Here is a 144,179-nt window from a genome sequence, read left to right on the forward strand (position 1 = left end):
TCCAAAAACAAAAAGATCAACTGACAGTGATGTTTGCTTAAGTTTAGTGTAAATCTCACCTAATTCAGTAGAGACAGTAAGCTATCACCAGCTCTAATTTAAATCAGACTGAAGGTAATAGAATAATATCTACTATTAGATTAGGAATAGTTACATACAGTGACAAACAGACAAGTTAAAGCAGCTTTTAAATAGCTGAACAAGGGAATAGCTAACTATTGCACAATGCCCTCTTACTTAAAATTACTGCAAGAAATCAAAACGGTAAAAAAAAGAATCTATAATGCTTATAATTTATATGCAGTTTGGTTACTTGATTTCTTAGGCAGGCAGTTTATAGTGTTGTAACTGTAAAAGTAACAGGTTTTTTAGACTGCAGGATATTGTTCCAATTTAAATCCACTAAACAGTTAAAATAACAATTTACTTTTTATCTTAAAAAAGTACGGGGCAAATGGAGTGAATAATTCATAGGCAACATTGCTAATACTGTTGAATGGAAACCTGGTACTGTTGACTAACGCTGTACTCTAATCTTACTGCTATACACGCTTGTGACTAATGTTTAGGAGAAGAAGAAGAAACGAAAAAAGTGACTTGGTTAAAATTTCCTAAGTAATAAGATACAATAAGAGACTTGTGTAAGAACTTCAGTGAAAAAAATACAACAAACCAAACCATGATGACAAGGCAAATTGGTGACAGTTTCGAAACCGTGAAGAGAACAATCTTGCTTTTAGTATCTGGTTTGCTTGTTTCTCCAGTTTGACCACTTCCTAGTTTTGAATTTCAAAAAGGTGCATCAAAACACTGATTTATCTTTCTTCAAGCTACAACTGTAAAAACAAGAGAAGTATATAAAATGTATGGTAGAACAAAAGGATTTCAAAAAGGAATATCTGAATAAATGTGTGGATTATAATGCGTAGCATTAGTTAAATTTGTATCTCAAACTTCCATTGAATTCTCTACTTCATAAAGAAGTATTGTAATATACAGGCGAATATAATTGACAAACTTGCAAAGCCAAGTACAATGAGGGCTGCAAACTGTTCATCAGTAGCAATCATGCTCTTTATCTTCGGATCATCTATGCTTCCCATTTCTCCCGCGAGCATGATCTCATTTTGCTGAAGCATGAAGGCAACGGATGGGCTGAAAGGTCCACTAAGTTCCTGTGAGGTATCTGAGCACCGGCGGCACACACAGACGCGAAAGCGATAGTCCGTGTTGACTTGAAGGCCTGAGATTTGGAATGTGGTCTCATCTCCCTTGTACACCTACAAGACACAACAGTTGCATGTAAAAAGCAGAACGAACGCCACTCTTTTTTTTTTTGTTCATAGCATAAGGACAACTTTCAGAAGCACCCTGTGAAATATTTGTTGAGTGAAGAATGAGGGTAAATAACTCACTCTCATAGGACTCTGAAAGGATTCTGCATTCCACACAAAGCCACAAGTTGTGACAAGAGCGGAACGCAGCAAGGATTTGGGCAAGGAAGACAGGTCAGGTCTGGCAGGGCCACAAAGGAAAGCTCTCCTCCCCGAGGTCGAGGCAGGCTTCAAAAACACAGCAGCCTGTAGAGGCTGAGAGCAGAGGTGTCTCCATACGCAGTGCTCAGCAGACTGAGCACACTCGAGGGTAGGCAAGACTTCAGACAAAATGCCGCACGCAAGAGGTGCACATCTCTCATGGGTGTGATAAGCAGCACAAATGTATTTCTGCACTGTTAAGACGTGACTACAAGCCCAACACGTTTAAGGCATGAGAACCATATTTAGCCCCAGGAAGAAAAAAATCTGCAAACTAAGATTATTGCAAGACATTCACTGCACAGTCAGGAAATCAGAAACAAGTATTATTTTAATGTACGTCCCTCACACTTCTCTCAAGAGTCAGTGATTATGCCACAAATTGCACTTTCAGAATTCTGGAAATAATAACATCTTAGTAAGATATATAAAGCTCCTCTTGGTTGCATTGCATTTGGCTCTTCAATAACCCAAATCAGCCATGTGTTTTATGCTAATTGAATGGAGGTAACATATGACTCACAGCATGAGTCACAATATGAGAAAGAGAAATAACTGAACAGCTAAGAGACGTTCTGAGACTTAAATGGAAAGAGACCACTGGAAACATTTGTGAACTCTGAAAACAAACAACCAGTCAACAATTTATGTAAGGCAGGGCTGTTGAAATAAAAAGCAACGTGTCACAGAGTGTTTGTACCTCCTGGAAAAGAAACCTGAACTTCAGGTGCATGTTCCTTTGCTCATTTAACTTCTCACAGGGGGAGGAGAGGAGAGAGCATCTCTGCCTCCTGAGAGTAAGAGCTCTGGCTGAGAGCAGTGGAAGCAGCAAAATTAAAGCTGAGCAGACACATCACTTCCTGGGTGTTGCTCCAGAGAAAGGAGAAAAAAAAATAATCCAAATAGGAGACTATTAGCCCAGCTGAACACCACCTAAAGAACGCAACCTCCCTGCCTGTTCTTACCCCTGAGACTCATCTCTCAGTCAGGAAGTCAGACTGATTGCTTAAGAAGTAACAGCACAAAAGATGAAGGTTTTCCTTTCATTCATTTTCTCCCTTCTAAAACTTCCCCACTTTTTCCAAATACAGTTTGAATGACAGTGACTGAGTTTTCAGACTAAGCACCACTCTGCTAACACTGCTGCCTTGGAACATCTGCTTATCTTTGCAAAGCCACTGAAAAGCAAGCTATTAAGTTACAGTAACACATCACAGATAAAAACAATTACCAGCCCACAGACTTAACCTGAAGTTTGAAGCACCTGCTTGCAAAGAAGGTCCTCTCACCAAGACATTCCCTGCATCTATTTTCCAACTGCAATGCCACTTCCAGTAGCACAGGTTGTGGTAACTGTCCTCCATCTGCTCCATCATCAATGTCACATCTTGTAAAGACCAGCTAGGATTCTTCTACTTCAGGGAATCATCTCACTCCCATCTCTTTACACTCTGAGACGTCATAACCCAAAGCATCCATCCTACATCACAGCAGTAAGCAGTGTATATTACTGGGTGCTGTTATCATCCATTTCAAAATGGATCCCCATGGAAGCTCTACAGGCCTTTGTCACAAATTAATTCCTCTGCCACCAACATCACCACTTCTAAAACAAACCAAAAGTAAAATCCAAATTGTTTTAATAGAAAATAAACCACCCAAGCTTCATAAATTACATTTCACTGATACTTAGAGATGGGAAACATCTTTGTACTGAGAACACTTCACCAGTGTTTCTTGTTCTGCTGGGTGGTGAGCACCGGTGTAACTGGAAGTGGCTATGGGTAGCTAATCTAAAACCTGTATCTTCAATACAGCCTAATAGAGGTGGCCATTCAAGTCATCCAGACAGCAGCTCTTTGAAAAAAGCCAGACAGTCCAGTGAGAGAACAGTGCACCTTTAAAGAAAGTCTGAATAGCAGTGAAAAGTACATTGAATACGAGTGAATACTCCATGATGATGAAGACAAAACATTTCCTGTGCTACAGCTAGGAAGGTGGTGGCAATTGCTCTGCTGTCAGTGCTTTGGGGGCTATTTGGCACCAGAGGAGCTTTGTCCCTTCTCAGCAACAGGGAAACAATATTTGGGCTTAAATACCACCCACTTCTGAAAGCAGCCCGAGCCCTTCACAGCTGGCTGCAGGAGCATCCTGAGTGCCCCGTGGCAGCAGCCACTGCCTGCTGTGCTGCCTGCTCAGTTTGCCTGCCTTGGTTTCTCCAGGAGCATAGGAAGCCAAGGCAGGATGCCCTCAGCACAAAGTGCACCCTTGGCTGTAAGCAGCTACACTCTGAACAGACTTTAAATGCACAACAGAAGAAAAAGTGATAACTATGTGTAAAGCTTTTGAACTTGCTCAACAAATATTAAACCAACTGTATAAAGAAGGACATATATTTTTAAATGTAGCACATTATGCTTTGGTAGCCAACAAGTTAAAGAACCCATCCAATTTATCACTTTTACTCCTAGAAATAGCTTTTCTGTTTAGGCACCTGAGAATATAATAAAAACATGATGAGCTTTTTGGCTTGCTCCCTGAGTGAAAATATCATCACAAGTAATGAACTGCTGCCAAAGCCCCTTTTGGCATTTGATACTACTGATCAAAACAGACAGCTCAGAGAATTCCTGCAGGCAAGTATTTCTCAGTTTCACAGATGTCATTATATAATTCCCAAAAGCTTCAATCTTTTCTCAACAATAAAAAAAATGTCAGCCACAACTGCTCTATAAGCAATGCACTGGAAAGCATAAGCTCCTCCCAGCCCCTCACACTGACTCAAGGTTACATCCATGCAAAGCTGGAGACAATTCTGACGCGATGGAACGCTAAGTTCTAACTGAATAAGCCCTGTCAGGTAGAACTGCATGAGACAAAACACAAATCTCAGCCCGCAGCTCCTGGAGTTTGCAGTTGTTTCCTTCCTCAGTTGTAAACAAGGAAGATCTTATTTCCTAAAAGGAATTGTAATGTCCTATGGCTTTGCTATTTGATGCATCCGAACAGATAAAGAATACAAATACACAAAAAGGAACATACAACTCAGGAAACAGGGAAAGGAATATTTACTTTTTTGGTAACCAAATTACTATCCGTTTAGCTCCTGCACATCAAATTCTTCAGACAGCACCCAGTAGAGATACATTTGCAACACGCTTTCCCAGAAGAAGGCAGGGATTGCTGCAGCCTCAAGCCAAAAGAAATGGCATTCAGGCAGTTTGATATAACCCTCCCAGGTCAAATGGTGGAGGAAGTGTGGGCTGTGGGATGCAGAGAGCTCCATGGGGCTACAGGTGGAGGAGGCAGCTCAGGGGAGATGATCTAGAGAGAAACTGTAGCTGTACCCGAAAAGCAGTGGCTGGTGCTGCAGCAGGGAAAGTGAAATTGCTTTAGCATTTCCTACTTTATGTGTGAACAAAAGTAATTATTTTATGTAATGTGAATGCATTTCTACAATACGAATGAAGCACAAGTGCAATACAGTGATTTCCTCCTACGTGTTCTTAGATCTCTCAAGAGCATCCCTTCTGTAAATGGAATATAAAAGAATATTGCATTTTGCATTTTCTGAAGGGCTTTTGAGCAAATAACTGGATCAACATCAGTAGCATAAAATTATTCCAGAAACAGTAACTGAGTGTCTGAACTGTGCAACTTGGGTGATGGATTGTGTGAGCTTCCTTACTGAGTCCAATAGACTTCATGGTCAACACCATTCCACTGTGTGCACATTTGTTCTCCAAACAGTCAGGAGATAGTATCATGTTTTCAAATGTCAGACACAACTGCCATGAAAAAGTTCCAGCTCAGTTTTCTCAATGACAGAATCCTTCTTTTCCAAACTTACTGGAATGAAAAGACTCAAATCCACTATGTCAAACATATTCTTGTCAATAAAACACAATCACACTAGTTTAAAATACATAAGAACAGTATGAATGCAAAGCCAGTATTGCAAGAGGCATATTGACATTTTCCTACTATGTCTGTTGAAATAACAACATCTTTGTGAAATTTCCTGGGGGAGAAATACAGATATATATATATATATATATGTATGTATCTCAAACATTCTCCCATCTCATAACAAAAAATAGATTCATATATATCATCATCTTGATTTCTGTTTTGCACAGTCACTGTTACAGATGGTAAAGCTTTGGAGTTAAATTAGTTTGTTCTACTCCAGAAGATACCTGCATATGAACTCACACTCATAAGCTTTCACTCATTACAATGCTGAAACAACAATTAGTGCTTTGAGATAAACTGAAGACTGCTTTTTTCCAACTATTAGCTAGCTATACTGGGGAGCAGACACAGAGATGCGGCTCCATGGGCTTTTAACACATCTCCCTAGTTAAATCCTCTTAAAGTCTTGCCTTAAGTGGTCGCCTTGAAATTGCCACAAATAAAGTGATCTGACTATTGACAGGATTACACACTTGTAACAGTGAAAAAGCTTTGTGTTCATTAGTCAAAATGCTTCAATTTGGGGGTAATTTCTGAAGTGAACTTCTATTCTGCGAAACTCTTCTCATCCACATTTGATCTGATGTAAAACACATCACAGAACAAAAGCCACAACTGTGCCCTGGAGGATGAATGAAAGTGAAAGAAATTGAGGACTAGCAACCCTAAACATGAAATGAAGTGCTGCACAGCTGCTGAACAGCCTGTCAAGTTCATGTATTTTATATACTCATACCACCATTTCTTGACTGCAAAGATTAAACCATCATCTAACTTAAAGGAACATGAAGCCATGCTCAATTCTCCCCAAGGATGGCCAGAACATATTAAGCACTGTAGCTTCCTAAAGCTGCACACAGAGACTGGATGTTGAGGCTATTCTGTCAATTGAGCAAGAACAGAATGGGTCCATGTAATCCAATTACCATGGACATTAAGAAGCCATCACAGTGAACACAGGTCATATTACCTACACAGAGATGATAATATTTCCCCCCAGATTAACAGGTTTATGAATCTTTAGCAGTCACATGAATTACCTTGCATTTATGCTTGTGCTATTTTAGATAATCCATTAATTTGCAGTAATACTCAAAAACAGACTGAAGAGAAGTAAAGGTATAGTTGCAAAGAAACTAACACCCTACTCATACTTCTAAGAATTCAATTAAGGCTTACTATATCTTATTCTCTCATTTGGTCACATGAATCATATAACAATGAAAGAAAGGATGTGGAGAAGACAAGGCACAGATGAAGTGTACTGCAAATAACAAAGCTAGAGGTGTGAGAGGTGAAATAAAAGATTCAGTTATGAATGAGTTCCATTTCAGATGTGCTGGGGACATGACCATTTGTGATCTCTAATCAGTACAGACAACTGAAGGAGGATCAACCATATTTCAGGTACAGTAAAGCCCACAACCCCTGTGGGGCACCAGATACACAGTTGTCACGCACTCCTGCATCTAAGCTCTAGACAGCAACACGATGGCTGAACAAACCAATTTAAAGTTGTCTACCTGAGTGAAATCTGTGATAAAAGGTCTTGAAGGCTCCCCTGAAAATCCAGGAATGGATCTAGTGGATCAGGCAGATAATCCACCTGGTTCATCTCCTCTTTGGAAAACTAGCACCAACCAGTTCAGAAGCAAACATGGATGGACAGAATGGTACTTTCTAAAGGTGAGCTCAGTTGGAAATAGTAACCAACTCTGGAGAGAGCATAAATCACTCCATTGAAATAACAATGTTCTGTATATTCCCCTGGGGTGAAAACAACCTACTACAGCTCTTGATTTTGACTCAGTCTTTACCAAAGTTCACCTGACGCATCACCATGGGGTGTAATTCAATACAGGAGAAAGAAACAACACAGAATGTTCCAAAACATTTCCATTATATAACCAATTGAGCACTATAATCGAGACCGCTTTCCTACCTGCTTATATTCAGATTCTCTTCCAACCAGCACTTGCAGAACGTAACCAACAGGATCGCCCTTCATGGGTGGGACCAGTTCCCAGGTAATTTCACAGGCATTTCCTTCCAACTGCATTACCCGAGGAGCTACAATAAAAATGAATATGCTAGCATTGAATATAAAGACTGCATTGAAATGTCACTTCTATTTAATAAAGCACTTATGAAATAAGAACTTCAAAAGAGAATTTCAGGACATCACAGGGTTTAATAGCACAATCTGTATCATATTTATGTAACCAAAAATTAAATTACCATCACAAGGAGATAAAAGTAAAACTGGGACTGGATTTATAAGTCTCTCAAAAGTCCAATTTATTTCAGGACAGTCTTGCCTGATTTAAGCTGGATTCTTGTAGAACAGTAACACTGAGACAGAAAATTGAGTGAAATTCAGAGGCGATTAACACGATCCTAATAAATTTACCGTAAAATGAAAGTGAGACGATTGAGGTACCTCTCATCTGTCAGTCATGAACCCCTTAAAAGGGGGAGTGAATGTGATGAAAATTTTGAACTTTTAAGGTCTAATCACAATGACAGGCACTGAACTTTCCAAAGCAGAAGCCAACTCACAAATTACATTGGCATTAATGAAAGCAGCAATTTCATGAAGTTCTGAGCAAACACTGCAGCAGAGGAGATGGTCTGCATATTCCTCCCATGCTCTAAGGCAGCTGGCTACATGTTGTTGAAAGAGCACTGTACCAAACATTTCATTCAGGAAAAATGAGAGGAGAAATGTCAGTAGAGAAGTTAAATAATCCATATTAGAAATTAATTCAAGCAAAAGTACAAGGATTTTTTAAATGCTTAGACTCGCATCTAATACCAAGCCTGGAACTGAGATGATCAGACCTGGTATTCTTATAGTGCTTAGACTAGAAGTCTAAGAAACTCCATTTGTCATCTGATAAAATGTCCTCCCTGTAAATGGATCTTTTGGTAGCTGAAAGCAACAAGATGTCATATGATGCCTGCCAGCATGCTAACAGGTGAGCTGAGCATGTTTATATATTCAAATCAGCATCTGCCAGTGGAAGGCATCAAAACAACCACAACAGCCATCAGGCTCTGCCACTGTGCTCAAAAGCACCTGACCAAAACGTGAAACTGGGAGAAACCTGGTGCTAAACACTTCACCACGTGGTTAATGAGTGCACGTGCAAGGACATGAGCTTGTTAAAGGAGATACAGATTCCCAAGCCATGAAAACAGACAACAGGAGACTCTATCAAGGAAACAACTGATGCTGCGGCTGCATATATTACACAAATTTTAGACTAATTTGCCACCACCCAAGAGGAACACATGAATCCTACGCGGGCCCAGATATAATCAATATCCATTTGCTTCTCTCCGTACATCTGCTGGTGTTGAGAGATTGTTAATAGATGCCTCCATCTCAGCTGACAACAACATTCTCAATTATTTTCCTTTTTCCTTCCACTCTGTTACGTGCAGATTTTTCTCTGACACACAACTGTCATTATTTTAGGGTCAACTGAGTAATTAGGACATTTTACAGGAAGACAAACATCTGCTTTCGATAGATGGAGAATGAAGTTCATGACAAACATTTCTTTGAATAGCTCCAAACATGGGAGGGAATCAACATAATTCTGTCAGCTGGCTGCCTCAACAGACCTCCTCTTCCCATAGCATCACTTTTATTATTATTGTTTTTTTTTTACAGTAGTATTCCCTAACACAGCTTTTGTTGTTCCACTTCTCTCTGTTACAGTCAGTGTTTTGTCATGTACCCATGGTCCCATCCCACATACAGCCCAGTACTGTGCTCTATCCTAATGGCTTGACATTCAGACCTCAGTATGAGCCACATTTAACAGGGACTCAGTGCTCAGGCAGGCAAGAAGTCCATGGAACAAAATCTTAAGTGAGATCTGAACTTACCCAAATGGATTTCTGTCCATCAGAATGGCAATGTGATTGCAGCACTTGCCTGTGCTACCTTTACCCAGTTGGTGCAGCTACGACTGATGGCAGCAGTAACTTAGGCTCAGCATGTGCTACAGTCAGCCTGCTTCATCCTGCACATGCTTTCTTTGTTGGGTGGTATGGCTTACATCAGGACAATTGTGCAAGAGAGTGGATCAGCATAATCCACCATGGTGTAGGTGTAATTTACAACTGAACACCAAACAGATACAGCTATCTTCTTCCAGAAACACGTGCCAAAAGGCAAGAGGAAAAACCAAGCTGTATTCGAAGGTGGGATCCTCACATATGCTGACTTCTGCAAGCCAGTCTCCTGATGCACTCCCTGCACTTGAGGGCACTGTCCTTCCTGAGAGCAACTCAGAGCAGCCAGCCCAGGGACCAGAGAATTACACCCTGGCAGTGTTTTTCCCACTCTAAATCTTGAATGGCGTCAAAAATCACCAAAGCCAGATTTCAAATAGAACGGAACAAATGATACCTCTCTGGCAGACTAAGCAGTGTTATTTCTCACAGGAAGCAGTACTGCTTGACATATGAGTGTAAGCACACAGAAAAAGAAGGTCAGCACAGCATCTGATTTCAGCTTATCTGACAACAAATACATCAAATCCACTCCCTTCATAATATTTCTTCTTGGAAGAAGAAACAGAACTACTCAGGGCAGAATTCACACATTATAAAACTTTATTTAATTAGCCCTTTTCTTCTAGCAGAACACACGCTAAGCGCGATAATGAATCTGATGTTTTATCCATGCGAAATACTGTTATTAATTTTATAAATTAAAGGAAAAATAAACTCTGAACTGCTTAGCTGATCATCACCTACACAACTTGAAACAGCACGCAGCTTTACTAACACTGAGGTTGTATGTACACATACATACTGCAGTGTTATTTCCCCCTCATGAAGCGTTCCAGTAATTCAAAGCAATCCTCTGGAAAACTCAGCAGCAGCATTTTAACAGTTGCTGTATAACAACACTGGTAGGTGTAACATTTATGTTGTTTACATGAGCATTCTGGTGATAACTTTGCTTCCCACTATCGTGTAATTTAACTATTCACAGACACGTAGAAGCAACACTCACCATTCTTTTGCATGACTGCTTACCTATATTAATATTTACAAACTGACTGCACTTACCTTACTTAAGAAGTTCTGTAAGTAAAAATACTACATACCTTTGATCGCAGGTGGGACTGACTTAGTTGTGCAGAAGGTACATATTTCTGAGAAAGGTCCCTCCCCAGCATCATTGACAGCCTGTATTCTAAACGAGTAACAGGTGGACTCTGTCAGCCTTTGTATCTTGTATGTATGACTTGGTCCCCTGTAAATCGGAATAAACCTGGAAACAATGAAAATGGGAATACAGAATTACATGGCTGTGGCAGAAACATATAAGTTTATTACATTTATCAGTTCAACGCAAACATGTCGTGAAAACTGGCACAACATGCTTTGCAAAGCATTGAAAACATTGTCCCTTCTGCAACTAATACTTACCTTGCAAATTGATTACATGAATTATCCAAAAACACCTCTATCAATGCACTTCTGCTCCCTAGTAATCAAAATGGGTTAAACTCATGTTCTGCTACAATGCACTGAGTGTGCTGCTAGTACAAAAGTATGTTTAGAACAGGATTAATTTGACTTTATTCACACACTAAGATCCACAGTTGAGATCCTACTCCCATGTATGCCATCTTAATCCAGAGTAACAATTTAAATCAGAGCATAAGGGCTGTATTTAATGTATTACACACTCCTCAGCTTTGAGGGCTTTATAGCCTGCAGACAGCCCAACAGTGGAGACAGAAGAAGATTCAGAGAGCACACATTGTGGAATATGAGCGAAAAGGAAGAGAGAAGAGAAAGCATGGTTACAGGGAGGGGGAGATGCAGGATGGAAAGAAGATGGGGTTGAGTTGGGGATGCCTGTAATGACACAGCTCTGCTTGAAAGCACGCTGAGAAGAAGGAAAAGACATGACTCAAGGAAGTGACTCCCAGAATACTCCCATTGACAAGACCAAATGCCAGCACACACAATCACATCCAACAATATTATGCAGGGAAAAAAAATCAACTGAAAGAAAAAAAGAAAAAAAGTTCAGCTTGCAAGAGAAAATCCAACTTTATATTCAATCGCTCTGCTCAAATAAAGGCTTTTCAGTAATGGCCGTGAGTTAGCCAGCAATTTCTAAGTGAGATGCTGACTCCACAGGTGCTGAGCAGAACGGGGAAGAGGGTGAATAAAAGGCAGCACTCATCACTTGGCCTCCGCTGGTTCTTCCTGGGGACAGTTCTGAATCTGGAGAACACAGCGTTACCCACACAGGGTAACACACAGCTTTTGATGACTTAATACACCTATTCAAATACCTTAACTATTTCAGCTGATTTGAAATCCCCAGGAAGCCAACAAAGTGTTTATGACCTCCCGATCTAGATGCTTAGCTTTACTCTGGGTAATAACTGCTGATCCCTCTGGCTTTGTGTGAGATACAAGGCACAGCCAATCTGAGTATTTCAAAGAAGAACTGGGTCTGCCATTAGCTCTCAGGGGCAGAAATCAATTCAGATTACATTATGATTGAAACCCTCACAAGAACAAACAGAGATCAAAAGTCGTCTGTAATAAAAGAAACGTTCAGGTAATTTAAATTGCTGAGAATGTACTTCAAAGACTGATGTGACTTACTACCTTCAGCAAGTCCTAGAGAGCCCCTCACCCTGATTAAAAATCAAAGAGCTGTGCTCACGAGCTCTTAAGAACACATTTAAAGTTGAATTCTAAAGATAAACTTTTCCCAACCTTAGGCTTATGCAGCTTTACGCTTGCTATCCTGTGATAACCTTTTTGAGGTTCACACAAGCAGCACTGGAAAGTTGCACTCTGCACTCAGGTCAGGTTTCTTGGGGTTCTCTGTATGATGAACAAGCCCTTTATTTAGGCCAGCAGTACTTATAGGCAGCAGAGAGACTGACCAAAGGGCAATAGCAAAAAACCAGCAATGCAGTGTTTTAGACAACTGCTCTTTCTGTAACCAATTGTGGAACTAGGTAAGCATAGGAGGCTAAACATACTTCACCAGCTAACAGTTCTGCACAGTCTGGACTTATAATGCACTTGCTAGACATACTTATAGAGTGAATACCAATGAATGCTAGCTTTCAAATTGCAGCTTTGCCTCTTGAACACAGGCAAGGTTTCATAACACTGACAAAGTGATCTGGCAAAGTTCTTCTGCCATTTCTTCTGTCATTTGGGGATTGGAATAATATTCCCATCCAGTTTCCATCTCTACTTCTTTTTACTTCCATCTCTCTATCTCAAGAACTGCTTGTAATGAAAGCAAAAAGCATTAGAGAAAATCTTGCATCCACATTCAGCACACAGGACTGCTTTGAAAGCATACTTAAATCTCTGAGATTCAATCACCTTTGAAGAAAGATGGCTTCCCATTTTGGAAGAAGAAAGGCTGATTAATGAGTCAATCAAACTTATTTGCTGTTAGGCTTTACCCTGACAACAACATCTGAAGAATGCAAATCATGAAGAAATACAATGCAGATGAAACATTTTAACTTTAAAATACCTTATATGTAAATATACAACAATAACAGTATTTTTCTCATGACCAACACAGGTACTTTATACTTCTCCAGTTAGTTCTGTTATTTAATAAAATACTACAGTTTCCATTTGATGGAGATGGATATAGAACTGGAACAACACATCCTCCATGTTGTCACTACTGCGATGCCTGGATAAATTAAGAATTATGTAAAGACAACAATTTGTCCATATGATTGCAAGTTCATATTATTGCAAGTTGATTTTTTAAATCTAAAGATACCTTTAAATACACTTTTAGAGTTCCATATACCTTTGCCTTCTTGCCAAGTCTGGCATGGCTCAATGTGCTTCATACAAGACCTGTTCCACACCTTTTCTTAAGAACAAGCCAGCTTGGAGCTCATCTGCAAGGAGTTCATGTCTTGTATACAGACAGGGCTGAAAGAGTTTGAGAACTGACAAAGCAAGGAGCCTTGTACTGGATTCATTCCCTAGCTGCTTCAACACTATGTCAAAGCAGTTGTACTGGCAAAAATGTGGGGACAGTATGGGAATACCAGAGATTGAAACAACCCAAAAGCATTCCTATTCCTGTATAGAAATGTTCTTAAAGAAATACTTTGCACTTTGGATCCTATCTTTTTGACACTCTTTCCTTTCAAGAGAGAAACAAAAGCAAAACATACTTGAGTGCATCTCAGACAAGACATTGTCATTCCCTAACCCCTGCCTGCCCAGACCATCCATGTGAATCCCCATGCATGCTGATAGCACCTATTCATTTTTGTTTCTAAATGGCTTGCCCAGCCCAATTTGAAAGGCAACGGGCTGCACATTTTACTCTGATATGTCGTCTCTGAGAAAAGACTACCTGTGTGTGCCTGTGCTTTCAATGTAGTTGTGTTGATGTTGTTTGTTTAATATGTATTTATAATATGTATTAGTATGTTTTTTTTAAAATTAAAGTGAACCTGTAGGGTCAGGCTTTAATATGAGGCAATATTGCCTCTCCTCCCCACATAGGTAGCAGATGAAAATCATCTTGAGGGAGCACGACATCCCCCAGAGAATCTCACTCCCACTTGAGCGATCCCAATTCTCTCTCCCAGACATTCTCATGTCAGTCATGGATTATTCATTTACTTACACTGCCTGGAAAAGAGAGAACACAATGTCCTAGAATGATTATTTGGGAGACACCACTGCTGTTAGTTTTTCATCAATATCTTCTTATTCACCATGAAGACCTTCTTGGAAATGTTTTACATGTCAGAGCGTTTTTGTTTCCTCCACTTCAGCCACTTTCAGTCAAGCAGAGGATTATGAACATTCTTGCTGCTCTACCTTCATTCATTAGCATTCAGCACATTTTAATCAGCAGGTTACCTTTCAGAGCCTCTCGCTTCGTGTGTATTTTAGTAACACAATTGTCTTTGCAACAATTTAATTTGAAAGCAAATGCAGGACAGACAGAAATCTGAAGCCTGGAACAAGGGCTACAAGAGAATGATTCTTTCTGCCTCCCGCAGCACTGAAGTGATCAGACACACTTTTGTGTCGGGAGATCATTAATCCACCGCAGGTCTGATCCAGTGACCTGAGGCTTTTGTGCAGTGTACCTGGGCAGCTGCACAGTTAGAAAGCAAAGCCCATGAATTTCACCAATCAACACAACTTTTAGTGTTGTTATTGCAGTGTGCCTGTTATCTGCACAATTATAGCCCCCTCTGACTTTTTTTTATGGATTGTTCCTCTATTTTCTCTAAAGAACATTATCAAGCACTCACTGATTTATGCCATTTCTTCCCCAGCTAGCAGTTCCCTACACTATGCAGCAGCACCCTGGAAAGCAAAGCTTCAAAACAAAAATATGTAATTCACCCCCAGCACAGGGAACGCTCCGTTCTAAAGCCAAATAAAGCTGGGCAGCCCCACTGCTGGCACAGCCCCACTGCTGGCACAGCCCTGGGCACCCTACCTTGAGGATGGACTGGGCATGCTGGACCCTCTGATCTGAAGATGTGTTTTCTAGAAGATATCTGTAGGAAACCTTATCACATAAGCTTGTTCGTGACGTTTAGAAACCCACCTCCTCACAACAGCAGCCATGCAGCTTCTGTTTACAGGCATAACAACAGGAGATGATGTTTCTTTGCTCGTACTTAGAAAAGCAAAACTAACTGAAGAAGAAAAAGGCAGAACAAGAAGTGCTAGCAGTTAAGTGGAGAGAGTTTTGTTTTCTTTGCCTAATTACTTAGCGTGTCTAGCCTGTTGGTAAGGAGCACTTGCAGCCAGAAATTGATTTTTAGTTTGCTTCTCCTAGATCAGCCTTTCATCTGCTACTGAATTTGAGCACGTAGCCCATATTTACCATGGCCACCTGTCAGATCTCCAGAATTATGGAGAAAGGAGATGCCTTGACATACAGAAGCTCCCACCTAGCATGAAAAACTAATTTTTTAGAAGGATGAGTTACCATCTTTTCCCTTGAAAATCATGCTGCTGAGGGCAGCTGGAATTTACAGCCCAGCACATTGTACAAGCAGCATACAGAGAGCATGGGAAGCCTGAACTAAAGCCCCAGGATTGCACTCTTCCCAATAGATTACCAGAGAGGAGAACCCTACAGGCGTTTTATGTTTGCTTCCCGTTTTTGTTCCCTTTTGGACTGCAGACCTGTGTAGTCATTCAGACTTTCTGGATGCTGACAAAGAGAAGTGGCACACAAGAGTTCATCAATTACACCAGTTACACCAGATGTAAATCAGGCACATCATAAAGAAGACAACTGAACACTTTGAAGATCAACTTCAAGAATAAGCAAGAGATGGAGAAAAAGTTGATTCCTGAGGGAAAAAATAAGCAACAGTAACATCTCAACAGTGCCTAGGCACATTCAGGAGGAATGGACGGCAGATCAGCCAAGTGCTCAATGTGATTCTTGTGTGCAATCACACTGGAGGCCAAGGAACAGAGAGACAGGACAATACTGAGCACACTGTGATGTGAATTTATAGCATTTCAGTGAAGGATTTGGGAGAAGTTACAGCGAGCATCCAGCTGCCTGCCAAAAGTCAAGAAGAACCAGATGACTAAAGCAGCTACTGATACTATAGTTTACAATGGCAATGTGTTAAAAACTAACAGAAGATATAAACAGGAGTAGGCTTAATAAAGCTAAAACTAAAACAGAACAAAACACCAATCAAACAGTAGCAAATTAATGCTCCTATAGCCACACACATCTTTATCTCTCTTGTGCAGCATTACAGTCCGCTTTACTAATATGGCAGCATCTAACAGTTTCCATGAACCTTAAAATGAATCTCATTCAGCACAGCATGTTCAGAGCCGTCCACAGCCGTGACAGCCTCAGCCATTTGGTTTGGCAAAGCTTGCTAAGGGAGCAAGGCATCCTGTCTGCTTTACAGCTTCAGCAAAACAAAGCTGGCACCTACAGATGGAGAGGTGGCCCAAATGCTCCTCCCTGTAAGCACAGCCCATGACCACTCTGGGTACTAAACCAGTCATTACTGTGCATCACAGAATTCCCACCAAATTCCCACCAAACTGTTCTTTCAACAAACTTACTGAAAGGCATCCCGCTCTGCGTCTCGTTAGGATTCATAAGATCACATAACATATCCCAAACATTTAACACGTTTTTCTTATACTCCACTGTCTCAAAAAGTGATCAACTTTTTTTTTTTTTTTAAGAATTGCACGCCCTTAAATGGAAAATTCTTATAATTTAACAAAGCATTTTAGATTAATATATGTACATAAACAAAATTTCACGTTACAAAAGGGTAATATGACTATCATACACTAACCGGTGATACATGGTCACAACTTGCTTATGCAGCAAACAGCCATAACAAAAGTAATTACAGTGCAGAAGACCCGCAAATACCATCTAACAATCCACTTACAAAAGACAACTTATGAAGAATAGACAATGATCCTTCACTGATATTTTAAAAGCATATCTTCAAGTTGCCTCTCACCCAACCATCCAGTGATTCTCTTAAACTATAATTGCCCATATTTTTCTTTATATGCCTGCACACATAGAAAAATCACAGAACTAGTCTCAAATGCAAGATAACATCTATCTAAAAGAAACGCAAGCAATGCATTGAATGACCCACATCTAACATAGTTGCCCATTCCCTCTTTCAGACTAGACATCGCAAGTGTTTTAAGACACTAAGTGGTATAGTTACTTGTAGAACAACTAAAGACTAATTAGCAGTACAGAAAAAAATATTCAAAAGCATTACTCTTAATTAGGTTCATTTGTTTCACTTGGAGAAGAAAACAGTGCGACTTGATTAAGGTGGTTTTCTTGATGTTACAACAGCTAGGAATGCTGGTTTATCTAAAAAACACTGAAATTTTATCATCCTCTTTACATAAAGGTCAACTGCTTTCAATTAACGTTCCCATGTGTTGTGCTTTCTAGAAACAGACTTTTCGTCTCCAATTAATGCTACACGTAATTGAAAGGGCAAGAGAGATTAATTTGATCTGCCTGGATGTCACACACCAAGGCGCTAACGGCAGATAAGGCAGGTGCATTTCTGACACGTGCCTCTTTTCAAGCCCCGACATTAATCGGCGCCAGGAGATTTCCAAGTATTTCGTTTCATAGCTCTTGCAATCAATGAGACCTTCAGTTTGCAATAACTGGCCTGTTGCCTCATTACAGCACGGGAAAGCTAAAAACAATTCTTAATGACCAAGACACACTCAAGAGCACTGGCTGGCGATCAGTGCTCCGAAACAGAAGAGAATCTCTACAAAAAAGCTATCTGAACTGCTAGGATCAGAACCTGACTTCTTGGTGATTCTTGTTCTTAAAAACAATTTGTTTACCTATTTGTGTCGGTGAAAATGCTTTGAGATTACTTTAAAATCATCTCATATTTTAAACCTCATCTGTAAGGAAGGCTGCAACAAACAAACAGCGTGCTCAGATTCACCAAAGGAGAAACTGTAATATTGACTTGAGTCAGCCAGATAAAAGTAAATTCAAATGCGTCAGAGAAGATACTAACTATAACTTCTGAAAGATGGAGAACAAGACAAAGACCATCCCTTTGGCTCTATTATGCATGCCCTGCCCAGAGTCAGATGCTGTCTGTTCTTTGAGCAGAGAGGACACCATGGCACCTTCCAGCAACAACCCTTTCAAACCATAAAAGATTCCAAATCATCCTTCTATTCCATTTGACATCCACACTTCACCTGCACTATTCTGTTAAAGCACTGCACAATTAAAGATGCCCCCACTCAAAGGACTGTCTTCCAGTGTTTTTCACAAGAGTACAAGGAAACAGTCAGTGTAGATGAGTGGTTGCTCTGCGTTTTTGGGAGCTCACTCAAATTTAAAGCTTGGAAGACATAGCAGAGTAACAAGTGCAAGGAGCAGCAAATCCTCCTTATTAATAGTTCCTAAGAGACCATTTGCAGAAGGAAGCTTGTGCAAAACCAAAAAAAAGTGATTCTAGAAACAGCTTTGTTTCTCTGCAGCTAGGTAATATAACTTCTTTTAATCTTACAAGGAAACTTATTTCTCCAATGCAGAAACAGGTTTGGAACAATGTGCAGTTCACCATCCTACCTGCACTGCTACATGAAATCAAACAAAAGCGGCCTGCTGGGTGTTTCTTTACAGCTGGCTTGCTCACGTGCTGCTGCAGGTGATGGGCTCCTGACAAGCATCACTGCACTCCAGAGAAACAGTTTCATCAGTCAAACTTTCAAATAGGTATTTATATTCATTGGACACCTCTCAGTATTAACACAGGGGAGTGTGTACCAACTCTGTATCAGTACAGTTGAAACAATGGGAGGTATTCAGGCATTATTCATGGAGGTTTTATTACTTAGAATTAGAGCTGTTGGGACAGATCTTCAGCTGGCACAAACTCAGCACAGCTCTATTTAAATTAAACGAATCATACTAATTTACACCAAATTATGATCTGTACTGAATGTCCCTATGGATATGCTACTTCATACATCAGTTATTTTACCTAATTAAAGTCACTGTGAGTGTTTTTCAGTAAATTATGAACTATTTGTGATACTTATTCATTGAAGAGATCTTTGGAGCTATTTTGTCAAACCTTCCAAAACAAAGTTGTTTGTGAAAAGCTTCTTCCTGAACTATTTAATGTCTACTTGTGTGTTTCTTGCATACTGAAAGCTCTTATGGCTTTGAGGAAAACTTGAGGGAAGTGAAACACAGTAGATAAGCTCCTCAAGCATTCTTATTTTGTCATTACTGTGTTGCTACCAAACTGATGCCAAGTTCACTTTTTCCAAAAGATCCAAAATATGACAGATCTAAAATCCCAACCATCATGCTCTGCTCATAAAATCTTTTCCAGTTGTTTTTGCTTTTCCTAGACCTCTGACTCTGTGATCAGTTCTTTTACTAATACACACACTGCATGCAATACCTTTGCTTTCATATTTCAAAGGGAAAATTGGTGTGATTATAAAAGTAGGTAGTAATTTTTGCTGGCAGAGGAGCCAGTAGTTTGCCAAAATTTCACAGTGCAGCAATGACTGCAGTTGTTCTACAGTAACTGGCAGCTTTGTTATGAATCCCTACTGAAACAACTTTTTGTATACATTTATAGCATCAAGTAATTGGGAAAACGTTTCTCTTTCTGCGATTCAAAGCTGCTTTATCATGAGCCAGAATTCATTTTTCATTAAGACAATGAGATGAATCAGATCTCTTACCTTTTATTTCTATCTTCAATCTGTAAGATGTAGACCATGTCATCGGTAGCATGAAGCTTGGAACTGCTGTCCCCCCATTTCAGCTTCAGGCTCTGAGGACCCGCTGCAGCACACTCCAGCCTAGGAGGTAAGGGTGGTAACGGCCTGGTTTTTGCTTTAATAAAGTGGCTAAATGGTCCAGCTCCAATTTCATTGACAGCCTGGATCCTAATCCTAAAATGAAGAAAGGTGATTGTTGAATAAAATGTTTTCACAAGGTTCTTGGTGTACAAAAATCCCAAGTGCAGCAGTGAAGATATGAAGAAATGCAGTAAGACAGAGGCAGAAGGATCTACCTAAGCAAACTCAGAAGCTGATGGCAGACAGCATGGGCATAACTGCCATGCAACCTCCCTCCATATTGGTAAACACATTTGGCAACCTAAGAATAGCATTATTTCTGTGTGTGCAGCACATCTCAAGCATGCTGTTGGTGCACATTCAAGTCTACTTGGAAGAGCTAACCCTGGAAGGTTTGAATCACAACCCTTCTGTGGGTTGTAGACTGCTGTAGGTGTCTTAGCTTGTACTGCTTTGTCACTCACTTGTCTGTTTGCACTTCAGTTTAATAATTTGCACAGTGAGAATCTGTTACAGGAATGAGTGAAGAGTGGTGGTATTCTACTACAGTAATGTCAACAGCAACATCAAAACAAAAATGTGAAATATGTATTTGGAAAGAGCTTTGACGGTTTATTAGATGTGAGATTCTGCCTAAGTAGAAATATTGGCACAGATGAGCCTGACAAAAGGCTGCTAAATCATAGAGAGAATCAGAGAAAAGAGGCTAGGCAAACTACAGTTTTAGATGGTACATCAACTTTAGATCACTGGACAGATGCCATTGACTTTGGAAACTCTATGTCCTGCAACCCTGTATTTTCTCATGGGAAAAGACTCTGAAATATGCATTGCTTCTTCTTAAAAGTGTCAGCCACCAAGAAGCCAGGAACTCCCTGGGAAGGTGGAAAGGGGAGAAGGGAGAAGAGCAGAATCTGGTAAGCCATTACACAGGCTGCTTCAGAGAAAACAGAAGATAAATAGAAATATCTTTGGTTGGCATAGCTATTTACTTTCATCAAAGCATATAAAGTGATTAAGTTTGCATATATAATGTATGAGAAATTTGCTTTGAAAAGCAAGTTGCTAGCTCTACCATTAGAAAAAGGTTATGTAGCATTAAAGAAGTGAAAAGAATCCTCCAGAGAACAGGATTCCCAACTGAAAAAACCAAAACCCATAAGCCATTTACCAGGGCAAACAGTCCCTTGGCTGCCTAAGCGTGGAAAGTGTTGAGCTGCATTTTCCTTTTCATCCTCCCTTTAGTTTCAGAAAATAGGTCCTGACCACTGTATGATGCTACACAGAGGTGACTTCCTCCTCCAGGAAGAAAACAGCAGGAAGAGGGGTCTATTGGGAGCCTCCTCTTCAAGTGTTGCACGCAAGTATTTGCAGGAAAAAGAACAAAGACTTCTCTCTTATCTTCAGAAGAGCAGTTAACATGTGTTCAATTTATTTCATACGATGTTACTGGCTTGTTTCAGATCAAGAAGCCATTATGTTAATAGTCTTTCCAGTAAAAAAAGAGTGAAAATTGCCTGAATTTTCACTGGATTCAGGCAAGACACCTGTTAGCACATGCACAAAAACAGTAACAGCAACATGACAAAACAGACTGCTTACACCAACACCTTCTGTTTTATTTTGTATTACCCACCACCACCTCAACTAACTCCTCCCAAGAGCAGTTATCACACCTGAAAACAAGGAGTGACTGAAATGAAGCTCTCAGATTTCACACCACACTTCTTAGACACGGGCTGGCAATGTGCATTTATGACGTGTGCACAAACATACGGCTCCATCTGCTGATCCACCCTCTGCCAGGTATTTGCACAGGGTTAAAATGTGCCTCTTCTCTCACTTGCGGTTGCTTTCATGGGCTGCATGGAGCTCCTGGTGGCCCTGGTCCCCCCATCTGATGCACACAAACAGGCACTCAGGGCACTCACCCACCCGCCCTTCTGACACAGGAGCACAGTGAGACCAGTGACAATAAAATCAAATAAAGTAAGGCATCTGATGAATGATGATAAAGGGAAGGCAGTAACTGATTTATTTCCTTCTACCAGGGCTGGATGTGGTCAGCCCGTTTCTTCTGATTATGCCACCATAAAAATTCTCTGTCAACTGTCACTCTGCAGGCCTCAACCCTATATATTCATCCCCATATTTCCCCACTGCATCTTCTAAACAGTTAAAAATAAATACATCAAACTAAGTAAATTTAGAAACCATTAGAAGACCTTTAACAGACCATTATAGCCTCCTTGACCGAGGAAAATAAACACACTACAGATGAGGTTATTTTCAGCTTGGTCAGAAAATCCTTTGTAATGTATCCCAGCAAACTCAAAAATCATTTATGAATTAATCTTACGGAGTCTGACATGTGAAGAGTTTCATTCACCAGTTCCCACAAGCAGAATGCCACCAGCTGCAATACATGCGTGTGTGCAAACCTGCAGATTTAAAACACCACAGACTACACAAAAGAGAGGAGAAGCAGCTCAGTCTCCTCCTGCCATCAGCCTGAATGTAAAGGACAGCAATCCTACCAGCCAGCCCCACAGGTCCCTCACACTGCACTCTTCTGGAAATGGAGCAAGACTTACCTTTAAACTTCAAAGCACAGATTTTGTTTTACAACCCACTGGGGCATTGCTAACTTGAGCATCCATGTGCATTCTTCTCTTTGCATGCTGGAAGATCTTTCCCTTGATACAGTTTAGAAATTAAAAATGTCTGGAATTTGTATTCCTAAATGAAATTAGAAATATGTGCTGCTATTTAAATGTAATGGGGCTTATCTGCCTCCATAAACTATGTAACTTCAGAGCAAAAGAAGAATTCTAAAAAAAAAAATCACTGTTTCGCAGTGAAGTGTCCTAACAGTGCTGCACAATTAACTACAGAAAGTGTAGAGCAAAGCCTGGGAACAGAGTGTAACAGAAAATTTCTATTACTGTCAAATACTTATTTATTGTGGAGTATTTATTTACTCACTTCTAGTTAGATCGGTTCACAGAAAACCAGCCCTACCTTTGTTATGCTGTAATCACAGCTTCCAGAGCTCCAAGGCTATGTTAATAACATGGAAAGACTGCAGAACTCAAGATACGTTCCTGCAACTGGCTAGCTTACAGCAGTGACATTTATAGAGTGCTTCTGGGAGGCATCTGCTTATTGCAAAAGCAGTGCTGGTGCCTGACACTGGACAAGTCCTCGTGAAACCAGCCCAGCCTATCCACTGGCTGCATGGCAGAGGCATGCCCCAGTTCCTCACGCTTTGAATATATTCTAGGATGCAAATCCTTCTTGTGTTGTGCTGGCAAGATTTGCTGCCAAGACAGAGAAACCATCAAACTTGCCAGCTCCAAACGACCTCTGCAAAGAGCCCTGAGTTTCCTCTGCATGTATTTGAGTCGCACACGGGTGGCCGTCCCATCAGATGGATGCAACACCAGACCCAAGCCAACCAGCCCACTGGGGCAGACACGTGAGGGCCTACAGCCTGAATCGCAGTGCTATTCAAAACCATGCTCCTTTCTGATTTTTGCTTTGGTGGATTCAAAATATCCAACATTCACATTTCAAGTTCAGGGTTCCTGTAAACAAAACGTTTACAGTGGAATTCCAATGCAATCAAGCAAATAAGCCCTTGGCTACCTTCAGGATCTGCTGAAACTTTGTCAAGAGATTTCACAGTCTCAAAACCAGTAGCATTGAGCTTGTTTAGTCTAAGAAAAACAAAGCCTGGAAGAAAACACATTCACTGCTTTTAGACGCAGCAGGGAATAAACACTTGAGAGAGAAAAGAGTTAAGTTAAACAAAACTGACATGAAAAGAGAAACTATTGGTGAAGAAATGAAGAGGATGACATCAGTGAAGTTCTGAACAGCCCCTGATTAAAGCAGGGAGGGCTGAAATCCCCATCTCAGCATCTTTCAGAGAACAGCCTGATAAACACATTGGAAGAAAATACATAGTGTCAATCAATAGCAAAAATACTTTGACATACATTTCCCAGTTACCACAGCAGTCTTTTTGTGCTATAGATTGTGCTGCATAACGTGTAACTGGATTTGTCCCTTGTCTTCTCTGGCAGACATGAGATGTAAGGACTGAGACGATCTTTCTCTTGTTTTATTTTAAAAATAAAGCTTTCATATAGTATCACTTCTTATTAGTCACTCACTGGCTTGTACTTTTCACACAACATTTTCTTTCTTTGTAAGAACTCAGTCTTACAACAATATTTAGAATAGTTGCAGACTTAATGCTCATGCTTCAGCATTTTCATTTGGATCAGAGACAGCCAGACTCCCCGACTACAAATAAGTAATTTAATATAGTGTTTTTCACAAATTAAAGAAACAAGAATGCAAAAAATAAAACAATCTAGTATGATCTCAGCACAACAGTATTTTTACAGCAGCACGACTAAGAGCTTTGGGGACTGCATCCTGATTAGAAAGCAGAGTAACGTCCCGTCCATCACTTCATTCTGTACCTCTGTTTCCAGGCTTTGGAGACAAGGCTGGTATCCAAAACAAAGCTACAGACAACTAGAAACCATCTAAAGAAGGGACTGAAGGACAAAGGCCTCTGTGATGAATGCTCAGAGCTGTTTTGACCGAACACATGAGGAGAAACCAAGTAGTACAAGATGTACTACCAAAGATGATGCCTAAAGATGCTGCACAGCTGGGTATCCAGTCAATAAAGAAACTGTTCAGCTCTTTTACTACCTGCATGATGTCTTCAATTGGTCTTCAAAGTTGAGTTCTCTGGTTTGTCTTGGTATAAGACCCATGAGCACCAGTGTAGAGGGAAAGAAAAGAGGGAGAAAGTGGAGGTGGAGGGAGGTCAGAAGCATGATGACAGCAACCTGAACAGGTTCAAACTGCTCTGCAGCTTTGCCCATGTGCTATATTTTCACAAACACCTGTAGCTTGCCTAGGCCAGTGTACAGGCTAGAAGCAGCATCTCCTCTTTTACACTTTTTTTTCCTCTACCCAACTTACAAGGTCAAAAATAGGGACAGTTTTCACTAAGACCAGTTTTCCCAGTCAGGAATGATGCAACAACACTTTGCTGGCACAGAAGAGGGGTCAACACGAGGAAGGAGCAGGAGGCTTCATGCTGCAATAAGCACAGCTGAAGATGAGGAAACACCTCTTTTCTGCTTTTGTCAAAAAGGATCACAGTTACAAACCGCTGAAGAACTGCAGACAGCAACGATGCAGGTGTACTTCCTGGATTTGTATGATTCAGACTGCCAGAGGAACTCTTTTTTAAAAATAAATCTACTTTTTCATTGTTTTACAACATGTTTTTAAAACCCAGATATTGTAGGCAAAGATCAGGATACACTGCACTGGGCACTACAAGTAATGGAAGCATGCTTCTTTGTTAAGTAACTTCTAGTATGAATATTTGCGTATTTGCCACAAGAAGGTCTCTTTCTGAAAACATGGGAAAATTTGGGAGTAGAAATTTTTATATGAACTCTACAAGATCTGTAAGACTGTGATGCTGCATACAAAGAACAAATAAATGTTACAGTAATTCTGTGCCATATCTAATTCTACAGCTGTGCAATCAGATTTCAGGCTTTACTAGAACAGTACTTAAACCAGAATTCCTCTCATCACATCTTCTGTTGCAGTGCCTTTCACTGCCTGCATAGAACCCTTTTTGAGTTCTTAACTTTAGTTAACGTTGGGGAAAAAAAACACATAAGCTTAAGCTGACAATGTCATTTTTGCAATGTCACTTAGAAATTTAGAATCTGAACTGTTGTCAATAAATTGCTTTAAACTCAGATTATCTTTTAATTAGTTTTCATTTTCCAGTAAGAAAAACAGCTAGAGCTACATAAACAAAAGTTACCTGTGTGCAAACCCCTTCACAGAGATCAATATATTTAATAATAAGCTCTTGTAACAGTACTGATAAGAATTTGGAAAGTTAAAAAAAAAAAAAAGACAGAAGTTGCACTTTAATTTTAGTTCTCTATAATTTTTGGAATTATTTTACCTACCGGTGTCCTTAATGCAAAAGCAATTTCAAAAGGAGAGGTCAGAGATAACAGGAGAAGAGAAAGAAGAAAGAGAAAGGTAGGGAAATGCAGTATTTGAACCTGAACTACTGCAATTTGTTCCATAAAGCAGCTACTGCAGATTTCTAGGCTCATTTGGCTTTTTTCTACTCCCTCTACGTGCCATAAACATTTCCCATGTAGAATTAAACCACGTAATCTCATCCTGAATAAATACCACAAAAAACTGTACTCACCGGTATGAGGTTTCTGGAAGCAGATCATGAATAACATAACTCGTAACATTTCCTACGGGAATGCTGATGTCACCAAGGTCAATGTTGTATGAAGTAATCTCAGCTCCGTTATTGCATGGCTCCTCCCAGTTCAATGCAAGGCACACAGAAGGTGAGAGCTGACAGGCATCCACGTGCTCATCCTCCAGCACAAAGAGGGTAGAGACTGCATCAGGCACAGACGCGGGGATCCTGCAGGTTACCAGTTCACTGTAGGGTCCAGCTCCTGCCTGGTTAACAGCCTGTGTGGAACAATAACACTGTATAGAATAAACGTTCTCTTTCACATGCCTATCAAGTTTTTAAATCACAAACTGTGCAGCCTGGAACAGCTCCATGGATTCCTCAGAGAGGATGCATCACTGGCTCATTCTCCAAAGGATGATTCATACCCTCTACCTGCATTAGGGTAATTAATACCTTCCTTAGTTACTCAGGAGTGCCACTCAGGAAATCTGGAGAATACATTTAATCAAACTTAATGGTAACCTTTTCATCAGCAGCAAATTTGGTTTGCTAAGAGGTAATGTCAAAGTCAGCGTGCTGCCAGTGACAGGTGACATCACAGTGCCCAGCAAACTGCTTACCTGAAATTATCAAATTGGTCTGCATAAAAACCTCAGTTTCTGCAGCGTGGAACATGATGTGCCAATGTAAGGGACATTTGACTTGCTGTGAGTTACACAGGTTCCTAGCTCAGACAGTGAACAGTTAATTGGATGCTAAAAGTTTCTGGTATAAGAATATACAAGCTCAGCATGGCACTAAGCCTATGACTCAGATTTCCCCAGGAGTCACAGGTCACTAGCTACCAACTACCAAAGTAGATAGCTCAATATTTTCCACCAGAGAGGAGACCAAACAATTCCCAAACTCCTCATCCTGATTCACAGATCTTGGACCCCAGCAGAAAGTAAGGTTCAAACTCTGGCCCCTTTCTGCCCGTTAATTAGAGGCTGATGCCTCTGCAAGCTCGACATCGCACAATTGCACAGGCCTGCCTTACAAACGGTTGATTCTCAGTCAGTGCTATGTGCTGTGTATGCTGCACTGTTACCTTCTCACTCCTGTGCAAAGAATCACAGAGCCATTCAGGCTGGAGGGGACGTTGGGACATACCTACTGCAACTTGTTACTCAAACCAGGCCCAAGGCTGAGTGGCGGGTTGCATGTGCCTTTGTCCAGCTGCAGAAGGTGCAGCCCTTCAGAAACAGCTTTTGCTGTTTCAAAGCATTGCCCACCACCCATACTCCCATAGCACTGGGGGAAGTGAGCCGACTCTCCGAACAGATGACAATTAGCCTGGAAAGCCTGTGCTTGCAATCTTGCCAGTAGGAGCATGATGGCAAGGAAAGGATGCGTCAAACACTTGCTTGGTTCCTTGCCTATGCTAGGCTACAGTGACTATTTTTTTTCTACTATGCACAGTACAAATACAAAGCCATGCTCTGTTTTTCCAGGAGGCGTTTTATTCAATTGAAGAAACAGATAATAAAGTTAGATTTGTCAGCCCTTAAAAAGCCCTTCAAAACAAATCCCGCTCCAGGGACATCTTCAACTGAGCAAAGCGCTCCGAGAACCGTTAAAACCGAGCCTTGTTTTGTGGTCTGCCTCTAAACCAGCGTTTGGCAATCTGTATCTTGCTCCAAGCAATTTATTTTTAGTGGTGCTTTTAACTGCTTTATTAGACAACCTCATCATCATAACGGATGGGAATTTCATTCTTCTTTGTTCCTAGATGCTTCCCCCCACCTAAATGACATAATATTTCCCTTTGCAGATGCCATGATTGTTTTCAGAAATATTCATTACAGGAAAAAAAGTTGAGCAACAGTAAAGACAAATTGTCTACCTTCAAGATACATAAGCCTGATTCCTCAATTCTCTCTTTTTATCAGGTTACTGTAGATTGAGATAGCAGCATTGCATGTTTATTAGAAGACTGAATAGAAGTAGTTTGAGAAATCTTTATTTTTATAAAGTGACAGAAATATTTTTTGCTAGAGCTGCTAAGAGACACGAAAAAGAACCATTATTTTCACCATTAAAAAAAAAGAAATTCCTGATACAATTCAACTCTCCTTTGTCTGCAACACATACTACATTAATTTTCATGTAATTGCTTAAATGTTGCAGCTTATCTTATATCATGGTTTCTCAGACTTGCGTCTCCATATAACACAGACTGACTACAGGATGAAGCCCTCTAGGAAGCAATGCGTGGGTCACTGATAGATTTCAATAAAATCTCTTAGTGCTGTTGGGCATTTCATTTCACTTCATCTATGGAAGAAATTACACCTGCCTTGTCAAAACCGAGGTGGATGTGTGCAACATTTCTGTGGCACAAAATGAAAAATTAATGTTTGCTTGAAATCAACCCCATACAGCTGTCTGTTTCCATTTTTAACATCAGAATCTCTGAGTTCCCCAGCATTCACCACAGAAGTGCTCTCATGGTCACCTCCCTGCTCACTGGGTTCTGAATACCTTCCTTCTTGAGCAAACAGATGCACCTTTGGGCTCAGACTTTCAAGCCACCCATTGATGTTCATTCAACAACTTTTTCCAGCACTGCCAGAGCAAGGTATAGGGCACTTACACTTACAACAAAGTTACTAAGCACAGCTGAGCATACTTAGAGGTGTGGGGCCCTTGCTCTTTGGCTGTTGACCAACTGCTCAAAAGAAACTTAGTAAAAGAAAGTCTATGTCCTGCTGGAAAAAAAAAAAGCTGAGAAGGAAACACTTGACAGAAGTGTGCTGTCCCTGATCAAAGGAAATGCCCTGGGTGGTCCACCTCCTGCCAGCTTGGTGGGGATATGAACCTTTGGTTGGATTTACTTCTGACACTTACTCTACCTTGATGTACAAATAGATCTTTTGGAATCTCATGCAAAATTATTTTTACTTCACTTTCACTTAACTTTGCTTTGCATTTTTCAGTGGACATAAGGGAGAACAGAGTAGACATAACCTCACAGATATAAGAGAAAATGGTACAGATGAGGACTCACCTTTTGGCAGCTACAACCATCTAAGTGCATGAGAATCCACTCAGCTGCTTTATTTGATAAATGAAACAGATGTTGGAGTTTATTGTTTAAGCTAGGGAATCTTCAACATCCACTTGGGAGGTAAATGTTTACATATTACCAAATATTTGTTTTTTTAAAACGTTCTCATTTTATTTTACCATCAGAGCTCAAGGTAGTCATTAAAAGTATCATTCACCAGAAATTAAGAATATTAGACATGCAAGCCACAAGTTACTCCAACTCTCTTGCTGGAATAACTGGTCTGTCACTTGAATAGCATTGAATCAAAACCTTGTTACAGCAGCCTGCATTATTTAAAATACATGAAGCCTGCACCTAGCTTTCAAAACATAGAACTTCGTAGAGTCTATGTAGGAAAAAACCCAAAATGCAGCTGAAGGTAACCATGACTACATCTTAAGTAGCAGTGCATGTAAAAACATGCAGCTTCCATACCTGTAGCCTACAGCAGTACTGCGCTGCTGCTGACAGCTCACTGATTTCAAAACAGGTATCTGTGCCATTATATGCAAGTTGTAGAGATTCCTCATCTTCTCCCCACTCTAATCTGTATTCAGAGATGTCAGCACCAGAACATTCAGGACTCTGCAACACAAATATTCATATCATTTGATTTAGAAATGAACACTGCACATCTTTGTGTTTCACTGCGTAAGAAAGAAACAACCTGACAAAACCCTCTTATTTTGAAATTAATGGCACTACTGCTGTTGCAAATTGAAGTGCCCTGAATTAGTGTTCCCCTAGTAGGTTACTGAGACAGTCTAGTTCTGCACAATGTTTACCTGAAAGAAATAGACAGAAATGAGAGCATATGCAGCTACTTCACTTTTCATCACAACACCCAGTAATAAATTGTCTTTCCACTGGCTTGGCAGATGCATAGCTGTGAAGAATGCAAAAAAGCATCAATCTAGTCAATCAAAATATCTCTGGAAGAGATGGCCTTCGAGCCTGAAGCAGTTATTCATGTTACTATGACAAGATTGACCTCAACAATCATGGCAGCTCATCTGAGGTTTTCGATGCAAGTCAGCCATCAAGCTGATGCACAAAGCATGGGACAGGGAAGGTGGACCTGGGTAGATTAATGTCCACACAAAAACTCATGAACATCAGTAACTTCCTTCTCACCAGAGGCATCCTTTTGTGGAGGGCAAGGCAAGCTGCATGGCTGAACAGCTGCTGGGTGTTCCAAGACAATCTGTGACAGAATTACAGCCTCACTGTTCCATATTACACTGCTTATGTCATCTTTCCTGCCTGCCTTAATTACATAATATTTTTAATGACACCAATCAACACTTCTGTGTTTCAGATAAGACTTTCTTAAAGAATCTAAAGTCTAAGATGGTGAAGTATGGAGAAGGAATGCATGCAGACTAAAATAAAAATAAATATTTGGGGAAGAGACAAATAATTTTCGAGAAAGAGCTAAATTGTATGCATTTATGCTGGGTTCATCTCATATCAGAGACTTCACCTTCACCCAAAATAAAATATTTGCCTTCATAATTCCCCCTCAGGACATTCTGACATGCTAGACGTTTATAGAGCGCACTTTAGACAGACCAACGCTACCATGTGACAACAGTGTAGGATGTCCTGTGTCTGAATGCTGGTCCAAATGGCTCAAGATCAACTTTATGCTTTAAAAAGAAGAAAAGATGGCTTTTGATAATAGAAGAGTTTCTGCGTATGATTTTACTGCAAAAGTTCTTCTGAACCAGTTAAAATCTCTTGAGCTACTTTTCAAGAGTGCAGAAACAACATTAGTTTGGATAAGGAAAACAGAAATTAAACAACAAGGACACACGACCTACCTCCCAGCTTACAAGTACACGTGTGTCGGGAAGGAAGGACAGGGAAGGTGCTCTGCACTGGCCAGGCGGCCCTGCTGCCGTGGTGATCTCTGTAGCTTCTGAGTATGGCCCATACTAGAGAGAAATAAGGTATTTGTACATCAATACACAAACGTATTCACAGCTCACATTCCACAAAGGCTTTTCAACAACAGCACATAGGAATTTTCTCAGTGCAATAAACTAGCTGAAAGATAAACTAGGCTTTCAGCACTCAGTGCTAAAGATCAGAGCGTAGCATTAGACCATGTGAATTATTGAGATGTTACAATGTGAGGAATGCTTAGGTATCAGCAGACTGCACTTTGGCTGCTCCACAACATCCTCCTGTGCCACGATGACTGCCTCTGAAAGCCAAGGCCAATTCCAATTTACCAAAGAGTAGGATTGCGTGCTGAGCAATAGAAAGCTGAGAAGCAGTTTGTTTCCCTCTACCTTACTTCAAGGTATTCCCATACCTATATCATAGCCTGGCTTTCTGTCTGGCTGTGAGGAGGAGCACAACAACACAGTGGAGGTGAAATCCAGCTTATATATAAAATGCTTGCTGTATGTTAAATGCAAGAGGATGGCATGTGATGGAGCTGCAGTCTGCGTGTATAGCAGCAGCATGTCACCAAGTGCCACCTCATCCAGCAGTTGTAGGGGCCTCTGTGGGCAGCTCAGCCAAATGGTCAGAGCCTTTGGTAAAAGAATCAGCTGAAGAAAAAACAAATTTCAACAGCCAGGAAAGCTGACTTCAGCCAGCAGCACAAGCACAGCAGAACTGGGGCTGTGTGAGTGGGATAATAAATTTTGTTCGGTACATCCCCAAGCTAATTAGAAACCATTCTCCAGAACAAAGGAACATTACATATTAGCAATTAGAGGAAAAACACTGATACTTAATATTTTGGAATGGAATACTAATAAGTATGGAAAAATGAACCATTATGAAGGCTGAACAACACTAAAATTTTTGTTCCAGACAACCTCTCAGTGGGCACCTGTCAGTATCTCTGCTAGCAATGAAGGCTAACATTCACTGCTTCGTCTGAATTACAAAATGTACACTACAAAGAAATCTCACATCTTTACTCTGGCTGTTTCTTTACACTACAGGACAGAGAAAGGCTATTTGGTATGTCCTTAGGAAGATGTAATCTTACAACGAAATCATAAACAAACAAGTATTCCTCAGATTATATCAATACCTAAGTGAAATCCATCATTTTTACACAGTTAAGATTTGAAACAGTAGAAAAGATCAGTAGAATAAGAGTAAAGAGAGATATTCTTGTAAGAAGATAAGACTGTTAGCAGGGATTTTGCGTGTTTTGGTCCAGCTGACTCGGGCCAGCCAAGCCACGTAAGTATCTGAAATCTTGTTTCAGAAGAGCTAGATTCAAAACCACAGCTCAACTTCAAAAGTTCTTTTAAGCACTTCTCACTTTATCTCACTTATTTCTCACTTCTCTCCTGCCCATCTCACCTTTGTCTTTCTGATCATCAGCGCTAATGCAATCACTGTCCAGAACTGCACATCTTTGACTATCAGCACTAATACGCAGTCCTGGATGGTCATTTACATCTCTGGCAATTTACCACCAGTGAGAAAAAGCCAAGCTATGGTCCAGCACACTGCACATACCCCACCATCGTTCAGAGCTCTCACTCTGAACCGATATGTTGCTCCCGGCAGAAGGTTGCTGACTGTGCACTCCAGATCAGGACCATGGTACACTTCAGAAACAACTTCTTCTGGTTCTGTCATTTCTACGCTGTATTCTGAGATGGGACAGCCACTTTCTGATGCAGGGACATCTAAAACATAAAGACGTCATGCATTAATAACATAAGGGCACGTGCCAGAAAGATTATTTTATTTCACGTATCACTGATCTATCACACACACACAATATATGGATACATATTATCAGCAACAATTTCCTTCTTTGATAGATGCCTTACCTGCAATACCTCCAGCACAGGAACGATCAGCATAAACTAATTACTTGTAACCCTAAACATTCACTAGGTCAGACTGCCGTGTGGAAGATCAGCAGCTCCTGCCAAGGCCATGACCTTTCACCCTGGAAACTGCATTTGCTTCCAGAAGGTGCCCAGCGACTTTTTAAGCAGAACAAAGCAGTTCCTCTTCTGAAGAGCTGTTTTTTGCCCCAGCACAAAGAATAGGACTGAAAACATTCCCTCTGGGTCAAAGACAATTTAGGAGGCACGTGGTATGGGGTCTGCCTGACCTAATCTTGGCTGCTCAGCTGTTGTTGGACACAGGGAGTGAGGGTCACATACACTCCAAAACTACTACTTACACATGGGATTTCTGGCAAAGCCTCACTAACACCTCATAAAAACACAAGCAACTTCCATTCTCAAACTTCATTAGTCACACTGCTAACATTTATGAGATTTTAAATCTCTGCACAATGATCTAAACCTTGCGCTTCACTTGAGATAACAGCTTTGCGCAAAACTAAATTTGTTTCCCACGTCTGTGTTTGGCTTGCTATAGGGATCTTTTCCACCATGAAAACAACCTATTTGATTGATATGCTCCTATGGCTCACCCCATTGCAGCTGAACTTCTTTGTGCTTCGGCTTCCCCAAAACTCTTGGTGGCCGGCAGTGACCTGGTGCAACACTTAGCGTACGGACAGGTAAACTTTCTGAGCACTGGAAGAGAAAAAGAGCTCAAGTTAGCTCTGTGGTACTTCTAGCACCTGCAAAGCAAACCACGAGTAGAAAGTGATACAAAACTACTTTTTAGAACAACTATTTCTAAAAGTTTATATGAACAAAGGGCAGCAAATACTATCAAGCATGTTTCTTACAAATGCAACTAGCAGAGCTGAGCCATTAGCCTACTCAAATTTGCAGCACAGGAACTGTTATTGGTTCCTGTGGAATCAGCCTTGGAATACTGGCTGATTTGTTGGGCTCATCATTTCATTCTTCCTTGTTTCTAAAATAGCATCAAGTCCTGTTGTACTCAATCATAAAAAAAAAAAAAATCAAAGCAATAAAAATGAAAGTGTAAGTACTAAAATAATTCTAAACTAAAGAAGGGAACGACAGCAATCAATGGCTGAAAAGGGAGCCTAAAATTTTCCAAGAACAACTCCTCCACATGGAAGCTCATCACCCCTACAGTCACCAGCATTCATCAGTATGGGCTCACACAGATGAGAGTCTGTGGCACTTCTCAAGCAAGTGGTCAGACCAGACAAATACTGGGCTTTTTTCTAGACTACATGTAAATATCTACAGGTTGGAGGAAAGCAAACCATCCTAAACTGCATTTTGACTACAATTCACCAGATTCACATAGATTTAGCAGCTTGCAAGAAAAAAATTAACTGCAGTCCTTGTAGCTTTATTCTATTCTGGGGAAAATATTCACCTTTGAAAAGCAGAGATCATTTACCATATATAGCAGAAAAATCTCAAAAAAAATGACAGAAAATGAATAGCCCTGACTGCTAAATGCTACTTACCTGGCTGTGTCCGCCAGTGCTGATACAGCATGCCCGGAGTTTGTACAAAGTGCCTGGTTTCAAGTGAGTACAGGTATATTCTGTAGCTGATCCACTATAAGCCACTTCCCATTGATTTGCTAGAAAATTAGATATACCCAAGTTCAGAAAAGCACAAATGCAACAAGTTTAGTAATGTCAAAAATAACATTTTTAAGATGGTTTTCCCTGTGATTTATTTCCTGGAGTCATTAATTTCAATACTACTATGAATATTATTCCTGCTTTAGGACATATACATACCTAGACACATATATAGGTAGAAATAAACACAAAAAACACACACAATATATGTATTTCTAAAACATATTAAATATAAAATAGCAGTAGCTTCAAGGCCTCTAACGTAAAATTCCACTGGTCATGGAGAAAAAGAGCATTCTTAAAACCAACCAATCAATCCTCCCCCAAGAATCCTGTAGACGTTAGGGCTGTAACTCAGTTTCCATCACCTCTGCATCACACTAATAGCCAGAAGGGCCTGTATTTCTTTACAATAGTCAGAACGGATTGAAATGAAAACTTGCTTCAGGTTTACCTTCCGGACTTCCTTGAGAAATCTCTAAGAGATACTTCAGGATTTCTGAACCACCGTTATCTTGTGGAGGATCTAAAAAGAAAAAACCAACAAAAAACAACCAGGGATGTTGTCAGTAAATCAGGATAAGGATTGAAATAGAACAAAAAAATTACAGAAACTGTTTCTGATTCTGCCCCTTTTTGTCCACAAACCACCTCCCACCACGCTATCTACACCAAGAAATTCATAGCAGAAGTGGACAGCAGAATTTAGCTTTCAGAATGGCTCAGAATAACATTTTATAAAGATGCCACAAACAAAAAAAATGGAAAAAGCACTGAAAAAGATGGGATATGGATGTTTGCCACATTGACAAAGGAAGCAGGTAGAATGAGAAGCAGCATCCATCTACAATGAGGCACGAAGTGGAAGGTAAAAAGCCTGGATGCGCACTTGATTAAAAGTCCAAGTTCACTAGCTAAAAACAAGCAACAATTCTGATTCTTAAAGCATAATTGCTTTTACACATCTTCCAAAATACTCACGTAATTAAGCTGGCGAGATTTCCAAATATATGCTACTTTGTGTACTGAGAAGCCACATGAAATCCACGTTACAATACATATTAACAGAACTACACCAAATTCAGCATGATGACCCCCACAGAATCCCCTGTGACAAACCAAAGTGGCTTACCCCACTTCACACTAAAGCCATGAGATGTTATCGGCCCCTTAATGACAGGTCTGGTTGGAGGTCCTGGCCTGTCAGGGCTTGTTGTGCAGACCAAAACTTCACTTGGAGAACTTTTTCCTTCCACGTTAGAAGCGAACAGCTGGAGAAAAAAGAAATAAGGTAACAAATTTAACACTGCTTCCTGTAATAGTTTTGCACAGGATACATATCATTAAAGAAAACAGCATGTCACATTCCAAAACAGTGTGTGGGATGTTAATAACAGCTGATTGTCAGCATCATTTCTCCAGAAACCACGCTGATTTTCCAATCTCTTCACCAGCAACAGATGACGGTGAGTTTAAGGTAATGGCACTACTGTTTCTCTTTTCTTTTTAAGGCAAGAAAATCACATGGCAGCTTGAGGTTATTTACTCACAGGAGATGAAGATAATAACAACTATGCTATTACTTGGAGGCATTGCAAACCAATATTTAAAACAAATTATTTCAGATATCAGTGAGCAGTAATTAAAAATATAGAGTAGATTGAGAGGCAACCAAGTGATGTGTGATCTATAGACCCTTAAACCAGCAGGATGTGCACCAAGTCAGCTTTCTCAGGTGAAAATCTTTTGTCTCTTCCCAAGAACACTTTCTGGTGACTTCAGTGAGAATGCTGCTAAGGGAGAACATGGGGACTTGGCCATGAGACAGAGGAGATCAGGATCACACAAGAAACCCCAAATGGTCTAACACTGTGTGGCTGCTGAGAGCTGCGTTAGCTCATACGAGTCTCTGGGACATAAATCTGCTGCCAAGGAAGTGAGTAATAAAATATTTATTGTAATTGCTAATAGTAAATATAAGCTAGCAGGAACTTTTCCACTTGGAGAGCTCTGCAATTCTCAGGAACGGCCATTTCTATCCCCTTCTCCTAAAACAGGCTTTGGGGAAAACAATTTGTAATTTTTAAGGCCAAAAAAGTAAATTGAAGTTCTCCAGCCTGTTATATGCTTGCCTTAAAGAAGTCATCAAAGCCAGTATCAGTTCACTGTTTCTCATTGAATTTGACTGGCTCTTAATTTTCTGCATATGGAAATGTTACCCTTCTGGTTTGCTAAACTGAAAAGCCAGTTATGATGTGGACATCCCTACTGACCAGCTACCCCCCTCATCCCCGCTTCTTTATTTCTTACTGCTGCCTTTTCTAATTATTTAATCATCTCTTGGTTCTTCCTGATTGTTCTTCAGTTTGAGGCATCCTACCATGAACACCAGAGAGATTACATGGACAAACTGCTCTAGGGAATCAGTTTGAGATATAAATGTAATACAATCTATTTATAACTTGTAAGGAACTTATATATTGCTTTATTTGTACTGCTGAAGTCTGCACTAACCCAGCAGGAACTGAAACTTCATCTTAAACTGACTGTTAATTTGGGATCTTCAGTACTTCCAAGCCCCTGCTTCCCAAGCCTCAAGTCCTTCACTTTCTCATCTGCTTGCTAGAAATAGAAATGAAACTTTCCTTTCAAGTCACTGATAAAATTACTGAACAATATATACCAGAGTTGTTTTGCGGGAAACCTCACTAGAAAACAGTCTCTGATCTGCATAAATTAAGTTCCTCCCTACTCTTAGTTCACTATTACCTGGAGTCCCATAACAGTCCACCACCTATTTTTTACCAGCCCAGAATTAGCTGGATGGTTCCCACTGCTCATTTTACAACGCTGCTGTGATACGAGTTAATGGAATTCATCCATCAGTGTAAAATAACCCCTGATGTCACGGGGAGAATTTGGATTGGATGGCTCAGCTTAGCAGGTGGCAATAAAGGGTCCCTACAGCGCCAGGAAAAAAACATCCAGTGCAGGAAATGCTGTGCAATGACAAAAATAAGAAGATTCACCCTGAATTTATACTGCGTGCTTCTTCTGAGGTTCTTCACAGTACAGGCTTGCTCCTCTCCAGTGTACTTTGGGTGAAACACGCTATCCTAGAGAAACAGACAAAAATAAACACATTTCCAGTAAGTGCCCTCTGTATTAGTGTACTGCTAGAATCTATCTCAAAGAGGCTTTGCAATCAAGGTTTTATTTTGTTTGCCTTTTTTAGGCTACTAGGTCACAGTAACGTTCTGTTAGGACACTGCAACTGATCTGAATAATATAATTTGGCTGTACAATAAGCGCAAGAGCAGTAGCAGCAGTTTATCACATATAAGAGAAATAAAAGTGACAGATGATGACAGAAAGCAAGCACACACCTAGGCAGTCAGCAGAACACAGAGGACTATTTAAGGACAAACTGCCCTATAGGTTATGGTCTCCTCTGAAGCTTTGTAAAGGAACTGTACATGGCAGCAGACAATTTTTGCTAAGAACTTCATCTAATTCTTAAGCTAAGGATTCCAAATTCTGCTGTGGAGCTGAACAAATCACACATCCGTGTCCTGCCAAATACTGCATACTCTCAAAAGGCATTCTATTAATTTTTTTTTTCTGTTACATAACGTTTTAAGAATCCTCACATAACCTTTGATTGGAACAGCCCTTCAAAATAGCAATCCATAATACTCTCGATAAACTTGGACTAATAAATGGAAACTCAATTTGAGCCACTCAGTACACTCTGTAGTAACAACAGCACTTACATTATCTTCTTCCTGAATTTCCAAGGTGTAGGAAATCACTTCTTCTGGCGTGCATCCTTCTACTTTATTCCACTGCAATGCAACCCATGTAACACCAGCTCGAACAAGCCTTGGTGCAGAGGGAGTCTGAGGAATATTACCTGCAGTGTAGCATACCACCTCCTGGCTGTACCCACTGGACAGGAAAAGAGGACAGAGGAACATTTAAAGACAAACCCACAAAAAAAACCTTATTGTATTCACATACATATTCTGTAGTTTCAAAAAATTTAGGTGCTGTTAATGTTTTCCAAATGGGAAGAAAAAAAAAAAAAAGAGCGAGCATGCAAAGTTAAGGAAAAGTCAAAACTAAGGATAGAAATAAATGGAGGATTGTCATAGAATTGTAGAATTCTGTGTCCTCACAGTCATTTTTATGAATTTCATTGCAATGACATTTGGAAAAATACCTGATTGCCTCAAAAATATTAACTTGCTCTTAACTGTGAAGTAAATCTAATTTAACAAGGAGGAACTAAAGCGTAGCAAACAAAGCCTGACTTCTACATTTTCACATGTTGAATTTGAGATATAGTTTCCACCTCTAATGAACTTGGAATACAACTTTATTTAATCTCTATCTCTGAAAGCCAAGTGCTTCAGCAAATCCAGACTCAATACTTCAGACACCCCTCCAAAGAAAGTAGGGAAAACGTATCCATTCATGACCATGCAGACTCAATAACACACAGGAGGTGCCCAGTGCAGGCTCAGACACCTTCCTCCTCTTCAGGTTGGCTTTGCTCCTTTCTAACTTCACCTACTCAAATTCCTTTGCATTTAAAGCTAGAACAAAGTTGTTCCTTCACACAGTTCAGGCTGCAACCAGACAGAACAGCTGCAGAAGAGATGCATGCTCTCACCTTGTCTAAAACTCAGTACGCAATGCCTTGCAATGCAACAGGCTGTTGTGTTCAACAAGTGTGGGAACAGCTCCCATAAGACCCCAGCAGGCTGTACTATGTACAACAGAAATTTGAGAATGACATTTAAAGCAGCTAGAGTTTGGTAGATCTTAAGGAGTGCATCAGAACTCTCAACTGAGCTCAATTTTCAAATCTGTTTCTAAAGCACAATGCACTTCTGTCAGTTCATCATAGGAATGCAACGCACACAAAGAAGCCACAGCTCCTTTCCCAAGCCTTCCTTCTCAAAAACAACACAGGAACATGAATTGAAACGTCCTAACAGTTTAAAAACAACTCACCAATAGCCAACATCTGAACAAAAAGAAGAAAAACATCTCAGATGATAAATCCACAAGCATTAGAGCCAACACCATCTTAAAATATGAAGTGTTAGATGACATTAACATGCCATAATTCTGAGTGCTGTCTATAAAAAACAAGCCACGTGCTGTTGGTGCTTATCTCATAGATTAACACACAGTGGCTGACATGAGCACACTTCTTTGTAAACTCATGAGAAAAAAGGAGAGTATAACCAAAAAAGGGGGGAAGAGCTGAAGCATGTCTGAAAATATTTTAAAAATCTGGCAAACAGAAGAGATTCTCAAACTGTGAACTTTGCAGGGACATCGTTATCGTGCAGCAGCACTCTTCTTTTTTGCACTTAGCAGCTCCAGCTCACATCTCTGAAACAGTTGAAAAAATATTTAAACAGGGAGGGAGGTGATCTCGCAAGAAGCTGGTGAGGGACTCTGCAAACACGAACAGCCCCAGCATATCTCAAAGGGAAAACACACGATCACAAATACAGTAACTTTCTAAAGTTACACGTTGTTAGGAGTTTCACATTTTGGAAGATAGGACAAAAAAAACCCAATCTCCCACAGCAAAGCACATCATTATAGGCCAGCTGTTTATGTTTCCTTCTTGTAGTAATTACTGGATCCTGTTTAGCTAAGGCCAATGAACGAGTACACAAAAGCACTGGTTGTTTAGCTTCTTCACAGCTCAGCATTTCCTTGCCTGCTCTCCCTTCCACGAGCAGACCCAGCCCCTACAGCACCATGTTCCTTGGGTACACGCTGGCCCTTGCTGTGCAGTGCCTCCCCAGGAGGTCCCTGAGGGTTGGAATAAGCCTGATTTCTCACCACTTTCATTTGAACGCATCTGCTCACAGGCAGAGAAAAGCCTTTGGGTGTGCCCATCCTCTCTGGGGTCAGCCCTGCCAGTCCTGAAAGAACGAAGGGACTGTACTGCTGAAAAAAGACAGAGGACCTTTGCTGTAAAATAGGAAAATAAATACATCAAGATTCCTTTCAAAATCTGTAACTCAACTTCCTCTTGCTTGTTTTTCTTGGTTCGCAGAGGTCCCTAGGGGGAACTTCACATAACAGATGTATTCTTTTTGTATAAGAAACAGACCACAAAACACCATTTAACACCTCAAAAGAAGTCTCTGCCTCGGCCAACCTCTCTCTCAGGGCAGTTCCCTGGGAGGCCAACGATCCCACCAGGGGAGATGTGACGAACGCAGAAGTGTTAATAATGGACCAAACATCAGATATTTAACTCAAAACCATAAAGAGGAGAAAAAAACGAAAACAGAACAAAGCAAAGTCTGCTTTTATGATTTCATTGCAAGTTGAACTCTTAAAAAACCACTTTTCCTCCAAGAAGTGTGCATCCTAGGCTAACTTACCTAGTACCAATGTCATTCTGAGCTGCGAGTCGGAAGGTGTAACCCAAAGCTGGACACAGCTTAGTCAGCTTGCAATGCTTCTGGCTTCCAAAGTAGCATTCTCTGAAACCACTGTTCCTTTTTCCCTAGAAAGAGCAGAGTCTGTAATCAGATAGCTATGCAACAAAACCGGGTGTTTCTTATTTTAAGAACTGTTAAATGATATTAGATTTAGAGGCTTTCATATAAGCAGTGAGCAAACAGAACTCTGTACAACAGCTGCTGGCAGCACTGCTACATTACCTAAATTGATACATTTACATGCAGAATGTTGTCAGATCCCTCCTCCTTGCAGGTTATCTTCATGAGATGTATTTACAACTTTTGACACTAACTGAAATGCAATTTATCCTAGTCCTTAACCTCAAGGCATACAAGCTGGGTGTGAAATTCATCTCGGGAGCCTGCAACCAATTTCTCTGTACACCAGATTCCATCGGCCCTTCAGGAACACTTCACCCACCAGAGGGCTCTCGCTGCCCGTTGTCAGCCCGCCGTGCTCCAGCTGCTCCACGGGACAGGCACAGTACTCGTCTCTGCAGCTTTTAGTTTTGGGCTATTTCCAACAAAGGTGCCCCTCACTGCAGTTAATATTCGAACAGCCCAACCTGCTGCTGCCTCCTCGGGCTCTGCCCCTCTTCCCAAGCACCATTCTTCTCCTACGGTCAATATATCACTTCATCATTAAAGACTCCCAAAATACCCAAGTGGGATGTACATTTTTCACCAGACCGTTCTCCAGCCCCTGTCCATTTCCACCTCCTTGCACTCGGATTGCAAAACAGAAGCAAGAGCTCCACAAAACACGTGTAGTAAATCTCCAGGATGTGTTTGCCAAACTAAAACAATCACACAGACCTCCAGCGCTGCACAGTTTGGAGGCACTGAAGGGACGTTCAGCACAGCAGCAAATAACCATAACTTACTTTTATTTACCCAGTGCTATTCTACATCTGTTCTAGAACTTGTTTTTACTGATGCTCTCCTTTAACTTCACCCACCTGCTCTGGCTGCAACATTACTGCACAGCCCAAATAAATTCAGGGGTGGAACTTCTTTCAATTCTAACATCCTTCAGTATATAGTTACAAGATAAAAATTCTTTTCAACAAAAGCAGAGGCCTCCCTGTTTCCCAGCTCACCCTGCTCAGTACCCTGACCACACAAAACCCGGTTACTAATCTTATGTTTCAGTAAAATAACCATTAATCAGGGCAGGACTAATAAGAATGGGGCTTTTTTCCTTTATGCAAACACTCCCTTGCAGATTCAGAGGCCTTCCATTAATTTTTCTTTGATGGTTTAAAATCATCCTGACTTCGCTGCTTTCAAAGCACTTGAAAACATTTAATCTCTTTTGACTTTGTGCTTAGGGATGTATTTTTTCCATCACTTCCCTGTGCTTTTTCTCCAAGAGAATAGAGCGACCAAATGCTAAGCACGTGATTAACGAGTACAGCAATGGCTGGCTGGAAAGGGAAGCCATGAAAAGCCTCACCTGCAGCACAGCACCTGAACTGAGAGCAACAGACCATGGAAATTCCACTTGGTCAGACTGGTGGGTTAAAACCCAACTTTAACATTTGGTAATCTTCAACTTCACCATCGTACAAATTCTGACACTGTATATATCTTTCTTCTGGATCTGGTATCATACATTCCCCAAGACTCACTCAGAGACTGACTGGTATTCAAGTTACTCAGACTGGCTGGTATTTCGGCTTCTATTGGCACTAATTGGATAGGCTGGCCGATATTTCTAATTATTCTGGCATTAATGGCCTGGAAATAGTCTCTCTGCTCCTTCCCTCCCAAGATTTATGAAAGCTCTAATGCTGGCATAATTATGGACAAGCACAACTGGCAGGCTGGTACTGGCTGCCACCCAAGAGCCTTGCAGCTTTCCCAGAATCCTTCCCCTATTCTTTGTATATTCAGCATCCAACTTTTAATCCTCTAAATAATGTTTCGTAAGTTGCTTAAAATACACTGTATCATTTCCTCAAATATTTCTAATCCACAAATTTCAGAGGGAGAGCAGCCACTGTCTGACTTCCCCAGCCCTGCTTTCTCCAGCCTGCACCGCCTTCTATTCACAGTGACAGCCCATGCTGTGCTGGCATCAGGGCCCGTCCGAGGAAACGGGGGCAATTTAGCTCCACCAATTCATTAGACTTGCACAATACTATAACACAGCGTATTAGCAGAGATTTTAAAAGGTTCTCCTGCTGTTTCAGCTCCATTTGAAGCTACACGCACACTTAAAACAGTGCTGAAGTTTCTTGTGGAGATTGGGTTGATGGAGATGATGGGAAAGAGATTTTAAGCAAGTTTCGTTGGCTACTGTCCTTGCAGAAGACACTGTCAGAAGGGATGAGCCACTGTAGGAGAAAGGAAGCAGGAGCAGAGCACAGCCCTTCCCAAGCCCTCAATGCAAAGGGCTTGAATGGAAGCTGCCAGCATCAGACCTGCAACCAGGAGGCACGGTGGCAATCTGTTCCAGGCCACGGCAGCATAACTGCTGCACTTGGTTCATGCTGGCAATAAAAAGCACCAGACTGATACTGGATCTGACACCAGGCTGTGATGCAGACTGTAGGGGTGATAATAAACACACTTGAATATCTCTGCAAAGCATTTATTGTGCTGGCACTGCTGCAAGTGGCTGAACTTTCTGTATATACAAACACTCAGAAAACAGAGCAGGACTCACGAAACATCCCTAAAATGTGTATATAAAAAGCAAATGGTTTTATCCAAACATCTCCTCTTGCATATCTAATAGCAGTGACACGGGCACAAAACAGACCTAGAGGGCAGGAAGGCAAACACGCACCTAAAAGCCCAAGCAGAGCAGAGCAGAGGTCTGTGTATCCCAGTCCTGGTGGAGCATCGCTGGGGCACACGGACCAGAGGGTCAGCTAGTACAAGTCAGCACATCTCTGCCAGCTGGTCTTAAGACATTTAAGACTTCTTGGCAGAATAAAATGATCTCCATCTATTGCAGTATAAACTTCCATGCATATGGAATTGAATTGGGTGGTAATGAACCTGTCTCTCTCTTCCACAGATTAAAACACAACGCTCTCTGGATCAAAAAGAAGGCATGAACACACTGCATGCCCTTGTCTCTGGCTCAGAAACAGTCCTACGGACAATGAATAGGGTATCCTCACCATCCATATGCACAAGAGAAACATTTATTTACTACCACTCAATCACAGAATGATCATTTCACGTCTAATTAGTAACAAAGGCCTGATTCTTACAGCACTGCCAGGGGCAATTTCTAATGCAACTGCAGTTCACTAAGTTTGATGAATGCTGGCATCTGGAGAAAGCATAAGCTCTGCAGTGATGTTCTGCTACGTACATTTTTAATGCATCTTATTCAGATCAATCTTTTTTACCCTGAATTATGAATCCAGGCTCTATGTCACCAAATGGCTAGTTTAGGTTCGTAAGGTCAAAGGGAAATGCAGAAGAAGAGACAGAAGGTGGAGTTTTCCCCAATTTCTGCTGTAACAAAGTGCTTCCAGCCTGCTGGTGCCAAATCCCAGCAATCGAAGTGTGGGCACATCCAGATCCCCTGGAATTTCAAACCACTGGAGAAGAGGGGTTGCTCCTAACACCCCTGAAGTGAATGGAAACTTGGCTACCAAGCACACCATTTAACTGAGCAACAATTTGCTGACCTTTTGCTCTCTGCTGAAGAACGAAGGTCCCTCTGCTACTTGCAGCTTTTTCAGGCAGTTTAAGTTAAACCAGTTTATTAGCAAGGCTTTACTACAGTAATTCAACGATATACGCCAGAACAGAGAAAAAAAGAATTTGCCTTTTCTAAGTAACAGACAACAGCCCGTTCAAACAATTTAATCCAAACTGAGGGGGAAAAAGATGAAATAGCAGGATTAGCTTTGTCTATCCACTGCTTTATTTTCCAGGCCCCGCAGGTCAGGAAAAAGCTCAGAACTGACCTGCAGCCATGCAGGGTAAGGTGCTGTCCTCCTGCTCCAACAACTTAGAGCCTCACCCAACCCTAGGGCTGTAAAACAGCACCACGCTTCTGCCATCATTTTACAGCAACCATTTACTTTTTGAGTAGGAAAGCAACACCATCTCCAATTCTGGCTGCATTTTAGATACTATAAACTTCAATTCATCAGCCACGGGAAGTTGTGAGGTCTGAGATGCACTGCTTCTTGTAATCACTCCCTACCTCTTACTGCAGAGTCACATTTTCTATGCAGACTGCCATCTCGGTGTGTTTTTCTAACTTTGTTATTGGACAGGTTTCTTGCTCTCCATTCATGCAATACCCCCTGTGCTTTGCAGTTGCAATTTAATTTCCTTCCGATCACCGATTTTCCTGTGTTTATATTTTATCCTGTGCCCCATAGCTAATGAATGCTGCTCTAGCTGAGCTCTGGCAGAGCATCTGCTGTTGCCTGGCAAGCATTCTCCTCTCCCTCCACATATTTACTTCTTGATTTCAGCAGGACACAGTGTGGCATTGTAACAAAGCTGGGGCATTTGCCTAATCGAAATTTACGTGGCGCAGAGAGAGTACAACATTTACAAATGACATGGGCTGCCATTCTTTCATCCGTGCTGGCCAGCTGTCCGCTGGGATCTCAGATTTCAGGACTGTTACTGAGAAAACAAGGTAATCAAAGTAGATGGGCAAAGGCAAACAGGATTCCTGCATTCTTTGCCACTGGTGCATACTCTGGTCTAAAACAAGCTACTTTTGCCCCATGAAAGAAAAAGAGGCATAATCAATCTTTCTAGTTATATTCTCAGTATTAAAGGTTGAAAGGACAAGAGCAATCTGTTACACATAAAAAATACAACTGGGCACCACGTGGACAAAATTAACATTGAAAATATGTGCACTGTATTAATGTTCTGTTGTTGGTCCTTCACCTCAAATCTTCACATTCTCCCCTTCCCTCCTCCACTCCTTCATTCCTCTGTGTTGTTATGTTCCCATGGCTTCCCAGCTAATGGAAGCTTTGCAAGAGATCAAAACTGCAGAATCAAGATGTCACAGAATGTATAATGGGATTATCCTGGCCTGTCCTTCTGGAGAAATATTTTTTTTATTTCCTTTCCCAGACCTCACACTCCATTTTTTTCTTCTTCACTGAAAACCTTTCCCCTTCCATTATGCAGAGAGAGGCAGCCAGCCGCTCTGGAATTATTGTTTTATTTTAGTTCAGCGGGTTTCTCATCATGAAGGTCCCACTTGCTGTGATAGTGCATCCAGTAAATGTTTGCACAGCGGGTGGTTCCAAATGCCAAACATGTAGCAGACCGATCTGGGAACATATTACTAGTGAAATGATGGAGAACTGTTCATAGCAGACTATTCCCTTTAGAATATTATTTTTAGAATATTAAAAACCCAAGAGATGTTTCTCAGACTGAACAACTACACGCCCCTCCACACTCTTCACTTCCTGACTCATCACGTTTTATTTTTAATGTGTTGCCCAAGCCTTCTGTCACCAATACATTTTTCCTTCAAAGATGATAACCACTGACTCACGCTTTCTGCAAAAACATGACTTGTGCAATGGCAAAAAGGCATAAAGGAATCAGGGGAAGGAGGGAGGACTTGCAACCAGAACTCACTTCAAGCAAGCAGCACTGCACACCCCTTGCTTTTGGCCCTCTCCCCAGTGGCACGCTGCTCACTAATGCTGTAAGTTAAGACACCTTTGGGGCAGAAAACCACAATTTTCCCTGGTGTCTGTAAGAGTACTAAAAGTCACTGTGTAAAGGATACCATTACTTTAAGCTTGAGTACATTTTCTGCACAAAGGTCTCCATGATCATGTCCTGCTGCCCTTGAGGCAGGAACAGTGTTTTTCCTTCTGCACTTACCATCCAGAAGAATGTGACCATGAACAGACCTCTTAAGATATATCACAATGCAAGCAGTTACATAAGTAATGCTAACTGAAAAATTAGGCACACCATGCAGTAAAAAATTGAATTTCAAGAGGACAGAAGCAGTAAATAGTGTCTCTTCATAAAACACCAAATCATAAGCATTCCCCTCACTGCTCCTTTCACAATTCCAACTCTACCGACTGTCATCAGGATTTCATTTTCCTACTTCTAGTTTCCCCTCTATTTAATTAATTTTCTTTACTCAGAAAATCCTTGTAAAGCCTGAGTGCCATTTATTTACGTGTTTATTTCAACTGATTGTTGCTTACCTCATCCCACTCTAGAAGGTAGCTGGTGATTTTTGAGCCATTATCAATGGGCGCCTATGAACAAAAACAAACAAAAGGCAGTTTTGGGAATAAGAGAACTACTTTCTGCCCCCAAGCATATGACTGCAGTTTAAAGTAAAATTAAAGCACACAGCTTGGCAGCCTCTTAACGACTAACGAGAAGAAGCTGGAATGTAATGAAACACATACATTTTAAAAGTCAAGTCAGTGCACAGGGAGGGATTTGTCAGAGCAGAGCAAGTTCATGTCCTTTACTGAAAAACGCCTGTCTCATTTTCAGTTATGTTTTACAGTTATGTTGGCATGCTGTATTTTCCTCAGATTTTGTGAGTGCCCACTCTGACCCAAGCATTACCTACCTTCCATTGTAAGGTTAAGGAGCTTTTGGTCCTGTGAGAGGGCTTGGGTGGGAAGGGACACTCTGGTGCTGAGCTGTGAGTGGTGAAGCTTACTGGCTCTGAGCAGGAACCCCTTACTGAATTGTACGTTGCATACACCCTGGAAATGGACACATGGAATTGGGTTATACATTTGCTGACCAGACTAGAAAGGACTGCCTCAGCCATAACACTTGACTACCAAAGCATCCACGATACTGTCCACCAATGACAGATTTCTCACAAAACAGTGGCTATCTGCTTCACTTGGTACAAATATCCAAACAAATCCACAGCCGAAGAAGAGAGTTACAGCATCTTATGCACCAACTCCCCTTGCCCACTGGGTTACCATCATCTTTTCTTTCTACCACGAGAAATTATTTCATTGGCTACTGTGTCATTTTGCACACTGTGCAAAAAATGCTCCTCAGAAGATAACAAAGCATGAACTCATAATTAAATAGGATGAACACGAATGCCCTGTTCACGCTTGACTCACATGTGCCATGTCCAGTGGTGGCAACTGCTGACCTCCCTCCATGAGTACAAGCTTCTACACAGCTGCAGTGCCAATATTTAATGAGCTCTTGGAGTTAAAACTAACACAAACACAAAAATAGGGATAAACACAGCTCAAAAGCATTGCTGTGATAGAAGTCAACTTGATTTCAGGCAAACTGTCTATATACCAGCATAGAGGGATATAACTGTTACAAACACATGAAAGCAAAACATATCTGAGCACCTTTACACAAAATGAAAAAATCAATGGTATTTTTCTCCTCCACATTTTCCATGAAGCAAAAGAAAGTGCAAACTTGAAGTCTTCTACTCAGAAAACATTCCAACCCTGACCAGACAATGACCTCTGGGCTGGCTGTAGCTATTGTGCACTTCAATGGGAAAGGGCAATTTCTAAATTTGTTTAGAGTAGGTAAGAGTAATTTATGCACAATGGCCACCTACTCAGAATCAAACCTTAGGGGGAAGTCACAAGAACTGCTCTAGTGCTGTTTTATAGCTCACCTGTTAGCAGTCAGGAGTAAAAACAAATGCAATTAATTAATTGCCTCTGCAGCTGGCAACTGGCCACACTGTGTGCATGTGTATTGGAAACAGGCAAGGCTGAGAATCAAGCACATCTCTGGGAAACACAGATATGTAAAGATGAGTTTAAGGATCATCTTCTGCAAGCCACTGGAAAGCTGCACCGCTGGCTTTGCCAGTTGGAAGCTGTGATGGTACCTGTGTGTCCCTGTCACTAAATGCTCTGCTGCTGCTTCCTGCCTGCTGGAATGTTTCTTGAGAAACAAAGAGAAGGTAACAAGGGTTGTGAAATTAGTTGGCTCTGAAATTTCTGTAGCATAAAACTTTTATGTGATTAAAGACTTCATTTTCACCCACCTTAGCCATAAAAGGGACCAAGAGGCTCTCACAAAGGCACATGCCATCATCTTTGTACCTACCAGGACAGTAATATTTGAACCCACATCCTGCACTTCTGCAGAGTGGAGAGGCTGTTCTAGGTGCCCAGGGCCCAGTGCAACACTTATCACTGTGAAAACAGAAGCCCTTGGAGATGCTGCCAAGGTTAAGCAGACCCAGAACAACGTGCTGAGTAACGGCTGCTCACATGCATTTCTTTACTTCGTAGCTGTTAATACATAATGCAGTTTCAACTAACAAGAAAATTGTCACAGAAAGCAGTCTGCTTTTTCAGCATTGGTTTCCTCCACTACAAACACGTGCTGCTGCTTTTTAAGTCTGACTTTTACATTTGGCAGTCACTCATTCTCTTTAAACAAAAGTTACAGCTAACTGTTCACAAATGATTTATAATTTGGCAAACATGCAGGAAAACACAGGGAACTGTAGGTAGGCAGATAGGCAGAATGAATTGATTTGGAAGCAAGCCAGCCAAGATCTGAGGCAAATACACCCTTCGAAATCCTATGAGGTCTCAACGCCTCACTTTGTAAGACTACCACATTATTTTGGAAGTTTGCTTTAAAAGCTACACTCAATTGCTTACTGTAGGAAGCTCAGCAGTGTTCTACAACTATCTCCTTGCTACCATCCTTTGGCTGCTGTGGCTGCAACTACTGCCCAGGCAGGGAGTCTGAGCATCTCAGACAAAGTTACTCAGGGACCTGAGCAATACTTCAAAAGGCACCAACAGAAAGTAACTTTGAAGAAAAAGAAGGTATAGTATCAGAGGAAGAAAGATGCATTTTGTTTGGTTGTTTGCTCTCCTTGCTTAGAAGTGCTTGTTTAAAGCTTAACAGTAGTGGCCTGGATAGGAAAGAGCCAAACATAGCCCTTGTCCAGACAAAGAGAAGGAAACAATAGACAGGAGCGAAAGGAACTTTTTAAAGGATATTGAGTGTAAGGGAGCAGGATGTGAATCTGAAGCCTTAATTCATGAGTCAAGTCTTTAAAAAACACAGCATGAGTAGATGGTGTTAAAAACAGCAGGGAGCAGAATTGAGAATGTGTTAATAACTGTTGTGACAAACAATTTTAGAATCAAAGAGAAACATGGTTTAAAAAAATCAAGAGAAGCCAAAGTGAATCCATTTTTAGGGAATAAATGCTACAGTTACAGTGGTCAGGTCAGCAGATTTACTTTGTGAAGCATGCTACAGTTACAGTGGTCAGGTCAGCAGATTTACTTTGTGAAGCATGGAGTGTTTATGAAGAAAAGAAAACCTAAAAATCATCTGGAGTACCTTTGAGTTTTCTAGCACATCTGTATTACAGTAATGGTGAACACTTGCGGCCAAACACGACTTGCTTCAGTCAAATTTTGAACAAGCTTGAGGTATCCCATTTTTGTACACAAGCACCTTCAGGGCTGTTATATGTACACACAGACTGTATTTAAGAGATCTTCATATTCCCAGTGACTCACCTGACATGATAATCTGTTGCTGGCCTAAGGTCTTTCAGGTTGTATTCTAATTCTTCTCCACTGTAGAGAAAAAATACATCAATTAATTACAAAAAGCAGCATCACACTCAGCACCACTATTGCTTCTCCAGTGACAAGCGACTCCTACATGCTATGACTTGAAAGAAGAAACAGAAATTCCAGCACAGAACAATAGTAGTAAACAATACACGAATAATTTGTCAACACATTCCATGTTCTTGAAAACTTTATAAAGCTCTGCATAGGTAACAGAAGGTAGCTATCATCCTAATCTGTTAAGTAACCCATTTATTTCAACACTATCCTTACATTTTGTTGACATTAGATAAAACTCGCTGTGTTTTTCAACCCTCTCAGTGCTGAGGACAGAATCAATACAACATTATTCTGTACTGCTTGCACGTTCATTATTTCAAAATACTTTTTAAAAAGTGTGAGCCATTGGACATCAGAAGGAAAAGCACTGTTTCTTCCACAACTGCTTCAATAAGTATCATTGTTTTCTCTTCCAGAACCACGCTCTGTGAAGACCATACCAAGCAGATGTTTAATTAATATTCTAACATTACTGAAAGAGATTCACGTCTCTTTTAATAGCAAGAACAACTTTCAGTAACATTAAAAGGACTAAGTTTCAGGTATTTTAGGAAAAAAAAAGAAAAAAAAACAGGAAAAAAACAGTGTAAAAATTGGGCTGGTGTGTCAGGTAAGCTTGAAATTAACATTCTTTTCCTTTTGGTTAGTTTGCTGGCAAATGACTGTTTGGCTCTAGTCACATACTGCTGATCTTCATAGAATTCTTTGAGCTTAAAGGGGCACATAAAGGCCATGTGGTCCAACTCCCTGCAACCCACAGCTCCATCAGAAGCTCAGAGCCCCACCAGCCTGACCTCAGGGATGCCAGGGACCAGGCACCCATGGCCTCTCTGGGCAACCTGTGCCAGTGCTTCACCATTTTCTTAAGATTACAGTGTGGGTTTAGCAGTTAGTTACATAATAATCATCTCCTGTAAGTGCTTGGCTTGTTCATAGTTTTATTAACATATGGGAAATGGGAAAACTCTCTGCCGTAAAGAAATATTCCATAGATAGTTGGGAAAATACAGGGACATGTCTCAAAAACATGGGAACAAGATCAGACAAAAAGCACGTGCCTGCTGGGCTGCCAGAAATTCAGAAAATAAAACAATTTTTTTAAAAAGCATTTTTAAATATAGCCCAATCTCTGTAAATTCAGTTTTTCCCTTTTGAAAAGGGTGCACTTCTCTGCAGAAAGAGAATGCATTCAACATATTGCTGGGCCTTCTTTCACTCCTATGTAACAGCGATCACTGTTGGTCACAGCAGGGCACACAGCACGTTCAGCTAACAGTTGCACACTGGCCAGCAGCAGGAGACAGATTACTCTGAGCAGCTTTAAAACAGATGCACAACGTTTCATAACCAGGAGAAAATGTGCAGCCATCAGAGCAGCACAGAGCAGGCACAAAAAGTACTTGAATGCATCCTTTCTGTTTTAAGAGCTCCTCAGAATGCATTAACATATGAAGATAACTCACAAACAGCTAGTGTAAATATCAGAGAGAAGCAGGCAGCACCTCCCTGGTTAATGCTCTCAGTTTATACTACCCAGGGCAGTCATGCAGTGGACCAGGAGGGATACCCTAATCCACAGGATGTCTTAAGAAAGGAGACAGCTTGGTCTCAAGAGGGAATTCCATGGACTCTGTACCACCTGGGCTCTATGCAATGACATTTGTGAAGGATTAACTATTTCACTATAGCCAGGGTCACAACTCAAAGTTTTCTATCCCAGACATCATTAGAGGGAAAGAAAGAAAGGCGTAACACCATCTGTACTTGATCATGAGCTGAGCTCAGCGGATCACTGACATTAGAGACGGAGAAATCCCTCCGAATTTTTACCTAAGGCTGCTAGGAGCCAAGCATTCAAGGTTTTTCTGCAGAGCAATGCAGCCGGCTGATCAGTGTGCTCCCTCCTTAATCAATCTAAGGCAATGGAAAGGAATAGAAAACTCAAGTTTTTCCTGTAGTGCAGTGTGTTGAGGAGAGGGAAGGAGAAAAGCAACAAGGAGCTTGTGGTGAGCACCCTGCCAGCTTGCTGCAGCGAGGGGGTCAGATGGGGTGGAGAGGAAGTGTAAAAATGGTCCTGTTACCTGTAAATAATCTTGTATTTTCCATCCTTCCCTTTATCTGATAAGGCAACCTCGTAAGTACAGGTGTAAGGCAAACCATTGTTGTGTCTATCCGTGTTTAAAAGGCCGGCAGGAGGTGACCATGACAGCAAAACCGTTCTTGCTTGAATGTTTGTTACCTATGAAAGAAACATCAATTTAAAATCATATCACAAATGAATCACTTTATGTCCTGACCAAAAGACTGCTTTATGATCCCTGGTCATAGAATGGCCTAGGTTAAAAAGTACCTCAAAGATCATGTAGTTTCAACTCCCCTGCCGTGGGCAGGGTTGCAAACCACCAGACCAGCTGCCCAGACATCAGTGGGCGCAGCTAACATGGGATCTAACTGCCAGATGGGTGGGAGATTTCTTTAAGAAAACATTGAAAAAGTGCCTCAAACCTTAGCACCAGAGAACAGAGCAGCTTCATCAGCCCAGCAGTGCAGCACTTCTCCAGCAATACAGGTCCAAATAACACTAGACTGAAGGAGGAGCGCAGCCAGTGGCATCAGCCCTCAAGGACAGCCTTCTGTTATCAAGCCAAGAAAGAAAGAAAACAACCCCTTCACAGCCCACAGCCTCAAGAGAAGTACAGAACAACGGGAACACTGGCTACCTTGGAAAGACTGCACAGCATTTTTATGCACATCTTCTGAAAGAAGTGCAGAGATGACACCCTGCAGCATCATCATCCAGATCTGCCTCCCAAGTGCCTTCACTCAGTGTGGAACACCATCCTCACATGAAAGCTCAGTGCTTCCAGGTGAAAAGTACTCTGATGGTGTATGAGTGTGCTATATCAAGCAGATTCTCTCTGAGCAAGCCGTAAATGTGTTTTTAATGCACTGACAGGGAGGTGACACCATGAGGTGTCTCTCCTTAAGCTCTTGAAAGTTCAGGATTTTAATTTATAGATTTTATAATTTATAGGCTAGATAGCTTACAAAAATCCCAAATGCTTCAGAAAAGACAAATAAGTTTTATTCAACAGTTTGTATGTGAATTAAATTATGACAAAGGTACTTAGAGATAACTGCCCATATTTGAAATAATGCTTTTAGAAGATCATAAACACACACTACTACTATACTAGCTCAACCCATCAACACACAGTTTCTTTTATTATCATGGAAATATGCTTGCATAATTGTTTTTCAAAAATCCAGACGAACTTGGAGCTTGAAGCACGATATCCTGCCAATGTTCTATTGAAGTGTTTTTCTCTATGACTACCCACAGGGACACACGTATGTATATTCCGCATATGGTTAAAAACTTTGGCCTTTCATGAACTTCAGCAATCTGTAAAAAGTTAAGTCTTTTCTACGTTTCTTAATAGAAGAGAAAGGGCGCTACAGACTAACCATGAGGAAAAGTCAGCCTAATGCTGCAATCAGCATGCACACATCTCCATGCAGAGGCTCAGTTCCCAAAGCAGCTCCCAGGCATGGTGCTGCTCCAGCTGCCTTCACGGCACGGCGTTCTGCAGGGCTGCACAGCAGGCATGCTGACTGCTGATGCGCAGCCCGAAATACAAACCCGAGCTGCACACACACCAAGGGAGTAAAGCAACAGAGAGTTTGCCTGTGTGATAAAGTCAGAAAAGGCAAACCATACACTCCCTGGGTATATAGGGCAGCACAGCCTGTGCGTGCTCAAGAGAGCACTGGGAGCGGATTTACTTGCATGGGGAGAGATAAACCTATCTCCTGCTCACAGAGTAACAGGCTCACTATCGTGTCATGTTTACCAGCCAAGGGTGTATCTCCTCTGTATCTGATTTAATGCCAAAGCCACCACTTCACCAGGCAACTCCTACGTGAGCAGGAAACACTCGCTTCGCTATGAAAAAGGATAAGTTAAATAAACTTAAGGAATGCTGGAAGTGGCAAGCAGGCATTCACAGGTCTCTCAGGAGCCTGAAGCCCCTTTTGTCCTGGGAAAAGAAGTACCTTCCAGACAACAGCAAGCAGAGCTGGAGCTGCACTTTCAGTCTGTAGGGGACAGGACAGCTAAATTGCAAGAATCACCCATTTACCACAGGAAACTGTTCACTGACACTGTCCTACCATCATCCTACCAGGTCAGACCGGCACAGCACTTGGCCACAAGCTCGGCAGAAGTGGGGCTGCTGCTGAGGCTCTGCATGCCCACCCCAAACCTGCAGCGCCCAGCACTGCCCCACGGCCGGGCAGCAACAAAAGGTTCTTCTATGAGGAGTTTTGTGTGTCTTGCAAAAAGCACAGTTAATTATTTCTGAAACCTTCTCAGTTGACACAGTGAATGTCTGCTTTATATGCTATCAAAACTTGCTGGTGTAAATAATTATTTTCTAAAAGCCCCTGGGAAAGAATCCCAACTGCTGTGCTGCTGTAATAAGGTTACAAGGCTGATGAATATCCACCCCTCCACTCTTTCAGGTAACACACAATGTTTCTGTACAACTTTCATTATCTTTCAAATTCCAGGTTAGCATTCACAGGCATCGTGTGGTTTGGGGTTTTATTGTGTGTGTGAGAACTACACTGAAAGCCACATTCATCTACTCCCTCGAGGGCAGTGTTTGAAAGACATGGGGGTCAAATGGATGCATGGTTATTACTGGGGTGAGATTGTGCTTTTTGATGATGAGCCTAATCCTGCAATTTGAGGCAAAACCCCAGTGATTAAATATGAGTTTAGATGCAGAATAAGGCAACAGAGCAGGCTGCCCTTTGGGAAGCCAGACCCAGTGCTGCAGCCCAGCGCTTTGCTCTGCTGAGCGCAGGTTCAGGTTTCCCTTCCCTCAGCCTGGTGTCTGCTGTAGAGAATGCCTGCTTGTCTGCTCCAGTGTGAATTAAAATCAGGAGACTGCCGTTGAAATTAAGGCACAGAATGTTTTTAATTTTTTGCTCTCAATGGGATAAAACCATGACTGAGGTTGCAGCTTGGCTGCAAATCCCTCAAACCTGTAACAACACTACCTCTGAAAACAGGCTTTTTTAAATAAATCGATAACTTTAGAAGCATGTTTACATTGTTCTTAGAGAGGTGTCTCATACTGGGACACCCAGACAGCTGGGTGGATGGCTCAGTGCATCTCCAGCCATATATGCACAGGGATCACTAGAAAATACATCCTAGCTGACTTTATGCATAATGTGATACATTTTTGTCACATATAACTTGACTACATGCACACAATTACAGTGATTAATGGTTCATGGCACTCCTATGAGTTTAATTACTCATAAATGTCTAAATTACAGAGACAGTAGCAGATAATCCCCAGCATTCTTTTGCTACATGCCATTACCACTGAACCAGGAGGTCACGCTTGGGATTTATTTTAAAGATTCCTACTTTTGAAATAATTCAAGGAAAATCAGTGTTTGTCTGATGGTAATGTTGCATTGCTCTCCGCTTTAAGTGCTCTGGTTGATAAAAATCTCATTACAGAAGGTTCCGCATCCTGCTAACCTGCTCAGATTGCTTCTCTTCTCACCTCTGCAGATGTAAACACGACAGCTCACATTCTCCATTTCAAGCATTTTACAAAATCAAGAGTCAGATTCCCCTCCACACAGAACACTAACTCGCTCTGTACAATAAACCCGTGCTACTTTTGTGCTTGCTGTGCTTTCCTCTCTTCTGTTCTCTCCCAGAAAATCTCCTGAAGTGTTTGGATTCTATTTACACCCCCACAATACCCTTTTGGTTTTTCATTTGATGCACCCAATTTGAAAATCATCATGTCCAAAGGCCTTACAGCCAGATTTCTTAACAACCTTACCTGATTGTGGTCACACCCAACATTACGGTTATTTACACAGGGATTCAATTTCCATCACAATTCATGTGCTTTTATGGTTAAGACAAACACAGAATGCAGCGATTACCACTGAACAAAAGAATTAGCTTAATTTAATCATGATTATGGACAAATTGCTCGTGACAAATGAAATTAAACCCGGGGGAAGGGGTAGGAGCCATGTAAAGCACCACAAGGAGCTGGACTCCCCACGACACTGTCAGTAGTGGGAGCTCTCTGCAGACAGGCAGCTGGCGTGACTCCTCCTAATACCCATGAGTTAAAGGATGCTTCACATTTACTCTCAATGATATTATTCTACTGTATCCCTGTAAAATGAGTCAGATATGCATAGAAACCACAACCCATAAAGAAAAAACACTCAGATTTTCCACAGTGAAATGACCACTATTTTGTGACATCATCTGCTTATCGTATTTGCTATTTCTGGTTGGTATGGGGGTAATTCTGGAATTCTGGATCACGTACCTGTGGCTTCTCCATTCCAGAAAGAATATCTTGAACCCTTTTTGTTTCTGAATCATATTCTGTAAAACAGAGAATGTGGAAATAGGAAGAAAAATAAATTAATGAAACAAAACAAAAATGTCAGCTGTATCAACAGTCCTTCAGGAAGCTGTGAATAGGAGACACAGGTTATCTGTACATGAGCATCAGATGTTCTGCTATTGCAAATGTAAGGTATACAGTTACAGAAATTAGTGTTAAAAATATAACAGGGGAAAAGGAGAAAATGCAGTAAAATGCACGTATTTGGAAAAGCGGGGTTATCTGTAGAGGTGTCCTCCACCGTGTTACTGAGGGACTTGGTTTTACAGAGCGACACCACCCTGCTTCCAAAGGCGATGGCTGTGGAAGAGCCCCAGCTTCCTCAAGCTCCCAAGCCAGACCTTATGTGTCAACTGTGCTCCCTCAGCCTCCACCAGCGGGGCAGGATGCAATTTCCCCCAGATTAGATGAATCAATTAAGCACAGAAGATACCACAAAAGCGATCATCTGAGCAGTGGAATCAGAATTTTCCCCCACCAATCCCCCAAAGAAGTCTCGAGGTAAGGCATCAGCTCAGAGTAATGAGGTGACAGAAAGCAGCTTTATTCCTTTTGGACCGCAGCACGGAGAGGCCACGCTTTCCACTATGCTGTTCTCTAATGGAAAACTAGGAACATATTTTCTTTCTTTCTTAAATGTTAAGGTAAAAGTTTGCTAGCCAAAGCAGAGAAATACATCTCCCCCACCCCTCCAAACAAAATGTGTAGGGTCTCTTTATAAAAAAAGATGAAGTATTTGACATAGGAAGCAAAAAAACCCAATACGTTAATAAAGAAAAACGGCTAAGATTAGAACAACAGCTTTCCCAAATGATTCCCCCCAAACCTGACCTACTTCTTCCAGCCCAAGAATGTGTCTTTATTTTTGTCCATGACCTGCTTTTGAAAAGTACATCTTCTTTTTGAAAATTCCATCCACTCGGCTGCCAGAAACAAACTGGCTGAATGCTGATGGCAGACCTCCAACATCAATGCCCATCTCTCCTAACAAGAGCGCAGCTCACCAAGGTGCAGAGTGGGAGCGACAGATCTGCTGCTTCGTGCATTCCTGGACTCCTTTTGGTCTCAGCAACTTGGAAAGGAACGAAGTCATAATAATTCAGAATAAGAGAAGGATAACATGAGTGCTTTTTTCCATAGCAGATAACCTTTCGAGCGTGTTATAAACTGTATAAACTGACAGGGTTTAGACAGCGCAAGATATGTTGACTTGAAAACTATAGAGATGGACTAAACTGCTTAGGAAAAGGTTAAGATACCGACCCAAGTGACAACATCACCAAAACTGTAGGGGCTCAGAGCTCAGGGTTCCCCTTAGTGCTACTACCGGTGCAGAACTGGACACTTGGATCCAGGCATAGAAACTGCAGAGATCCAGCAGGCTTTTCTCAAAGGGACGTTAGTAAGAAGCAGCTTCTGTGGCTACAGAACGCAGCAAAAATGCTGCTACTATTCTACTGAAAGTTTATGGTTATTAGGTCATCCTTAATTACAGCCCCCAGAAGCTAAGCATGCATCACTTTCAACCTTAAATCCCAAACATGTGAGCTGAATTTTCTTCCTCTACTTTCTAGCAAGGACGCCACCAGCGTCACACTAAGCAGGAGAAGAAAATAAACCCTGGAGCTCCGAGATATCCCACTTCCCTCTCCTGTGAAAGACAATCACTCTGTGCAGTGCTAAGTCCTCTGACCTTCGCAGGTCAAGGCTGAAGGTTCACACTGTTCCAAATACTGGAACTGACTTTAGGACCTAATAGAGCAGGAGAACACCCAGGAAATAAAGAATAATAATTACAATATAATCAATTAAATTAAAAATACTACCTTGATCAGGCTTCTCAGCAAAGAGTCCTACAAGCAATTTTTTGGTATTACCTCTCAGGCAGGCAGTGAGTCCATAAGGTGGCTCTGAGCAACAAGCACACTGAAGCCTTAAGATATTAAGAGCACATGGACACCTATGGGCACAGCGTGGACATTTACGAGTAATAGGTAACGCCACGTGGAAACACTGCAGGTGTAAAATTAAAGGCAGGAAGCAATAGGTGTGCACATGTGTAACAGCAGCTCAGGTGGAAAGGGAGCTCAGGATTTGGCCCAACCTCTGTCTTAAAGCTAGGAAAAGAATAGTGCAAATCTGCCCCATGGAAAAACTTGTTAACAAAACAGAAGCCATCAGTTACAAGAGAGAAACAAGCTCACAACATTGTATCATACCATAACATTCTTACAGTATTTCAAATACTTAGTTTCCCATTTCACGAGCCATAAAGTTTCTCAAGCTTCTATGGATGGCTGATCTCCTTTCAATAACAAACATAATTATTCACAGTCTCCTGAACCAGACTAAGGAGAATGGGGCTGTCCGGAATCCCACCCCAGCAGGACGCTGCCTTACCTGGCAGCCCCTTCACAGCACATCAGCATCAAGCTCAACAAGGAGCAAAAGTACTTTTTAAAGAGAAAATGAGGGAGAAGAAAAAAAAAAAAACATCTCATGTGCTCTACAGTGATAACAGAAGTGCTGGAAAGGCTTTTTTTCTGCAGTAACACTAACAGTCTCATGACCACCGTTAATCAACGTGCATTGGTGACTGTTCCTAGATGAGCTCACAGGGGTGCTTAGGGACAAGGATGCCACAGGTGCAGTGGTGGAAAGGTGGGAAGAACAGGAGGAGGAATAGGGAAACCATGGTGTTAAACACTCCTTTTTTCCTTTCCTTTTTTTTTTTGACACGGTTCAGTCACGTCAAGGAAGAGCCCAAGAAACACTTTGGGTCATTGTCCCATTCTAAGCTTTCCCCTCCACATCTGTTCCCTGCATCTGCTGTGGCAAAACTCTTCATCCTAGGAGGAGGAAGCAGGGGGTGGGAATAAATTCCTTGTGAGTGCTCATGGAGTCCTCCGAGGGAGGGCAAAGAACCGAACTGTCATGCAGCTCTCACTGCCTAAGAGACGTTAGAGCTGACCCAAGCTACAAAATGGATCCAGTGTTTCAGGCTAACCAGCCTCTTGTAGCAGAGGAGCCAGCTGTAAGACCTGGAGCTCATCTCAGTTTGTGTTTTCACCAGCTCTCTTTTTTCAAAGTTTTGGGTCATCACCATAGCTTCACAGATATAACCAAGAGTAAACGTCCCTGACAAATACGCAATGCTTTCCCAGCAGCTGCTTGGTGCTAACAGCATTTCAACACTAATTCTTGCTGAACTAAAGCCTTTCATTATATGCTTCTGTTAGCATGCATCTATGTTCCTTTCTGCACGTACGGTACAAATATAATTTCAGATCTTTCCAACAACACTTCTGAAATCCAAGAACAGCTTTAAAATACAGAAAAAAAAAAATCTTTTCATTTCAAGGTAAGTTTGAAGTTTCCATGAATATTTTTCATGTTTGCATGAGCAGCAGCTGTGTATGTAAATGGTTTGAAATAGCTGCAAGCTCTAAACTAATTAACATTTTCCCATTGCAAATAGAGATTTTAGGTTTGTTCTGCATTCTTTCCTCCACAGAAAGGAAGAGGTCCAGCTCAATACTTAGCTTCTGGCCACAGAAAGTATTTACTGTTTCAACAGCCTTTCCATTCCAAAGCAATGACATCAGCACCAGCACTTCACAAGCTTCCAGCCTAATTCTCAAGCAGAGCTCCACGCTCACAGATATGCCAGTCATAACATGACATGCTTTCTCAGAATCTGTTCCAGATTTATTGGGGCTGTGACCAGCTTTAATGCTAGGAGAGATCTTTTATCAGTCACGTACTGCACAACCTATGAGCTGCAAGGAAATAAACTTCAGAACGCAGCACAGCTCCTTTGTGAACTGCCCGCCGATGTCAAGGCTAAAGACACACTCTTCTTTGGAACACATACAGATCTTTTGCTTTGAGATGACTGTAGAAATACACATTAAATTATGTGTATCTCCTTACACAAGAACAAGCCTAAAACTTCAGATGCCACACTGCAGCGAAGTCACAGAAACGAGGACTGGTGGGGACGTCGCATGGTCACTGAGTCGCTCATCCTGCACCAAAACATGACCACATCCATACTCACTCCAAGAGACCTCTGCATGTTTGTTTGTTTGTTTGATTTTAGAAACAGCAATTACAAAAAATAAATACAAACAACACGATCACGACAATCTTAAATGGTCCTAAATTGGGCAGCATTACTTGAGGCACTGAACGCTTCATGAAGTGGAAAAGAAGTCTTTATTTTCAAAACAGTCAATCGTGCCACACTAAAATACAGCCCACCGAGGAAGATTGCCAATGAAGCCTACAAATATCAGAACGAGCTTTCAGTTCTAAATACTCAGCATTTCAACTTTCTGCTAATACCACCAAAGCTAACAGAAACATCAGCAATAGAACACGACTGCAGCTCCCATGTCTGTGCTAGAGAACCTGACATTGCCCAACTTCAAGAACAGATCCAATTGTTGAAATGATCCCGTTCTTTAAAAATAAATTGCTGTGCATGAAGATCTTACACTAGTCCTCCATTTCTAAGAGTCTTTCCCTACTGCTGTCTTACTCCTCCTGCTAAAATGCCTTACTTGATGTCTATAAGTATGACCTTAAAAACCAAATCTGTATGGAAAGCATATCCACAGTCAAGCTACTCCCTAAGTAACTGAAGGCAATCAAAACAGAAATCCTGCATAACGTCCAGAAATCTACTGTCAGACCTAAATAAGTAAAATGAATCCCTAGCCATTGGGATTTACTGAAACGTATGCCTCAGCATCATTGTAATCTATGCATAAATTAAAGGATGCACATCAAAGCTCTCTTGGCCACAGTTCACGTCTCTCAACCTGATAGCTTTCCCACAACTGCTGTCAGTTTTCTACTGCCAGTGTGGCTGGGCATTCCAAATAACTGGAGTGCAAATTCAGTTCATCTGGTTTATCCCTCTTTCATATCCACATTCTGCAACTTTAACCAAAGGTATCTGCTATCACTTCGACAAGCATCAGATGTTTTCTCACCAAGCAGATGCAGAAACATTCAGCTGCACATAACTTCCTCTAAAATTTGTTTTAAAACTAAATATTAATTGCATTCAATGCTTCCATGTCCCCCAGTATTGTTTTGATGTACATTTCTTCTAGGAAAGCAGCAGCAAGGGAAATAAGATCAGCTGCACCTACAAGAGAAATGAAATGCTGGATGCAAGGGACAAATGGAGTGTAAGTGACAAGCTGGGTTTGTTTTTCTCTGCTTCTTTGTGGCTACTGCTGGGACACAGCAATAACAACTCCTGCTTCATTGGCTGAAGATCTGAGTGAATTCCTACTGTGAACACGCAGTTGGTCCATTAGAAGGCAGAAAAGGGCTTTCTTAGGAAAATACAGCAACTGCCCAGTCTATATCACATACAATTTTCATCTTAAGAAAGCACTCCGTACATCTTGCAAAGAAGATAACAGATGCAATGCACTTACATATGGCTGCTGCTGGCTGGTTTTGAAGGAATACCAAATAAAACAATGACATAACCCACAGAAACATAGAAAGCACAAGCTGAATCTACTGCAACAACAAACTTGACTTATACATAGGACATCTCAGAGAACTCTCCTTCCTACTTTTGACTTGCTTTAGCTCATTCTCTGTATCAAAGCAGTTTTGCCTTTATTTACCTTAGGCAGCTTGGTTTTTTTGCTATTACACAACTGCAGCCTGCCTGCTACATGGGCTTGAGAAGATGAGAATCTGCTGATAAACATGCACTGGCTCCACGGACTGCCACATGCAGTGGCCACAAGGCTTCCCTTCCATGAAGCCACAGTGAAAAATGCCATAGCTGATTCACAAAAAAACAGCTAGCCAAAAACAGCCATTTAATATTCTGCTGATTTTATTAGCATAATTTAAAGTGCTACAGAATGCACTCCAAAGCACTCCTCTAAGCTGTGCCAGGCAAATCCCTGCATCCACGCTTGCAAGATGTGTGAAGACTCCCCACGCTGGCAAGCGCTCCTGTGTGACAGCTATTAGTAAGGTTGAACAAAGCATCTTTGTAGCTAAAAATACAAATATCTACAGGTTGAGCAGCTGAGAGATGTAAGACATTCACATTCTGGCCAAGGAGGGGACTGCACAGTTATCTGCTGAACAGCCACCAGAGAACAGCAGCTCAGTGCAGTTCATCTCTGATGAGATCATATAGGCAGGCTTGGAAATTGTTTTTTTTTCTCCCCAAAATTACACAGTCGCTACTTTCTAATTAATAAGTGATTTTAATCAATCACTGACCCTTCCTGCACCCTGCCCAACCTGACTGATGACCAAACTGCTATAATGTGAGTTTACCAGTGCTTGTTTTAAACAAGCATTACCTCTCTTCTTTCAAGACTTTCTTCCTTTCCTGTATCATTTCTGATTTGAATGGATTTGTAAGAGCTCCTTTTCTTTGCTACATCTTTGCAAAATGCTCTTCTTCCTGTCCTTTTAGGAGTTTGCAAGCAGCCTGCTTGTAGTTGCCATTAACGCCATCCACGTGAAGCTACAATAAAACTTTCTATCTGACATAGAGACTGAAAAGCCCTCTTCCCATTCTCCCGCAGCTCCTGACTCACAGCTTCTGGGCCAGAATCTGATGCTTCATTTCAGCTGCAAGCTTTGCCAGCAAATGGTAATCTTTTTCTAGACACAATGAAGTTCTTCAAACGTCTCATGATTTTCTATGACAGCTGGAATGCGTGGCATCGCCTTATCCCTAATTCCATTCATTTATTTGCGTACTGTTCCATGCCCTCCCTCTCTCAGCATTATTTCCTGTCACTTCAGCCCATGACTGCCTGTCTGTCTTTGCTTTCATCGGTATTCAGAGCCACCGTGCTCCCTGACAGGGCAGTCCAGGCAGCCCTCCAAGTCTGAGGAACTGAGCGGTCATTCAAAGGCAGAAGTAATTTCTGCCCAGAGCAACACGTCGCTGCTATTATTACCACAATCACAGTCAAAAAAGCCCTACATGACCTTCCAAGTTCAGGAGAGGAGGAGGTGAGGGCTGACTGTGCCACCAAGGTACTGATGCTCCTAAAGCGTGGCTCTAAAGCAGGCCTCGCTGCTGCCAGCTGTGAAATGACGTTATCTGGAACTTACAGACCCAAGATTTCCTCTCGGAAATAAAAGGTTCCCTTCAGTCACGGCAACAGACATCTCAGCAGCTGGGCAACGTAAGGTCAGAAAGTCACAGACATGAGCAACAAGAGGCGGTCACATCACTTTTCTCTCCACTGAGTTCTGCATTGATGGAAAGCACAATCTTGACAGCACCAAAAATTGCACTCATCTCTTCACAGACTGATCACAGCTCCGCTGCAGACAGCTGTCACGTGAATTTGTCTCCATCCCTCTTTCTCTCCATGGATCCAGCTGAGGCAGCCAACAGGTGATCCCCACACCCTCACATGTGAGCGAAAAACAATTCCCATAAAGCACAGCCTCTGACAAGTTTTCAGTGTTACCAAACTGAGGTGAGAGGTTTTCCAGCACTGTGACAGCAGTACCATGCTGATCAGGAAACACTCTTCTCTAAAAGATTATCCACAATGCAAGGAGACAATGGTAGCTCTATTGCACCTAGAATAAAACTTGCTTTTTCTGAATCCTCAAAATTACAACCATACAAATACTGGCCAACAAACACTTTTGGTAATCTGCCCATTACACACAATAGAAGCATTTTCCTGATCAAACAAAAAAAGCTTGCAAAATAACCTGCAAATATGCATATTTGCACAGGAAAACAATCAGACAGCACAGCTGGAGCAAACTCCCTAGGAGCTACAGAAGTGGTCTGGATTAAAGGGAGCTCCAAGCCAAAATTAACAATCTCCTTGGCCATCATTGCTACATCAGTGAGAAGGCAGCAGAGCACTTTCCTAACACAAAGGCACACGGGTGCCCGCCAGAGTTGAAGAGACTCTAAGTAAATAAGTGCAAGCCAAATTTTGCCTTCAGTCACAGCTACTCAGCCTCCCTTGAATAAGAGGATAAATGTCTTCTTCAGGTTTTGCTACAGGCAATGGAAAGAGATTTGAGATGACAGGCTTTCAGAATGACCCATTTCTTACTCTCAGAATAAGAAAGCTATTTTCCTCTTATGAGCAGGTAAGCAGGCAAAATTTCTCTAGAGAAGGACAAAAGCAGAAAATTTGCATTTTAGCTGCACTTGATTTTGTCTTAATACTTACACTGAAGGAGAAATTCTGTTTCTATGCACTATTTACAGTATCTGCATGTTTTTAAAAGTTAGATTTCACAGAGAAAAAAAGACTTCAAATTTGAAATACAGTGAGTTTCTGTGGGACCTGTACTGGGATTTTTCACCATTAGCTGAGGTGAACAGCCACATAGTCATCTTGCTTTCTGAAAGAATCCTATGCTAGCTTTTCTCTTACATTATTGACCTCTCTAGATGAAAGCTATGATGTAGCCAGATTGCAGGAACTTTGGGGGCCATCCATCAGAGCAACCCAAGATGAGAAATTTTATTTATTTAAATAAATCTAGATAACAGCAGGACAGGGGAAATGGTTTTAAGTTGAGGGAGGGGAGATTTAGATTGGATGTCAGGGGGAAGTTCTGTGCTATGAGAGTGGTGAGGTGCTGGAACAGCTGCCCAGAGAGGCTGTGGATGCCCCGTCCATCCCTGGAGGGGTTCAAGGGCAGGTTGGATGGGGCCCTGGGCAGCCTGGGCTGGTACGAAATGTGGAGGTTGGTGGCCCTGCATGTGGAGAGGGGTTGGAAATTCGTGATCCTTGAGGTCCCTTCCAACCTGGATGATCCTGTGAACTGTCTGTGCAATTAACAGTGCTGGGCTGAGGATGACATAAAATCTCAAATACTTCAATGGCCACTTTCACCTCTGCAAATCTTCCTGAATATTTAAAACATTTCTCAGAAATATCCGCCTGATTATGGATCACTGGGAAGGCTTCAGCAAAGCAACAAGGATTTCAGCTTGATCTGGATTTCATTGCTGAGATGAAATTCAGACAGAAGTCACATGGACCACAGTAAATCAAAGCAGCTGCTTCCAAAGCAGAGCTCCTTGAAGAAAAAAATAAACAAAAAAAGCCCAGAGCCCCAAGGTTCTGGACAAAGCCTTCTATAATAAACCATGGAGAAAATGAATCAACTGCTTCATTCTAAAGGAAAGCTCGCTCACTTTTAAATTGCAATTCTCAAAACTCTGGACGTCAAATTCCATCTGTTCTCAGAAAAGGAAACTCACTGATGGGTAAACAAATCCCATTAACTTCAGCGGGACACGAAATTTCAATTGGTTAGCTTTGTAAATCCAGATGAACATACAAACAGACATTGTTCAGAACATCTGGGCAGACAAATAGGGATTGTTCATTAAATTATTAGGTGTTTTTATTTTTTTGTACTCTGGAGGGAGGAAATGTTCTACCTCTTCACTATAAATACCCCCTCCCTCCTGGCTCAATGGCCCAGATATTTCCAAATAAGGGAAATTTGCTTCCCTTCCTTTGTCGGTGGTCCACATTATCTCTCCTACTAACTGGTGAGAATACACTGTTTATCTTGCTCTGAAGCCCTGAGACCTTTGTGTAACTTTTCTCCCCAGCACAGGGATTTAGTTACTGAGCATTTAAACAGGATGAAAACGGTCTTTGGGTTTTTTTTTTTGTTTTTTTTTTTTTTTTTTTTTTTTTTGGTTGGATATCTATAAATTACGTAAACTCCTAGGAAAAAAGTCTCAGACTCAGATTTCAGTCTTCTGGATTTGACTGTCGGCAGCAGCAGAAGCTGCAAATTCTTGAGATAATATGAAGATCCTTTGGGGGAAGAGGTGCCTTGCGTCATCCAGCACCAACTTCCTGATAAATCATGGAGCAGATAGCTTATCCAGCTCCCCTCTGCCAGAGATCATGGTGGAAATATGAGACGAGGGAGGGATGAAAGCAGATGGGACAAATAATAGGAGAGGCTAGAGGGGTCAATCAGAATTGTGAAAAACAGCCCTGGGGAAAAACAATAAAAGGTTTAAGTAACCAGTGAGGTGAAATGAGAGCCCTGGATCCAGATTTTCCCCCTTCAGGGTGCTGTGCTACACTTTCCTGGATTTTGAGCTATGTTTCTAATAGGATGGCTTGTTTAAGGTTAGGTTTATTTTGTCTGAGCTTCTTTGAGGAGACTGCAAATGTAAGCAGAGGCACAGTGACCCACTTGCCCTGGCTCTGCCTCAGTTGTGGAAGCTCCAGAGACCAAATCACAGCAGCTTACAGCCATGCCAGATCAAGCTGCCCGCAGCTACTAAGTGTTTTGTTTGTATCTTCAGTTACCACAAGCTTGGATTAAACCATGTTTACACATATTTATGTTCACCTTAAAGAGCAGTGAGATTCAAGATGGGACATCACTGTGAAGTTATATTAAGCAGCAACACTCCTATTTAGATGATGAAGAGAATCTCCTATCAACAACTTCTGGTGCCTAAGTTATGAAGCTGATCCTTTCATCTTCTCAGATAAGTGCATAAAAATAGAGTGCGAATATCTCCTCTGTCCTGCACCCTAATTGCAGGAATCTGTGCTAATGAAGCACAAAACAGCTTTCCTGCCAGAATAAAGTGTGCTCTCTCACTCACAATCCCCTTAAGTTTGGTTTTGTTCCTGCAGCACGGTATGGTACGAAGATACTTTTGTGCTCACAACAGTCCACATGCAGACAAGCTTCCACAGGCTTGTAAATTCCTGGAAATTATTTTGCACACAATGGACTTCCAAGAAAAGGTTGGTCAGGGAAAGACACGCTACCTGGAACAACCCATAGGCAGCCCCAAAGACACTGCTGGTTTTGGAACTGGGCAAAGCAATGGCTACGGGAGGGGGAGTATGTGAGCACAAACTTGACTTCAGTGTCACTGCTCTCCTTTGGATGTTTCATTTTAACCTTTCTCCATGAAAACCTTGTGATCCAAGTCAAATCTCATAGCAGCAGAGAAAACTGAGGTTTGTTTTTCCCCTTCAATACGCAGCGTCTTTCTCAGTCAAAGTGGATAAATAGCTCAGCAATTCTCTTTGCTAAAGAAAAGCCACAAATTAAGCCTGGTCTGGATAAATTCTTGCATGCACACAGATTGACATAAACGTGGGAATGTACTTTCCTTGAACTCCGCATAATGTCAACTTCTCCAGTACATTCATCAGTCCATATGAGCTCGCTTAAGAGGACAGTTCACATGATTACTTCTTGAGAAGTATTTTTGGTGTACAGTCTGTGTGGCCCAGCTAATGGAGCTGGCTGGTACACTCAGCCACTAGGAACTCAACTGTTTCACTTTCTGCCTGTAGAAACAACTTCACACCCTATTAATTGGGCAAAAAATATGAAAGATAAAGAATGTTTAAGAGGTACCCATGTATGCAAATAAATCTAAACAAGAACGTAATGTGGGAGGTAAGGTAGAGGCACAAGAATATCACACTGGAAATTCCCAGGTGTCACAAATTAACTGGTTTCTCAAGTTCAGACAAGTGCCCTAATTAATGCATGTTTATTTCCTCTCACTAAAAATCAAAAAACCAGAACACACACAACACATAGTATTTTCTAGTTATATAGGAATCTAAGCAATTTGGTCAAGTAATATTATTTGCTGAAACTATAAAAAACAGCAAGAACAGTAATACTACTAAGATCCCATGTGATGCTGATCTGTACTCACAATATTCAGAATGCCTCCACTTGCAGTAAATACTGTGCTTCATACTCCAGTACTCTGTACAATGCTAAAACTCTCATATCATCACAAATGTACTCCAGTCTTTGGGAGAGGTTGTTGTTTTTTTTTTCCATGCTACTAATGAAATCATTATGTCTGTTTTTGACAGTTTGTTTTCAGGAGACAATCTCATTAATTCTCCTTCTTTTATACAATCCAGTACATGTAAGGAAGAGGGAAAGCAGCACTTATGTAAGGGTATTTTTTTAAATGTCTGCAGAAGAATCATTTACAACCTCTGTCTGTAGAATATTCCTGTACTGGTTAAATAATAAAGGTCTTCATAGAACCATGGATCAGCTGGAAGGGACCTTAACGCCCACCCAGTTCCAACCCCTTGCCATGGGCAGGGACACTCCCCACCACATCAAGTTGCTCAAAGCCCCATCCAACCTGGCCTTGGGAACCTTCACAGATGGAACATCCTCAGCTTCTGAGGGCAACCTGTGCCAGTATCCAGCCACACACACAGTAAAGAATTTCTTCCTTGTATCCAATCTCCATCTACCCTCTTTTCATTTAGAACTGTTACTCCTTGTCCTATCACTAACCTCCCTGCTCCTGGCTACAATCATCAATTCTTGGCTAAGAAAACATAAACATTACATACATTGCCACAGTGTTTCTCAACTTCAATGCTTACAAACCCCAAAGTAAAGAAACTAGGCTTTTAAATCTGCAGAACACACAGGCATAGATACATAGACAGCAAACAGGTTTACAAATCAGATTCAAGATTAGAACGGAAAAGAATTGGCACCAAAGTGAGTAAGTAGAGGAATTTTGCCTGGTTCCTGTCTGCACTGAATCACATCTCCATTTCCCCTTAACTCACAGCCTCTGGATTCAAACTTGATGCAGTTGAAGAACAACAAAAATAAAAGAACACCCTTTTTCTAAATATATTACAAATGAGAGGAACAGGATAGGGTTGAACCAAGGAAGCATCGGCCCTAATTCCTGTGTTGTCATTCATTCACTGAATATTACACACTAGGAGCTTGCTGATAGCTGTTCTTGCTAGCACCCACCCAGGTTAATGATACTTGCTAGCTTTACTCACATCAGCAGCCTTGCTGGGGGATCTGCAATGGGAGATTTTCAACACGAAAATGGCAGCCTCACAGCTGGGCTGAAAAAACTGCAATCAGCAAAGATAAGGAAGCAAGAAAAGAGATCGGTAGCCTAAGAGTATTGTAAGACCTTGTTTTGCTGAGTTTAGTACGTTTAAAACACTTTCAGCCAAAGCACCATAGTTAGGAAAGCTCTCCTACTACGTTGATTTTCAAACAAATGAGCAGACGGAAGTAGTCAGATCTCTTGAGAAACGTCCAGCAGCAATGCAGGCAGGAGTACTTCTATTCACAGCAAGTGCTTCTGGCTATCTTAGGTTCTTGAAACTTCAATGAGAGTTTAAAAAGATTTTATCTGATTTGAAGGGAAGAAACCTTTTATTAGCAAATGGGTGACAGCGCTGTAAGAATACTTAAAACTGCTTATGAGCCTACAGCGCTTGCACACACACACACAGATTCTCAAACGAGTAGATCCTTCTATGACCAAGGATCAAATCACTGAATGCATGAGAAGGAAGTGACTCAGACTGAAATTCATAAAGGACAGATTGAATGGGACAGGATTTCCGCTTACAGCTCTTTTTACATGGCAAGGCTCCTCTATGGAAAAAAAAAAAACACCACCAAAAACAACCAGCTGACCCGCTCCCATTCAAGCTTTAAATCAGCCCTGTTGCAAAGCTACAGAATGCATTTCAAATCAGGACCCATCCAGCTGATCTCCAAGTCCTCTGCCTGTACAAGACACCGTCCATCCTACCACAACAAACACACAGGTCAGCTGCTTTTTGATTATAAGCCATTGGTTTTCTTTTCTTTTTTAATCTTACGATGGCGGGTTTCCAGTATCCAGCATAAGCCAGAAATCTTTATTTACAACTCTGCCTCCCAAAAGAAATATACAATGCTGTCATTGAAAAAGGCCAGAGGAAGCACACATCATTTACGTACTCCAGCATCATTTACTTACTCAATTTTAGCACTACTGATGATGCTATCACCCCATCACTTCCAAAAGCGCTGGAAAAAAAAGCATTCTTGTAATATCTACAGGAAGCAAGTTATTGACAGAGGCAAAACGTTCCTTGAGTGCTTACTCATGTGCACAGAATAAGCAATTCACGTATATTGTGATAGAAAAATATGCTGTTAACTGAAATATCTCATGCCTTGAAAATCTGGAAAAAGTAGAGCTGTCCTTGCATTATACAATGAACATTTTCTTCAGTATTGTTCTTACGGCACTGTGAAATAGCCTCACTGTAGCTGAGCTCCCTCAAGGCTACAACCCCTCTGTGGTTCTGCTGCTGACCCACGCGAGTTTCCACTGGGACCTGCAAGCTTCTGCTCCAGCAGCACGCAGGGATCCTAATGCCCCTCCTGCCAGCAGGTCACTGCCCAAGCACAAGCTGGCACCACAGCGTTCTGACACCCAAGACCCACCACGAGCCTGCCAGCTGCCATTCCACACACACACACCGACCCAATAGCAATCAATATGCTGTAAAGCACACCCAAATCTCAGTTAAATTTGGTTAAAGGAACCTATTGCCTCAGTTCTCCTTCACCCTACTCCAAATTTTCAACCCTGTCTGTGGCAGAGAGGGCTGGAATTGGGTGATCTTCAGGGCTCCTTCCAACCCAGGCCACTCTACAATTCTAAGTTTTAGTCTAAATTCATACATTCCTGTGTGCCTCAAGAGATTTTTGTAAGCTTGGCTTTTCAACTCAAGACTCTTATTCTTTATATATGATGTACCTTTTATAGTTTTTCCAGGGCACTCTGCAATTTTGGAAGCAACAACACAGTGTCATCAAATTTTTAACTAGTGGGAGACTTGAACCTACACACAGAGCTAAGCTGAAGCAATTCCATACGTGTTACTTACGGCATTCTTTTTCTCAGTTGCTCTGAACACACTGCTGTCTCAGCAGTACGAATCAAAATTATCAGCTACTTCTTGGCTGCTTTTAGCTCTCACCTCAATTACAAATAAGGCCAAAAGTGTTGATAAATCCCCAAATAAATCAAGAAGAAACACAGAAGATAAATAAGCAGTCGCAGAGATGATCAGAAGCTTATAAAGACAGTTCTGTTCAGTGGGAGCCATTACAAAGCCTCAGTGATCACCCTCCTTCAGATATTTGTGTATTAGTATGCGTGTATGAATACACCAATAGACTGAGGTGGAAAAGCTCACGTCTTGAGTCATTTTTCTATATGAAAAACTGATTCATATTGAGAACAAAAGGGATGAAAGTCATAATTTATTAAAACAAATTACTGAGCTAAACTAAAGTAGAATTGGTTATGTGCAGAATGGCTTGTGGAAAGCTATAGAATGAATCAGGTGAATGACCTACTGTTTCACTGTAGACCTGCAGTATGTTGATGACAAGCTTCAAAAAAAAAAAAAAAAAAAAAAAAGTTGAAGAAAATTATTTCAGAAGAAGCCAGGTCTAACTATGAATTCCAATTGCTAAGATTAAGCAATTACTTGTCAAGTTTGTTCTGTTTCAACTAACTGGTGAAGCTTCACATAAACCTGTTTTTTCAGCAATTATCCCAGAACATTCTTGTAAGTTTAATACATTCACCAGAAGAGAGAAGTAGCACTACCTAGCAGCCTGGTCTTGGTTAAAGCTCGGTTGTACCCAAGGTTTTTGTGAAACATCAAGATGCCTGTTTGGTAAGTACAATAAAACCAAGAACTTGCCTGCAAAATGCATTTCTCCTAACAGATAAAAAGAAAATGACGCTGCAGCTACCAGGGAATAGTCAAGAAAGATAGGAGGCAACGGGTTTGGCTTACAAAATAAACACAGCATAACAAACTCAATGTTTATATTTACCCTCACACTGTATTAACACCATCTTTATGTGTGGGTGGCAGTGTTTTTTGGCATAGTTACTGGATCCACATACAGGTGGTCGTAAGCTGGAAAGGTGCAATAAAAGGGAACTACAAATAAATAAATCTGCCTTTACCATGTGGCTCTTGTTCGTTAGACTTTGGGCTGCTCCTCGCTCTGCGCTCTGGCTTCTTCACTCCTGGTGCCCCCCCACCACTTCCACTGCTTGCTCCATTGTGGCTCTTTGCATAGCCATTATATACAGTTGTGCAGCTGCCTATATGGCTTTTGTAGATGGATGAAGGAGGACTGTTCAGACGGTTTTGGCGATCAATCTGCCTGTCTTTGAGTTTTTTGTGCTGTGGTTTGCTGTACTGATCTTCCCTGGTAATATAGCTGGACATCCCATATAGTGGTATGATTTCTGAAACGAAAGAATTCATTCACATTAACTCAGAACAAGATCACCAATCCAATTCCTGACCACCGCCAGATTAAATCCCAGATTTTCCCTGAGATTACCTCTACAACATTTTTTGTTAAGAAAGTTTTTCTGCAGGATTGATGGTTTTTTTCAGCATCATATTAAGCGCGCTCACTTGCTGCTTGAGATTTCATAACTCTGGATGTAGGTGCACGTATAAATAAAACGCAGTAATGGGGTAAATTGCTTTTTCTCCCCTCCTTTTCAGTCTGAGGCCCAAATTTCAAGGAAAAAAGAAATCTAACAAGACGTATTTTGGAAAAAGCCTTCATAAATTCATTAAGCACTCTAACAGATTCTTTGCCATTTTTGTTTCTGGTACAAGCCCTTGGACAAATGGGAAACAGTAGACCAATATTCATGGGTATAATACTCCAATACTCACCACTTCAGTTATTTTAGTGTCACAGATACAGGTCATTTTATTAAAGCAATCAAGGATTTTTTTTATTTTTATTGCTTAATTTCTGGATTTTTATTGCTTGTTATTAATTTGAACAAGTCTCTTGCTATCTGCTGGCTAAAGAACTATTCAGCATCTACTTAACCACTGGCTGAAAGTCCCTGTGCTTACTTAACACACTTCAGTGCTTGCACACAACATTTTGTTAAGCTATCTGACAAACTGCACTGTTCTCTTTTCAAGAGAAACATTCCTCACCTGTTTATCTGATGAGCTGCAATGGCCTATTGGTGTCCTGTACTTTCCATTTCCTCCCCCCAGGATAAGGAAATTAAATGTCAGCTGTATTGCCCATTCCTCATTAGGAGATGGTCTGTTGGTCAATAGAAACTTCAAAGTGAATCATCACTAGATCCTCTTTCTGTCTCCTCTTTCCCTCTCCAGAGAAGTCTCACTTCTGGTGACATGACTCGAAACTATTCTTTAATGTGTATTAAGTCCAGGTATTTTGGGAGTAAAAACATGAATCTTGACCTGACTTCCATGTATCTTGAGCAACTTTGCTGACTACTGAATTTCAGTTCCATACAGACTTCTCTCCAGGATTGACCAGTGCATATTTCAGACAGAAATATTCTATTTTCACTTCTTTTATGGCAATTATTTATAACCTGATTTGGGTTGCCACGTTACTCTTTAGTACCAGGTTGTGCTTTTCAGTGACTCTGCTGACCAGACTCAACCAGAATAATAAACAGAAAATGCCTGTTGTTTCTTGGAAAACTTCTGTGATTCTGAGCTTCTGAGGGACAGAAAGCACACTGCTGCCAACAGGAAGTGGTGTTCAGCTGCTCCCACTGGAAATATCCGTGGCAAGTCTCGCTCAGATCTAACCCTCCTTTTCCATCCTCATTCCCAAGCCTGGATTTTGCCTTTTGGTTTTCTGTACAGTGCTGCACCATGACAATGAAGAATGATTAGCAAAGTCACAGCCCTGCTTTGAAACAAAGGATGAGAATTTCCCGTACTCTGTATTTATGAATTAAGTTAGGATTGGATTTGCTTCTATAACCTAGAGCTGCACCATAGGACTGTCCTGCGCTGCTGCACTCTGGATAGCGACACACGCTGACAATCTCTTGCTCCAGTACATAAAGGAGACTCCATCTGTGTTCTCTAATTCATTGGCCACTCTTGGTTTCACTGGCCATTAACACCTACTAAACACCTGAACAGGTGAGAAATGCCAGCAGTTTCTTCCAACTCACCTTGTTCTCCATATAGTGTTGGTGGAAGATGATGCTGCGGGAAAAACTGTGGTGGCATATCCCCAGGCCCAGTGACAGGAGGATAAAAAGCCGTATGGGAGTTGTGAATGAAATGAGGATGGTGTGCCAGGTACGGAGGTAAGTGATGGGTCGGAGAGATGGCAGAAGGGTAGCTGGGAGGGTAACACTCTGGAGATTGCGGGGTGACCACCACCCTCCGGACACCGGTGTTGTCTTCTATCACCTGCAAGGGAAGGCAGGGACAGGGGCACGTTATGCAGCATCTGAACTGAACGTGGTTTTAAAACAGCACTGTTTACAGTTTGTTTTCCTATTAAAAAATGGTTGGTCCTTATGTTTATACATAAACACGTTTCTAAAATTAATATCAGCACGGGTAAACACAGTGGTGATGTGGCTTTTCTTGGATATTCAGATAGCCACAGTCATCATCGGGAGACTAACTACTGCCAGCGATAACTGTGTGGGTAAGAGACAAAACAAATACCCTGTATTTATGGAGTAAAGCAATTAAGAAAGGAACACAAAAGCACCAGAATAAGAGTACTCATTAAGACCAATCTTACCTTCTGCATATAAAATTTCTACCACTGATTTTGAAAGTGTTATTTGAGTACAGAGTTAGTAACAGCTGGAGATTAGCTGGCATTGCTGTTGTGCGTGCACGGAGACCTGTCAGCTGCAGGAACCTCCTGTGCAACACCCTTTTTCAGAAGAATTGCTCTGTTCACAGCAGGTATCTCTAACTGTTAAAAGAAACCATAGGGCAGCAGTTTTCTCCTGCTACAGAGCTGATCCGTATGTCCATGCAAATCAACTCTCAAATATGCATACCTTGGCCCCAAAGATCAGAGTCAAAGCATGTAAAAACAGATGTAGAAAGGTGGAAATGTGCTTAGGCTGAAAATAAAAAAAAATGGTTTTCAGCTTGCAGCTCTGGAAAAAGTATATTTCTGGAGAAAAGTCAGCCAGCCCAATTTCAGTCCAGATTTAGGAGCCAAGCTATTCTTGAAGCATATTCAAAAAAAAAAATTCTGCCATTCCTGGAACTTAAAAATACAACTGAACAATTAATACTCCTTGAAGTCTAAAAGTAAAAATACGGTAGAAAGGTGTGCAAGAATTTAGACAACCAGTTTGGCTGTCAGAAATGGGTTTTTCTAAACTTACTGATGACACAGGGAAGAAATAATGTTTGTGATGAATGTATTGTACGAGAAAGGTGAATGCAGAAAGGCACAGCTTAGAGTCCCACCATTTGCAGTACAAACAGAAGGACGGAGAAGAAAGCTTCCTGACGCACTGATGAAGATGCGGCACGCTAAGGCAGATAAGGTCTGGAGAATTTTAGATGCCTGCCACAAAGTATGACCATTCTCAGGCATTTGTCACTACTTGGAGATATTTATGCCCCATCAGCATAAGAAACCTTAAGAAGATTCCCACGCTCCTGTGGCTCTAGTAACATCATGGGGTCTTAGCCCAAACCACACCAAAAATTGTCTAAGCTGACCTATGCTGAGCAGAAGCAATCATGACATGAGCACACCACTGCTCCTGCTGCAGGGTGACAAGCCTTGTCACACACAGTGCTGGAGCCACAAGCAGCAATGCTCTAGCAAGCACAAGCCCACATCTCAGGCATCATCTGAGCAACTTACACAGGGTGTAATTCAACCAGCATTAGCTGACCCAATTCTTAACTCACACCACTTGTGTCAGCCCATAGCTTACAGGCGTAATTCACACCACAGACAAGGACATGGATGAGCTGGCTTCCTTACTGAAGAAAATTTTCTACAGAAAGTAATTCAGTCACTTGTAACTGATTTTATTTTATTTTTTTTACATTAAGAGATGCGTTGCTTGCAATGCTGAATAACCAGAATAGGAATTGTTTAGCTTACTTTTCCTAAACTCTAATTTTACAACCTAAGCTAGCAATTTGTCACCTGCTAGCTTTCAATTTCAAAGTCTCTACAGTCCTCAGAAGACAGCTGAGCCTGGGAGACAGAGCAGCACTTCAGTCTGCTGCATTCTCAGGCCTCCAATCTCTGCTATCAGGCTCTACTCAATCCCCACATCTCTCATCCACATATCAAGTCTGAGACTCGCTCATGTCATTTGGAGGAAAGTCTTTTTACAGTTAGCGTACGTGAAAGCCAAAATGACTTATTTAAGGCTGTACATGAAAATGCCGAGGCTTAACTCTCTTAGATTTCCATTACTACTTAATTGAGGCACAGCAAGCTCCTACATTTTGACATGAAAAGTTTTCGTCCTGGCTTTCACCAGGCTAAGCTTCAGAGCCCTGATGGGTCCAAGCCCTTATCTGTGTACCTACATCAGATGACATCTGGATCCTGTGCACTAGATGAAAGAGGGATACGTTAAAAAACAGATTTAGACAGAAACTTGTGCTCTGTAGCAGCACCTCATGTAAACTACTACTAAAATTATTATGATTTCTCTTCCTAAACTCTCTTCTAGAGAGCAGGGAGAAAGCCTCCAAGTCCTTCCGACAGTCTTTTTGAAATTCTATTGCTGCTGAAACTGCAGAGCATCAGCACTGTAAGAAAACCCAGAGATCAGGGGATGAGCAAGCCTTCCAAACGACTTTCATCAAAAGTTAGGAAACTAATATCTTTTGTTTCTCTAGGCCGCAAATGCTTACAGCATTCCTGTTACTTCAAGTGCATGTGTTCCAAACGAAGGCAGAAACACAAAGGATCTTGCAAAAAGTCACTTCCTTTCCTTGCCCTACAGAACATTTCCTCCTTAAACTAGGATTTACAGACAGACCTGTAAATTTTAGAAGCAGAAGACAATGCTTAAATACAATATTCTGCCCTTAACAGATCAGGAAGTTGGCACTGTATGAGGTTTTACAGCCATTGGGTGACTAAAAAAAACCCACAAGGATTGGTTGAGACTGCAGACACCTCCAGACTTACAGAACCTGCAGTTTTATAACCTGTAGCATCATTCTGGGAGATGACACTTTTTCAATCTAAGACAGAATAAATTAGTTTTGATAAATAAATGATAAAGAAAATAGCATAACTTAGTAGAGAGGTTAAGTTTTCCTAATTTAAGAAGAAATCCGCAGCTCTTCACATCTCCTTGAAACTGTGTGTCGTGAAGACTAGAAATTTGTCAAGAATGCACTGTCTACTAAACAGCCTCCAATTCAATTCTGGAACTTTCACCTCTGTCTCTAGATATAACAGTAATATTAAAAGTAATTATTATTAATTCAGTGGATTAAATTTACAGAAAACAAACAGTTCTGGTTGTTCGGCACCTAGAGCTAAGCTTTCATTAGCTTGTGTTTCTCAAGCAGTTATTAGTTAAGTGGTCTTTTGCTATTACTTTTTGTGCTTGCTGGTGTAATTGGCAAGTCGCTTCACTAACTATGTTGTTATTGCATAGTTCTACCTGGTTATCTTCAGAAGATTAATTAGTAAGAGAGGTGCATGAGCTTTCAGGAGAGTTTGGATAAACATTACACACACACACAATAAAATTGCCTTCTTTGTTGGTTGCCATGTTTGGAGAACAGCATTTTGTTAAATGTTGTTTGTTTTGCATTAAATATAGTACTGTAGCAATGAAAACTCAATCTAAGACAATTCATATATTTGTATATCACTACTGTGTGCTCTCTATTACTCTCCATTGAAATTTAATACTTGACCTGCAGGAAAAAAAGACAGATGTTCTTTCTGTACAGGTAAGCTGTACCTGGATTTTTCTTTTAGATTTTTTTTTATTTTAAAGTTTTAGCTGAAATAATGCAATCATTGTTATATTCCGCAACACACATCTACTGAATAGACATGGTAGCATGGAATATACTTGCATTCCATTTCAAAATGCTACTCCTATTTCACTTAAACCTAACGTGCAAGATCCAGCAAGGATAGCTGGAGCACGGCCACTGGGTGGACCATGACCAGTACTTGTGGAATTTCATAAACTAATTTGAAACTTCATTCATAAATCAATCTGTACCAGAAAACAGTACAGAATGAGCTCATCTTCAAGGCACTTGGATGTTAACATTTTATTTATTCACTTCATTTTTTAAGGATGCCAATCCAAGCTCACGCCAGTCCTGACAAGTTTAGCATTGCTATCACTGCATACAAACACCAGTATTACGCTCACGCCTTAGAAAACAGTCAGAAGAACATCCCTAATGCTGGCAGAAATATTAGGATATCTGAAGCCTCGCACAAGACAGATCCTCAGGGCCAGCGCTCATGGAGTGCAAAGGCTCAGAGCGTTAGGGCTTGCTCTGTGTAAGACCTGCAGAGCCTTCCAGGCGTTCAGTGTTCGGAAGGATCATCCTGCTAAAGGATGACTCTATTGGTTGCAGCTCACAAAATACAAAGAAAAGCTCTGTGAGCAGTAAGCCACACAGAAACAGCGTGTGGCTAAAAACTTGTGCTAGACAAATTGAATTTGGAAGAGAACACATACAGCATACAGCCAGCATACAACCCAGCATACAGAATTCACCCAGACACAAAACCCTGAGGATGTGTTGGATTTTCCACCACTTTAAATGTTATTTAAAGATCTCCCTCTTTCTAGAGGCTACAATTTCTTTCCATCAAAGTCTGAGTGCATTCAATGCATAGCAAACCACAGGGCTGAGCACACAGCTTGCACAGCCTGCTGCCCAGAGGCGGCTGAGCAGCACCGTGTACTATGCACTATGAAGCTATCTGAAAGGAAGAACGGTGGCTCTTCACAGAGTAGAACACATACTATGCTGCTGAAATGTACTGCATACAGTTCTTCCCCTAAAACTTATTTCCAGTTGCTGGAAGATTTTCTTCAGAAGAGGTTTTTGGGTTGTTTTTTTTTTTTTTTTTTTTTTTTTTTTTTTTTTTTTTTAATTGGTTAAGAAATCAAGAACTTCTTTAGCGGGATTATTAGACTGATCCACAAAAAGCAGAGAAGGGGAATCAGGTTCAAACGAAGTTACAACTCTAAGACTTTGATCACTTGGTTTGACAAAGCATTTCAGCTACAGCCAGCCCACGCTTTAGCCCAGGAAATGAAATGTATAAGCAGTTCAGTAACAAAATGGCTTTAAAGTTATGTCAAAGGAAGAGCAAATGCATCCCAGAGCCTGCTGTGTCCCTCCTGTCTGCTCCTAGTTCTTCAGGCAGGGCTTGTTAAGAGGCAGAGGGCTAACAACAGCCTCTGCACTAGGGGGATATTTCCATTCTGCTGAGAAGTTAAAATACCACAGAGTGATTGCAGTATTTTGTGGGATTTAAGCATGACGCCATCCACAATTTTTCAGAATTAGACAAGCTCACATTTCCTGGGGAGGGATTCCAGAACATCAGATGTTTTCTACTTAACAACAAGTCCAAAAGCGCACATCCAAAGCTCTTATTTGATCCATCAGTGAGATCCAAATTGCTTTGTACACTTTTAGTAAAGCTTCTGGTCTAGTACACATCTCAGTGAAATTAATACAATAAATCTGAAGATTCTATCATTTGCTGTTACTCTGCCTTAATTTTTTTTATTTATTTTAACTATAGAAAGCCTCTAATCTTTGCAGATGAAGGAAAATTAAACAATCAGGTGATCCAAATTTCCTACTTACATAAAAACCAGCAGCTGCTCAAGACTTTCAAAAACCTAAGAGCTTTCTGAAAAACCTTTTTTCACTTTTTTTTTTTCCTGTAAATACAGAATAGATAACTATCACAGCCATCTTAAAAACACAACAGCTCTTGACAAGTCATGGTTATTGCAGGGCTAACACTGAAGACCCAAAGAGCATTTTATAGCTTCTTCCACCAGTCTCCTACCACATACAACTGTCACACTAGAGCTTAACACATTACCCACCAACATGGACAGGCAAAGAAGCTGCACATATAGGCTCAACCTATATGTACAGCTTTTGCCAGCATTAAAAAAAATGGGTATACGTTGCATACAGTGAGCAAAGGTGCACATGTGTGCTCACATGCACAAATGCATGTATGTGTTGCCAATGAAGATGAATACAAAAAGACACGTTACAACTTTCATTTTCACACATTTCTAAACCACACTTCAGCCAAGACGACTTCTGTATGTGATCAATGCCATTGCTTCTACGTAGACATTAACTCTTCCAGCAGCGTACCTGCGAGATATAACCGGGAGGCACATGAATAGGGGGGATGGATCCATTGGGTGACATCATGGGAACCTCTGCTGGTCCTAAAAGAAAGGGAAAGAGATTTATTTCGGTTGAAAGAAATTGCACAATTGCTCAGAAAAGGTTAAAAATAGCTTTATTTTAGAAGCCTACAATAACAAAATGAAGAAATCCAGTAATTTCTGGTGTGTGGAAAATGCCTCATGCCATCATCCTGAAAATAAAATCATTGTTCGATGACTTTAACATATATTCTGCTGAAATAATATTTTCATCATAAAACAGCTAAAACACAGGCTTTATATTACCCACCGATCAACTTATACAGCATTAAGCAGTAACACAATCTGTCCTTTAGCAGCCCACAATTCCTGTACTGAAATCTGGTTAAGTTATTCTTGTCAAAGACATGGAGGTGCAGAACAAAGCAGAAACTGTGCAGCCTGGAACTAGGCAACTCCTAAGGAAAGTGTCCAATTGTACCAAAAATCACATATGCGAAAAGCTATCTATTTAAGAATGCACAAAGACCAAACTCATTATCTCAGCTATTCAGACTAACCTTGGAATGCAGTTGTACAAGCAAGAAGCTTACGGTTTCCACTCTGAAATCCAGCCCTGAGCATGCCAGTTCCATTTTGAGGCACTGAGTACAAGTACAACAAAGCAAGTGCCATAACCACTTGACTTTTGCAAACACAGCCTCACAGCTACAAGAAAGCACGCAGATAAAATGGGAATAGTTGACTCTATTGCTCACTGATTTAGCTGTTAAAACCAGACACATCACACATAGCAGTCAATAAAATGAACTCCTCAAACAACAGACAGATGTTTGCAATGAGAGTTTACTGTTTTGAAAAGAATAACGTAATGATTCCCCTAGTACATATGCTAATCTTCATTCTAATCTGTTCCTCCAGCATTTACCATGGGCTGAGAATTCATGGCCAAACTCTGGAGAAGAGCTCAGAGAGCTCTGCACTTTGCTGCTGCCAAATGAATTTTAGCTTAGGCAATTACTACAGAAGATCACTTCAATCTCCTCTGACAGAGCAGGCACCCAGCTTCTCCAAACCACGTCCCATTCCAGGAAAGGAAGCCAAACGTCAGAACATGTGGAGAACTTCAGGCATCAAGGGGTGGAATGGCAGCTCATCAGCTCAACGCCGTCTGCCTCAAACAGTTGGACAAATCTGGTGAAACCTCCAGCAATGGAAGGAGCTGCAGCCTGTCATCCAACAGCAGCAAGGAAACAGGGACATGAGTCCACACTGACCCATAAGGAAGCCATTCTCTACCTGCATATGGTTTTTACTGGTCACATCTACATTTGAAATATGATAATTTATTAAGCGCATTAAATACGTGAAAACTCCTGAAGTTCCAGTGTTTATTGTTTCAGAAGTTAAGAGTGGGGCTCTGCTGCTCCTCACACTGCTCAATACCCAACTACGCAGGGAACCTCACCTATACTACAGCCTCACTAGGAAAATGGCTTTATCACTCATCTAGCACAGATGTTTTTCCCCACCTCACTTTATAGCTCTATTAATGTCCTTTGTCTCCCTTAATAAAGCTCCCTCAGTCAACAGTTTCAGCGTGAATGGAAAAATGTAACAGCATGAGTAGTAAGCAATTGCCGGGTGGATTAAGCTGTGGGTCTGTTCTGTTTAAACCCATCACAAAATATGAAGTGACAATTGGTTCACAGGGAGCTTTTCAGAAACATTATTTGAGTAAATGCATTTTTCCTATTAAAAAAATAAATCTTTGCATATGTCTTCCGAGGAATATGGTTTCATGCTTTTCTCTGAACTTCCTCTGAGAACAGTGCTGAGATCAGCAGGGCACAGCACACACAACAGGGGTGTGCACAGCAGCACTGGGCTGGGGGAGAAGAAGGCACACGGGATTAACAAGTGCTGTTGGGTTCTTCAGGGTGCAACGCGCCCGAGAATAGGTGGCAGGAATAATTAGCACTTCAAACGTTACAGCAAGTGAACGATGCTAAAGAGAAAAAAGCCTAATTTTTAATGTGTTTCAAGCCCTCAACCAAAATCCTCTCTACTTGCGGTCCACCATGGCCCTAGCCAGTCTCTCAAAAACATAAACTCTGCCTGGAAATACATAAACTCTGCCTGGAAATACATTTGAAAATGGAGCAGCTCTGCAGTTTCTACACACAGATCAGCTAAGTGCTATATGACAGCAGAGAATCGCTCAACTCGGCACGGCCATCATCTGTCCCGCAAAGCCCTTGCCAATTGCTCATATGGAGCAGCAATCGACTGGCAGGAAGAAATCAAACTCCCACACCGAGACTGTTGACTGCAACACTTCCATTCCAATAAAAAAAAAAGATTGGGTTTTATCATCAAAACGTGCACTGCGCAAGATGATTCCTAACCTCGCGCACAACCCACAAACTGTTAAAGCCATTTGGGTAACAGGTTTTAAAAGAATGACAGCCCTGTGATTTGCAGCAAGGTTTTGTTTCCAGTGCTTTGATTTCCAGGCGAGCCAAATGACTTTAGCATACATTATTTCATCTCTCTCGTCAACGGTATCAAAACAACTTCAAGTGGCAGTGAGTAACACAGAGCCCCAGTTAAAGTCCTTGCCTGCAGAGAAACCACTCCCAATTTAGCACTAAAACAAAATCAAATCTTTTTTTTGTTGTTGTTTTGTTTATTTATCTTTTTCTTACATCTAATATTTTAACTCTTAAAAAAATTACTTAGAAATGGATGTTCCCCAATTACTTATATTCATAGGAAGGACGTACGGATTTTCCCCCAGGGTATTTTAAACCCTTGCAAGTCTTAATTGAAGCTCACAGTTCAACACACGATTTAACACACACAAGGAGTCATGCTGCTCTGCCCTGGATGCTGCCCGCTGCAACAAGCTCGCCTTAATACATTTTGAACCTGTTAACAAATAAAGGCCATCCCCTGGGTGCATCACAAAACCGAGCCAGAAGAGATTTGGCTACTGCTGCTCGCAAAGCCAGAGGCCAAATTCCCAAATTCCACCCTGAGCTCCAGCACCATAAATACTGAGTGCCTCCAGCAGCTTCTGGAGAGCTTCCCCAAAGCTGCCCCGATACGCAGGTGTGAGGAACCCACTGCCCTGACAGCACCAAGAGTTTGTGCTTCCAACACTTGTGTAGGCAAGGAAGCAGGAGAAGCAGAGCGGCTCAGTTCCCAGGGGACACAGCCGGTGACCGGCCGAAGCCCTGGTGAACCCCATGCTGCCTCCCTTTCATTGTAATTATTGTAACCATTTCGAGAAGAGAAAAATGTTTCCCAGATCTGCTGCCTTTAAAAGAATAAAAATCAAAACCAAGAAAGCGCCTGCACCAACAGAACCACAACTACTCTACTTGCACTGCAGCACATTACGGGAAGCTGCAGATGAAACCAAGTCTTCCTCCCCTTCCCCTCCTGCACCTCCCCAGCCGAGGAGGCTGCTCTGTCCTGGGGACTGTCAGCTCTTGGTCCGTTTTTAGTCCTTCTGCAATCACAGCACAACCCACTGCAGGAATTTCTGCCCCAAGGTTTTCGAGGCAGACTACAGCCTTGGTTTCAGATCGCAGCACTCGCAACATTCTTGTATAAAAGCAATTTTGAAATCAGTATGCTTTTATTATGATCCTTAGTAATCTCTCATGCATGAATTAATTAGTTTTCTTCTGTTAAATACAGAAGCCCAAGTCTTGCACATTGGTTCCTCTGGCTGGAGCAAAGCATCTTGCCTGTTTCTTTGCGTGTAGCACCATGAAGCAGCAAGGTCACTGCACTGTGCTGTTTTCCCATCCCAGCTGCTCCACAAACACAGTGTTTTTCTCTCCCAATTGCTAAATCTCCACTGCAGAATATTGTCCAAATCCAGTCCCAAACCTATGCTCACATGCTTTGGTACATATTTGCACTGCCCACATTGCAGAGCTTGCTCCTACAACTCAAGCCCCTCCTGGCTTCAAGGTGAAATTCCCCAGTGCACCCTAACTCTCAGGTCCATGAACTGCTCAGTGGGATCTCAGCCCTGCTTCCAGCAAGCACATGGTGACTTGGGATTGCACCCTGTAATACCTGCAGGAGAAGAGACGTGGCGATTTTGGCAGGGTCTTTGAAATTGAAGAATCCTCTGTTCTAATGCTATCAGAAGAGAAATGCCACCCAAGCACACGCCCTGTGCTTTACACAGCATAGAGCTAGAACTAATTCATGGAAACCTCACTGCTCCCTCAGCTCGTTGCAGTGGCTCTCAGTGCTGTGACTCGGCACACAAGGCTGTCTCAGGAAGTAAATCTATTGAGCAAGAGCTGTGACCGAATGAAACGGGAAGATCGTTTAAGGGCAAATTGGCCTGCTCTGCTAAAACAAGTGACCCAGGACTCACTGCCCTTGGCGGGGACCCAGGGATTTGCATTTTCACATGGACGAGCAGCTGTTCCGGAACAATTTCCTCAATGAAACAAGCACAAACAGGCTGCCTTTCACTGCTGGCTGCACACAGCTTCTCTTCCCACTCCAGCAGCTTATGTGCCACGTCGGGCAATGGCACACAGCACCCACACCCCAAGGTCTGCCTGTTTGCCCCATGCCGCACAGCCACGCCTCCTGAAGTCACCACGGCCCAGGACCCAGATCTGCTGCTGATCCAAACTGGAATACTTTGCATCTACATGACTACAAACTTGTAGATGGAGGCAGCTCTGCATGAAAAAGGAGCAGCTTTTACAAAACTAAGTGCCCGAGGGGACAACGCGACAGCTGTTTAGAAACCTTCAGAGAGGTCTGGTATGTCAGAAGAATCCCAGCTATGCTGCATTCACCCTGCAGAAGCGGGGCAGTGGAAGGCACAGGAATAAGGCCATTAATATCGCCCAGGGTTAGCAAAAGCACCCAGCACTCAGCCATCCCCACGGGGCAGCACATTCGTGAAGGCGGCTGCAGAGAGTTTTGCACTACTTGAGGGTCTCCTTCCTTAGGGCAACCTCACTTACACTTAAGATGCGAATAAAAGGACGCCTAGCACACACTTGTGGAACTCCTCAGCAGGCTGCCACAGCTGCCAGACAATGTCCCCTGATTAGCAGGAGGAAAAAGGGGACATCAGCACGCATGGAGCCTGAGGACACAGAGAGCCCATGCTCCAACAGAGACATTTCTGCAAATGCACAGCACTCCTGCTTCAGAAAGAAGCGCAACTACGGGCACATTCACTTCGATATGCACCTCCACTATTCACTTTCTGTTCAGATTACAGTCCAGAAGAAACCATTCCTTTTCGCCTTGCTATTATAGTATGATAGCATTACCAAGTTTCCAACGGGTTTCAAATGATCTTGGTGGTCCAGCACCAAATGACTTTTAAATGTGCATGGAGCATCCAAAAAAAGCCTCAGCCTGAAGCTGACCTGCATGAACCTGCATGGCTTAACCACTGACTGCAGTTACCTCAATAAATACATGCAGACACAGGGCCTGCCAGGGAAGGCTGAAGGATCTTCTGTAGGTGAAAGATGTTTCTTAAATGCCTTTGCAACTTCCATCACCCTTTATTTTTTTCCAATACGCTTTTAAAATCCTGTGAACACAGCGGATATGGTTACAAATTATAAGCCCTTCTACCTCACCCCTGTCCAAATTAATTGGCCAAAATCATTCTAAAAATGAAAAAAAAGTTTAAAAATACATCAGTCACTCAGAGTTTCAGTGCATCGTTGTTGTTACTGTTAAAAGGCAAATCCCACAGCTATGAATTATGTGCGCAATGCTTGGATCTCACAGCAGGAGGCCCTGCATCCAGCCCTGGGTTTGTGCTGTCTCCAACATGTGTGGACAAACTCATCCAAATACCAGATGAAAACACTCAGAAACACGTGCCAAAGGCTCAGAGCAGTCAGTCCATGGAGCATTTCTGGGCGTCTCACAGGACAGCATCTCTGCTGTTTGCACCAGAGCCTTCTGTGGGCTGCTTTTCTCACCTGTCCTTGCCAATTGCCCTGCTGCACACTGCCTCCAGTTCATAAGAAAACAACAGCACTGACGTTTGAAGTGTACACCCTCTGTCTCCCAGATGTTGGTATTCTTGGGGAGTGTTTTTAAGGGCAAATAAATATTTTGGAGTTGAACTTTTTTTTCCTTTTTTTTTTTTTTAATAGAAGTGGAATATTTTGCTGCCCTAATCTGAATAAACAATTTTGATTCTTTTGCTCAAATAAACCTTTTCTGCTGGTTGGCTCAACAGTCGCTACTGCAAAAACACTTGCAAAGAGTATTTTGCAATACTTCAAGCACTGAAAATAAGCATACTCCCATGGCAATTCACCAGATGGGTTACAGATTGTAAATCAGAGATGTCTAGACTAAAACACAAGAGACAAACATCTGTCTAAAATCAGAATGCTTAAATGGCAAATACTGTAAAATAAATTAGGGCTACTCTGGAAACAAAGAAGAAACAACGACACTGAAAACATCTGAAATCAATCCATTAGCATACAAGCCACAAAACAAGAACCTGGAGCTGGAGAGACATTCATTACGTGGTGAGCACAACCTGATGCAAAGAACGAGGATGGCAGAGCTGCCCCACATGATCCCCACACGGAGCAGTTGCAGGAACATGGTTGGTGGTCCAAACCACACAGCCAACCTGAGGTCACATGGGGACCAGTGGGAGTGACTGGCCACAAACCCGCATGGGTCAACTCATACAGCAGTGCTCTGGACTACTAAAGCAGGCAGAACGTGGGAATCCTCAGTCAGCAAGAGGCTTCCCTTTGGAACCACACACCTCACACACTGAGCTGAGGTGTTCCAGTGGAGGCCCAGCAGTCCCCTGAAACCTATGCAGCACCACCAGCCCCTACCCAGCCTCAGCTACAGGGAAGTGTCCATTGCTGGATGAGGGCAGTGCGATTCCTACAGAAACATGAACAGCATTTCCATTTACATGCTGCATAGCACCATCAATGTCATGATCAACCATCAATGACACAGCAATGTCACCAGCCTGACATTGACAGGAATTACTTATGTCTAGAAAGATGAACATCAAGCCACAAGAACATTATAAAGGACAGATGTTGAACTATGGATATTATTTTCCTCTTGCAAACAGCTTTCCAGCACATTCTAATGATGTAAATGCTTTGGGGGTACATGAGTTGGCTTGCTGACACGTTTACAAAATTGCATTCAATTGTAGAAAGTTTTGCTGTCACGTGTTTATACAAACATTCAATAATCAGCTTAGAGTGTAGCTTTCATTAAAGGTAACAATAATTATACATCAGTTATCTGCAGCAGTAAAAGAAAATGCTCCAATTATTCAAAATATAATTATTACATTCCCATGGCAACACTAAGATGATGGTACAATCAGCAACAGATCCAAACCCAAGCCAACAATTATGCTATGCATTATGTTCTCTTCCACCTGCCCTTAACGAGGCAGCAATTAGGAGATGGCTATTCTCTGCCTGTCCACCCACAGCAAGAAATATCACGCAGCCTGAAAGCCAACGTCAACCTTCCATCCATCAGCCCACCCAGCAGTGAGGGAACAGCGCTGGCACCAAACGCGACAGCATCTGACAAGTTTTATTCTTAACAAGTTTGGATCCTGGACTTTGGTGAGTCATTTAAAACACTCCATTTGAACACTCTCACCAAAATATGACAGTTAATATCTGGCTGTCATAAACATGCCTTCTTTATTGCAGAGGGGAGTGGGGAGGGAAGGAAAGGCATCAGTGCCTTTTGATGATGGATGTGCATTTCAGCAAATGTGCAAACAGCAGCTAAGCAAGCATCCCCAGTACACCAGCCCGTATTCTCCAAGGGCTCTGCCATCAGCCCTGGTGCTCTCTTCGAGAAGACATCATTAGCTAACATCTATTCCATTTGTGCTGCCCTTTGCTGGCTTGTCTGCTCATCCAGACACACATGCGGTAAGAGTTGGTTTTATATTTAACCCTTCCCACTTTAAAGCAAATAGAAATTTCTTAACATAATGTGCTTACACATACTTTATACTCCAGTATCCTATAGTGAATACAACAACCAGAGCCGCTAAAAGGTATTTTATAGAACTGCACACCATATCATCAGCATCTCACACTGCAGCAAGCTGTGCAAGCTTCAGAGAATGAACTCACTTCCACCTACAATATGATATACCACAAGGAGCTTATAATCATTCAGATGCGGTTCATTTCTCCTTTCAAGTTTTCTCACTATAAACGATTGACTCTAGCTTATGCCAATACTTCCCAGAGAATGCTGGAGAAACAAGGAGCTTGCACAGAAGATAAGTCCTTCTCCCCTCTCCTCCATGCTAAAGTCCAGCAACAAATACTTTCCTGTTACTCCTCTGACTGCACAGCAGGCACATGCTGGTGTTCTGATTGTGATGAAGTGACTCCACAAGTTCATGATTTTTCATTTAATTTTAAGAAGCAATTCTGGCTTCCAGCAACTCTTAGCACCAGTTTTTCTTTCCATACAAAAGGCTCTTACACTTTGGCATCACAAAATTGCTGGTGAAGCACTGCAGAAGCAAAAATAGATGAACAGTGCACTTAAAGGAATTATACTCCACATTTATCTAGGTTAGACATAAATACAGTTAAGGAATGGGAAAGTTTTCCTTGGGGGAGGGAAGGGAACAAGGGTGAAATTTCACTTGAGCCACCATTCCCTGCAGGTTCTATTCCAATTTTCAGATCAATCCAACAAAAATCACATCATACCTGTCAACAAGTTATCTGTACAATTCAACGGAATATCGCCTGGATAAAGTTAAGCTCATATAAATCCTCTAACACTTGTAAGGTAATAGAGCCCAGGTAATAGAGCAGTTTGTGCAAATTCTACTGTAGGATCATGCATCACTACAGTAACTTTTCCAGCACTGAAGCATTTTTGCAAGCTACAAAAGAAGGTTTAGAAAACAAAAATAATTATTTTTACAGGCTTAGAAAGGAGTAATAATGAACCTGTTAGTGACAGGAAACTACTATTTTTTTTTCCAAAATGACTCGAGTCACATGTTAAAAATGTACATTAACATTATTCTGTGCAAGTTGTAGGTAGAAGCATCAATATTTTCTTGTGGAAAAAAAAAAAAAAAACCAACACAATGGTTTACATTACATTGGCAACAAGTGGTCAAAACCTTGTCCCTTCTTTTTAACTTCCTTCCCCTTCTGAATCCCTGCACTGAGAACTGAAGGCAACACTCTCTTCTGCTCCCTGAAGGTTCCTTGTGACAGCAGAAGGCTGAGAGCAGCATTTCTCTCCCGGCACTCCGAAGGCTGCAGCACAAGAGGGCCCATTCAGCTGCCCAGAGCTGGGCTGCAGGGCCTGCCTGGGCCGCGTGGCCACCGCTCGGCTGACAGCAAACAGCACGGCTGGGTCCAGGCTGAACAGGGATGCCTTTGTGCCACAGTTTGATGGGCTCTGAAAAAAAGCATGCTCTCTCCACACAGCATTAGATCCAGATCAAAAAAAAAAACAAAAAAAAAACACACCCACAGAGGAAATTTCACTGAATTATGCTGGAGTATATCTTCAGTAGCTTAAACTTTTGGACAGCATTACACATCTCTGTGGATGCTTATCTGCTTTCTAAGAGTATGGCTTTATGAATGTTTCTAAAGCAACAGAAATCAAGCATCAAACAGGCTAGAAATTACTAGCATTGCTCTGAGTTCACATATTAAGAACTAAAATACCAACCACAATGTCCCAGCACCTGGGTTTGGGAGCTTCCATGTCAGCAAGGCAATGCAAGCTGGTGACAACCCCACACCTTAGGCTGCACCTCACTGCAGCCCCACACGGCACCAGTGAGATGCTGGGACATCTGGGGCAGAGGGAGCAGGGTGCAGGGCCTTGGCCTAAGAGGCAGCCAGCAGCAGTCATCACCCTGACGACACTCAGTGGAACGGTGGTGTAGGAATTCACCCACACGTCTTAACGGAATGACCCAAAACTTCTACACAATTTACCAAAAATCTGCTTCAAATACACAGCATCCAATCCACTAAGTACAAAACCATGTGAGAAAAGCACTATTAGAACATGGCAGGGTGTGATGAAGACACATGGGCAGGCTCCTCGCCTCTCTGTGCTCCCAAGGACTGATACTCGTTCCAGTGCACGTAACAGCTGGGAGGGAGGTGGCTTTTAGGCTTTGTGGTTTGGGTGTTGTTGGGTTTGTTTCTTTCTGTTGTTGTTTTGGTTTGGCAAAGGGAGGGAAGATTAAAATGGGATTAAACTCAGGAGAGGTTTTCTACCATGCTGTGCCTCAGTTCAGGAACAGCAGCTGGGCTTGACACACTTGGTCCCACAGCCAGTGCCACAGGAGCTCAGAGTTCTCCTTTCTCTGAAATCTCTGCATCTCCAGGTTTTCTCCTGCTTCTACCTGAGCAACACCAAACCTTCTGTTTTTACTATCAGGCTACAGCCTGCTGCTGGCCTGCAGGAACTATGAGCTCGTTCCCGCTCTGCAGCCCTCATCTGGAGACCATTCAATGTGAATGGAGTTGTCTAAAGTCCAAAGGCACTGAGCAAAGAGTTAGCCCTAAGGAAGTCCCTAATACGCTCATTCAACAAGTGGAAGCAAACTGCTCCTCTGTACAGTCAGAAGGCACCATGCAGAGTAAAGAGGAACGGAAGGGAAAGGGGAAGCAGGAGCCCTTCAACTTATGGGATTTTTTCTTGGTCTCCTAATTTCCAGGATACAGCCTTCCACCTACACACTGGAAACATCAGCAGGGCTTCAGGAACATAAGGCAATTGCTTTCTCATGTATGCATGGAAAAAGCCAATATTTATACTGCAGTAAGATACCACTCACCATAAGCCTACAACTGAAGCCCAACCATAGGGCCCTCTCTAAAGGAAAGGAATTGAGTTCTCTTAAACATAAAATGCAACCAAATTATACCATGGAAACCCATTGGACGTTATTCAGACCATTCACGTGAATACAACATCTCACTTTTGCCAAGTTTTGTTCAAGCTGACTTCAGCTTTCTGCTTAAACACACCTCAGGCTACACTGACGTCATTTGTAGCAGAGGCAGCATTTTATTTAAACTTGAAATCTGTGGCTGTTGGGTAGATTACCAACTAGAGGGCTGAGTTTTCATCTACAGAATCTCGAGTGACCTGACTTCAAAGGCTGGATTTAGACTTACTGAGCCAACGGGAAACAAACACCTTTAATCTCCATACTGAAATTAAACTCAAACACAAAATAATTCTGGGAAAAGCCCTCTATTACCACACAACTAGATGGAAATGGAGGAAAGGTGGTAAAAACCTGAGCAGTTCTACATGAATAACCTGTCTCATAGGCAAGGTAGTAGTTTCTCTCTTCCTGATAACTTTTTCCATCCAAAAGAGGTTTTGCTCACCTCTTTTTTTAATATTAAGTTATACTGGGCACTGAGCCTAGATCAACATATCTGAACACTGAACACTAAGAATTTATTCTAGGAAAAAATCTGGGCATCTAGATGCATATGCAAACACCTAAATTATCTGTCATTTGCACCTAGGTGCTACTGTGCTTCGGGTCAGAAATAAGCTTTGCACATGAAAGAAAACCGGCAGCATTAAGTGATCTTTCCTGGCCCTGGAGGTGCTCAGTTATTAGACTCTGAAATCTTACTTCTAGTACGAGGTTCAACACTGTCTGTTCCTTATTTCTGTAAATGTACTGGAATCCCAGACATCATGTGTCTGGTTAAACAGAATACACCAAGATCAGACAGACTTCTGCCCCATCTACATATCAGCAGCTTTAAAAACGGCTCAGAAACTCGAAAAAATACTTTCCAAACAAACAGAGAGGACAGAGGAGGAAAGAGCATCTTTTACCAAACAAATACCACCAGCAAATGCCATGTAGCCCAGGCACACCTATGTGACAATCTGCCAAGATGGAACAGACTACGGTTTAAAGGCAGAAGCTGTTAAACAGAGAACAATAGAAAACAACATTCAAAGCAGGAACGATATTATAAATAGTTTGAAATTTCTAGATGAAATTCACCTGGAGGAGCTCCAATACAGAATCCAAGACAGCACACATCCTTCATTCAGGCACCAGAAGGAAGGTTGCAGGCTGCACAACCCAGACTTACAAAACATACCCACAAGGAATCACACGCCATCACGTTTCTTTTTTCAACAAAAATCACTGCCCTTCTTTTGAAAAGGAACATCAAGTTTCCTGCTGAATAAATCAAGGGAGCCTCGTTATTTTTAGCATGCTAAGTGAACCTGTCCAGCTACTCACATAAATATATTCCATTAGTTTGCTCCAACAAGATGCTTAGCACATGTAATTCTCAGACTTCAGAGACCTGAGTGACCGACTGGCCGAGCTCAGTATCTTGCAGGTGTGGGATTTATAGAGTTACACATACTGTCCGTAGCTTAAAAATCCAAAGTCCCAGCACTGCAGTGTTCACTCTGGCAGCCCACGTGCTCCCTCTGTACACAGGCACTGAATGAGGCACCCCAAAGGCCAGGTTTACAAGAGGAGATGCAACCATGGATCAAATCAGCTGAAACTTTCACTTGAAAAGAATGCAATGCTTGCTGAAGCTTTGGAAACCTTCATCAAATTAATCTTCTCCAGTGATGCACAGCAAACAAGAGCTTGTGAGAAGTCATTACAGGAATTTCATCCTGGGTAGGTGTCAGAATTCCAATTCCACTTTCTAAATTCTGTTTCAGAACGCAAAACAAAACACACAATGCTTCTAGGTGGAAGCACTGAGAAAATATTTTTGAATGGAATTTTTGAATATTTATAGACAGGAATAGATCAGCTGTAACTGGAATGGAAAAAAACCTACATTCTGAGCCTGAGCTCCCAAACAGCCAGCTGGGAATTGTGATGCATACCTTCAGAAAGGTCCGCAAGGAAACACAGCCCAGCGTTCAACTACAAATCAGGCCTTTGTGCAGATGCACAACACAGCTTCTGTAAAGGAAAATCCATTACTACAGCGAATACTGAGGACACAGAGAGACAGAACCAGACCTTAGAGATGCAGAGCAATGTAATGAGAGGTAGCAGACACAATTGGTACACTGGAAACTGTGATCAGATATGATCACGATGGAAAGCATTTCTTTTTTCACTGTGAGGGCAACCAAACACTGTTCACATGCTGTGAGGTCTACAGCCCTGGAGTGCTCAGCTGGAGAAGTCCTTGGGCAACCTGCTCCATGCAGACCAGCTTCAGGGAGAGGGCAGGGCTACAGCCTTTGGAGATCCATCCAGCCTAAATTACTCCAATTTTGTGGTTCAGCTCCGCAGAAGAATCATTTCATCGGGCATAAATACTGGAAGTGTTATTTATAAAGTGTTCTTAAAAATAGAAACATTAAAAAACAAAAACAAAGATATTCAAAGTGTGAAATACATCTCTAACCAACACAGCGCGTGTTTACACAACACCTGATTTCTGCTCACTTCTGTTAATGGCTGCAATTCATGGCAGCACGTTTCTCATGAAGCCACCAAGCATGGAAAGAATGCAAAGAGCATCAGGTAGAAAACACCTGGAAATTTTCTCTGCCACAATTTATTTCCACACTTATCAATATTGTGTTAATTATTTATTCAAAAAGCTAGAAATCCATGAAAATAAAGTGTTGTAAAAAACACTGAGACATTTCATTTTTGGAAGCTTAATCCTGGTACCTATTAGTTTTTCTCTTATGTAAGCAACAGCAAGGGGAAAGCAGCTTTTCTCCTGAAAGCGCTGTTGTTAAATACTCCATGTCATTAACAGGAGCTCATAAATCCAGCATGTCACTGTTGATATGATCAAACACCACACAATTATTTAATGAAGTCCATTGGATAAAAATTACCCGACCCGCATTCATCTTTGAACGGTGAAATTGTTTTCGCTTTATTAAATTTTAAGGCTGCCATTAAGAAAGCCTATTAAGGAGGAGGTTTTTAAGCTCTTTCTTACTCCCAACAGTATAGCTAGACACTTTGTACCACTGCTTCTCATGATCAGCATTAAAATCACTATAATCAGATAATTTCGGTGCTTTAGTGAGCCATGCTCTACCATGAGGGACTGAACCACGCTGGGCTAAATCAGACCCAACCTGACCGACGTTGGGAATTTGTTTTATGGAACTACTAAAGCTAATCTCACCAGCCACGTTCCGCTATGTGGCATCTGAAAGTACACTAATTTTTTTGCACTACCAGAGAAATGACTTCACCAAGTGGAACAGGGATTGGACTCAGAGACCTGAAGGGTTTAATATCGGGCGTTACTCTGTCTGTAAACCAACCAACTCAAGCCTGAGACAAACGGCATCTGCCAGATCACTCCTTTACACAAAGAGGTATCAATCTATACCCAAGCTTCCTAATGCTTAAGAGCGCTTTCAACACAAGCAACACCAATTCAACCAAGAAGAATAACACGTTCATTACTCCAACCTTAGTTTTCCTGAAATTTACGTCTGCGATAACATGGTAAACATCAAGAGTCACAGCAGCTAGATGTGAATACAGATGAGGGGCTCAGGAAGCAGCCAGGGACGACGCTCTGCCTGCACTGAGCACCTTCTGCTGGGAAGGGCTGCTCCAGCACCAGCTCTGCCAGGCAGCACGCACAGCTGGCCCACGGCTGCAGAAGGGACACGTGCTCACTGCATGTGGGCACAATGAATCTGAACTAGGGCAGTAGGTACTGAATAAACGAGGTATTCAGACTGCCAGCCGCACGGCAAACCGGCTGTGTTCTCAAGTAGCAGGAAACAGCACAGCAACCAGAGTCAGCTCTGCACAGAGTCCCATCTGCCTGCCTGCAGCACAGCCCCGCTTGCCTTTCCAGCCCTCAGGTGCCAGCTGCCTTCTCCTTTTTCGTTTATGGCTTACCTGCCCACATTGATAACGAGACTAACTTCAGAAAAGAAAAAAAAGGAAAAAAAACAAAAGAAAATAGCGCCCTAGCAATAACTGTAGCTGTATTTATCCTCAACTTTCTTCCCCTTCCTATACATCTACAGTTTTGGCTTACAATATTTCTCTTCCCAACTCTTACAGAAATATACACTTATGTTTAAAAAACCCTCCAATGAAAATAAATCCCCCAAGCAGCTACATGAACAAAAAGTCAAAGTGGTAACACTCCTGCAAGCACAAAAAGCAATTCAATGCACATCCTTCCCTTTGGAGCAGCACTGCTCCTACATGTGGCACCAAAGAACACCCAAACTCTTTTTTCATACAGGAATGTGATTTAAAGCTAAACCACCGCCTGAAACTCTTACATTAAATCACTGTTGGTATGTAAAAGGAGAATCAACAGGCAGACACTTTTTCAAGATAACTATTTACTTTTGCACAAACGCCTGCTGGAGGAAAAAAAAAAAAAACAACTACCTACGCATTTTGAAAAGGGGACTCTAAAGGTTTTTCCCCTTGTATTTAAAAACTAATCTTGCTTATTAGTTGTTGCCTTTGGAGTGAGCAAAGCTTTTAGTTGTCTCAAAGCTATTAACAGCAACAGCTGTGCATTAAACAAACTCAATACTCAGCAGCCCCATCCCAACGCCCTTCTGGAGCTCTGCAAAACATTTACCAAACTCCTTTTCCCCTTTGCAAATAAAAGGGTATTTCTGGACTGATTTCTAAAAGCTAGCTCATTTCTGATTTCCCTAGAGGTTTAATGCAAATAATTATGAGAGCCATGTAAGCATCGAAGGAATCTGTGCCATTGCAGAAAATAAGTGACAGAATACTCAGTTCCTAGGAACCGTATTCTGTCAGTGTTTAGCATTCCTGAGATTCCTGAGCACCATCATTTCAGCATCAGGGCAACAGTAACTAAAACTCCAATCTGGGTTGTCTAAAACCTTCTGCAAGACTAACAACCTAGAAAACCACCACATACATTATGAAATAAGGACTGTCCGGAAGGCTTTCAAATTGACAGATTCCCATTTCACAGCAAAACAACAACAACAAAAAAAATCACATGGAAAGCTCTCCTCTATTAATCAAAGCTTGAATTTGGATCACTTCCCACATTTGCTACTAGTTCTGTGGAAAAGCTGCATTTACCTTGCTTTCCTCTGTGAGCAGTGACCCACCTGGAAGCAGAACCAAAGGTGCCCTGCATTTTTCTTGGTCACTCACGTCCTTGCTATGGCAGAGCATTAGTCTGACCAACCACCAGCTGCACCTATCTTTTTCTCTTTATTTATTACAAACTCCAGTCATTTCAGAACAGCCCCCAGGCAGAAGCAAGGTGGCCCTGGCACTTTTTTGGCCACGTCCCTTGATGAAGCACAGAGCCACATCACACCAAGGAGGAGGGATCCATAAACGCACACAAGCTGTCCTAAGATGCAATGCATCATATTTTATGCTTTATTACTTACAAAAAGCACTGCTTAATGGAAGAGAAAACTGGAAGGGAACTTAGGAGCCTGGAGCTGGATTCCCTGGTCTGGCAAGAATTCTGAGCACGTTGTGTCTAATGCATAACATGCTGCAAGTGCCCTTTGCAATGGGCAGCTTCAGATATCCAACCCAGCAGGCCAGCATCCTTGCAGCAACACCATTCTTGACTTGGATGTGTTTGAAATCAACAATTCCTATTCAAAACTTAAGTCTTAGAGAGGTAAATTACTCTTCAAGCTTCCCTTTGAATTAATTAGCATAGCATAATCTTCTCACGATGTTCTAAATGCGTGCTGTGCATATATATACACACACATTCAACATGTATAATTATTACTTACATACCAGATGCAGCATAATTACAAGCACTGACCCAAACCAAAGATGCCAATACACGAGCTGACACTGCATGCAGGATTACCTAGCCAACATGTAAAAGCAGTAAGTGTGTGATCCAGGCAGGTGTTTCTGGGTCACACATTGCTGAAGTGGCCAGAAGCTAAAAACCGCACTTGAAGCACCACAAGGCAGGTCAGGTTAACAATCAGCCCGAATTTCAGTAGTGTGAAACTGCCTGCTGACATTCCTTCGTGGTACATCGTTCTCAGAACCCCCCCATCCCAGCAGGTGAGTTGGGTTTGACTTCCCAGGCTCACGCCAGGTGGCTGCATGACCCAGTGCAAACAGCCTGACATCCCCAGCACCACAGGCAGACACACAGCCAGGGTCGTGCACCAACCACACCAGGTTGACTATTTATACTGATTATTCCTCAAAGAGCTCAGGCATGAACCTAGCAACTCATTCAAGCCAAACACATTGCTGAGGACAGAAGGGTTTCCCGCACAAATAATCTCTATATATCTTTTGCTTGGGTAAATAAGGGCTACCAAATCCTTGGGCTTCACCATTCAGCAGCAGCGGGGATCCCCACAGGCACCAAAACCACTTGGCACATGCCTAAGCCAACAGAGAATTTTTATTCTTTATTTCTTAATACATACAATAATTAAAGACTATTACATTGAAATCCTAATGAGCAACGTACAAGTGCACAGTATATGAAGAAAATTATATAATTGAAAGACTTCAGAAAAAAGAGCTCAAAACACAAGATTTCCTGAAGGAAAAGAAAAATCCAAGGTGTAAATGAAACCACAAATGTTAAGTGAATGCCCAGCATGCTGAAGCTGGACTTGTCAGAATGCAGTTTCCCTTTAGTGCAAACCATGATCTTTGATCTTTAACACTTGCATTAATCTACACGCACACAACTGAAGTGTCCATGTTTTACCCTGAGCTGAGGGCACAGAGATGCACATCATCCAACCAGCTCTCATGGTACAGCCCCCAAAAACATGCCAGATCTACACCAACCAACACCTTTTGGAATGCCATTGCAAAGATGTATTTAAGGAACTAATACTATGAAACACCAGACAAATAATATTAGTAAATGAGATAAATGCTGCAGTCTTATTTCCTTCATTTTCCGTAGTGTTTTGTCATTAAATAATCTCATCACCAGGTTATGCTCCAAGTCAAACTACACTGTCAATTCATTGCTTAAATTGTTGTAGCAAGGAGATAGGCACCAAATTTTTGCAGGATAATAAAGCAAAATCTGAGTTTCCTAATTCTTATCTGTACTTAGTAAAAACACTTTCACGCTTTGACACAAAACAGGTCCTGAACCACTCACCCAACTGCGGCTGTGCACAGAGGCCTCGGGCTGCCTGACACAGCCTTTCACCACAGAGGAGACAGCACACCCAGACTGCCTTCCAGTGATGGGAGATGCTCAAAACCTTGGGTAATTCCCCATGCCAACAGCAGAATTAGAAGCCAAGCTGCCTCACAGTTCTCCAGGCTTCCCGAAAGCCACAGGATTTCTCACATTCCTCACATTTCCTACCTTCTGCTCTCCTGATGTCTCTCCCATAAATACACTTCCCGTAACGCTTGCCGCGGCAGCTCTCGGTAGGCTAATAGGAAAATGGGATTTTAAAGTTATTTGCCTCACTGTGTTTGTTCTACAGACACGGAGACAAAATATCTGAGAAATCTGTCCAAAAAAAAAAAAAAAACCATTAAAAATATGAAAAATTGAGCAACTTTCATCTCATTGGTCAACTGAGAAAAACATGACTTCAAGGATGTTGGAAGTGAAATTATTCTCTCTGCTTCTTGACGTTCAGATAGAAATAGTTTCTGTCTTTAAAAAGCAACCGTGCCCACACTCTGCTACTCAATACCTTGCGTTTCAACAAGCAGGGCTGTTTGCTATTTTAACAAAGCAGAAATAAACCCAAACGCCACTTCAGAAGGCTCTCCTGCCTGCTCTCCTCTTTCTTTCCTCTTGCTCCAAAGCTCAATGATCCCCTTGGGCGATATTTGGCCTGATCCCATTTAGTACATTTTGGTGGTCTCTATCATAGATCAGTTTAATTGCAAAGAAGTCACTGTAATCACAAGTGAAAGCAAACATGGAATAAAACCGATGTACATATAGGTGGATAAAGAAGGGAAGTGGATTTGCACCATCCAGCTCCTCACACAGTTTTGCTGTAACGTTTATTTTCTCCACATGCAAAAAAAAGGAAAAAGCAACGGTTGTGCTTTCAGGGAGGACCTGGGAGGGGCACAATGAATTATGGACCCTTTGTTGAACAATTGAGAGAAACCACAGAAGGAAGGGTTTTGTTCAGAACTCCTTGGCACATGCTGGGAAGCTCAGACGTTTGCACTCACAGAGCACCATTACTTAAGAAGCAATCACAAAGCAGAACATCCCCTTCTAAAGCGTTCAAGTCTCCCAGCTGATGGATGCTGGCTAAGTCACAACTATTTCACCCTAAGAAACACTGCAGCCATCCAGGCGGGAGAAGCTATAGGGCCATGGATGCACACGCAGATGTTGGCGATGTGGGGGCGGGCGGTGGCAGCTGGCCCCACACATCTGGAGCTGTGGGAAACACCGTGCTGGGCTCATGTCACACTGTGTATGTTAGCAAGGAGCACAGCTGGTCTGCGTCAGCTAATCCTTGTTGCAACACTGCGCCCAGTGACTCCGCATAGAACTATGCCCTGCTGTTCACGCTCAGCTGTACTTCTGATTATCAAGGGAGATGCCACAGTGCTTTTTTAAATTTTTAAAAAAAAAAAAAAAAGTTGAATGCAGCTGTTTCTGCCTTAAGGAATGTCAGAAGAAATTGTTTCTCTCTGCCACGGAGGTATTCTTCATTGCAAATCTGAATGCGTTCCAGCGCTAAGGCAGCTGCTCACTGGCAAAACACAAAGTGCCAAGCGTTTGTGCAGGCTGAGCTGGGAGCAACCCACGTTGAGCACAGACAGACATTGCCATGAGGCTACAAGCACCACATGCTTCAGCTCAAGTTCTGGTTGAAGGAAAATATCCTAACTGCTGAGAAATCCCCACCTGAGAACAAATCAGTGCTCACACACCAACAACCTTAGCAGAACATCTTGATGCTGAATGGTACCACTTTTGTTTGCTATCCTCTCAACACACCTGACTGACATTACACCAAAACATCCCTCTTTTAGGAGTCATTCAGAACAAGAAATGCAGAGCCCTAAGACTACTGCGATGGTAACTGTGCGATAACATCTTACACCAGATGGCAAGTGCACTGCTGCTTCCCTTTGAGATACCTGAATTTCAATCTGAACATGGAATTTGCGTCCATTTTCCCCACGGAGCTCAGTTTTCACCCTATGTAAAGGCTGACAAAGCAGAGCACAGAGAAGCTTTGTGGCCAGCAGGGAATTGGGCACAGCCCCCAGCCTCCTGTAAAGCTCTCCTGCATCGGCCTGCAGCCACAGGGAGGCTGCACACAACCATCGCCTTCCAGAAGACACACACAGGCCCAGCAGGACGATGCCACACTCTTAGGAAGTAGCAGAAATGTAAAAGGGGAAGGAGAAAAATGATTTCACAGATGCACATAGCTATTGTTTGGATGCACATCTTTCAGATGCTTTCACTCAGCACCATAACTTAAGGCTGAACAGAAATATCTAATGGACAAAATTTCACTCTTATAAATGCAAGGAAAGCACTTGAGCAAAACTTTATGCATGCATAGATCAGTGCATTATGATTAATAGGGCAGCTATTCTGCCTGCAGAGCAGACCACAGAGCCGTGTAGCGCGCTCAGCAGCACCCAGCCCAGCAGCACATACACATGGCCATGCAGGTGCAATTACAAGGATACATCACCACCTGCACAGCAGCATCATGGTGCAGCTGGAACCATTTTGGGTTCCACCACAGTGCTGTGAAGATGCTGTCATCTTCCTGTTCCTCAGGAAGCCACCGACTGCTTCACACAGAGGATTTGCTCACACTTCCAAGCATGTGTTTGTGTTGCAATGAGAACATCAAGCAGGATGCTGCAAAGCGAGGGTTCTGCACGCAGACCCAACTCCAGCATCAGATAGAGCCATTACATTTCAACAGATGAAGGGCTTACCAGACAAGTAGCTCAAGTCCGCTTCCATACAATGAGTCCATGTCCTTCCTAAAACACACTGGCAACTGCTTCTTTGAAGCCAAGATGTGCGTGGTGACCTCAGATCCACCTCAAGAACACCACTGCTAAATAGACTTCTAACTGCTAACAGGTTCAGGCTGGAACCTGAAGCCCAGCTCACCTACCCTGTACTGGCTCTCTCTCCCTCATCTACAACAGTATCAATCCATGGAACAACAATTTCTCCTTCAGGAACTGGATATATCCATTTTCTAGGAAAAAGACAACTCCCCAGTACATCACAATTTCCCTGTTTTAACAATACGAGCCCCTGCTTGAACTTACAGTAACTTGTAAGAGTTATTTACCCTATTTCCACTGCAGACAAAAAAGCAGGACCAAAGACAAACATTGCTCTTTAGATCCCTTATCCATTAAGACATCAGATTTTATCAAGGTCATCCACAGTAAGAGAGAACGAAGCATGGAGTTTATTTCCTGAACTTGTAAAATTAGAAACCTCAAAAGCATTTGGTAGAATTAGTTCTAATTTGTTCAAAACTTAAGCATGCAACTGGCAATGTAACAGCACGACAGCTGTAAGGATGACCTGTTGTCAGCAACAAAAAGGTTTTGAGGAACCACTGAAAAGCAATTCTGTACCTCCACAGAACATCAGCTCAGAGGATGATGCTGAGAATCATTTTACTTTGGTGAAAACCATCTACCCTGAGAGATTTCGGAGGCTGTCCAGAAGCAGCCATGTCTCTAAAAAAAGCAGTACACAGGAAGCTGTATTTCCCCAGAACCCTACCAATCCCATGGGTGTTATGACATTACAAAGCAAAACCACGAAAATCCCCTCCAAAAATCCACAGCATCAGTATTATGGATCCCAGAAGTCCTAAAATTTTGAGTTATTCCTAACAATTGAGTGTTGAACTGAGTTGCAGCATCTTGAAGAGATCGGAGACAAGAAGTGTGCCATCCAAGAGGCCATTTGCCTACAGCAACTGGGCTGTTCTCAGTCACAGCTGCAGTCAGTGTCAGGATTCAACTTAGTGTGGGAAAATGCTGCAGATTCACAGCTATTTCCCATGCAGTAGGTGCACTGAAGCAACAAAACATACAGACCAAGCCGCATGCAAGTAATGAAGACGAAGAGCAGGGCAAAACATCGGCCCCCTTCTGAATTCAAAACAAGGTGAGCCATGCTCTCTTAGGTCCAAAAGGTGCTGTTGTGCTCCTGGCTTTTGGAGAGAAGAGCAAAACATACAATAGAAAAAGAGACTACTGCTTGTGAACTGAAACTGCTCTGAAATTAAGGAGGAATTTGATGCAATGCTTACATGCATGCCTAAGATGAACAGAGCTCAACAAATAGCTTTCTTGCATTCATGGGACGCAGCTCATATTCCCAATGCATGCTACTTTCCTACCAGGGTACAGAATTACTGACTTGGGTTTGTGACCTGGTGCCACAAGAGGGGCAGCCACACTCCTTGCTTCTTCTTCCTCCCAAACTGCAGGAGATATCCAATAAGACTAAATGGCAGAAGAACTATCCACTTGGACACAGGATCAGCTTTCCCTTCCTCAGCAGGCTCACAGGTCAGCAAATAGCAGCCCAGCAAAGGAAGCAGCAGGAGATGGCAGAGGGGTGGGGAGAGCATCATGAGGCCCCGTCTGTCAGCAGCCGCCCTCCATCAGGGCAGGGCAGCTATAACACAGCTACTTTTACAATCTCCAAAACAAGAGCAGCTTTTATCAACTTGCTCTTCTCTGCTTAGCCCAGAATGACGAGGAAAAGAGCTGTTCTGCTGCTTCTGCAGGAGAAACCAAAGGAGCAAGAGAACAGAGCCAGGAGCCACATGAGAGCAGCACAGATGTAGGGTGCAGCACAAGTTGGAGGCCTGGAAGATGTAGCAATGTGCAGCTAAAATATAAAAGGAAGAGAATAAGAGAGGGGCAGAAAGAGTTTAAGAGTTCCTTTTGTACACTGAGACTGTATTAGTGGATGTCAGCAAACAAAATGAAAACAAGGAATAATACAGTTTTAAGGCATGATTTTCTATAGCCTCCTACCTTCGAAGCAAGTCACCTCTGGGAAAACAGGCACAAAGGGCTAATGGGCTGAAAAAGCAGTGCTGTCCAGGCTTCCCCACCAACTCAGGATGCCTTTTTTGTGAGTAAGAGCCTAAGTACTGCCCTGAAACTCCCTCTGAAGTGGACAAATCTGAACCACCAGCTATTGAGAAATTGCCATTTGGCCTCCCCGAAGTTAAACCCAGGCTCCAGCCCTGCTCTGGCTGTGTTTCACAGGCATTCCTCATTAAGAAGCATTCATTAGCTGTCCAAATGTCAGCCCTGCATGCACCAACTCCAGTGCTGAGAGCTGCAGGGTGCTGAGCACTGAGCCTTGATGACAGCGGCAGGGACAAGGCAGCTGCATCAATGTAGATTTGCATTTCTTCTCAGCAGCACTGCATGCCAGGTGCTATAGGGTCTAGTTAGTGCAAAAGGCAAATTTTCAGCCTCTAAATGAGTTTGTACTTAAAGCAGGATTACTACCACTTCACCTCACTCATTTTAAACTACAAAAGTTACACATAAAAACATTTATACATTTTCATGGACTGCAGTTTGCAGCTCACTGCACTCAGGCATACAATGCTAACCATGCACATCCATCTTACAGCAAAATGAAAAGAATAATGCTCCACATTGGATACTGAGAATGGCTATGGACATGCACTTTCTGGCTCTATAAAGGTGAAAACAGAGGACAGAGCAGTAGTGAAGGAGCTTTGCAATTGCACAGCTTGAGGTTAGAAAATAGCCATCCTTCTATTCCCAGCATAGCAGCTGGCTCAAATAACTAGCTAATGCACTTAACCCAGCACTCTGCACACTTTTTTTTTTTGTTTTGCTATGTATAGAGTGGAGATAGCTACGTGCGTGAGCAGCACTTGGTGAACACCCAAGATCTGTTTGCTAACCAAACACAAATAAAGGAACAATTTCACACTATACAAAATAATTTGCCCAAATCTGATGTTTGGGTATTCAGCATGGCCTTAAAACTGAAATTCAGATTAATTCGTTCAGTTTGCTGTGCTTGTCAATGAAGTGTTAGATTAATCTTTAGGAAAACATAGGCATATGCATTTTAAACACAGTGAAGGCTCCAGCTCAAAAGAAGGCATCAATAAGGAAACTGCACAGCCTTGGGCACAGCTGTGCTCACCCCATGGGTAGAGCAACTGCTTGACTAGAGGGCAGGAGGAAAACTCAGCTTAGGACAGCAGGACTGAGGTTCTGCTTTTCTCAGAGTTCACTTTTTAAAGCACATGGATTACACTAAAGCACACTCGGGATGCTTCCATATGTTCTGCATGACAAATATTTCTGTTCAATTGGAACTACTGTTACATTACTCCCATTTATAGCCACAATTACGTCTATCACTTCCACATGCCTCCCCACAAGCTCTTCTTTCAATTTAGTATCTTGCCATATGTGTGATACAAGTGCAAGCATCCAAAGACAGCTTTAAACTTGGAGTTTGATAGGAGTTCTGCTGCTACTTATATGCTCATCGAAAGCAGCACATTAATATCTCCCAGAGTAACCAGATCTGGTCACCAGCTAAAACATCACCATCCACCCACCCACACTCACAGCCTCAATCAAGGAGACAACTCTCCTAAGTGTTTATAATTACAATGAGCTTCCAAACAGCGCCAGGTTAGCTGCTTAACATGGTATGTACAAACACCATCACACAGCAGGCTACATCTGGGAACCAGAGTTAGCACTTCCCTACTAGCAAGAAACAAACCAGACAGTTCTGACTCTTATTTAAATGAAGTCTTAACTGCCGGATTAACTAATATGCTAGTTAAAACCACTTGAAGCAAATGCAGCCAAATCCCCACATGCAGGAAGGGGAGAACCCCTTTAATGTAGGAACTGAAACAGCCCCAAAAGGAATTTGGGAGGCAAGACTCCTTGGCTGGGAAGCTACCAGGAAGCATTCAGTTCCTGTACTAAGTAATGCCACTGCTAGGAGAGGCTTGCTCTGGAGCCATCGGCAAGGCTGCATGTTGCTTGGAGGTCCTGCAAGAAGCAAATCCTGGTACAACACATCATAGGGCTATTCCTTCTATTATCTTCTGCAGGCTCCAGGAAGTCTTATGTGCAGAGTAAAACTCCTACAGCATCACACAAAGCACAGAAAAAGGTACGTGGCTGCTTATTGCCACGCAGGCAGCCAGATGACCTTGCAGCAATAATGGGACTGTTAACACGCATGTTTGCTTTCCAGCTGACAGTTCCATTACCACTCCTGCCTACTCTATTCAGACATGGGAGTTAGTCAAGCAGCTCATAAGAAAAGTGAATATCCCAAAAGAGAATTTCAGAAGAAGCTTAATTAAATAACTGATTATTCTTGGTGCTTAAGAAATAAATACATGCACATACACTTCCTTGTGACAACCTCCCAAGGGAAAATTTGTAAAATAAGCACAGTGTTTATTTAACTCAGAGAAGCAATTAAGCCATTAAGAAGAGATCAAAGTAGGCATTATGCTAATTAGCCCTTAATTGAATGCATTCGCAACAGTGACACACAAACTGCAGCACTAACAGCTACCTTCCATGCTCACTGCTTCCTGACCTGGGAATGCTGCACAGCACACCCGCATCTCACCAGCAGCACGCATCCAACACAGAGCTGGTTTCCAAATGCCAGTCCGGAACTGCTTTTCTTAAGCTCTTATCTACTGCTGTGGAGATATCCGTTACTACTTTAGGATCCTAACAGGCTTAAGTTTACTTAAATATAAATAATTGCATGTAAGTTATTTTTATCTACTTCTCACGATACGGCATGTGATGCTAACAAGAATCCAATTACAGCGTTTGCCTGCTCTGCACATCTACCCTAAGTGCAGCTGTGTTCTGATGTGGCTGTAGCACAGAGTGGAGCACAGAGGTTCCTGCACGCTGCAAGGCACCAGATGTCAGCAGGGAGAAAGTCAATGCCAAGTCTGGCAGCCCCAGGAAGGCAAAGCTATAACCTGAGGAGCTTGTTCAGAGAAGCGTCAGACAGCAACCTGCAGGATCTCAAAGCACCAGTCAGTCGCCAGACCTTCCTCATCCTCAGCATGGAGGTGCAGGGACAGCGTTCAGCACCAAGAGCCGTGGGGAAGGCATCACAGAACCTGAGCTCCCTGCAAAAACAGGGCTGCCAAGCACAGCTCACAAAGGACTGTCTAGAAGTCTGCAAAATTACCCCGGGGGCTACAGTAAAACAGCCAAAACGCACAATTCAGAACACTTTTTCCAGTCAACAACTATTGCATCTCCTATTTCCAAGGACAGGAGTAAACAAAGTAATTTTCTAATTGCCCTGGCAGCAGTGGTAGGCACCACCTGACAGGAAGCCGTCTGCTCCAGAGCATTAAAATAGAAAAGCAGCAGCCAAGGTACCCAGTTGCCAAGAAAATTACAATATGATAGTCTTAATTATACTAATTGTACTTCCTGGTATTGAGGCAGGATTAATATAGTATTTCTTATGGTAGATTTCATAAACACAGTTGGTTTCAGCTTAACTCTTTATAATTGTATTTCACAGTTCCTTCAAACAATTAGCCACCAATTACATTCGCTCTGTTTTGCGGATGACTGTTAAACATTCAAAATATCAGAATCCTCCCCCAAAGGAGGCAAATCCCTCCTGACTTGCTGGGTAACCCAACAGCTCCTTAGAGAGCTTCCTGCAAGCACTGCTGCTTCCAGCTTCCATCTTGTCACCCAGGCAGGAGAGCAGCCTCCAGGGGACAGACAAGCTAATGTGGGGAGATGCACATCAGCTGCATGATAAGGCACTGACCATAGTATAATTTAGATACACAATACATAAATACTTACGTAGAAACCATGGTCAGATTTATAAAATGTAACGTTTCTTCCTTGGTCATGGAACATCCCATGTCACTGTTCTGACAACAGGCAATTCCTTTCATGTCTTGCTCTTTTCCTGGATGCCTTCCTCTAATTTTGTCCTTTTCAGCAAGTTAAGAGTAAAATTTAAAAGGAGCTTATAAACAGGAGGGAGACAGACTCTTTACACGGTCTGATAGCAAGAGGACAAGAGGGAATGGTTTTAAATGAAAAGAGGGGGGGATTTAGGTTAGCTGATAAGAGGAAGTTCTTTACTCAGAGGGCAGTGAGGCCCTGGCACTGCTGCCCAGAGCTGTAGGTGCTCCATCCCTGGAGGTGCCCAAGAGCCATGGGTGAAGCCTGGGCAGCCTGAGCAGCTGGGGGGCAGCCACAGGGGTCCGGGACTGGCTGGAATTTAAGATCCTCTCCAACCCCAGCCATTCTATGATTTGATGAATCTATCTCTGTACGCATAAACGTTCAGAAATCAGCAAGATGCAGAAGCAGCTCTAAGGCTTTGGTGCTCAGGTGTGGAAGCTGAACTTCAGACCCCACTTGTTCCCCCCACCAGTGCCCCACTCATCATCGGCTCCTCACCGAACTCAAAGCTTCTGGCCCACACAATTGAGAATGACTGGCATTGTGTTTCAGTCCCCTCTCCAGGCACAGCTCCAACACTTACAACAATTCAGCTACAAATGTTCAAAAAATGTTATTATGAGATAGTATCTTCTACCAAGATAGAACAACATTCAGTCTATTACAGCGAGGTCACTCCTAGCAACCCAGCCAAGCTGGCACCTGAAAAGACTAAACCTTAGCAAAGGTAAGCAAGCCACAAAGAACATGCATGTTTCTAAAACTCTTGGGCTCAATTTTCATCAGAAAACTACAGCCTAGCCTTCCTCAAAATGTACATCACTTCAGAGATGACATTTGGGTAAGCACGATGCCAGCAGTTATAGGGCAAATAGTCCCTTGCACGTGTTTGTTTGTCTGAAAGCTCTCTAGATGCATCAAAAACACCTTAAATTTAGAAGACAAATTCCTATTCTAGATTTGTTTTGTAAACATGTGAATGATACCACCAGACGGTGATCTACAGCCTTTGAGGCTGTCCAAAGTTACACAGCTTCACACTGGATAGCCTGGCCGAGTGGGGCTTTTTTCTTTGTTTTCCTCTTCAAGTCAGTCTTGAACTTGACTCAGTGATTTCCAATAGCATCAATTCTTCAAATTTTCACTCAAAGTAGTGAAAATATTTTCTATATCAAAAATAATTGATGTCACACAGAGTCCATGACATTCGGTGACTATGAGAAAGCAGTGGTGCAGAAGAAACGATACGATAACACAGTTTGTATCTCAACATAGGACTGGTTAGATTGGCAGAGTGAAAGCTCTCCTACCCAGTGTGATGAGGAGATCCAACAGCATGATCAACAGCTCAGCCCTGGATAGCTTCCAACAACCTCTACACATTTGATTTCTTACGGTGGGCATAAATACAATTGAAAATCCAGTTTACATTCTTCACCACAAAAAAAAAAATCACAGTAATTCAATTATTACTACTCGAGCTGTGATTTTTCAAATTAAGAATAAGAATCAGCACAATGATAAAAGCCCAGAAAAGCTTCTGAGTAACAACGTGCTTCATTTCATCCACAACCCCAAGCCATGTCATCTTCTACCTTACTTTCACATTCACTTATGGATTACCTGCCTTGCTGCCACAAGGATGGACCCAACACCTTCAGCCTCCCTCGGGGGGGAACTCGATCAGGAAGGAATTCCCAAGGTGAAGTACATATGTGGAAACTGCCACCAAGCATCTTTCATTAACCCCTTCATTCCTCGAATGGGTAACTCAAAGCAAATCTGCACGTGAAGTCTGCTGCTTAACGTCTCATCACGGGTTAACAGTCCGACTGCATGGAAAGGAAGTGGCTGCCTTAGCCACTTAATAAATATCATTAAAAACGCCTGAAACTGGCATAGTGGATAGTCACAATGGACCACATGAAGTTAATAAAAGCCATAAAACTGGCAAACTTGTTTTGTGGAGAATATAAAGTGCGTTTCTTGCAAGAAATAGTTCTTGACATGCTAAAATACAGAAAGAACACCAGTAGCACCAGGAGAAGCATTGTTTTGTAAAGCAGAAGGGTTTTCCAGCCTCAGACTATTGTGATTAGAGAACACAATACATACTGACAGCTCCTAGAAGAAAGAATCCAGGGAAAATCCTGATAGAATGAACAGAGGTGATTCCTTCTACCACCAGGAAGTCTGGCAGAACCAACAGGGAAAGTTAATGGCTCCCTGTATTTGGATAACAGACCCTCTTTGAATCAAGGTTAACATCAGTTCCCACAGCAGCTACTGCTGGTTTTGGCAAGAGCAGGCAGCACTCCAGTTTCCAGCACTTTCCTTGCAGCCTATTAGGAGGAGCATCACACCAAACGCACAGGGACTTACCAGATCTTCTGACTGAGACAGATCACACCTCAGTGAAGCCAGCACACCTGCACACCCACCAGCCTTCCTGCTGTTCAGCTCCCTACTTCCTCTTCATTTATTTCCTCTCCAGAAGATTACAAAACAGGGTAAGACTCTTCCAACCAAAGTATACAAATAACTATTTCTGGTTCTAACAGCTCACAATGGCTTTACTGTGTAAATTCTAATGTTTAGCAAACTCTGCAAATTGTGCTTCACCAGGAAGAATTTTTCATTGCATATACAAAACATGAACCAGAATCAAAAGGGCAAAGAATAAAAAAGGATAGGAAAGCAAACATCTGTCTGTGAAGAGTAGCAGAGGAATTTAATAAGGCTGATAGAATCGTTTCTGGCTCTTCTGGCCAACAAACATAACTGCTTCAGATTAAAAAGGCTGCATATAATTGCTTTGCTAACTTAGAGCTGTAGCTACACTAATGCACTTTAAAAAGACTGAAAGCACTGACTAATGTGTTTGCAATGTCTGTAGCCCGAGTAGACTGTGTGAAGAATGTGGATCTTGGATTTTAACATACTGACACCATCGATTGGAATGTACTGGTCCTACAGCTGAAGGATTATTTACATGTGAGCAGGACCTACACAAGATAATGCAGCATTTCAGCAGAGCCAGATTTGTTTTTACCAATGTAGACACACAGATTTCCTATATTATGGGGAGAAATCCACAGATATTGGAAGACACATTCACAATATATTTACAAAACCAACCAAGCTTGAAATTACAGCCCATCAGGCTGCACATTTTAACACTCGTGTTTATCTGTGGAATTAGGTCACCAGGCTTTAAAGACATTCCCCAGCAACAGCTTCCTAAGAACTCAAATAAAAAGAAGAAAAGCCAGCTAACACGACCGGCTGCCCTGCTGGCTCACGTGCTGCCCTGCAGCAAAGTGGGACACGCTGCCTGTCTGTGCCTGCATGGTTGGATCCTGCAGCCCTCAGCGGCCTCCCACTCACAGAGGCCACGTCAGCAGGGCCGGTGCTGGTGCCAGGTCACATCCCAGCTGCCTGCAGCAGGCTCCTCTGGAGTGCCTCGGGTTGCTGTGGGGCTCCTGCAAGATGCTCAGAGCCTGCAAATCCCCCAGCTCCAGCAGCACTTCTCTCCCTTTCGCTCATCATGGTACGTATTACACTCAAATGAAGACTTGGGAAGGATCAAGCCAAATCAAAACTTTTTATAAGGGTTCTTCCCCCCCACCCCTCGTCTTTCCTCCTGTGCCTTATGTGGAAAACTATAAAGAAACAACAGCTACTGATTTGCTATTCTTCATCAAAAGGGATTTTCACAGGACCGGGCATTCTACACACCAAATCTACTGCAGGTGCACCTTACTCAGGATTTATTCCACACGCATCCTCAAAATATCCCAGTGATTATTCTTAGCTTCACCACTTCACAGCTGATAGTGCCCAGATTATTCTCACAGTAAACAAAGCATCCTATTGTTTACTTTGGGCTCTCGCATGGTTTCCTATGCTTTATTCTGGTGAGCTAAAAACAAAACCTATGAGATGAAAGAAGATTGGTGCTACAACCTTAAAAGGATTTTTTTTTTTCCATTCTGATTAAGTTAGCACCTCCTTCCTCTCTCTTCTCATAGAGGATTTCCACACAAATTTCACAGAGGTGTGGAAATAACACGAGGTGACCAAACACTACATGGCCAAAACACGATGAGCTGCTTTCAGAGCTGATGCAACTGGTAGATGGATTCTCATAACTCATTTCAAGCTCACACCGATTAAGAAAGCCAGCTGCCTGAAGCTGCCCTGTGTGCCCCCATCTTCTCTGGCTCCTTCCACCCCCAGGCTCTGACCCTCCATCCCCTGCTCCCATGGGTTTTCCCAGCCCTGCTCCCATCCTGCCCTCCCCCGCTCCGCCCAGCAACACCAGTTATCAGCCCATCCTTTGCTTACATGGTGGCCCATCTATTTTCAACTTTTTCCTTTCCTCCAAGAAACTGAGTCACTTCCTCATTTCCAATCTCGTACTGAAGGCAGAAATAAAAGACTTCTTTTTGTTTGCTTAGATTATAGCAGGCACTAACAACCTCATTTCATTTACACACACATTCCTCATGCTTTGATCTACACCTCTTTGCCTCTTTGGCATTCTCCATTCCTTCTCATTTTCACCAAAAACTCTCCAAGTTTAAAACTTGTTTAAAAAAAAAAAAAAAGACAATTTTCTGTTAGCATCGATTCTCAGCTTTTTGAAGAAATCCACCCACACAAATTAAGGGAATAAGAATTCCAGAAAATCTTTCATTTGAGAAACCACCGCTGGATTTTTAGCATACTTCTTGCCTCCCTCCCCATGTCACTCACTTTTGGAACAACAGAAAAAGAAGCATACAGTTTAATTCATGTATTCCTGGCTTCACAAGATAAGAACACAGAAGGGCCCTACAGCTCTTCGAGTTCAGCAAAACACTTGAAAATTATCACTGGAAGTTGAGCATTGGTATTAGTAAACTCCATGTGCTTATTACCCTGGTTTCATTTCTAAACGTAACCCCTCCACACAAAGCACCCAAAGGTAACTTAGATTCCTGTCTTAATTGGATATTCATGCTTAAACATAGCTACAACCCTTCCACGTCGCAGCATATTTACATCTTATTCCTGAAAACATCACCAATCAGAAATCCATTTAACACTGTCTTTCAGGGCTGTGCTGAAGGCCTGTGCAGTGCTAGGACTGGTGCAAGGCCTCCTTTCACAGGCATGTATTTATTGTTTCTTTGCACATCACCTTTATGCTTCAGTATTCCAAATCCGGAGTTGCTGTATTGAACAAAAACTGGAGGTAAGTTTCAGGAGAGTGCTCAAGAATGCTTTATTTTCAGCAGTGCTGTAACACACCCATGAATTCAGTGCGTTGAGAGAGCACAAAGGGGCCTCGCTGCCCCACTGCCACTGCTTCTGGAGGAAGCACCTTATCACTCACAAGAGTTCTGCCATGTCTCTGTCAGCTCTCTGCTCCTCACTCACGCAGCCTGCAGTTGATTGACTGCTCCACACAGCAGCTTTCCCATTGTTCTGTTCCCCTGGGTCAGTAAGAGTTGGAGTCCTGATAAGCTGCAAAAGGACAACGGCATTCAGCTCCAAGTAAAAATGACAGCAGGAACAGACTTCTCCTGGAGAGAGACTGTCAGGCCAGCGCGGTGAGAAGGAAACCTGACAGCACCCTGTGCTCAAAAGCACTTCTCTGAAAGAGCAGATTTATCCTTCTCTTTAAACATCTCCTCTTGAAGAAACGAGTCCCTCTTCACATTCCCAACTGCCCAAACTCCTGCCCCTGCTTAATGCTCTTAGGATGGATATAAACTATGCCCAGAGGACAGAAGTACATTAGGCATCGCAGCTCACCTCTGGCCACACACAAAAGGAAAGCAGAACAGGAAACAACACTTAAGCACATGGAATGTTCAATTACAGCTACACGCTTCAGTTTTAAAGCATTTTAGAGGTGTGATTTTTCAGGACTGGGGGAGGCTGTTTTATCTGACTTTATTATACAATCAGATAAAGGTCCAAGTTTGAAGCACACATAGTTCAGCAGTAGAAATATTTCAGCCACACACAAGTTGATACTTCAGCCCAAAAACAATATCAGAACTTTCAGAACTTAGGCAGTGTATACAAGAGAGCGTGCATAGGCTTGTAGTCAATACAACAGCTCTACCAAATAAGAGACTGTCTTACACCACAGACTCTCAGTGAATTTTATCAGATTGCTGACGAGTACCAACCAAACCCTGCCAGCACAAGTATGTTAAAAATATAGGGAATGTTGGATAATGGGGTTTCAAGTTTTATTCATTCAAATATGTTGTGTGAACAACACTTAGAACGTGAAAAAACAACTATAAATACTGTCGTAATTTATTTCTAATGGAAGAAATAATACACTAGGCAATAGAAAAGCATTCACTTCAGATAGCAGCACACAGCTTTATTACTCTGTTAATTGCCATATGGATCAACTTCTTACCACACAGCATACTGGCTATAAATCTCAACAAGTAATTAATTATAAATTGCTGCTATTATTGCTCATCAAGGCTGAATAATGGTGAATGGTGTTCAGAGGAGCTTCTGTAATGTCTATCACAAACAACTATTAGTTTCTTATTTCCACAGGGATGAAATTTTGAGCAACAAACACACCCAGACCTTAGGTACATCCAAACAGCTCATGGACACACACGTCCCATTCCCTTGGATGATCTCATCCTGAACAACCTTTTCTGATGACAGCGCTCCGCGTTTTTCTTTTAAAAAATGAATACTTGGAAAGTCAACAAATGAAAAAGTAACACCAGCTCCTATTTATTTTGATAATTTTAGATCTGGGAAACTCCTGAAACAGGGTTCTGCGTAACGATGACGTTCGTAGGACTGCGATCCCCAGTCTACCAGGACTTAGCATTCAGCTAACCTCTGGACAAACGGATGTCAGCCCTCAGACAGACTGTCACTGTGTGCTGCTGCAGGGGCATGCAGAGGCATTCCTTACCAACGTTCCCACATACCATTGGCAACAAGGCACTGTAAGGCACTGTAAGGAATGCGCCGTGCAGGGTCGGAGCATGCACAAAGGACACCACCAGAACCACCGCAGTCAAAAATACAGGCTTAATTTACTAGCTCGAAAGTTATCACTGATTGACTATTAGATTTTCCCTCTAACTACTTTTTAAGGAAAGGTTTTTGAATGACTGGCGCATTGAGATTGCTGCTTAATAGCACATGAGCTGGGAAGGATGGGAGAAGCAACACCGCCTACCTCCCCCTTCTCAAAAAGTAAAAATCTTAAGCTCAAAAACTATCATTGAAAGCAGTACAGCAAAGTCTATTCTCTTTAAACTTTGATCAAACCTTCCTGTATTTACTGCAGGCCGAGTTCTACCTAGGGAATTATCTGCTTCCCTTCAAAGCTGTATTTGCTACGAGGTAGAAGCCTCTTTTCATAGTACTTAATAGACAGCCTGAAAGGTCTTTTGTCACTTCTCCCTTCAGACCCATTAAAAGATTTTGTGTGGTCCCTCTCATTTAAAAAAAAAAAAAAAAAAAAAAAAAAAAAGAGAAGCACTGTTTATCATATTTACACAATTTTAGAGAGAAGTAGAAGAGCAACTAAAAGACTGCTCACACGCTTTTATTTAATACAACATAATTAGCCAGCTCTGGTTATAAGGAATCAATTAAAGAACCAATTAAAAATTCTGCTCAAAACCAACCTGAATTCTCCAAACACTCTGCCATGTCTATGCATCTCTATTCACTTTCTGTCACTCCTGATGCCCACATAAAAACAACTTTTTTCCCCCCCTATGTATCCATTTAATCATTACCAACTGTAAGTACAACTCATTAACTCTCATTTGTATTTAGCATTTGGTTATAGAGAAACACATTAAAAATGCTGAACTAAAGAAAATTCATGACTTATTTCTGAGATACTGAAGTCCTACAATAGATACGGCAGCCACACCTGCAACTTCTCATTCATAAGCATTTCACTGTATATTCAGAATTACGTACCACATTTTCACAGAGCTCAGAGCATTAAGTTTTGAGCATAAGTTTTCTGTAACAGTCAAACGCTCACCTGCACGTCCCAGTACCCTCTTACCTTGAATGCACTGCAGGGTTCCATCCTCAGCCCTTATTGTAAAGGTTTCACCTGGATTCACTTGAACCAAAAAGACCTGCGAAAAGAAAACCACATTTGTTTCACTATAACGATTGAACGTGACATTTCTTCAACCCAGCAGTTGTGCTCTCAGTGCTGCAGAAAACATTAAGGGGTGGAGGAGGGGAACAGACCGCTATCCCACACCTTGGGTACCAGCAGGCCCAGGAACCAGCAGAGATTTACAACTTGCCTCCTCACCTAACTTTAAGAGATGAAGATTTAACTCAGCTGTGTGTAATCCAAATTAGGGCTTCAGGTTCCACCTGCAAACTCAAGACAGTGAGTTGAACTAAATGGCTAAAAGCTGATAGTAAGGGACGTAAGTCTTCAGACCATGACGCTTCAGAGCAGACTCCATCATGAAGGATCCAACCATATCATCATTTCAAGCCCACAGGAATAAAAGATTTTACTTAAGCAAAGTCCACAGACAGATACAGTTCAACGGCTCCACTGCCCAAGTGTAATGCAAAGTCCTGCACAAGCTGCACTCATCTTTATTAATTTCCATGTGTCCAAAGTCAGAATGTGAATGGTTTGAAGATTTGCCACTCAGACTCATTTCTTTAATGAAGAACTTCACTGAAGGCAAACCATCATTTATCACTGCTCTTGCTGCTTATGAAACAACTACTCAAACACAGTCCTGTTAACTCTGCATCGCTAGAGAGTTATGAATATCTGAATTAATCTTGGTATACTTTGAAAATGCATGTAGATCTATGTCTGTGATCTCTCAGTTTAGATCCCATTCATGTTCTAGGACACCTGCATGCAGAATTTAATCTTTCAATCTGGGATAACAGAACTAGAATTAACATTCTGTTTCTGAAATCTTTAACCTAAATGCATAGGGTAATTACTGCCTATGTGACCTTTTGAATTACAGTAATCCTACAGAAACCCATTACTGCAGTGACACTTTTAAAGCATGAACTGGAAACCAGAGGACTGATATATAGGAAAGCCATTATTTTGTCTGCAACAACAACAACTCGTCAGAGAATGGTGACTGGGCCAGTCCAGCAGCACAGCACAACCAATGGCTCAGCACAGGTAGGTGGCACAGGGCCACCCTACCCAACCTCTGAATCACCAATCTTCAAGCAATGGCACCTTTCAGAGCTTTGTGGAAAACAGTTAACTGCATTAGTATGTGAAAATAGGAACTTGGCACCTTGTTTGGCTTCAACAGTGCCCTGGCATGCTGCCCTGAGATCCACGGGTGCCCCATCCCTGGAGGTGCCCAAGGCCATGTATGGCCCTGGGAGCCTGAGCTGGTGGCACGTCCCACCCACTGCACAGCTTGGGGCTGGTCAGGCTATAAGGTCCTTCCAGCCCAAAATACTTCAGGGGGAAACAGGCAAGATGCTACATCTTAATGAGAAAGCAGTGACTTGTAAGTGTACAGAACACCAAAATGCTCCTGCTTGCATTTGTTTTTCTCTGCATTTCGTACAGAGAGGCAGCAGCAAGCGGAACCAATCTTTAGACAGGATCAACACAAATTCAAAGCATGCAGAAGAAGAAACCAAAAGAATGCTGAGAAATCAAGAGGTCAAGTGGTGTCAGAGTAGAGGAGAGCTCACTCCAAACTCTCTTCTAAATTTGTTAACAATTTCTATTTAAGTATATATGCAAAAAAATGTATATCTGATTTGGATGGCCTCCAAGACATCAGTCTGTCACATACAGCTTGACAGTAACAGGGTGCTTAAATCTTATGCCTTCCCAGTACAGCAGACTTTTTGGGAACAAAATTAAAAAGTGACCCCAAATTTTGCCCCAAAGTTTGCTGTGTCAGCTCAGCAGCACAAGACCAGCCAGGTGACAGCTGCCACATTCCTGTAAGGTGCAGAACAGCCAGCCTCATTGCTCAGGTGGACACACTCTGATCTCCTTTATTCCATGTTTATGACCCTAAAAAGCAAGAACAGAGACACGCAAGCACTAAGTGCAGCGTTCAGACAGCAAAAGCCAGTGGCACCAGGGCTTGGCACAAGCACCTTCTCAAGCAGGTGCCATCAAAAAGCTTACTGTGCTGCTGCAGAGATTGTACCAGATGAAAAGGAACCTGCCCCAAAACCAGAGTGTTCTACTCTGTACAGACAGGCCTCCTGCCTTCACACTCCCAGCACTCTGCTGCACACAGCTCAGCACCTACGTGAAGCTGCTGAAATGCCTGGAGCAGAAGATGGGTTGTAAATCCCAGAACCCCCACAGCAGTGACAAGTGGATTAGAAACAGAGTAAGCAGCAGCTCTGGAAGGGACATGAAAGCATTCATTTCCACAATGGTTAATGGTATTAAAGTGTGGGAAACTTAAAAGAAGAAAAAAAAAAAAATCAAGTGAGTGATATCAATGCCATTTTGGGTAGTGCAGCGAAGGGAGATTAATGCCAGGCAAAGCCATCCTCAGCTCTGCCGTGCACAGCTCCGCAGTACCTCTGCAGGAAGACAAAAACATCAAATGCTCCCATACAGTTGCCTTACATTACATCCGTGTCCCTTCTGCAGCGCTCTCCATCTGGCTGCTAGTAACAGCTAAGAGCTTTACCAGCTTCAGATGGCCCTTTTCTACACATTTAGGAGCTGATCTTTTTGAGGAAAGTCTTCTATCTCAGGCTCAGCCCTCCTGAGCACAGCCACAGCACAGCTCTCCATGCAGTCCCACAGCCTGGCCTCTCACCAGCTGGGCTCCAATGCCTTCCTACCACCTGCTTCTAACAGGGACTGCAATCACACCCTGGGCAAACACATCCTTGTAAAGCTTACACCTACTTATAGAGTAACGCAAAGAACCTTTATTAAGGAAGTCATTCTTACATGGAACAAATCTGTTCCCACCTCACAAGTAATGGAGATAAGTCTATTTCAGTAATTATGTACCATTTAAAATCTTGTTAAAAGCAACCAATTAGTCCATTTTCTACTACACTGTGTGGAAATGAAGCAAGCTTATATAATAATCTCATACAGTTTTTCAACTACCCTTCTAAAAGGTGAAAACATCAACTAGAGCTTCAGGAATAGGACCGAAATAATAAGAATAATGGCAGCTAGCAGTGTAATCAAAATATGAGGGCTCATCCAGATTGCAGGAAAAAAGAATCCTGAAGGAAACCTGCAGTCCAGCTACAAAAACACAAAAAGAAGGTGAGGAGTTTTTCCTCATTTAAGATCTACAAATATGATCCAGTAAGTGTGTACGTAGAGAAATGACACTACTCAGAAGCGTTCTGCTGAGTCGTATTTGTGCATCACAGTGATTCTAACTGCAGTGCGTCAGCAGTTGTTCTTTCTTGCTCCGAAACATTAGATGAGAAGTTAGCTTACAGGCAATGGAGGCATCTGCCAAGCAAGGCTGCTGAATCATCACTGATGGGGAAATTCAGTTTGACTGAGAACCTCACCTCAACCACTCCTTAGAATACTCCATTTATACTTTCAGTAATGCAGAAGGATCCATTGGACACTCCACCCCAGTAAATGGCTTCCAGGAAGGAAGAAAGGGGGTATTTTTAAGGAACAATTATGCTACCCAATACCAGTAAAATGGTTCCTTCACTTTAGCATATCAGTAATGGACTCGGTAAATAGAGCCATTACAAGCATTCTTTTTCTCCTTCAATTCGCAGTACACTGTGCAGAAATATACATCTAGAATCATCACAGCAATGAAAGGTCTGTGTTGTTCTGAGAACCCAGAGAAGCAAACAGACTTGGAATCTTACAAGAAAAGTAGAAGTCGTTCTTCCTTCATAGTTGGTGTAGCTCGAAATACAGCTTGGAGGGACAAACAAACAGTCAAGGGAACAAGAAGTTACAGAATGACAATTTAGGCTGATTCATGAAGAAGAGTTTATTTTGTTTTGGTTAAAACATTTTGCCAAAATGTCTCAGATGAGGAGAAAACCAAATTACTAGGGCAGGTGTTCTACGAAGGTTAACCCAGGATGACAGGTCTGGGAAGCTACCAACAATCAGCTTGAATCTTGAGCCCACACAAGGCTAAAGACATCTATGGTCTTTGCATCACCCTACCTACCTCTGACTGAGCTCACTAGAGAACATATCCCAGAAAAAATATGAAAGCAACCATGAACATCAGAAGTCCACTCAAAATTCTCTTCTGCCTCTAAGGTTTATAGTGAAGCACAAGGGTAATATACAGGACTGCAGCTATTACACTTAGGTGAGAAAGGAATAGTAGACATCATAGAACACTTGTCTCCATTTCTCCCTTGAAAACCCTTTTCACAATCTAGTTATCTAAGCACTTCAAGCTTATAAGATCTCATCTCAGATACCTGTAAAATATCTGGACAACAGAAAAATAAAGCACAAGACTGACTTTCTGCAAAGCATTTACATCCATTATTTCTGATCCATCATTTAAATCCAATGAACACATAGTGCAAACAACCACACTGAACTGAATGATACACTCAGCACGCTGCTTTTGGAAGCCTTTCCAGCCTAAGGGCAGACTTCTACCTGCTAGGAAATAACCTGCTCTCCTCGGTGCGTGGGGAAGCCAAGGCCTTTCTTCCACATCTTCAAAACCCCTCGATGGCACACAGACAGTTTATTTACAGCAGTCACTTTCTGCAAAGCTCACTGACCTGCTGTGATCCGTCGCCATTCACAATGTGAGGCATCATGGCTACCTCCCCATTCAGCAGCGGCGGCAGCTCCAGCGGGATTTGGTCGGTCATCATCATTGTGACGTACATTCATGGAGAATTTTCCTCAACGGGCTTCCTGCAAGAGAAGCATCAGTTAGACACTTTGCAAAACCCTCTCATGCTTTCATGGATTCTGCCCATAAAGCAGCAAACTGCTTTTGTAACATCCGTGGCTCAAAGCCAAATACCTTGATTTCCCACCCAGGATCCTGTAACAGTGTGAACTGACACCCATAACACAGAGCAGACTTCCACTTAACCACTATCCAAGGGAGAAGCTAATCAGTGTGTTATCACATGTCACCAATAGAACCACAGGGACACTGCCTTGTAAGAACAAGTCCGAGTTCAACATTAATGGTACCACCACCCTGTGTTAATAATCCAACTCTCTGATGACTAGGATGACCTAATCCCATCATTTCTCCAGACTTCTGCACAAGAAATGCAAGAGCAAATCTTAGGGGCCCGCAGTTTCCTTAATCCCTCACAGAGAACCCCCAAGTCCTCCCAGCAATTTCACATTCACACCAAACTCAGGGGACAAACAGAATGTTTTGCCTTCGCACTTCGCTTGGCACATTGCCCATCCTTATGTTTTGCAGTATTTGGAGTTTACTTTTTAATATTTTTAGTTTTCATTACCTCAAAGTCTCAGGTTTTAATTCTGAGCAAGATTCAAGCTCAGAACTCAGGGTTGTAGGTGTGGGTTATCTGGGTGACTGGAGGAGATGGCAGCAGAGCAGTGTGCTGTGTGGGTTCATTGCTTGCTTTTAGGTGGTGAACAAAAGAAAGTGAGCTTCTGAATCATTCCTTAACTGCATGGGACTAAGTAAAGCATTGCAAAAGGGAAACACAGAAAGGAAGGAAACAGACTGATTTGATCCATTATTACTTGTACCTCTAACTACCCTGGCTATACACATCACACATCTATATAGTTGTATGCATATATTCATTCACATACAAATAGATGATTTTCAGAGAATGCAAGCTTCACAGGAACTATTTTGAAACCATGGGAAACAATACCCGCCCCCCAATACATGACACATCCACCCAGCCCCAGCCTGAAAGCCTCAGGACTTAACGCGTCATGCTATTTCTATTTTCTAAAGGGGAAAAAAAGCAGCAGAAAAACAAACCACAGACTAACTTCAAGCTACATATTTTCCTAGTAATGTTTCCATTCCAGGCACAACCAATATGTTGACGTTTATTTGCTATATGTCATTATTTAAAGTTTCACAGCTGCATTCCTTTAGCTTTATTAATGGTTTGTCACTGCAGCCATGTCTGCACTTGCCTCGCTTTAGAGGGGGAAAGAAAAAAAAAAAAAACAAAAAAAAAGAAAGAGAGCTTCCTTCATCTGTCAGGTCTGGCACGGCTCCGCCAGCAGCAGTGTTGGCTGCAGCACCCAGTTGGCCACAGGCTTCTTTCTGACAGCACCGCACTCCGAGGTACTGCAGGCAGAGCTGAATCAGACAGGGTTAAGATGTCTGCTGCAGGGCTGGCAGACTTCACACCAAAGCCAACTGTCCTGGAAGCTGCTTCACATGCTTTTTAGCTTATTCTCTCAAAAGTTTGCCTGAGAACAGATTTATTTGCCGCACGTTCACACCACCTCCTAAAAACTGGAGCTTCTCCTCCCTCAGATAACCCAATTTCCTTCATACTGACAAGTCTGAACACACATTTTCCCCCTGTATAAATTCAGGAACATCACGGGAAGAAAACAGCAGGCAAGAGCTCACAGCACCAGGTCACATTTCAGGATATGAGAACTCTTCCTCAGTTAAAATTTGAACTGCCAAATACTAACTCTCAGCTTTTTTTCTTTTCCCCCCTTCAGGTACTAACTCAATTTTGGGGTTTTGTCTAGAAAGCTGACTATATTTAAATTTAAAGACATTTCCTGTACGTCTGCATTCCCCAGGTTTGGCTGGGGCCGAGCTGAGAAACAGCAGTGCTGGGCAGAGGTGGCCTTTCCCCATCTGCTCCCTTCAGGAACACAGACATCGGCCACAGTGAGAGCTGGGACAGCCATCCAGCTTCAGGGCTCTGACCCCAAACCGAGCTCCAATCCTTCTGATGTTTGCAAGTTACTGCTACGAACCTGATTTTCCAATACTCTGCCCCTCTACTGATCACCAAGATGAGTCCGCTCCCTTAAATTAATTCAATATGTGAATTAGTAACATATAAATTAGTTACACATGGCAACAGAAAAAAAATAGAAAAAAAAACACAGAACAAAGTGCAGCTGTCTGAAACCAATTTCCATGTATGGAAAATTAGTGTGACCCAACACGTTATGTCAGAAATAGCCTGAAATTCCAGCCACAGTTTGAACCACACACAGATAACCACTGCTAACTGTTCCTAGAAGGTCTCTTCCATGCAATTAATGGGGGAATGAGCCAAGGACATTTTCCTTCTAGTGCAGGGCTTTGGTGGGGCAATTCAGGCCCATCAGAATGGAACATACATCCCAGAAGAGTGACAAAGGTGCATCTGCTATACTACCAATGACACCATCTAAAACACAGTATATGTCTTCAAAAGGAACAGTTTCATCTCTTTCCAGCCCAAGCAATGGACAATTCCAACTCTGGCACAACCAGCACGGGTACAAGCATCAGGAGCTGCCTCACATGGTTTTGCCACAACTGAAACAGGTGTGGCATCACAGACAACATGGGAGGGAATCCCACACCACCCTGCATAGAACAAGTCCATAAAGGGAAGGCTCAAATCCTTCCAGAAGGAATCCTACGTAAGGGAAGAAATGAAGCGAAACACAGAATAAGAAAACCCTTTCAGGTTTGCAGCCGTTACCTTCAATAAAAAGAAGCATTTAGGCAACCGTTTGCTATGTGCCAGAAGTTTGTTTGCGGAACTGAGGAATCCTACCCAAGCCTGGTATGTCAAACCACAGCACCACACAGTTGAAATCGGTGCTTCTTCCAAAGGGATTTTGAGCTGCATCCCTAAATGGAGAAGCAATCAGGAAAAAACCTGCATGTATGCACTCATCTACACAAAGATGAATATCCACACCCACAAACTTGTTTATGTAAGGACACATTCAGATGCTAAGAATTTAAAGCAAGCACCTGACCCACTGGGAAGGCTCCCAGAGGGCAACGCTCCCAATTTGGGCCACTATGAGTGCTGGGACTCATGTGTGAGAGATGACAGTGCTTACATATTGCCCAGTTTTCCTGTTTCTGCATTTCATGCTGCACAAGTGGAAATGTAAGCTTCGGTAAAACACCCACAATGCTGGCGTATTGTCATGGAAAAGCAGGGGAAGCACTGCAGTGAACACAGCTGCCTTCAAGAGGCTCCTGCCTTGGCTTGCCACTTCAGTTCAGAAAAGAGCACTAATTGTTTATGTAGAAAAGCATCTTGAGACATGAGCAGTACCTGGAGGTATGTGCACAGATGGTTGGTCAAGGCACAAACAGTCTGGAATTTGTCTTGTCTGATGGGTGTTCATTAGCTTCGTTAAATCACATCCGTCTGAAGAACCATTTAAACCTTAAAGCATTCTTTCCATGTTCAATTGCTAGCACGGCAGATTAACTTGAAAGCATCCAAACAGGCTTATTTGTAACAGTTTAAGAGAAATACATGATTTCATTATTTTTTTCTTTACATCTAGAATGGTAGAGAAAACAGATGAGTGAGCAGGCCTGCCCCCAGAGCTGGCTGAGGTGTGAGGCTGAGAGCAGCAGCCAGGCACCGAGCAGCTACTGCCCATCTCCAGGGCTGGAAAGGAAAAGCAACCACTTGAAACCATAATTCCTCAGTAGGTTTTCTCCTCTGGTTTGTTTTTATTTCAAACAATGGCACAATTTCATGTCCACAATACATCTCACCTTTGAAGACTAGAGTTATCAGAAGTATTCAGTTCTGTACGAGATGAAGGGATGTTGATGGAGTTGTGCTAGGATAAGATTAGTAAAGCAACTATCCAGCTAGCTCTGCTATGATGAGATTTACACCAGTTTGCAATTATTTAAGCCAGTTATTTGGCAGTATGTTTCTCAAGATCTGGAGCTCTGATATTTTAGAAAGAGCCATTTTGCAATCAGCCACATCCTCAGCAGGTACACCTTCAATTTAGGAACAGCCAAACAAAAAGCAACCCCTGCTCAAATATGGGATGAACTGGAATAACCCAGAGGCCTTAAATACTAAGCATCTTCTAGCTAGGCAGTTCCTTTTAAGTTAAAGACATCTCTCACAAAGATGGCTCTTACACCCCCAGCCGGCCTGCAGTCCAGAAGCACAAAGAGGGCACGCAGCGTTGTTTCTGCCATTCTGCTTTCCCTGTGGAACATATTTGCTTGTTCTGATTTGTCATATTAAATAGCAAGGCCAGGCAACCTATAATAAAATTACAAGAACAGAGGACCCAGAGACGGCTGGCATCAGAACTTCAAAGGCGACTCAGAGGTGAGCATCAGGAATGAGATGAGGTCAGACAGCATAATGCAGGAGCATCTTATTTCAGCAGGTGAGTACAACTAATCAACTGATAACAGCTCTGACGAAATACCAGAATAAAGCAAGCTGTTGCACAAAGCACTCTTTTACCAAAGACAAACCGGCTTTCCCTGGTCTTCCAGGGGAGAATCTCATGAAAGTTTCCCAAAGGAAAGCTGCATGGGGCTGGAGGCCAGCATGCCCCAAAGACGCTCACAGCCAGACAGCAGCACTGAGGGCAAGTGAACAAAGCACAAAGCAAAAGATGTCCAGAGATGTAGCTACAACAAGAGTAACATCTGAACAGGAACCACAAGAACACAACTGAATTGACTCCACAGCATTCTCACTTCTGCAAGTAGCACTGTTAAAGCAAACCAACCTCCTGCTCTGACTCAGTTCTACAACATAAGAACACGATGGCTGCAGCTCGTGCTGCTGACGTAACAGTAGACCAGAAATAAGATGACTTACATGCAACATCTCTCACCATTCACATTTCTCTGTGCCTTTTCTTGAAGCTAAAAGGTAACAGCTACTCCCATCTGTTATTTGCACCACTTTTCTTCTTCAAAGGCTTCACACATTTCTTTCCTCATCTCCCTCTGCGTTAATCACAGCACAGAAATGGAACTCGCAAGCACACCAACAGTTGGTGGTTACCCCTCTCCCTGTGACTTCCCTAATTGCAATACTAAGAATTTACAAATTTGAACAAGTCACTTCCAGCACTTCCATCTGCCAAAACGCCCACTATCTGCCCATCACCCTTTTTGGGTTCCCTGAACTCCATGTGGCCTCATTTTTCCAACAAAAGCCATTTGTAAATGAAACTCACAACGTCACAAAATACACTGGGTATGTTTAAACATTGTTTCAAGTAAATACAAAGTCACTCCAACCATTTGCTAGAGGAGAAACAATACCTTCCAACCCAGACCTACACCTGGGTCTCGATCCCTCAGAGATTTCACAGAATCATTACAGTTGAACACCTCTAAGATCTCCAACCCCAATCCATCCCCCCCTTGCCCACATCCCTCAGTGCCACATCCCACGGCTCTGAACACCCTGGGATGGTGACCCCACCAATCCGTAGGCAGCTGTGCCTCTGCACCACTGCTCTTTATCAAAAGAAATGCTTCTTCACATCCTGAACCTCCCCTGGTACAATTTGAGGCCATCACCTCTCATCCTATTGCTGTCACCTAGGAGCAGAGGCTGACCCCCACCTCGCCACAGCCTGCTCTCAGGGAGCTGTATGGAGCCATAGGTCTGTGAGCCTCCTTTGCTCCAGACCAAACCACCCCACTGCCTCAGCTGCTGCCCACAGGAGCTGTGCTCCTTCACAGCTTTGCTGCCCTTTGCTGTATGTAACACAGCTATGCCTTCAGGTGCCTTTAAGAGCATTATGATTGGTATGCCTAGGCACTCAGCTCCACAGGGTTGGGGCTCTGACACTGTGCACATGCCCAGGAACACATCAATCCCTACACAAAGTTCTTAAGCAAAGGTGTGAGGCAGATAAGGAATGTGCCTCACCTGTTTGCTTTCTTCCTACATTTAATAAGCAAAATATTAATCACTGTCCCAGCACGATAAGCGTGGCAGGTCGGTGATAAACACCCTCCCCTTCAACTTCACTCTCCAGGAAAAGCCCAAGGAACAGTATCACAAAGACCTCAGTTATCTCCTCCAGAATTCCTGCTCAGGGAAGAATCAACTGAAATCAATGGTGCTTTTTTTTTTTTTTCCCCCTCTCTAAACTACTAATTAAACCACACACACACACACACACACACAAAAAAAAAAAAAAAAAAAAGACTATCTATCACATCAATCTGCAGCACTTGAAAAGCAGGCATACCAAACTCCATTTACAGCAAGGCTCCAGCACACCTTCATGCACTGCGAATGCTTTTGTTTCAGCCGATCCCTGCTAACCTGACTCCGGGCTGACGCCGTGCTGACAAAGTCGCTCATTGTGCTCTGGTGGGAAACCTCGTTGTGTGCAGCTCCCACCCGGCTGCTCCGAGCGGGCACCCAGCACTGCTGCTGCCAGAGAGCCCTGCAACACAGCCAGCGGAATGCCCACAGCAACGTGCTCCTACCCGATGGCACACAAAGCCCAGCACTGAGAGCCCACCGCCCTACGGCATCGAAAGGAGAGAATTTCCAGCTTCATCGCTCTTCAGTTTTACAGAATATAAGGTGAAGTTTGGCAGGAGCGATTGATTTTTCTCAAATGATAATATGGTGTTTAAGAGTGATTTTTGGCTGTTTGTTAAAGAGACGCAACGTCTTCCACCTTTATCTCCAATCCGTACTACGTGATGGCAGCGTCGGTGCCTTCAGCAAAATCACTGCTCATTTACACTAGCTAGAAAAACAATCCATCATGCAGTTGATCCATACCTAGAGAACGCTAAAAGACAAAGCACAGACCAAAGCAGCTTTTTATCAAGAGTTGATTAAGGCAACACACAGCCAAGCGGAGCTCACAGCACCAAGCGCCGGCAGGACCCAGATACAGCAGCTCCCATTGCCATGAGCACACCAAGCAATGCAGCTTAAGTTCTCTGTGACACGTTTTAAGTGGGGAAAACCCTCGGGTTTTTTGTTACCTGCCTGAAACAGGACCCAGGGTTATAATGAGTGGACAGCCTTGGAACAAGAAGGGCCCACCTTCCGGCATACTGCTGCCAAGGCTCATTGGAAATAACCCCAAAGGAGTGACTCTGCATGCAGTCTCTACAGTTTCTGCAGCTTTGCTTCAAAAAAAAAAAAAAAAAAAAAAAAAAAAAAGTCAAAAGCAGCATCCGAAACACCTTACTTGCAATGGTGACCTTACTGCTCTCAGCTCCAAAACAAGGGAAACATTATGACTGCTTGTTGTTACTGTGAGCTTGGGCTGAAAGGTAGGAAGATATTCAGGGAAGGAAATGGAGGAAATGAAACAGAAAGAATGTGGACGTTCTTACAGCAGGTCTGCAGATGGGTACCAGTGAGTTTACTGGTGCCTTCTAAAAACTTAGAAGCCATAACCACAACCAGCCAAGTCTGCACAGGCTGTCCACTTAGCATATGACAGCACTAACCTGCAGGTCCCCATTAAAAATTAATCTTTCACACCTACAGGGAAATGGAGAAAAGGCTGCTGCTCACCAGAGGAGTCACACAGCTTTGGAGAACATCATACTGTAAAGATATAGAATAAATCAGGGGTCTAGAAGATAACCACACAAAGTCTTTTCGGGACAGTCAGAAGTCAGATGCACAAAGCAATAACAAGAACCAGGAACTGAGCTGGGTGAAGGTAAATTACTCCACAATGAAACTGTAATAATTGAATGCAAACTTATTATTTAATCACAAAGGGAATGGTTATGCTTGTTTGTGTTTCCCTAATAATACAGCCACACTCAGCTTCAATAACGTCAATTCAACCACTGAAAATAAACTTCACCTCTGCATCCTTTAAATTACACAATACTATTCAAGCGAAATAATTCAATGGGTGAGAAGCAGAAAGCAAATTACCATAAGCTTCGTGCAGCACACAGCTCCCATTTCATTTTCACTCACTAAGTTGAGGAAATTCATTTTCACAGCTGCATTCCAAACTCTGGAGGTGCAAGAGCCTGGAGTCAATATTCAAATAAATTTCAGAAAACCACACAAACTTTTATGATGGCTCGTGTTTATCCATCCACAGCATTTTGGCTTTCTGGAAAGAAGTATTAAGAAAAAACACATTCTTCCAAAAATATTTTGTTCATAATTCTACCTGTAAGTAGGCCCAAATCTCAAGAAATGGACTTCAGCTTGGTTAGAATGTGAGACTGGGGAAAAGGACTACCTTAAAAAGGGAAGAAGTTTTAGAGGGTTGGGGAGAAGATATGAATAGGAGTGCACCCTCCAAATCCCCAACAAACTGGATGCTGTGGCTACGTAAGCAATGGAGAGCATTGCAGGGAAACCCTCTGCTACCCAACAGCTGTTCACAGCAGCTCATCCCTCTCCTGATGCTCACCAAGGAAACTCCCTCACTCTTATTGAATTCTGATGAATGTTTTCCACAGCCCCAGATAAAACTCTGAACGTGGGATTTTTCCTCCAACCTTGTTTTGTGTCCCTAGGCATTGCTGTAACAAGTCCTGAAATCCAACCCACCGGTTGCTGGGCATGCTTCCTCCCCATCCCATAGATGCCCTTACTTCATGAAGCAAGCACTCACAGCATGCCAAACATAAGTGAATGCTACAGCACTACAGCAAGAGATATGTATTGCTTACTGCAGTTTTAAACACTGAGAAGTTTGCTGTCAAAAATCCATTCTGACTTGCTTTGCTCTCAATGACCTCCCTGCTCAAGGAGGAGCAGAACAAGATTTATTACCATTTAAATGAGAAGGTCAACCTGCCGCAGCTTTTGTCTTTAAACTGAAATTCCTGTAGCCGAAGGAAAGGTGAATGCTCTCATTTTCTTCTTTCTCATCCATATACATTAAGTCTCAGAAGAGTAATTGATCAAAAATAATGAATGAGGTTCATTCTCATCCGAAATGGGCAGACTATAATACGGTTATTGTTAAGAATGCTTTGAATCAGTGAAGAAGGCTAATTTTGAAAACTTCTTGAACTGACTAAATTAAGAAGTCATCTTGTTACTAGCAATTTCCTTCTTTTTGACAGCGAGTTGAACCTTGTATTTATCAGGCCCCAAGAAAGTACTTAGACTAATAATAAACAAAGAGAAAGTATTAGCACAACCACCAACTGCTTTCTGTTTATAGCATGAATGCTGATTTAGCATCAGGTTGTAAAAGGATCAAGATTTCCTAAAGATTATCAGAAAAGTGATGAAAAATGCAGAAACTCAGTGTCACCCAACAGCAGAGCGGTGCAGATGGGAGGACAGGAGGAGCAGCCAAGTTGGCAGAATGGGAACCCACTGCAGGAACAGCCACCATGGGAAAAGCATGCCGTCTAACACGATGCACCAGTGATCACATCTGATCTCCCACAGAGATCTGCACTTGTCATCAAGTTATTTACCCACTTGGAAACGGCTGAGGTAAAGCAAGGGAGCTCCCCATCAGAACAAGGGATGAAGTCTTCATTTCAGACTATGTTATATTTAGTTTGATGTGGTCAAACACAAGGTGCAGACCATAAAAAAATAGTTTAATAAGCAATAACAAACATTAAATATGTATATATATATCCTTATCAGCAGCAAGAAGATGAAAATGTACAACAGAGCAAAAACATCACAGCTTGATCTACACCTCAGCATTTAGAAAACCATCAGTGGCCCCAAAACAAAAACAGGAGACAGGCTGTGCTTAATACAAGCACCAAGCCACCATTCCCCATGCAGCGCTGATAGCTAACACACGGTATTTCAAGATTGTTAGAGGTTCTAATCATGCTCACAAATAAGAATTCAAATGATTACTAAAGAAGTAAAGAGGGGGTTCTGCTCTTTTTTTTTTTTTTCTAGGAAGCCAAGTGATAAAGGACATAAAAGGATAATCTCAATGTCTCACCCTTATTATCCTGGATTTAACCTGTTACAAAGCCACGTGGCCTCACCGTGTGCCTTCAGCCCCACAGCCAGGCCTGCCTGCACAGCAAAGCTCTGCACAGCGCTCACTTCAAAGCAGCCGCAGCCTGGGGAATTCAGCTCTTGCCACTGGCACATACCAAGGATTCCAAATCATTTGTGCACTACTATGAAGATGTTCTCATCCATTCGGATTTCTGTTTTAACACGTTGCAGCCTTAAAAAAAAAAAAAAAAAAAAAATGCAGTCTCAGCATGGTATGTTCCATGTTGTTTCAGAAGCCTTTTCTTGGGTGTTAAGGATGGACAGAGAATGGGATAAGAAGTTCTAACACACACAATAATCCCATTTCCAAAAATAAAGTCCAGCTGCAAGCTCCAGAAAGAACTCCACATATCTATCGAGTTCTTTTCTCCTTTTATTAGTGCAAGGATGAGAGCAGCACAGGCACTTTCTATGTTAACACCTCTTGATTACATTAGCTTCTGTAAGTTTTATCAGGGTGCTCAATGTACGCAGCTAACTGACATACATCCACGTTTATTTATGCGTTACTTAACCTAAAGGAAACATGGAAACACTTGTTATTAGAAACAAAAACAACAGAAGGAAAAAAGACGGTAAACAATAAATCCTTATTGAATCTAATAGCTGTAAAGCTTTGTTAGAAACAGCCACCCCAGTGTACGTACCCACATTCAACCGAATTCTATCTGAAGTTTACAGAAGGAAGCATACACAAACAGCCTTACAAAGGCATTCTGGTAGCAGGAAGCACTTCTCTGCTACTGCTCTGGCAGCCAAGCCGTGTTACAAGCAAACCTTGCAGCCCATGGGGGAACAGACACAAAATGCATCTGCAGCACTAAACACAATTTAGTTTCACTAAAGGATTAACCAGATCACAAATTGCCAATTAATCTTGCTTTATGATTTAGGCCCGAATTCATTACAAACACAAAGGCAAGGCGTGCAGCAGACTGGAGGAAGTTAGCCTGGAATGCTTTGCACCAGCTCCTCCTGCTCCTTCTCAGTAACAACATTTTGAAGTTGTTCAGCTCTTTTTTTAATCTGAGAGTTAACTGATGGACTTGACTGATGTCAAAAACACAAATCACTGACTATTACATATGTAATTACGCACGCTAGCAGACAGCTACATAAAAGATCCACATTTTTCAGTTCTCCAAATCTTTCCCGGTTTTTCACTTCGCCGAGAACACTAGAAATTTCCAGACTTCTGCTGTAACGTCTAAGTTTCCTTCCCCCTCTTCCATTTGGTGGATTTTCTGCCAATAACACTGTTGAAAAATAAATTCTTGTGGACAGGAAATATCCCGAGCAAAGGATATCCAGCTTTACCATACTTTAAAAGCTCTGCATTCCTCCTTATCTGCCCTCATGTCGTCCAGCTCTGAGTAGTGCAGGGTTATAGGCATACCATCCTGCCCCAGCCTCACGCCCAGGTCCAACAGCTGCTGCAAGGCTCCTCTTGGCCACATTCAGAATCACTCCTTGCAGTACAGCCCAGCAGAGGAGAAGCGAGCTGCTTCCTGAGCAGTGCCTGCAACTACATCCTCCCCAACCCCTCCTGATAAGGTGCTTTAAGATGAGGGCTGCGAGCATAATTTAATGGCCTAATCTCACGGAGGTGGCTTGGCCTTTCAAGTGATCCCTTCGCTCGATTTCCTCAACAACGGCACTCCACAAAAGCAAACATCCTGGCTGTCTGGAGGGCCGGGTTCCAGCTGCAGCAGGCTCTGAGCAGGCAGGCAGCCCAGTGTAGGACGCGGCACTCGGCTCAGCAGGCTGTCTGGCCTCTGGGGTGGACCCAGAGCCACGAAGGGACTCCTGGCTCTAAAATAAAGCCAATTGAAGGGTCTTAAACAGCTTGCTGCATTCCCAGATGCCCAACCTGCACTCGGGCAGCTTCTGCACAAACACCCAACAGCCTCAAATCCATGTCTGTCATTCGGGGTAAGAGCAACTGGACAGAAAAACTCAGATTTCATGAAATTATCTCAATTATATGGCATAGATATTGGGTGATGGCCATGTTTTAACTTACCATGCAACTTTTCCCTACGTGACCAGTTTCGGGCCCAAGTAAAACACCACCAAAAATCAATTATTCATACTGACAGCAATTTTGCAGCAGGCAGTAGTTTGTTTCTTAACCAGCAGCAGAGTACTCTTAAAATGCACTGTTAGAACCAGAAAGGTCAATGCAGTGCAAGGGCGATACAGGAGTGCAGTAGCAAAGGAACTAGTGCAAACAGTGTTACAAAGGAAAAGGAAAGGTACTTACCCATCTCTGAAGATTTGGAAGATCCCACAAGGGAGGGACCTCCAACTAGAAATCCTTCCACAGTGGCAGTCAGCCCTTAAATGAGGTCTAAGAGAGGTGCAGCCAGGCTCCACCTATTCCGGTCACACAGCTGAATTGCCTTCACCTGTGCTCCCAGGGCTGACTGGGTCCTTTCCCCAGGTGCTCAGTCAGTGGTTCACGCCACGACTCAACCATTACCACACATGAATTCACACTAAAATCAAGATTAGTGCTTTCTAAGGGCCCTAAGTAGCTTGCTGTCTGTGGTGAGGACCCACAGTATGGGATTAGAGCTAGATGATCTGTAAGGTCCCTTCCAACACATGCCACCCTACGATTCTATGACAGTGAAGCCCACAGCTGAATGCCTCTAAAACATGCACAAGTGAAATTGACGCAACTTATTCATTACTGGCTCGGGGCTCAAACACTTCTGAGCAAGTTCCGGATGTGCAAGCATCAAAATCTGGTCTTAAGATATACTACAAGAAGAATGATGAGATGCAGTAGGACTCCCTCTGCATAGGAGGGGGAAAAAAAAAGCAGCTAAATGTCATATTTACACACCCAAAAAACTTCATTCCATTTAGAAAGTTTTAATTGTAAAGGGAAGCCTGTCCTGTTTACCTCTCTTCCCAGCACCAGAGGTTGCATGCACTCAGGCTGCGATGAGAAGCGCAGTACAACTTCAGCGGCTTTCAATTCTCAACTCTGCTGGCTTTGCCTCGCTACTAGGCACAAGTTAGATCCCACTCAGTGCCTCACATCAATAACGGATGTTCAAATCAGTACTCAAGGATATCACAGCTGTAGCGTTATTCCCTCTGAGGCCCAATGTCTCACAAGCACAATATGCCAAAATTAGCAGAGCCCAACAGCGCAGCCCTCTCACCTCAGGACAGCTCTTGGATGAGGTATACTAGATTCCAGGCCAGCCCCTTTGAGATCCCTTTGGTGCCTCCACCACCAACCACCCACAGTCACCAAAGCAGTCTGCCTGAACACCGAGAAGCTGAAAGCGATCCTTCCCCGGGAGCAAGAGCTTCTTTCAGCCATGGCCAGCAAGCTCCGACTAGACAGCAGGAGAGGAAGAGCTGACACACCTGCCCATGGGCATGCACAGGGAGCAGCACCCACACTGCCAGCAGAAGTCTTGTCCTTAGGTGACACTGAGGCAACCTGCATGTGCCAGAACCGTTGCACAATTAGCACGCTCTTAATTTCGTACCCTTAGAGGAGCTAAGTAAGTGCACTTAATCAACTGAAAATAAAGTGATGCAAAAGAAAGCAATCCATGTTACTAATTAGTTGAAAGATGTCAAATGGAAACAAAATGAAGTGTCTAATTACATCCTATCAGTTCAAGTGTACAACACAATGCATAAAAATGTGCTACTTCCTATTTCAATCAAAACAATCCAATTAAATCCCACTGCTGAGTAATACTACAGAGAAAAAAAAAGGCTTTTTTCTAGTTATATAAGAAAAGCAGCACAACTGTTAAGACCTTTCTGGTGAAGCTCCATAAGACCATTACAGTTCACTGTAAGAACCCATGCTCAATCAATAAATACCAGCTTTAGAAGAGATCCTAGATCCACTGAATCAATGAAACAAATTCCTAAGGTTTAAGGCTTCCTCTCAGCTACCTATTTTATGCAATAAAATTCATCTGAAGACATTACATCAACAAAAGAGTTCCTGTTTCAGTTTCCCTCCAATACTCACACAAACTGGATACTCCCCTACATCTTCAGCTTCTACTCTCCAGGCATGATCATTAAGCCTACTGAAAAGCCACCGTTGACAGGTATTAATCCTTCAGGGGAAGCTTGCTTCAAAAACCTCCATCCCCGTTATTGCATTATTTGCCTACGGAATGATTCTCCAGCACTGTAGGCTGGGGGGGATTTCACCCTTGTTGTATATGTTTCTTTTACTTCCATAGAGATCAGAAACTGATTTTTCTTCCTCTCTTGGAAAGCAGCGTGTGGCAGGCACCCAACAAAGTTCATTTTTAGGCACAAAAATGAGAATACCCACAGAGAATTCAACTGATGTAAGCAGAACCTCCCAGCACCACCACCTGAGCCTCAGTGCTTTGCATTTGGGAAGAATGGGGGGCAGGGAGGAGGGAATGAGGGAAGAGAATATCTTATGCTCTCCTTAATAAAATGCCTCAACTTGAGCCAAGCGTTTAGCTAAAACAGCCAAGTAATGCTCTAGAATGGCTGAAGATAAGAACTGATCTGTCTGACATCAATCATGAACGCGCAATCTGAGTGGAAGCCACTGAAGATTATCAGAGTACCAACAACGGCATTTTAACAGCTTAAAAATGTCACAGCTTTAGGAACAAATATCCTGAATGAAGCTGTATCGATTTGCATCAGAGAAAAGGCTACCACTGTGCTTGCCAAACTCTTACTCCTATTGCAGCCCGAAAAACCACTCCTGAAGATAAGCAGCAGCAGGAAGGGCAGAGAAAGAGAAAAGGCATCAGAGCATTTCAGAGCTCAGAACACAAAGCCCCTTCAGACATTCCTTCCAAACTCAGTTTCATAGAATCTAACTGGCAAATGCAACGGATGCTTCCGATGTCCATTCCTGACAAGTTGGTTTTGGACTTCATGTTTCTTCTGAAGTATAAACAATTGTCACTGGGTCAGTAACAAAAGCGTAGCATTCAGAATCCTTCCGTGTGTCCTGGGAACAGCTGCAGTACGCTGTCATACCACTTGACAATTTCATCCAAATATACTTCTCCTTACAAAAGCAAACCAAGCATTGGGAGAAAAAAAAAAAACAGTTTCAGTATACCAAGAATGGCAGAACTCAGTCCTCATGCAGGGCAGCATAAACATAATTGAATCTGCTGAAATCAGGACTCACTGTCATTAGAAGTAAAGTAGATTTGTAGCAGTATGCTACAAAAAAGAATTAACCAAAAAGATACTTGGAATTCTTTCTATATTGTAGAGCCCCTCCCATCCCAACATCCAGGGTTCCAGAGCTCCCTCACGCCCACATTTAGGTCATTCAGTTCATTTTCACGCATGCAAAGCCGACTGCCCAGAGCACTGCCAGCTCTGGCTTCTAACAAGGATGCATTTAAAGACAGTTGTTGGGAATTCCAACAGTGCTGCACACCACCTGGAGCCCAGCACACAAACAGATCTATCACACATACCTTTCCGTTATTTATGCCTAGCTTGGTATTTCAGTGCTGGAGCTGTGCCTGAGCTCCAAAGCTGCTGTTCCTCCCTTATAGCATGGGAGCAGCAAGCACAGGAGTCACACACCCAAGGACAATCACTTCACATCCACCATCCCTTTCTCTAAGCAGACTGAAGCCCAGCTATTTTCTGCCTGAACTCTTGTTTATCTCTTACCAAGCTGCAGTAATTACCCCTGACAAAAGACAGACATTCATTAACAAACAACGACCAACCTTTATCTGTAGAACATCATCTGATCCAGCTGAAGTTCTGCTTTTAAGTCACTGTTAAACACCACATTTTAGCAGTGACTAACCAGGAGATGCCCTCACCACACACAGCTAAAACTCGTGTTCTGATGACCGCTGGTGGATGATGCAGGGAATATAAAAGCTCTTCTCATCAAATATGGAAAACAAGCAGCAAAGAGTTTCAGAGAACAAAGAAACCTGGATCCCTTGACAGGTTGCTAAAGAGGAGGAGACTGAGTTATTTAAGTGGGGAAAAAAAAGTAGTATGCTGATTTAAGGAACACTGACTATCACTAATACGGACTGCAGGAGCTCTGCAGTCAGCAGGGAGGTGCTACTTCTGTGCAGAACTCGGGAGGAAGGAGAACAGACAGCAATAAAAGCAAAGTACAGATTACAGAAAGTTGGTGTGAGACCAAGCCTGCTGCCTGGAGTCAAGGCAAGTCAGGAGAGCTCTTCATCATTTATACAACAAGAAAAGTGAACTCTTTTTTTCCTAAATAAATTAGGAAAGATGGAAATCTAGTGGTGTAACCCAACTGCAAAAAAACACCCAAACAACAAACGAAAATACAGCTTATGATGTTGGATTAAAAATAAAAGAAGAGCATTTACTACAATTTTCCACTCCATATTTGAAAGGAGGCAAGCCATGCACTTGTAACAGATGGGTGAATCACCTCCATGAGCAAGTCAGCCCCAGTGTCCTGCAATGAAGGCCAGATGCAGCTCTCTCTGCAGATCTGACGCCACCCTATTTGCTGATGGGAGCAGAACAGCTGTGTGCCATTAGGGGACATAACTTCCAGAGAAAGCAATTAAAGGGCAATGGGGGATCCTACTGATAAGGAATTCAAAGATACAGACTCAATCAATTCTAATAAAACAGGTCCTGTCAAACAAATCCTAGTGCACCTCTGACAAGATTGCACGTTGGGTGGGCAGAGATAGCTGTGTTAGCACGTGACTATTCTGCAGCCAGCTTCTGACTTTGTGTCCTGCAGCACTGCTAAAAGCACAGGGGTAGATGAGACCAGCCAGGAGAAGACTTCCAGCAGGGCCTTGGTGAGAGCAAGCCTGCACCAACTTCATCCCCAGTGGTGCCACCTCCCTGCTCTGCTTCCCTGGCTGTAAGATAGGGTAACAAAATCCTCTGCTAGGTGCTCTGGTCTCTGCCGAAAGCAAAGCAACCATCACACTGGTTATTCACTCATGCTTAATTAATGATTTGCTAATTAAATTGACAGTCTGTCCTGGCCAGTAACATTAATTAATATACTCAATTCATAGCATCTGGTGGTCCATGCCAGCAGCTAGAACTGTACACTATTGATTTTTCCAGGCAGTCCTTCCTAAACCAGAGGATGCTAAGCATGAGCGGGACTGCAGGAACCAGGGCACCCATCCGAGTGCATCCAGCCATGCACACCCAGCTGCCATTAAGGCAATGTCCATCCCTCTCACATCACAGCCCTGGGGAGCTGGCAGTGGGCTCAGCCACAGCTCTGAGCCTGAAGACCATGGGTACCATCCTGACCCCCTCCCCAGTACAGGGGACACCAAAGATGGTGACATCCACCAGAGCCATGTGCTCTGACAGAGGCTGAGCTGTGCCTGGCAGTGGCCCTCAGCCAGGATCTGCCACCATCTGGGTGTTTGCTGGGCTTTTGTTTCATATCTCCAGCCCTGATGGATGGAAACAAGCTTCTGATTTATCCATGTTAACATAAAGACAATTAAAACGTTTTTCCCCAAAGAGCTCATAAATGAAAGCACATCGTACACTGCTTCATTCAGTGCAAAACCTGACTCTTTTGGAACAACAACAGCAGCAAAAACTCCATTTGGTCACTGAAAGCAGCACCAGGAGCTGCAGGAGAACACTGAGATGAGAGCAGCATATGGACTGGCTGCATGCTCCTCACCCCCAGAAGCATTAACTACTCACCAGCAAAAGCTTTTCTGCTGAGAAAGGGAACACCAAAGGCCAATATTAAAGCAATTTCAGAACAGCTACCAAGCAATTAGCTAGATAATGCCTTTGCTACAATGCTGATTTTTCTTCTCCGACAGAAGTGGTGCAAGCATAAGTCATTTGTTGGTTGTGCAGCCTCTCCTGGCATTACAGGTGACCCAGGCTGGATTTTCTTCCCATATCACAGAGAATGTTTCTGCTTTGGTGTTGCACACCGTTCACTACTTTATTTCAATTTTTTTTCCTTTTAAACCTTCACATTTCATTTTCTTCCAGAAAATATAAATTCAGACACTTTAATTATTAAATATTTGCAAAACATTAAGCCTATTGCTCTTGGTACCTCCGTATTTCCACATTTCAGGGCATATCAGAACCATCCACTTACCTATTTTTGTGCCCCTACACCATCCTCAGCAACTCAGGATATGCCAAGACAAAGGTATGCAATTCAAGCATGCAAGGAAGGGAGAATGGAACAGGCAAATGAGTTACAAAGAAAGAAGTCAAAGGATGGAGATCTGCTTGCAGAGACAGCACTCCAACAGCCTGGAAGGACCGAGAAACTGAAAAACGCTTTACAGCAACTTTTTGGAGTGTATCATCCTGCGTGACTGCATGACCAAGAAATGCCAAAAGGAAGCGAAACTGTTGATGTCTAACTTCAGCATTGGGTATGTACAAATATTGCCTTTCCAGTAACACAGCAGCTCTCACACATCCACTGAAGCACCCTATTCAGAGGCATACAAATCAAAACGTTGCCATCCTGCGCGCTGCAGAGATTGCGGTCGCACAAGCATCCCAAGGCCTTGACTCCTGCACTGTATCCAGAAGCAAGAGGTGGCTGCTGTGCTACAGTCCAAAGGTCCCAGCAGTCACTCTCATAACCGTTTCCTACAGCCACTGAGGAGGGCAATGGAGACCTGGACAAGAACATCCGGCTCTATTAATCAAGAAAGGAAGGCTGCAGATCAGACACTGCGTGCATGAAACCCTGTAGATAGGAGAAAACTGAACTAGGCAATGAGACCACTCCTCCCCACAGCAGGAACTCCAGCAGCTGGGGTGCAGATAGCCACTCATAGATGGGCTTCAAATGAGGAACAAACTCGCACTCTGAAAGCCTCAGAGGATGTTTATTTTTTGTGCAATCACTAGAAGCAGCAGCAAGCAATAAGCAATTATACAGATCCGTCGGAGCAGCAAAAATAAATATGTGCAAAGCAGAATCAATGTTGATTTTGCTACAAGTTGACACATAAGAAGTACGAAGGCTGACTTTATGTAAGCATGAGTACCCTTAACAACTCAGAATGCTCCTGTCCAACATTACATCAAATTTTGCTCTGTTGAAAACCATAGCATCTGACTTTTTCCCTCCTTAGTCATCAAGTTCCCTGTTTACCACTTACGGTCAACTATCAGTACAGAAGCCCAAGTGTCCCACACCAAATCCTGTCAGAGCACAGCCCTGGACCACCTCGAAGCAGAGCTGGAACGCATCACACAGCAGCAAAAACTTCCAGGAGCCCTAAGCTGCTGCCCTGTTGTGCTGGTTTATCTCCCTAGCAGAGAAACAACAGCTCAGCAGGGTACAGCACCGCCTAAGAATGATGCAGCAGTACCTGCATCCTTGTGGATAACCCCAGGGGATGGTTATGACTTCTGGGCAGAGGGCACCAGCGCTGACGTTAACCAGAAGGTGAAATAAGACATTATTTTGGTATGGTCCTTTAGGTGTCAGCTACAAGGTGCACTCTGATTTGCCTTATCTTGTCATGGAAGCAGATTTTTTTCCCCTTGGCATTAGCTGTACTGCTTTACAGACTAAGTGTTTGTGCAACTTTATTTACAGGGGTTTGTTTTGACCTGTAAAGCAACACTATGGTTACCCAGCTCATGTCATCTGCTCCATTTAGCCAAGTTCATTCACGTGTAAATGTTTCAATGTATAAAACATATTCATAGAAATAAACTAGCAGACAATTAACCACGTTTTCAAGAAGGCAAAGTGTTGCAGGAAAGTCAAAATAGCCCAGGCAGGAGTCAGAGCTGTGCTGAGAGAAACACCATGCTCTGCTGCTGTTCCCACTGCCATCTGGTGAAATTACCTCTTTGAAAGAGTCTGAAAAGAAATACAGCCCAGAAGAGACACTGTGGCAAATAAGGACTCCAACAACCATTATTTGGGTGATAACAATACACCTAACATGTTAAAATGAGTTAACAAACAGCTCCCTAAGAGCTGCCAGCATTTTGGCTGCATAAATGAGCCCAGGCACATCCAATGAGGAGAGGATAAATATTGTCTCGGTGAGGATATCTCCAACTCCCGCTGATGGACACAGGGCGCAGCAAGGTTTGTATTCCCAAGCTGCAGTTGCTTGGCAGTGCAGCCCAGATCAGCCTGTGTCAGGTTATTAACACCATCACCTCAGAGGTGTACATCACTAAAGAAGAGCAGAAAGATCTCCTGGGTCTCAAAAGGGTCAGTATTAATATCTTTTATAGATATATAAACTAATTTATTCTCACAAGGTGATGCTTTTGCTCACAATGCAGTTGCTTGTATCAGGACATCAAAAAGCAACTCTTCTGTAAGACGACATTATGTGACCGCAGGCTCACCAGAAGGAAGCCTATTAAACGCTCTTGTTATCAGCAAATGCTATCCTCTTTTTTTTCTCTGCTGCATTATCCCACATTGATAAATAAATAACAAGTAAAGAGCACCACCTGATACTTAATAACCACCAGCATGAGTGTCAGCAAGCATAAGGTCACTCCTGTGATATGGATTGCCATTGGATAGCATGTGCTTCCACAATCAATGTTACTCACAAAGTGGAATAGATTCTGGCAGCTAACTAACTGAGAGAGAAACAGCAAGATGATCCCAAAAGACAGCAGGAACTCTCTTCCCAGGCTGCTTCCGGTACCGAGCTTCTAGAAGAATCGTACCTGATTGTGTTAGGTCTGATTAAAGAATCACGCCGAAATACACAGGGCAAAAGACACCATGGAGATTCAGGTTGCAGCACAGAGCATCAGCATTTTATTAGTGGACAATCAGGGAGCAGGGAGCTACCACAAAAACCAGAACAGCCACGCTGAGGCCCAGAAAGGCAGCTACACACTGAGCAGGATGTGCTCAGCATTTTGCTAGCTCTGATGAACAGCATGAGGAAAGCTGTTCCTGGCATTCCAAGGATCTCAGAGGGTGGTGAGGGTCATCTCAAATTGTTGCTCACTGAAGTTTCTATTAACAGCCTCTTGAGAGCTATTTTTTTTTTGCTTTTCAAAACATTCCATATGAAGCACTTCTGGAGGCATGAAGTGCATGTTTAAATATATACATACACATACATTCTATTATAAGAGTCCTTTGGAAGGACCTAATAATAGAAATGTCCACAGTCACAGGAATTACATAGGAAGCACTCAAGGAATGTGCATTTCAGCCACAGAACAGTGATGCACCAAATCAGCACTGAGCAGCCAAGCACACCATGTCACCTGCAGATCCACAGCACGTGTGATTCCAGATAACATCAATCTAACACAACAAACAAACAGTGGCTACAACTCCACTCAAACCCATACTGATCACTGCTGAGCTGCTTGCACAGAACCACCAAGCAGATGACAGATGCAAACACACACACCAGCATTAGCTGCAAAGTTTGTTCTCTTAAAAGAAAAAACAGGAACAGCATCTTAATTCCGAATCGCTTTTAGATTCAGATTATGTACAAAAGAGAACACCATAAACAGCTTTCCTTCAATATGCAGAGTGCCTGAGTCCAGTATGTCACCTCCAGGAACGCAAACTGTGTGGTCCTCGTAGGGCTGATTGAGTAGTTGTTTGTTATCCATTGATAAGCAACAGCATTTACTGGTAAATAAAGGATGGCTGAAGCTCAGGAAGCACACCATTGAGAACCAGTATGTTTTAACCTCCAGGCTTTTCCTTGCTACAAGGCAATCCCTCCTTCCATAACACCCAGAGCCATGGTAGTTGGCATCTCTGGGGAATTCTCCTGGTTGGAGGGGACTGCAGCAGACACAGCACTTTTCTCCTGAACTCGCTCAGCAGCTCCGTAGTTTCTCACCCAAAGCACAGATTTCACATCTGCAGCAGAATTTCTGCAAGGCAACCAATCTCTCCAGCGCCGCTTCAGATTGCACAATAAATCAGGTTTAATTAGTTTGTGGCTTTTTTTTTTTTTGGCAGTCAGCTCTGCAATAAAAGAGGGGCGTCCACATTCATTCCGCAGAGGTGCTCAGAATAAACTGGTGAAAACGTAATCGTCCCATCCCAACTGGCAAATGTTTGAGGAGTTATCTGTTTTCCACCGCCCAGCATTCCTGCCTGTAGATGGCCTGTTACCGTTGTGTACCCAGCGTCTCCTATTTCCACTGTGTTGTTCGAAGAACTTCCCTCTTCCCACATACCTTCCATCTCCAGGGACGGATCACACAGCGACACTAAACCTTGGCCATAAACAACGTTACTTTTGATATTCCCGTCCCTGAAGGATTCCCCGCTGCTGCTGTTCGGCAGCGCAGAACAGATCACCTATGCACAAGGCAGCTCTGCAGCTGGTTTGCAGAGCTCTGCCTCACTGCTCTTTTGCACAGCTGAGATTTACACAGAGGTTTGTTGGCCGCCTCCGCTATTTATTTTATTTGCTGTGCGCTGAAGTCACATTTGTTTAGAATAGCCTTCCATAACTCACAGCACGTTCCACAAAACGCGTTCAGATGCACCAGGATACCGATTTCAAAACTCACTGCCTGCTAGCATGGTGTTCCTGGTGCAGAGGCTGGGACTGCTCCCAAAGCAGCCAAACTGCCAGTCCTCACGCTCCCACTGCACGCCAGCAATCCCCACATCTGCTCCTCCCAAAGCGGAGGCCAGCAGTACTGTAGAATATAATTTGCTTTATTAGCTGCGTTCTGCTCCTGAGGCTTTCAGGTAATAACAGCTGCTTTGTAAGACTTAAGATCCACACAAATTTGCTTCTGTGCTAACATTCACCAGACTGAAGCTCCACGCTTTCCGGCTATA

At 42.4% G+C, this 144,179-nt stretch overlaps 1 protein-coding gene across 1 annotated transcript; it reads right to left on the reverse strand.

The window, feature by feature from the left end:
- Positions 1 to 968: 968 nt before the first annotated feature.
- FNDC3B (fibronectin type III domain containing 3B) lies at positions 969 to 121,318 on the reverse strand (the record flags this gene model as incomplete). Its single annotated transcript, XM_079539675.1, has 25 exons — positions 969 to 1,280; positions 7,453 to 7,580; positions 10,640 to 10,806; positions 19,803 to 20,015; positions 26,203 to 26,483; positions 29,735 to 29,884; positions 31,123 to 31,236; positions 32,792 to 32,964; positions 33,729 to 33,834; positions 34,656 to 34,774; positions 35,233 to 35,304; positions 35,911 to 36,049; positions 37,808 to 37,894; positions 38,552 to 38,726; positions 41,198 to 41,322; positions 47,464 to 47,517; positions 47,844 to 47,982; positions 50,776 to 50,835; positions 52,974 to 53,131; positions 57,276 to 57,334; positions 73,198 to 73,485; positions 75,217 to 75,460; positions 81,401 to 81,477; positions 116,520 to 116,595; positions 121,208 to 121,318. 25 exons carry the CDS (start codon positions 121,316 to 121,318, stop codon positions 969 to 971), a joined length of 3,627 nt encoding a protein of 1,208 aa, XP_079395801.1.
- Between the last annotated feature and the right edge of the window lie 22,861 nt (positions 121,319 to 144,179).

This window comes from Tetrao urogallus (assembly GCF_951394365.1).
Source record: "Tetrao urogallus genome assembly, chromosome: 9".
Lineage (NCBI taxonomy): Eukaryota > Metazoa > Chordata > Aves > Galliformes > Phasianidae > Tetrao > Tetrao urogallus.